The sequence below is a fragment of the Ambystoma mexicanum genome, chromosome 2p (assembly GCF_040938575.1).
Source record: "Ambystoma mexicanum isolate Mex_15411 chromosome 2p, UKY_AmexF1_1, whole genome shotgun sequence".
NCBI classification, from domain to species: Eukaryota; Metazoa; Chordata; class Amphibia; order Caudata; family Ambystomatidae; genus Ambystoma; species Ambystoma mexicanum.
The window spans coordinates 935,122,698-935,266,876 of NC_090923.1; the positions used below are offsets into that span (position 1 = coordinate 935,122,698).

The 144,179-nt window shown below is 46.7% G+C and overlaps 1 protein-coding gene across 1 annotated transcript; it reads left to right on the forward strand.

The window, feature by feature from the left end:
- The first annotated feature begins 18,404 nt into the window (after positions 1–18,404).
- POLR1G (RNA polymerase I subunit G) lies at positions 18,405–68,199 on the forward strand. Its single transcript, XM_069644685.1, has 3 exons — positions 18,405–18,601; positions 64,731–64,872; positions 67,195–68,199. Exons 1-3 carry the CDS (start codon positions 18,541–18,543, stop codon positions 68,000–68,002), a joined length of 1,011 nt encoding a protein of 336 aa, XP_069500786.1. The 5' UTR covers positions 18,405–18,540; the 3' UTR covers positions 68,003–68,199.
- Positions 68,200–144,179: the final 75,980 nt, after the last annotated feature.

Sequence of the window (144,179 nt, forward strand, 5' to 3'; positions counted from 1 at the left end):
AATCCTCGAATCGATTGGCGAGCAAAAGAATTGGACTTTCCCGAGACTTGCGCCCACACATGTTATCGCCAAGAGAAACAACCAACAGACACCAGAACCTCCACGCTTGCGACTGTGGCAATCGGCACCCTACCAAGTGAATACCGGGACTTTCAAGATGTCTTTCAGAAAGAACAGGCTAACACCCTGCCACCGCATAGACCATACGATTGCCAAATCGACCTGATACCCGGTGCACAAATCCCTAGTGGGTGAATTTACGCACTCACAGAACCAGAAAACCAGCACCTGAAGGCCTATCTTGACCAATACCTGGCCAATGGTTTCATCCGTCCCTCGAAGTCTCCAGCAGCCAGTCCTCTATTCTTCATACCGAAAAAGGAGGGGGACTTGAGAATGTGCATCGACTATCGCGCATTGAACCAGATTACCATAAAAAATCGCTACCCCCTGCCACTGGTCCCTGAATTGCTTGATCAAGTCAAAGATGCCCAAATCTACACAAAACTAGACCTGAGGGGGACATATCACCTTGTTCGCGTAAAACAAGGGGATGAATGGAAAGCCGCTTTTCGCACCAAATATGGCTTGTACGAATATCAAGTAATGCCCTTTGGCCTTTGCAACACGCCTGCTGTATTTCAATACTTCATGAACGATGTCCTACAGGAATTGATTGATGTCTGTGCTCTAGTGTACATCGATGATATCCTAGTATATTCCGCATCAAAGCAGGACCATGTTAAACACGTCCGATCCGTATTGGAGAAACTCTGTCAACACCAGCTCTACGCCAAGCTCGAAAAGTGCTCATTCCACGTCTCCGAGGTGGAATTCCTGGGCTTTATTCTCAGCCCGAATGGAATCTGAATGGATGAACACAAAGTAGATGCTATCCTGAATTAGCCATCCCCAAATTCATTCAAGGGGGTTCAAAGTATGCTGGGTTTTGCAAACTTCTACCGCCGGTTCATCCCAGGATTTTCACAAATCATACATCCCATCACGTCATTACTAAGGAAAAGCAACAAAAAGTTCCAGTGGACAACAGAAGCCGAGGAGGCTTTCCAGGAACTCAAAGCAAGATTCACATCTGCCCCAATCTTACACCACCCTCGCCCTGATCTCCCATACCTGGTGGAAACGGACGCCTCAAGCATGGCTATGGGAGCCGTCCTCTCACAAAAGGACCCCGAAACGGGCCAGTTACACCCTGTTGCCTTCTGGTCGCGTAAATTCACACCCCCTGAACTCAATTATGCTATCACAGACAAAGAACTCCTGGCCATTAAGTCAGCCTTTAAGGCATGGCGGCACTACCGCTTGGACACCAGACACACAATCACCGTAATAACTGACCACCGGAACCTCCAGTACCTAAAAACGGCAAAGGCCCAATCCTCATGACAACTACGTTGGGCTCTTTTTTTTGCTGAATATGACTACGTGATTACATTTCGACCAGGGGTGAAAAACCGGAAGGCCGATGCCCTTTCCCGTATGGGGGTGGAAGAGCAAGGGTATCAGACCCCTGACCCAACAGCAATCATCCCGAGTGACAAGCTCCTAGGAATCACAGCAACCATAACTCAGAAAGAATTACATGAAGAAATCCAAAACCTGATGAGTCCGGAGCAATTACAAGCGTGGAGTGCCCAAGGAGAACATTACATGATAAAAGATCAGTTGCCCTACTTCAGGAATCGTTTATTCTTACCAAACCAAGAACTACGAGAACAAGTCATGTCCGGTTATCATGATTGCTTGATCGAGTGCCACCCCGGAATTGCTAAAACCCTAGCCAAGGTAAAATGAAATTATTGGTGGCCCACGTGGCGTTAATACATTATCCAATTCATCCTATCTTGTGGAGTGTGTGCTCAAAACAAGTCATCCAAGCAGAAACCGCTGGGCTATTACAACCATTAGAAATCCCACCAGCACCCTGACACACGTTGTCTCTCGATGTTATTACTGACTTACCACCCAGTCAAGGGTTTAACACTATTTTTGTGGTCGTGGACCTATTTTAAAAAATGGCACATTTCATTCCTCTTAAGGGGCTCCCAAATGCTTCCACTCTGGCAAAGGTATTTCTTGAAGGCATCGTACGGCTACATGGGTTTCCTTCAGTTTTGGTCTCAGACCGAGGTACTCAATTTGTATCTAACTTCTGGAGAAATTGCTGCTCTATGGCCCAGATCGACATCCGGCTATCCACCAGTCACCATCCCCAAACGGATGGTCAAACTGAGAGGACAAATCAGACGCTCGAGCAGTATCTGCGTTGCATGTTACACCAAGCTGAAGGAAGCTGGTTCGACCTATTATGGATAGCTGAATATGCTTATAATAATTCCCTACACACCAGCACTGGGCAGACACCCTTTTATACCATGTATGGCAGGCATCCACGTACTTCTGAGTTGGACGTTCCTACAACCCTGGAAATGCCAGCAGTCAAAACCTTGCACACAACCATTTCTCAAACTTTAAAAAGGGCAGTTGAACACCTACTTCAAGCTAAGAATCGCCAAAAAGAAGTTTGCTGATCAACACCGAGCAAAGGCCCCCAACTACCAAGTGGGAGACAAAGTCTGGCTGGCGTCTAAACACGTGTCCATTAAAGGAGCCCGAACTTTCTGTCCAAGATACCTGGGTCCATTCACCGTCACCTCGTGATAAATCCTGTGGCGGTCAGACTAGCTTGCCGTCAAACATGCAAATTCATTCTGTGTTTCACGTGTCTCTCCTTAAACCTGTTCAACCTGGGACCCGGGTAGCAATGCCACCACAGCCAGTAGTAGTCACCGGGGAGCCAGAATTCGAAGTCAAGGACATCCCAGATTTAAAGTACATCAGATCCAAATTATACTACTTAGTAGACTGGAAGGGGTATGGTCCACAAGACAGGACATGGGAGTCTTGTGAGTACATCCATGCACCTCGCTTGCTTAGACGATTTCATCAAAACCATCCAACCAAACCAGGACCAGACAGAAGAGCCACCTTGAGAGGGGCTTTGGGGGGGAGTGCTGTCATGATTCCTGCCCCTCATGTCCCCAGCCCTCCAAGATGTCAGGCTGGAGCCAGGCCACAATCACCTATATGGCCCTCAAGGGCCTCTCCATCCCTCCAAAGACCCACTTGGAGTCAGACTTGGCGCTTGTGGCACCAGACTCATTCACCCCCATAGGATAACATTGGGGTTTTGACTTGTAGTGCATTGATGGGGACAAGATGGATGCCCCCACATATTTCGGTTCCCAGAACTGCATGTGCGGTCTAGTCTTTTGGGTGTGGTTCAGCCCAGGGGCACCTTCGATACCCAGAGACTATTTAAGCCACACCCAGGCTGAGAAACATGCTTTGCGTTTTCTGCACCTGCAGCGTGATACTCACCGTGTTCGGATCGGTCTCCAGTAGGCCTGCATCTTTCTTCTGCGCTCAGCTCCTGCAAGAACAAGAACACCGTTAGGAACAGCCTTACCTTGCGGCACTTCTGCCCATCAGTCATTGCTTCTTCTGTTCTGCGGGCATCTTCGGCGGTGTCATTCCCATCCCGGCACACCGCTTCCTAAGGAAAAGGGAAAAGAACAGAAAAAAGGCCTTAGTAAGCATTCTGCAAATCTTCGCTTCTTTTTAAATACTGTACGAGCTTCAAACGCTTACCTGAATCCCAGCCGCTCTGGGGGAACTCTGTCTCTGGAACTTCTCATCCATCTGCAAGAGGGAAAAGACACTCCAGGTTAGCTGGAATCATCTAGAGGCGCCGCATGCCACGCTTACCCACTGCATTTGTTCTTCATAACCGGCATCCACGCTGAAAAAGTCGCGGCACCTAAAAGGCACAGAAAAAGAACTCAGTTCAATGCAAATATGAATGGGGTGCATCGCGCATCGCGCTCTCACTCACCTTCAGCGCTACTCATCTCAGCAGCACGCCGCCATCCCCAGACGCCGGCCATTATCTAAGGAAGGAAAAGAACGAAGTTAGAGAACTGCTCAAAAGACTCATTATACTTACCTGTCGGACTCTTGCCAGTGAAGTAACTAGGCAGCAACGAGCCCGCACCAATCAACGCGCCCCTGTGCTGAAGGCAGGACGGAGAGCACACTATCCAAGAAAACAAGGTGAGCTGTGGATCAAAGGGAAGGGTTGGACATGGGGGAAGAAGGGGTTCAAGCACACAGAGACAATAGGGAGTTAAACTCTACCAATCCTGTATTTCAGGCCCAGTCTCCAGGGAAGGGTTCGAGGTCGTAAGCGGTCAGAACAAGCTGAGTGACATTCCCGTGGATACCAGGTGAGCGTTACATTAGGCGCCCCTGCCTTTCAACTCAGAAAGCTCCATCGGATCCAAAACTCTGGAGTGAGGCTCCTCCTTGCACTCTACCCTAGCGCAGACTCAGGGTGCTCCACTGGCAGCCCATCAGCCGACGGGCCACTTTCAATGTCATGTGCATTACCCACTGTGCCCTCCACATGAAAGGCTGTGAATTCCTCCAAAACAGACTTACACGCTACCACTCCAAACAATGTTGTATGCATTTATAACGCGCCTGTGCACAAGTGTTTCAAGGTGCAAGATCAGGTTCAGCACACCTCCTGGTAGTCTCCCCTTTCAAGTTCTCCAGACTAGGATGCTACTCCTGCTCCGTCCTAGCACCCACCATCTGAAACTCCCTCCCCCTCTCCCTCCATCTCATAGAGGACCACCTCACCTACAGGAAGGCCCTCAAAACGTGGCTCTTCCCTCGCACAACCTGTCTCCCACGCACGGGCCAGTAGAAGGCACCCCGCTTGTGCTCCCACACTTTCCATTCAGCTACTTTTCTTTACCGCTTTTTATCTGCTTCACACATAGGGCCTCATCACGAGTTGGTCGGAATCCCGGTGGTATTACTGCTGGGATACCGCTGGGGCTATTAGCGTTACCGCAAACCCCGCCGGCGCTATTAGCGCCGGATCACAGGGTTTGGCGGAACGGTAATTCCCCATTGGGCCCATTTGGGAATTCCCAATTGGGCCCAATGGGGAATTTCCGGCGCTACAAAAGGAGGAGATAAGTAGTGCACACCTAGTAGTAATAAGTGAAGGCTTAAATAAGTAACAATCAATCCAGCATATGCTGGTTCAAGGGTTTTTTAGGTGTCGGGGAGGAAAAAAGGCCTTGGCACAAAGCCTTAATCAGTAAAGAAAAAGGTAAGAGGACCCAAACTTGGGACCCTCCGTCCCCTGCACACTTACTACAGATGCCCCATAGGGCGTTCAAACATATAGGCATACAAATGTCATGTAAATTATAAATGACAATTTATTTGGCATAGAAAATTGTGCAGAGAAGCACTTTCAATTAAAAGAAATGATTTGTTACATTCAACATATTTAGATGCAGAAAAAAAGACAAATGATGCAAATAGCGATGTCCAATTTTGTTGCGGCCGACGCATTTCGAGGACTCACTCTTCTTCAAAATGGCCTAATTGGACTAGTTTGAACAATTAAAAGAAACAGAAAGAAAACAATATATAAATCTAAAGCACATTAGGTAGATATTACAAAAGACAGATATAAATATGATACAACAGTAGTCAGGAGCAAAGCGATTGAGCCATGGTTCAGGAAAATGTAATTCCAATACTATGAAGGTAGACGACCTTGTGAAGGTCACCATTGTGGTACCAAACAACACAGTCTTAATAAAAATGACTAAAGATAGAAATTAAGAGAACCATAACTCGCATATTCAGAAGGGGGCGGTATCAGAAAATACAACAGGAAGGTGGTATTAAGAGTAAGTGAACTAAGGCCGGTAGTAAAGTGATTAATGAGTGCTCATGGATAAATTCAAATCATGGAGGGGGGGGTTGGACAAAATGAAAATAAAATGAAGGATGCGATCAAAATGAAGTAACATAGGAGTAAAACTCACCGCTAAACGGTGTAGTAATCCACGCCTATTATATGACGGCTGTAAAGCAATAGACTGGGCACAACAATTTGAACAAATGGTTTATTGCTGGTAGGGATAAGCTGGGTAGTAGAGACCCCCAACCATCTGCACAAGTAGACTGACTCCTCAAAGAATAACATTCTAACACAAAGCTCAGGATTGCTCTGATGTCATCAATAGCTAGGATTCCATCAGTAGAACAAGGAATGGGAATCAGATAACACATAAACATATAATAGAAAATACATCAACATAACACACCCCCCTCCCTTATCTGAACACCAAATTTCTATTTACACAAAACAATTTATAATACATGTAATTCGAACGATGACATTGTATAGAGAAAAAGGCGTCTGTTTGCTCAGCAATTTTACCTCCTCACCTTCGCAACCCTTGACAGGCTCCAGACCTGTCCACTCTCCAATTTCACAGAACGGTCAAAAACTTGTACAACCTTAACCGGATCTGAATACAACGGATCACCCTTTTTCTTTATAACAGCTTTCCTTATTCTAACTAGATCGCCCACTTCAACTATAGTCTTCTTTCTTGGAAATTTCTCATTTACTTTCTCAGCACACTTCCTCTTTCGTTCATCCATATTCCTTTCACTTCATCCACCACCTCATCCGTTTCTCTGGCCCGGCCTAACCAAGCTGGGGATAACATTGTGTTACTCCTCCGTCCTCTCATTAATTCAAATGGACTCACTCTTGTTTCGGCATTAGGAGCCATCCGCAATGCATACATTCGTTCCTTTACCGCAACTTTCCTATCCAACCCACATGCATTGGCATTCCTAATACCTTCCATTATACAGCGGTTGACCCTCTCGATCATACCATTGGCTTGAGGGTAATACAATGCAGTCTTTTTGTGCTTGATTCCACATCTGTACATGTACTCTTGAAAGAAACCTCCAGTAAACTGTGGACCGTTGTCTGTCAACACACTCCTTGGCAAGCCCTCTCTCTCAAATATCTCTTCCAGAAATGCTACAATAGATTGACCCGTGACTTCTCTCAATATTTTGAACTCCGTCCACCTTGAAAACATATCTACTATGGCCAACACAAACCTACCACGACCTCTGCCCATATCTACTGGGCCTAAAATATCCATGGCAAGGTCTTGCCACACACCCTTCGGACCTTCAACTCCTTTCACAGGTTGCACTACAGCAGATATGCTCTTCCCTGACTTTATGCAGTCTACACATCCTCCCACTGTTTTCTCAATCTCACGGTCCATACCCGGCCACCAATAATCGGCCTTAATTACTCCCTTGGTTTTATACGTACCAATATGGCCTTGATGTGCCATAGCAATTAGTTTTTTTCTAAAACACACTGGAACAACAAGCTTATCCCATCGATATATTAGACCATTCTTCACAGATAATTCCTCTCTCACCACCCACAAAGCCCGCTCTTCTCCAGATAACAATCTTTTCTCTGGCCAACCATCCTTGATAAAATTGATTATCCGCCTCCACATTTCAACAATGCTTCAACCCATTCTTCTTTGTGAAGTACACCTTCCACCGTAGCAAATACCATACTTTCAACTTCAACAGACTCCTTCTCATCTTCCTCAGCACTAATCCTTACTCTAGATGCATGATCGGCCTGCACATAATCCTTACCAGCTACCACTTCAATGTTAAACTTGTGACATTGCAATCTTGTCACTCAACAGGCAACTCTCCTTGAAACTTTGTCCAACCCTTTGCTTTCAAATATAGCCTTCAGTGGCTTGTGGTCTGTTCTTAACACAAATTCCTGACCCCACACAAAGTTTTTCAGTTTTTCTATACCTCAATGGCATGCCAAAGCCTCTTTTTCCAAAACCGAGTAGTTCAATTCAGGACCTCTCAACATGCGCGAGGCATGTAACACCACGGATTCTGCACCATCCATTCCCACTTGCGACATAACCACTCCAATACCAGTGTCACTCGCATCAACAGACAAGATTGTCCTTTTTTTAGTATCATACATGGCTAAGGGTTTTGTCATATCAATCTCAGACTTAATCTCAACAGATTCCTTTTCACACTCTGCATTCCAAACAAATTCCACTCCTTTTCTCAACAATGCTCTCAGCAAGGTAACCTTATCCACATATTTTTCAATGAAACGATGGTAAAACTCTATTGTCCCCAAAAATGAACGTAACTCTGCCTTATTCTTTGGAGACCCCATTCTTTTAATTCCATCTACCAACACTTTTTTGGGCCTTAAACCTTCCTCCGATATTTCGTGTCCTAAATACTCTACTACTAGAGTAGAAAATACACATTTCTCACTTCATAAGGTAATACCTCGTGTTCTGAAAATTTCTAAAACCTTATTGAGTTTCCTTTTTAAATCTTCTTCAGTACTGCCACAAACCAACACATCATCCTGGAAGCACCAAACATTGTTAATACCTTTGAATAATCCATCCATGACTTTTTGGAAAACTGATGAAGCTGATATTAATCCGAAAGGCATGTGCCGAAACTGGTTAATGCCTTTGTATGTGATAAAAGCCGTCAGTTTTCGTGGCTCGGCATCAAGGTTAATCTGATGATAGGAGCTCGCCCTATCCAATTTAGCAAAGTATTTGGCATTTCCTATCCTAGACAGAAGTTCTCCCATATTTGGAAGGGGATGGCGGTCAGCAACCACACATAGATTCCATTCTCTTAGATCTATGCATACTCTCAAATCCCCACCGGACTTTTTCACAACAACCACGGGGGAAATCCATTCAACCGCCTTCGCTGGTTCAATAATGCCAGCTTTCTCCAGTTTCTCCAACTCCACTCTCACAGCATCACGCAATGACATCGATAACGGTCTAAGTTTTGCCGCCACGGGCCTGGAACCCTCCTTCAGCACAATTTTGTGAATCATCCCTTTCAAACACCCAACGCTATTATTAAACACATCTGGATACTTGGCAATGAAACTTTTAGAACTATCATCCAAACTACAGTCCATGGATAGTTTTTCTACATTTAACACTTGTTCTTTACTATTGGGATCTAATTTAATACATAGTCCCCTTTGTTCTCTCCATCCCAACAGCGTCTCACCCTTCTTGGTGATATATATTTTTCCGCGTGTAACCCTGTCTTTAAATTTAAAAGTTGCAGGACAACATCCTACCACATCGATCCTACTGCCACTATAGCCCCCAGGTGTCTTGTCTGACGGGCTTAAATCGTCCATCCTACCTCCCAGCACATTTTCATACACCGCCTTTGACATCAAAGTGGTTTTGGAACATGAGTCCGCTAGCATTTTAACTTGGCAACCATTCACTTCCACCCAACCTGAAGGATGCTCACATTCATCCATTCCGGAACATTGAACCATATTCACAGTAGCAATTTCATTTTCTGAACCTTTATATTCATCTGAGGATGGCCCATCTGGCTCCTCAACCAACATAACGCTCCTCCCAGCACCGACACTGTAATTGGCACAACAATTTGCAAAATGTCCCCATCTTTTACAGATGTTACATATAGCTCTTCTTCCAGGGCAGATCGGAGAAATAGATAGGTGGCGGGCACTCCCACACCTAAAACACAGGCGCTCCTGTCTCCTTTTTCCCACTTGTACATTTTCTTTTTTCACAGATTTATTTGTTATTTGGTTACCATTACCACCCTTCCTTTGATGCATGTCAGTCGATTTGGCCGTTTTTCCCTTCTTTTTCTTTTGGTCTTTTGCGGTTTCTTTCCTCTTGTCACCTACTTTCGAGACCTCAACCTGTTGGACAGCTTTGGATTCTTTCACAGCAAGTTTTGCCACACATTCCAAAGTATGCTCAATTCTTTTTGCAATCCCAATTACTTCATCTAAGCAAGGGTCATCTTTTAGCCACACTTCCTCTCTGATCCTGTCATTGGCACAATGTAACATGAACTGATCTCTAAGATGTTCATCTAGACTTACACCAAATTTGCAGTTCAGCAATAAATGCCTAAGCGCAGTGATGTATTCCTCTACAGTTTCACCCTCATGCTGAGATCTCATACCAAAGTGATAGCGTTCCAACACAATACTTATCTTTAGTTCAAAATGTTTATCCAGTTTTGCCAATGCTGCATCAAAGTCATTCATACCTTCCTCAACATCCAGTTCGCTCAATTCAGGTAAAGTTTCAAAAATTCGCTGCCCCTCATACCCCAGAAGATGCATAAGCATAGCCAGCTTTCTTTCTACTGACATGCCATTGCCACATGTGGCTTTCACATAATGGAGAAAACCTTTTTTCCAGGGCCCCCATTTAATTCTCGGGGGGCCCGGGGTCGGTAAACACAGCTGGGGACCCGGGATTCCGGATAAAGCCATGGTGCCAATCCAAGTCTGTAGTGCTCGCCGAAATCAGCTACCAATCCACCCAAAGCGAAAAACAGAATGTCACTCGCCACCTGCAGCCAATGTTTCAAAATATAAGCGCTCACCTCCTGTAAAAACACTACTCTCCTCTTAACAATTCCACCATGTGATATCAAAACCAAACATGCGCAATATTGCTTGCAGGTCTCCAGCAGGTAAGCTCAGAGAAGTTTCAGCGCACTTTCCCTTCAGTCCAACGTCGCAGGCCAGGTCAGGGGGGGGCAGCTCCTCACCCGTAGGAGTGCCGGTTGGAGGTCTCAGTCCGGCTCCAGCTCCTCAGCTCCGGATAACGACTCCCACTCCAGCTGCTGCTTTCCTCTTGCAGCACATCCCATCCTCGTCGCCAATGTAAAGCAATAGAATGGGCACAACAATTTGAACAAATGGTTTATTGCTTGTAGGGATAAGCTGGGTAGTAGAGACCCCCAACCATCTGCACAAGTAGACTGACTCCTCAAAGAATAACATTCTAACACAAAGCTCAGGATTGCTCTGATGTCATCAATAGCTAGGATTCCATCAGTAGGAATGGGAATCAGATAACACATAAACATATAATAGAAAAGACATCAACATAACACAATCATGGAGGGGGGGTTGGACAAAATGAAAATAAAATGAAGGAAGCGATCAAAATGAAGTAACATAGGAGTAAAACTCACCGCTAAACATTTTCCCCCTATATGTCCCCTTCTTTGGACGTATCACGGTCTTCTTTTTTATTCTTCCATATTCATTTGATTGAGCACTCTGTTCCTATTTTGGAGAACATTACATCCTACACCTTTCCAAGATGAGGCTAGTGACGCGCAGCTGGTTGAGTGCTCTCTTTTATTTCTATTTGACTACCATATCACTTTACAAATATGGCGGCCTGCAACTCCAGCGTAGATCGTCTCCCTGGTAACGAGCACGCAGAGATCCTGCTCGCCGATTCCTGCCTACAAGTATTGCGTCTGCAGATGAAATAGGTATGCGATCGTAAGCTTTTTAAGCTTTTTCAGCCCTAGTAGAAGTGGGGATTTCAATCCACACATTAGCTGACACATGCTCAGCGTACTCTTTATATTTGCTCTACTTTGCAGTGCACCTCCTGCTTTAGAACACTGCTAATGCTCGTCAGCCGCATTACACGCGGGCGTCGCTGTCTCCAAGCCAACTCATTCCGAGACAATCCTTGAGCTTTAGAAGCCTATGCACAGTGGTACTTGATTGTCTCCCATTGACTCTAGTATACAGCATTGTCTACATTTAGCCAATTTTAAAGTGTGGATATTTCCCCTTTGGACCCGTATCTTTTACACTTACATATCCCTGTGTATTTATTTGTCACAGTTTCCCTGACGTACTCTGGATACTCGTACCTTGTCAGGACTATTTGAGAATTCGACTTTTGATACCATCTTCCACAGGACTTCGAGACCATTTCTTTCCAATAGCTCCGTGATGAGGTAATGCACGCAGCATTTTAGATACTTGTTATTATACATAATTGTATTTACATATAAGTGCCACATTGCACCTTTTGTTCGTGTCCTAAGAGCCTAGTTGGAATAAAATGGGTTAGTGCCAGTTCAGCACATCTGTTATACTTCACTTCTCCTGAGTTACAGTCTAGAATAAGTCTGTGGGATTGTCCGTCCCGCACTACCTGCCACTACTATATGGACCTTATTATGTCGTGTAACACCATACCGTTTTCCCAGAGCAATCATTTGTCTTGCACTTGAAACCTTGTCCTTTCGACCGGACGCCCCCTTTTTCTTACTGCACTTATCAGACCTACCCTGTCTGCTGCCTTAAACCTAGCACTTGCAAATTGCTGGCTGAATTACCACTGTTTGTTGCCTTTATCATTTATGTATTGTTATTTATCTGTTTCTCCTCTGCTTCGCACTTTCCTCTTCTCCCTCCTTCCATGCACTTTTCCCCTCCCACTCTCCCATGCACTTGCGCGTTCTCAATGTCACTGGGCCTAGTAAGATCGTTATTTTTGTTCTCCCGTTCCCTTCCCTTGCCTTGTCGCGCTCTGAAACACTTGTGTAAGAGCGCGATAGAAATAAAATATCAATCAATCAATCAATAATAGGCGTGGATTGCTACACAGTTTAGCGGTGAGTTTTACTCCTATGTTACTTCATTTTGATCGCTTCCTTTATTTTATTTTCATTTTGTCCAACCCCGCCCTCCATGATCGGAATTTATCCATTAGCACTCATTAATGACTTTACGGCCGGCCTTGGTTCACTTACTCAGTAATCTTAATACCACCTTCCTGGTGTATTTTCTGATACCGACCCCTTCTGAATATGCGAGTTATGGTTCTCTTCATTTCTATCTTTAGTCATTTTTATTAAGACTGTGTTGTTTGGTACCTCGATGGTGACCCTCACGAGGTCGTCTACCTTCATAGCATTGGAATTCCTTTTTCCTGAACCATGGCTCAATCGCTATGCTCCTGACTACCGTTGTATCATATTTGTATCTGTTTTTTGTAATATCTACGTAATGTGCTTTAGATTTATATATTGTTTTCTTTCTGTTTCTTTTAATTGTTCAAACTAGTGCAATTAGGCCCTTTTGAAGAAGAGGGAATCCTCGAAACGCGTCGGCCACACCACACTTGGACATCACTATTTGCATCATTTGTCTATTTTTTCGCATCTAAATATGTTGAATGTAACAAATCATTTCTTTTAATTGAAAGTGCTTCTCTGCACATTTTTCTATGCCAAATAAATTGTCATTTATAATTTACATTACATTTGTATGCCTATATGTTTGAACGCACTATGGGGCATCTGTAGTAAGTGTGCAGGGGACGGGAGGGTCCCAAGTTTGGATCCTCTTACCTTTTTAATTGTCTGTGCTACTACCATTGGCGGTATTACAGCGCGGTAATAGCGCCGAAAATTTGCAAATTTGCAGCAAATCTAACCCCAGCTCAGAGCTAGGGGTAAATCCACCCAAACCCGTGATTTGGCTGACACTTAAATGCGGCGGTAATAGCGTTACTGCCGCATTTAAGGGTTACCACCGAACTCGTGATGACCCCGATAATATCTATCCTCTTGCATGCACCCCACCTGCTCCCCCCAGCCACGTACCACTAGACATGGGTGGCTAGCCAGGACTTAAGACACCCCTCGTAATCTTTAAACGCTACATGAACACACACATTTTAACACCTCCTTTTTTCCCATACTCTGGACTTCGGGCCTTCCAAAGACCTTCAGCCTACAGCGCGTTGGGGCCCTAACCATGGTAACCCGATTTTAAACTGCATATTTTATATCCATGTTTTAACAGAAGACGCAGAGTAAAATTGACTATTTGAGAGAACTAGGCACCTAACATCGGAACCACCTCTGATTTGCTTGTGCTCCTAGGCTCGCTAGCAGCAGTCATTATTGGGAATTATTTATACATCTCCAGTTAAAGAATTCACCAGCCACCATTGTGGTTCTGGTTTGTTTGTGTTAAGGGCCCGGCCAGTCCGGTCCCGAGCTAGTCATGGTGGCTGCACATACAACACAAAGGACCACCTGCCAGGTCATTACTGGTTGATTAACTGGCGAGCGGCTTTTAGACGCATCACGTGGGGTCTGCCAAGTGCATCAAACATGTGACCTAGCAACGCACCCAGGCAGGGCTTAAGTCACAACATCCCATGCCAAGGGTATAAAACAAAACAATGATAACACAAAGACATGATGAGACACTCTGTACAGTTTGGAGCATTGTGTATGGCAAAGCAGTCCAATAATTCAACTTCTAGGCACATTATGATCATGCACTTGGTCATTGGGTAACAGACATTGAGCACATACATTTAAAAACTCAACCCTTTGGCACCGGTAATTGCTAGCACCAAAAACTCTTAATTAGTCCATTGTCAGGGGCTAAGGGCTGCACCCTCCGCTGGCAGGCAAAGCCACACCCAGGTGCACCGGGGGCCACATCTGCTGTAGTACTTGGTGGCAATTGACATATGTCGTCCAGGTAAATAATTAGCCTGATCCCCTGTTCTCTCAGGTGTGTCACTATAGGTTTCAAGAGTTTGGTGAAACACCATGGCGCTGACGCTAGCCCGAAGGGGAGACATTTGAATTCCCACTTCTGTCCCTTCCAAAGGAACTGAAGAAGTTTTGTCTGCTCTGGCCAGATAGGAATCGTTAGATACCCTGAGGTCTATCCTTGCTAGCCAGTCTCCCTGTTGGAGAACATCCCTTAGAAGATGGATGCCTTCCATTTTGAAATGCCTGTACACTAGAAAGAAATTTAAACCCCTCAGGTTTATCACTGGTCTGACCTTGTGTCTTTTCTTGACCAGAAACAGATTGCTTATAAAACCCCCTGACCCCTCTGAGGCTGGACCGATTGCATTCTTTGCCCTTAGCAGTTCCACCTCCCTGTCTAGCAGGACCTCGTCTTCTCTGCTGAAATTTATCTTTCTTGGCCGTACTACTTGATACGGTTCCCGCCAGAATTCTAACTGAAACCCTCTTACGGTCTGTCTTATCCAGGCGTCTGAAGACAACTCTTCCCATATTTCTACATATCGTTTCACTCTCCCCCCTACTGGAGGAATACTTGCATTTGACCTTGCTAGCACTTTCACATCTCTCACCTGGGGGACTCTGGTGATGTTGCCTTCTGTTGTTCCTCCAACCCCTGCCCCTGCCTCTTCCCCTAGAAGGGAAGAAGGGGTTGGACCTTCGGTCTTCTTGCCTCCAATTTCTGTCCTTGTAGGAGCCTCTGTACTGGCCACGGCTGGACGAGCGGCCCCTTCCTCCCCCAGCCTTGTCGAAAACTCTTCGACCGAAAATCTTCTTCAGGGAAGATTGGGCCCTGTCCATCGATACATAAGTACTGGCGAATTTCGCCATGTCCTTGATAAACAAGTCCCCGAAGAGCTTGCCCTTCGCGGCTGTGGCCTGCTCGGAGGTCGCCATCTCCCCCAATCTGGAGTCCAGTTTCATTAGGATCGACCTTCTCCTTTCGGTCGCCAACGCTGTATTTGCGTTACCGAGCAGGCAGATAATTCTCTGGGCCCAGCCAGATATAATCCCTGGGTCCATGGGCTCCTTCTTGGCCTTTGCCTCCTCGGCCAGTTGCCAGATCTTGGTGACCGGCCCTAGCATGTCCAGCACCTTGTCCTGACAGGACCGCCAGGATCTGTCGATGCCCCTCTTCACGTCCCTGCCATACCGGCCTAGGAACATCAGAATTCTCTCATCAATTTCCGGGGTCTCTGCTACCCCGTCCGGGACTCTCGGCCTTGGGCACTCGGCCTTCAATTTAGATCTGGCCTGTCTACTTAAAGGTGCCCGCAGACGCCGTCGAAGGTATTCCGCGATCTTCTCCGGAGGGTCCCATTCATTGGACCGGGGGTGAATGAGCTCATCGGGATCGAACTCCTCCCTAAGAAGATCTTCCTGTTCCTTCCTGCCTTTCTTTTTAGGTTGGCTCTCCTCCTCTTCGGGGGAGGATTGGTCTTCTGAGGAGGTGTAAATTTCAGACCTAGAGCTGCTCTTGCAGTAGTCGTCGTCTGACTCGCTCGAGCTAGTGGTCCGTCTGTCGCGGGATCTCGCCTTCCTTTTCCCCGATCTGTGGGGTGAACCCGGGGGGGTCTGGGCGCTACTGCCCCTGTGGGTTTTGTGTCTACTTCCCCATCTCTTTTTGCGAGCTTTGCCCTGGGACAAAGCCGCCAAGCTTCGCAATATGCCCCTCTCTTCCCGGGGCCTTTCGGCACTTTGCAGCATTTGAACTGCTTCGCTCATGCGGCGCCCACTGACATGAGGGCCGTCAGAGTCATCGGTGTAGTCGCTCATGGTTTCACCTCGTCTGAATATTGTGATAGTGCCTTGCAGTTTGCTTGGGCTGCCCCCGTCAATCTCTGTATCGTGAAGCTAGGCGAGCCCTTCTAGAACCGCAGTCTTACCTGGGACTGAGCCCGTCAAGTGGAGGTCTGGGCCTCTCTCACCTCCTCCTCAGTGGCAGAATAAAGAATGGGATATTAGACTGACGTGCAGTCCTCTGTGCAGGAATTACCTGCCTGCGGTACCCACTTAAGCCACTAGGTGGCGTGCCCTGTTAATACAGAAGCCGGTGAACTACAATACACACGGCTGAATAGCGGAGTCCTGGGAGCTCCGTAGCAATCAGGGAACAGGATTAGTTGTGTAAACAAACGAGGAGCCTTGCGTTCGATCTCCTGTCATTGACGCGTAAGTTCGCAACGGCGCCGGAACTCCTGAGGTCCCGTCACGCCGTTGCGAACTTCCGTGCCCACAGTGCCTCCTAACAAGGAAAGCGACGCCGGAACGAAGGTCCCGTCGCGTCCTTCCCGCGGATATGCTCCGCCAACGTTATACGCACGTGTTAACACAAGCGCGTGTATACCGAAAGCCTATTTAGCTAAGCGTTCGCAATTAACATCAATACACATACACTTCAAAACATTTTAGTAAGATGAAAGGGTACTTATCTCAGCTGCTCGAGCAGCAAAGAAAGAGGAAGGACTTCAGAGTTATGGGATGTTATAAGGGAGAAGTGACACTGATTGGAGGAATGGATCACATGGTTTTGCCTTTCCTATGGAAAACGAACTACAAAAATTTCTGGGTTTCGTTGGACTTTGTAGTTTTATTGGTTTTCCATGTTTATTTTGTTTATATGGTTGCTGCTCGAGTTAGTAAAGAGAAGTAAGAGCATAATCTGAGCCTCCGAGTCTTGACATAGAATACCTGAATGAGGAGCACGATTTCAAACTCAATGCCTTGTTGTCCCCAGAGCTCAGATTACACAAGCTCCCACTGTTTCATAGCACAGAACCCCAGGATCTTCATTCTGCACCGGGCCTGTCTTTGCATCTTGTCCAGCTCCGGCGTGGCTCACCTTACTTTTCACTACTCAACCAGCAACGGTCCTTCACTTCAGTGCCATAGATCTGTGCCATGGCATGGCATTTTGTGCAGCTACGAAACACTGAGCAGCGTTCGGATGTTGGCAAGGAACATTCTCATCTTAGCTGTTATTCCCATGCAAACGTTCCCTTTACTTTGTTACTCGTAACACTCCGGTACCCGAGTGTACAAAAGGCACATTTGACTCTGCTGTTTTCCTTTATTGAAGAACTTCACTCTGACGTTTTTTGCACCGATGGGGCCCCATGGAAACATGGCCCGCAGGCCTAAATGAGAGACGGACTCAGTCGGTTTTTTTTTTGGAGTCTGCAGTCATTCAGATGCACATGCCAGCAGGGGCTCCTTTTATTATAGTGTGCCCATCTTAAAAGGGCAATACACATGGGAGGGACACACCACATTAAAAGGGCAACCCCCTTGGGAGGGTCACAAGTTCACCACAAGGCGGGGCTTAAATCACAACATCTTGAACCATAAAATGCTGTTTTGTTGATGCGCTTTTCATTTATCATGAATTAATGTGTCAGATGTACGTTTCATTTTGTACAGTTAGACGTAATTTTGTCATGTATGTGTTGTTCAGAATCAATGTAGCGGGCTTTTTCCAGAATGTGTCTCAGTAAATTGGGTGTTTTTATCAGAATTTTCGTACAGACTGTCCAGAATTTGCATGGATGCGAGGGTCACCCTGCGTACACCCAAAGAAACATTGAACACGAAGAAAGATCCCAAACGAGACTTCCACATGTGGTTTGCCAATGGTCGTTAAATAATATAACAATATTAGGTCAAAAATTGCGAGGATAAAAGTATTTGGATTCATATTTTTTGTGTTGTTTGGAACAAACATTAACAGAGTATTTTGATTTACAAACTAGCCGAGTAGCTTCCAGTTCACCGTGACTTAAAACCTCTGAATGTGGAAATATTCGGCAGTGGCCGCGGTCAAATTAACAGAAAGATAAATTGTGTTTTGTAGATTGTTCCATTACCGAGTGAGAAATCATTATTTTCCAAGATGGCTGCCAAGGGCACAATTCTGCAAGCGTCTGGATTTTTCGTTTCAAACGTCACGATGACTTAATGCAGCCGAGTGGGAGGAACGTAGGACTTGTTGGGCGTTCTTCTGATTGGCTAAGATCCGACAACGGCGTGGGAAGTGAAACGGTGGCTTCTCCGTGTATGTCCTCAACTGATTGCTCGCAACATCTCCTAGCCTTCGACCGGCAGTATTAAGAGAGGGATTGATTCCAAATGATGCAGGGTGAACTTGGGGCCTCACGCCCCACTGAGGTTTTCGACGTATTAGTTCAAGGTAAGTTGCAAAAGCCCCCAACAGCAACACGCTGCCGCATTCATAGACAGAGAAGAAAGACCATTACGGGCATAAACATAGAAAAGGAACAAACCCATGCCGATAGTCTAGCATGCTACTCTTATTATAGCGACGACATAGCTGGAAATGGAAAACATTTTATGGGAGAACCGAGCGGCGGGGCCAAGCGTGCTCGGAACATCATAATGTCCACAATTTTAAATGTTAAACATGTCTTATGCAGTAAGAAACACTTTTAAGTGACTAACGGATCCTTCTGTTTTGATTGGACCCAATTTTGACCCTAATAAAGAGATGTGTGTTTGGACAGCAGCAATACTGTATGTGACGGTTTGTCAGTTTCTGCATGCACTCTTCTGAAAGCTCACTCGTGCTTGTGATAATGCAACTTCAAAACACAGCTGGTTAGTAGTGTCCTGTGCTAGCGCTGCTCTGTCTTGTTCCGCCCCTTATCGTAGATACACCATTCTAATCTGTAGGTGCTTAACCAGTGCTGATTTTTTTTCATTGCATCCTGGGCCTTGTCCGAGTTTTATAATGGGAAAAGTGTAACTACAAGTCCCAGAGTGCAAAGGAAAAATCCAGGCATGGATAAGCACCTACAGATTGGAATGGACCATTTTGACAACTATAAAAATTAGCCGGTTTTCTTCCTCGTCACAGTACTTCTGTGGTCCCAATCTCCAGAATTGATTTCATCTTTTTAATATCTCATGTGCTCCACCTCTCCTCTGAAAGTATCACAATAACAATCCCAGCCCCACACAATGTGCCAGTTCAATACCGCCTAAGAAGAAGAAGAACATCATGGTAGATTTTGCACTCAACACTAGGGAAAGTGAGGAGGGTCGCAAGTTCTGTGATGAGGAAAAGTAGGAGTAATGAATGCCAACATTTGAAGCACCTTGGAGGGAGATTTCATCAGAGAAATGGGGAGAAATAAATGTTCCGATAGGAATACATTGATGTTAAAATTATTTTAGGCGGGAGAACTTGACAAATAGCAATATTTTTCATTGAAAAATACTGATTTTCCATACTAGCGTTATAGAAAGTCAAGATTCTATTTAAGACACTGAGGCGAAGGATTATGCTTTTCTTTCTTTACTGATAATCCGAGCAGCATACAAAGTATTATAACAGTAAAACACAATAAAGAGAAACAACGCAAACAAAAACTACATTTCCCACAAAATGTTCCACTGGATGTAGTTTGTTCTCTTTATGTCCATGAACTTTCAGGTCACGTTACTCCCTCCACCGATACCATCCAACACAGTCCCTTAACCTCTGCTGTCTACCTATGTCCTTCCTCTTTCTTTGTCTGTGACCTCCTTAGTCCTTAAACCTTGCGCGCCAACCGGCAAGCGCTAAAACCTCCAACATTTAATCCTCAAGATCCTGCATTCTTCCCTTCTGTACCTGCAATGTAGATCAACCAAATTGTCTTACTTACACTGATTCAGGGTGGGTAATCGTAGAACAATAATCCCATAACATTTACAGAAATCCATAACACTAAAATATCCTCATACAATTTAACATTTCATACATGATTACATGGGTGGGATAATCCTTCGCCTTCGTGTCTTTAATAGAATCTTGATTTTCTATAAAGCTAGTGTGGAAAATCGGTATTCTATGTCAAGACTGGAGGCTCAGATCATGCTTGTTCAAAGTTTACCTACCACCAACGTAGACATTCCCTCTATGGGTCTGAAACAGAATTGTTTAAATGTTGACTCCTTTGACCAGTCAGCCGCCTTAAGAATTCAGATTTTCAACACATTCGTTCCAGAAAGTCATAATTCTATTAAAGATACAGAGGCGAAGGATTATGCTTCTCTCTCAGCTTTACTGATCAGCAGCAAAGAACAAAGCAATAAACATTTAACACAAAAACCATTAAAACTACCATAACCATGTTTTTTAAGTCTTTTGTAGGTCATTTCTTATTGTTCCTTAAACTGACCATGTGACATTTCCAGCCAATCAACATGTCCTTAGTCCTTAAAACTTCCTGTCCACCTTCTATTCCTCTTCTTTCTTTGTCCAGTCGAGGTTGCGTCCAGTGCACTTTTGTAATTCCGTCCGTTCCATGCCAATCCTAGTTCAATTCACGGATTGCTTGTTGTCTGCCACCACCCCTATAGAAATATAAATTAAAAAGGTGACTATAGACCGAAACAAGGGTGGGCCAATCGTATATTCAAACACAAAGTATTAACATTCTCTTCCTGTGCATTTCACAAGTTTATCATTTTATTGTATTCATCATGCATCATTTCATTAATTATAGAAAAAACTTGTAAACATTTCAGTATTTTATAATACACTACATTCTTACGATTCAGAGGGTGGGATAATCCTTCGCCTCCGTGTCTTTAATAGAATTATGACTTTCTGGAACGAATGTGTTGAAAATCTGAATTCTATGTCAAGACCGGAATCTCGGATTATGCTTGTTCAAAGCTTACTCACCACTAACGATGTCGCACTTTCCATAGGTTTGAAATAGAAAGTTTTAAAAGTCGATTCATTTGACCAATCTGGCGACCTCATAATGTCCTCTACTCTGGCTCCTATGTTGAAAGCCTTGGTAGCCATCGCTCCTCTAGTTGAATGGGCGCCATATTTCACTATATCAATGCCCGCCTGTACCATCACCCATCTAAGCCATCTGGCTATGGTAGCCGGTGTAATGGCTTTAAATGGTTTACAAATTGCTATCAATAATTGGGATACTCCTGGAGGTCTTACTTCTCTTGTCATATCCTCATATGCTGCTAAGCATCTGACCGGACATAATTTTGGTTGTCCCGGGAAGGCTTCATAAGAAATGGATCTCAAACCTGTCTTGGTCCTTCTCGTTATGAGAAAGGTCACTCCGTTCGGAGATATACATTTCCTGTTGATTTCCAGTGCTCTAACGTCTGAGGATCTCTTACAAGCTAAAAGACATAAAAGCATGGCTAGCTTGCCTGAAATAGCTTTTCTGGATAGGTCTTCATTATCTGGCCATGCTAGAAATAATCTCAAGACTCTACGTCCCATAATTGATTATACTTTTAGATAGGGGGGTCTCGTAATTTTTACTCCCCTTGCTAATCTACAGATGAATGGGTGTTCCCCTATCGCTAACCCATCTACTCTAGGGTGTCCTGCCGATATCGCAGACCTGGCCGTGTTTATAGTCCTGTATGCCTTTCCTTGAGCTGCTAGCTGTGCTAAGAAATTAGCTACCTGTACTACATCCGTTCCATCGGGATGAATATTCCTCTCCAGAAACCAGCTACTCCATCTAGGCCATGCTGATTTATATGCCCTGCAAATAAGTATTCGCTAATGATGTTTTCAACCTCATTCGATAGTCCTGGCCTAACCCAAGATCTCCTGAAATCGCCCATGCTATCAGGTTGAGTCTTCCTGACCTCACTAGTGGATGGCTGAGATCTCTGGGGTCTCGAATAATGAAATCGTCCTTGGGTATCATGGAGAAAGGAGGGAACGCGTAGTTCGTCTGGAGGCCCCATGACTGTAGGAAGGCATCTATCGCTTCTGCCTCTGGGTCCGGTCTCAAGCTGAAGAACCAGGGTAACTGTTTGTTTGGTTTCGATGCAAATAAATCGATCTGGCATGGTCCCAAGCGAATCATTAGTTCTTGAAACACTAGCTCGTTCAGCTCCCAATCGCTGGCATCCCTGAGGTATCTGGAGTTCCAATCGGCCACCTCGTTCTGATGGCCCGGCAGACATTCCGCCATCACTGATACTCTCCTCTGAAGACAGTTCCCAGAAGTCTTTTTCCAGTTCTGCCAGTAGTCTGGACCTTGTCCCACCTAGTCTGTTTATGTCCCTGACCGCCGAGACATTGTCCATTTTTAGCAGGACACAACATTGTGCTCTCTCTTGAGTCCAGCATTTCACTGCAAATGACCCTGCTAGCAATTCCAGGCAGTTGATATGGAGAGTCGTCTCTTGATCCGACCACCTGCCCCCTGTCGACAGGTTCCCGCATCGGGCTCCCCAACCCCATTTGCTGGTGTCGGATTCGATGACTAGGTCCGGGGATGAACCAAATATCGCTCTCCAGTTCCCTGCATCCATGTGGAGTAGCCACCATTCCAATTCTTCCCTCACTTCTTGGGAGATGGCAACTTTTGCTTCGTAGGAAGCGCCCCTCCTGAGGTGATTGATCTTCAACCTCTGGAGTGCCCTGTAATGTAGCGGCCCTGTGAATATTGCTTGGATTGATGCCGCTAGGCGGCCCACTAATCTTGCAATGTCCCTCAGCGACAGTTCTCCCTTCACTAGTGTGTGTTTTAGCTGTTTTTTGTTATCGTTCACATTGGGAATGGGTAGACTGAGAGTTCCCTGAGTAGAGTCCACCATGAACCCCAGAAATTTCATTGACTGCTCTGGTACTATACTGGATTTTTCCCAATTTATTAAAAACCCCAGATTCTGTAACAATTTTATTGTCATCTGTACCTGATCTAATAGTGTTTCTTTCTCTTGGCACATCAGACATATATCGTCTAGATAGATTATAAGTCTTACCCCTTGAATTCTGAGGTGTGTCACTACTGGTTTCATCATCTTGGTGAAACACCATGGTGCTGATGCTAGGCCAAATGGAAGACATCGAAATTCCCCTGTTGCTTCTCCCCAGATGAATCTCAGAAATCTGCAGTGTTCTCTGCTATGGGAATGGTCGGGTATGCATCTTTTAAATCTAATCTAGCTAGCCAGTCTCCCTGAATTAAGGTATCTCTTAACAGGTGTATCCCTTCCTTCTTGAAGTGTCTGTACACCACATATTCGTTTAGGCCTTTCAGGTTTATAATTGGCCTTGTCTTGTGTTTCCCTTTTACTAGGAATATCTTGCTTATGTAACCCTTTGAGTGAATTGTTACTGGTCTTATAGCTTTTTTGCTTTCTAGCCCTCGCAACTCTCTTTCCAGTAATAATGTGTCCTCTCTGTTCAGTTCTAGACCCCTTGGTGGGGTTTCCTGATGTGGTGTCTAAGTCTATGTGAAAACCTTGTGCGGTTCGTATTACCCAGGTATCTCCCGATATAGCCAGCCAATTTTGTAAAAACTGTGCTGTGCTCCCCCATACTTCTGGGGTACTTGGGTGTGGATAGTCTGGTCTCACCTGGGTTGTTTTGCTGACGTTCCCCATGTCGCCAGTTTCTGCCTCTTCCTCTACTCCTTGATGGAAAGAAAAGCGTTTGTTTTCGATCCTCCTGCTCTCGCCACTTTGCTCTGTCTTGATAGGATCTATTATAGTGGAATCGGCCAGCGGAGCGACCCCTGCCTCTGCTGGCCCGTCCAAATATTTGCCTCACAAACACTCTTTTGAGAGAGGCCTGTGCCTTATCCAGTGCACATGGGAATTTGCAAATTTGGTTAGCTTCTTGATAAAGGAGTCCCCAAATAATTTTCCTTTGGCGGTTGACACTGATTCTGAGGAGGCCAACTCGCTCAACTTCGGATCAATTTTCACCAACAAAGATCTCCTTCTTTCTGTGGTGATGGTGTGGTTGGAATTTCCCAACATACATATCGCCCTCTGGGCCCACCCGATTAGGATTGTCGGGTCTATCGGCTCTCCTTTTTCTCTGGCCTCCTCTGCAATTTGGAGAATTTTGCGAGGGGTTCCTGTCATGTCTAGCATTTTGTCTTGGCATGACCGCCAGGATCTATCCAAACCCTTCCTCACGTCTTTTGTGTATTTGCTCACAAATGTAATAATTTTTTCTTCTATTTCGGATGTATCTGCTGCGCCCTCTGGGAGGTGAGGCCTGGGGCATTCCGCCCTCATTTTACTCTTAGCCTCTTTGGCCAGTGGCGCTCTCAAGCGCTTTCTTAAGTAGGCCGCTATTCTTTTTGGCGGCTCCCATTCGGATTACCTAGGGTGAATGAGTGCCTCCGGATCTAAGTCATTGTCCCCTGCACCATCCTCCTCTGTCACCTCTCTTTTCTTTTTCTTTGGCGCTTTGTGGCCTTCTTCCTCTGAGGAGGATATAGAAAATACTTCTTCCTCTTCTGAGTATTCTTCCTCCCAGTCATCCTCACTCTCATCCGAGGTATCTGAGGATCTTTCCTGTCCCCTGCTAGGCCCCACTTTTCCTCTTATTCTCCTCCTTTTACCACCCTTCTTCTTTGGTGGTGTGCCTGGGGGTGGGGGGAGGGGCTTCCTCTGCCCTGCGGGCTGCTTTTCTGCCCCTTTTTGATTTTCCCTGTGCCTTGAGCCCTTTGATTTCCTCCAGGCCCTGTGAGAACTTGAGCCAGTCCTCCATCAGAGGTATCGGCTGTGGTCCTTGTCCCAGCGAGGCCCCCAGGGCTTTTTGGAGGTCCTGAATCATCTCCGCATGGCTCCTCTTTTGGCTAATGTTGGCCTTCCCCCTCATCACTGGAGGAGCTCATGTCGCACAGAAACACTGGGGATTTCAATAGTATATATGTATACCAGGATTTAAGATCTTTCTATATATTCCCTCTGTATTGAGATATATATTTGTAGTGATCACCTGGTCTGTTATATCATATATGTAAAGTGTCAGATTTTACCTGGGACTGTGCCCGTATTGTTGTGCGGTACCTTTATATTGATCTGCAGGGGAGCTGTGTTCCTAGATCGAGTAACTCGATCCTGACTGAACGTTGTGTTCTGAAAGCGGAACAAAAATATATTTATAGATCTCTCAGATCATAGGTAATAATGTTAGCATTCGTAGAATCTTGCCTGAACGACTCCGTAACAGTCTTGTAATGAAACAGAGAGTGCCGGAACTAAGCGGTCCCGTCGCGCTCTCTCTTCCGTGACCGCAGTGCCCTCTATGTCGGGTCTTGAAGTTTCGGTCGCTGGAGCACTAGCCCCGTTGCGACCGTAACTTCAAAGATTTGAAAAACGAATGCGGATATGCTCTGCCACCCTTTTAATAGTGTGTGCGTGCATGCAAATATATAAACACAAACACTCTATATAAACACTCATATGTAGTAAGGATAATAAAAAAGGCACTTTGCTCGCTGCCTAGCAGCAAAGAAAGAGGAATAGGAGGAGGACAGGAGGTTTTAAGGACTAAGGACATGTTGATTGGCTGGAAATGTCACATGGTCAGCTTAAGGACCAATAAGAAATGAACTACAAAAGACTCAAAAAACATGGTTATGGTAGTTTTATTGGTTTTTGTGTTACACGTTTATTAGTTTGTTCTTTGCTGCTGATCAGTAAAGTTGAGAGAGAAGCATAATCCAAGCCTCCGTTATTGATATACAATATCCTCCAATACAACTTCTGCATCAAAAGCCTTGGATGCCATGGCCCCTCTAATGGAATGTGCCCCATACACTTCTGTATCAATGCCCGCCTGGGTCATACACCATCTAACCCATCTGGCTAAGGTTGGTCCTGCAACTCCCTTAAATGGTTTCCTCAAAGCTATAAACAACTGCAAAACATTTGTGGGTGATAACTTGTCACCTCCTCATAACTCTTCAAACACCTGACCGGACATCATTTTGGCTGGTCTGGAAACGCTGCATATGACACCAAATCTAAACCTGTCTTTGTTCTCCTGCTAACCCTAAAGGTTACCCCTTCTGGATTAAATGACTTCCTGTCTATGTCCAGGGCCTTGACATCTGACACCCTCTCAAATGATGTAAGGCATAATAAAGTCACCAGTTTTGTTGACAATGCTTTCCTCGTTAATCTATCATTATCCGACCAGCTATTGAACATGTTCAATACCAAATTCACATCCCACATCTGTGTGCATGTAGGTAAAGGGGGTTTCAACATCCTCACCCCTCTGAGGAGTCTGCAAACCCTGGGGTGTTCACCTACCGCCACATTATCAATCTTAGGGTGCCCTGCTGAAATGGCCGATATACATGTATTCACCGTTCTGTACGGTCTGCCCTGCGCTGCTAACGCTGCCAAAAAATTCCCAATCTGAGTGACATCCTCCCCATAGGGATGAATTTTCCATGCCACACACCAGCTAGCCCATCTTGACCATGCCAACCTATAAGCTTTCCTGGTGCCTGGCGCCCATGCTTCTTCCATAAACCTTGTAGCTTCTCCCGATAGGCCTGGCTTTTGCCAGGCATTCCTGAAATCATCCATGCCACCAACCTCAACTCTCCTGCCTGATTCAACTGGTGACTCTCCCACCGGATTCATAATCCGTTCCTTGAATTGCGGTAACAGTAGTGGGTCTTCGTAAAACATTTCCAGAAGATCCGGAAACCACACCTGGGTCCTCCAGTCTGGCGTTACCAAAATCACTGTTGCTTGCTGTCTCCTGACCTGCGCTATCGTTCTCGGGATCATAGCCAAAGGAGGAAACGCGTACTCTCTCTCCAGCCTCCATATCTGCAAAAATGCATCCGTTACCACCAGATCCGGTCTTCAACTGAAAAACCTCTCCACCTGCTTGTTCAGCCTGGATGCAAAGAGATCCGTCCTGCACGGACCCCTCAACACCATCAAGGTCTGGAAAACTGACCTGTCTAGCTGCCAGTCACTGGCATCCCTCAGATGTCTTGAGTTCCAGTCCGCAACCACATACTGCAACCCTGGAAGATATTCCGCTGTGACACTGACTCTGTTCTTAGGCACATTTGCCAGAAGTCTTTCGCCAACTCCGCCAACAGCTTGGACCTTGTCCTTCCTAACCTTTTTATGTACCATACCGCCGAGATGTTGTCCATCTTCAGCAGCACACAACAGTTCACTCTGTCCTGGGTCCAACACTTCACTGCAAAGGAACCCACCAGAAGTTCCAAGCAATTGATTTGGTGCTCCAGTTCCTCCCCTGACCATCTTCCTCCGTTGTTAGCTGTCCACACCAAGCTTCCCAGCCCCAGCGGCTGGCATCCGACTCAATAACCAGGTCCGGGGCAGAGCCAAATATTGCTCTCCCGTTCCAAGCCTCCATGTGGTCTAACCACCACCACAGTACCGTTCTCGCCTCCGCAGAGATTGGCACCTTCTTCTCGTAAGATAACCCCTTCATCAGGTGTTGAATCTTGAGGCACTGTAGTGCCCTGTAATGTAACGAGCCCGGAAAGATCGCCTGAATGGATGCAGCTAGTCTCCCCACTAGCATTGCTAATTCCCTGAAGCGATATTTCTTCTTTCGCAATCATCGCCCTGATCTCCTTCTTGATTGTATTCACCTTATCCGTAGGCAGACTGAGTGTTGCTACTTTCGTGTCCGCAACAAAACCCAGGAACTCGATCGTCTGTACTGGCACCACCACAGACTTCTCCCAGTTTATCAGGAACCCTAACTCCTGCAATAAGCGGGTCGTCTGTTCTGATTGCTCTATTAGCCTCTGCTTGTCCTGCCCCATCAGTCAAAAGTCGTCTAAGTAAATAATCAACCTGATGCCCTGCTCCCTGAGATTAGCTACTACAACTCGCATCAGTTTTGTGGAGGCCCAAGGAGCCAATGCCAGAGCAAATGGTAGGGACCTGAACTGCAACCTCTGATCTGATCTCTCCACCGGAATTGTAAGAATCTCCGGTCTTCCTGCGCTACTGGAATCGACAGATACGCATCCCTGAGATCGATCCTGACTAACCAGTCCTCTCTCTGCAACACATCCCTGAGCAGATGGATGCCCTCCATCTTGAAGTGTCTGTATACGGGGAACTTGTTCAGGCTCCACAGATTGATCACAGGTCTGTGTTTCTTCTTGCCCTTGACCAGGAAAATGTTGCTCACGAAACCCTGTCCGGGATATACCACCTTTTTGATCGCTCCTTTCCTCTCTAGCTCCGTGATCTCTCTGTCTAACAGATCTGCATCCTCTCGAGTTAACGTTATGGGTCTCGGTTCTACTCTTGAAACCTCTGACTGTTTGTCCGACCCATGTATCTCCTGACAACTCTGTCCATTTCTCTAAGTATTGCTCTATTCCCCCCCCCACCAGAGGGGTCCCATCCTTTCTCTCGTCTGCATGTGTTTCTGCCTTTTTGCTCACCTGTGTCAGCCTGGTAGCCTCTGTTGTTTCCTCTCCAGCCTCTACCCCTGCCCCTTCCTCTTGATTGAAAGACAGGGTGGGTCGGCGTTCCTGTTGGTTTTTCAACTCGCCTGTAGGGCTTGCAGGATGAGAAACGGCTAGCAGAGCGCCCCTTTCCTCTGCCAGCCCTGCCGACAACCTTTCTGCCGAGGCCTGTGCCTTGTCAATAGCTGCGTAGGTACTGGCGAATTTCGCCATCTCTTTAATAAAGGTGTCCCCAAACAACTTCCCTGTTGGAGGTTGATTCCGCCGTGGCCAACTCCCCCATCTTTGGGTCAATCTTTATCAGGATGGACCTCCATCGTGACTGCGTTGTTGCCATTGCCCAGCAGGCATATAGCCCTCTGAGCCCAGCCTGCCAATATCTCCGGGTCCACCCTCTACTCAGGTTGCTTGGCCTCCTCTGCCAGATGTTTGGTCGCCATCCCCAGGATGTCCAAGAGCTTGTCCTGGCAGGACCTATCAATCCCTCTCCTGATTTCCCTGCCATAACGTCCCATAAATTACATAATTTTCTCATCAATTTCTGGCGTTTCCGCCATGTTGTCTGGGACAGAGGGCCTGGGGCATTCTGCCCTAAGTTTGCTTCTGGCTTCCTTGGATAGGGAGCACCTTATCCTCTTCTTTATGTAATTGCCAATCTTGGCGGACGGCTCCCATTCTGCTGACCTGGGGTTAATAGCTTATAGGCTGCTGCCTCCGTACCTGCTCTCGGCAGATTTTCTCACACATTGTGTTCTGTGGAATCAATTTTGAAATGCCCACTAAATGGCACTGTTGCACAATAATCTGTTGCTTTTCTTGATAGCTGCTCATAAAGCAGTTCACCACGGGGCGCCGCCAATCCCTAAGACTATCTGCACACACAAATCACTGTTTCCCCTCATAAACGCTGCGCAATCATGACTACAGAGCGCTGGTACCTCTCAAGTCCCGTCGCGCCTCTGTGTCGTTGCGTGACTCTAGTGCCCCCTCCGTCAATCATAATGAGTTGCGTGCGCCGGAGCTACGAAGCCCCGTCGCGGCCGCAACCCTCTGATACATGAAACCGCGGATATGGTCTTCTGCCAAAATCTAACATCACGCGCGTGCGCTCTAAACCAGTATCATTCACCCTACAACGCTATCAAAGAATCACCTTAACGCACTTCACACACTTCCCATTCTATGTAAAATGTAAAAGGCACTTATCTAGCTGCTCGAGCAGCAAAGAAAGAGGAAGGACACAGGAAGACAGCCGAGGTTAAGGGACTGTGTCGGATGGTATTGGTGGAGGGAGTCACGTGACCTGAGAGTTCATGGACATAAAGGGAACACACTACATCCAGTGTAACATTTTGTGAGAAATGTAGTTTTTCATTTGTGTTGTTTCTCTTTATTATGTTTTACTGTTATAATACTTTGTATGCTGCTCGGTTTATCAGTAAAGAAAGAAAAGCATAATCCGAGCCTCCGGCCTTGACATAGAATAAGGAGTCTTCTGCCTAAATTTGGAGGGTTGGCATATATGCAATAAGTAACCAGTTAATTGCCTTCACGTATCCGTGAAAAACATGAACCATGAAGAAAAACACAAATAAACCAGAGTGCAGTTTCAACACCCATCACTAATTTATTTCCAGATACCACAGCAAATCACCCTTGAACATGAGTACCAGCACTCAGCACACCCTCCCCGAAGAAGGTAGATCCCTGCTTACACAAGTTGAGGCAATAATGTCCGGTGAAGTATTCGGGTCGGCCCTGGTCACCACCCTGCAAATGTCCTGAATAGACACTCTACCTGCGCCTCAACCCACGCCACTGCTGTGCCTCTAGTAGAATGACCCTGAAAGAGGTTGGTAATTAAACATGCACCACTTAATATACCAAAGCAATTGACTGCCAAATCCATCGGCTAATCGTAGGGATAGTCGCCTTCATGCTTAGCTTGGACCCCCAAATGTAACAAACACACTGTGTTACTGGCAAAAGGAAGGTGTTGTGGTGACTGCAGCAGAAGGATTTCAATATGACGTGCGCTGCAGCCATGCTCTGGCTCAGTCTCCTGTGCCTGTGACATCCGTGAGTGCGACGTTTAAAACTAGACTCAAGTCTGTTACAGGATGCAGGAGTCAGTCGTTGGAAGCTTAAAGTGTAGTTGCCTAGGCATGGCTCACAATAGTTGGACTTACCTGAGAATAAAAGTTACTTGTTCGGATCTCCAGTCTGTGTCTGTGTTGTCTGTGTTCTTCCGGTGCCAACAACACATCCAAACAGAAGTTGTCCTGTCCAGGAACACCAAGAGAGACCTCTTGACATCCAACTTGTGCCACTGCTGCTCCTCTGGAGAATTGGGACTGGGGAAGAAGGACAGAAGCACAATGTCCTGTGACTTTGGAATTTGGAAGGCATCCCAGATCACACCGGAGAATAAGCAAATCGGCTGGACATGCAGGAAGGGAGCCGTACACATCAATGCCCCAATCTCTCTCTGCCTCTGAGCTGCGGTTATAGCCATCAAGGAGCACGGCTTTTGATGTAAGAAACGTGATGTCTACTGACTCCAATGGTTCAAACAGAGAGCCCTGCAAAACCAGGAGATGGTCTTATGGAGGCCCTCCTGCACAAACGACAGGCTGATACAACAGGAAACCCTTCTAAGCACCCAAGGCTCCCGAAGGCTTGGATCACCATCCACTGAGCCCTAACAGAGGGCACGGCCAGGCCCATATACCAGCCTTCTTGATGGAACTGCAAAATCATAGGCACAGAGGAATCCAGAGCCAGCACAGACTTCCTGGTGCACTTCATCCAATGCTTATCGAAGACCTTAAAAGTCGAAGGCCTCCTGGACTTTTGTACCACCATAGCAAGCTGCAAAGTCCAGCCCTGTCGGTGCAACCCCTGCCTCTCAAGTTCCAAAACCACCAACTCAGGAGTCCTCAGAACATTCCTGAGTAAACGCCAGGAGCATCTCAGCCACACCAGCGTCAACAGAATCACTTCAGATCTAGTTTCCTGAATCTTGAGCAGAAATTCGGGAAACTGAGGTATCGGAAGAAAGGCATAGAGAAGCCCCTCTTGCAAGTCCATCGTCATAGCATTCACTCTCCACCCGGCAACGGAATTGTGAGCAAAATAGGGGCAGCTGGGCATCCAGAAGAGAAGCAAACCGATCCAGCACTAGCTCCCCGAAACTCTGGCAGAGCAGATGAAACACTGACGTGCGCAAGACGCAACCGGATGAAGGGAACACCCTTCTTAGGCGGTTGGCTTGGACATTGTCCACCCACTGACATGAATCGCCCGCAAAGAAAGCAGGTTGTGCTCCGCTCAGCAGCCCAACTCTTAACGCCAGCAACTCCAGCTGATGGGACCGTGTACCACCCTGGCAGTTCACATACGCCATAGCCAATGTTTTGTCTGTCCGCACCAAAACAGCTCACTTCTGTATGCAGCTGGAAAACATTGAAAGAGTCAGAGAAATCACTGCCAGCTCATTCCAGTTGGAAGAATGAGAGGCCTGTATAGTCATCTAACGCCCCTGATACCTTTGGGTCCCCACTCAAGGCCACTGGTGTCGGTAGTAATTATGTTTGGCAAGGGGTGAACCAACGGAAATACTCATAGGACATTGTCCAGGTCCATCCACAACCAGAGCTGAAATCTCAGTTCCGGGGACATAATCGGGGCCTCGTAAACCGGAGAATCCATCCCCCAGGTGATATGCAAGTGCAAAGCCAATGGACGCTTATCGCCATGTGCCCCGCCATCCTGAGCACCGCCCTGGCCGTAACACAGTCCCTGGTCAGAAGATCCTGCTCTCAAGAGATGCTGCAGACGGCCTACTCCAATCTAATGTCAACAACACCTTTCCCAGCGCCATCCAAAAGCAGCCTGCAATGTACTGCAGATCCCAAGGACTCCAAACAAGACTTTTCCAGGTTGAGCAGGAACCCCAGAGCCTTCAACACCCTGCTGGTGAAGGCCACATGCTTCCTCAACCATTGCCTGGACAAAGCCTTGATCAGCCAGTCAAGGTAAGGAAACGCCTGTATTCCCCTGGCATGAAGAAGTGCAACCACCTGACCCAGCACTTAGAGTAAAGACTCTGGATGCAGAATGGAAGAGCCCTGAATTGGAAATGTTGGCCCATGAACAGAAACCTCACATATTTCTGATGAGACCTCCGAATGGGCACGTGGAAGTAATCATCCTTGCGATCCAGAGATGCCAGAAACTCCAACTCCCGATTTAACAGGATTATCTTCTGTAGACTATCCGTCTTGACATGCAGGGTCTGGATGAATACATTCAGTCTCTTGCGACTCAGTGACCAGCCTGAACTTGCCATTGGTTTGGGCACCCCAAAGATAACAGAGTAGAAGCCTTTTTGCCCTCGCCCTCCAGGGAACCTCCTGGATTGTGACCTTTGCCCACATGTCCAGAAATCCCTTGGTCATGGCCATAGCGTTCGCCGCCCACCCAGGAACAGGAGTCACCAACGCCCCAGAGCACGGTGGAGGGGAGGTAAACTTGATCTCGTAACCCGACCGAACAATCCTGTTCACCCAGATGTCTGAAGACATGGTCACCCTTGCAGGGGCACCCACACACTTGACATCAGGACATCTGTGACTGTGCTGGAACAAAGGGCTTGTCAGAATTATGCGACAATTTCGAACGATTGCTATCGGAGAGCTTCCGATAACCCCCCTGGAATACAGGGCGACTGTGAGGAATTCAATCATCCGCACGATGGGTGTGCGCTCACCTGGGCTTTTTTTGAAATTTTAAATGAAATGTAATGATCTTAGATTAACCTCAGGAAAATGTCTGGGGCACATCCACACACATTTTCCTATGCACACCGCATGACATACACATAGACCTGTGTACTCTGGGTGGATACAGCATACAGGCGCAGTCCTCCCTGTCCTATTTAGTTGGGGTCTGACAGGTGGAGTTATGTTATTGTGCTTTTGTATAGCGCCTTATATAGCATTGGTATGATCTCAAAGCGCTGTGGATTGCACACCCTCAGGGACCGTAGTTCAAGTCAGTGGAGAGAGGAGGGTAGTATATAGTGCATGGGTGCACTTAATATGTGTGCAGCCAGTACGGTGACTGGCTGCATTCTAATACTAAGCATTGTGCGGTGGTTGTGAGAGATAAGTAGAACGTGTCCTGCAAGGCCGTTGACCTCGGAGTCTGCATTCTGACAGTGGGGTATGCTTGTGTATGAGATTGTGTGCAGCTAGGCCGATTTATTTTTAAAATTTATTTATTTTTTCTTTTTTTTTCTTCGTGGGGTATAGCTGTGTTCTAAAGACTGTTGAGGTGTTTATGGAGGAGGGTAGGTATGTGTGCAGCGAGACCGCAGCTATACCCCTCAATCAATTCAGTCTATTGTTTGTTTGTATAGAGGAGAGAGTGAGCATATCGGTATGTGCGAGTGTGCGGATTGGTGGGAGACCCCTATTCATGATTACCTTCCAGTGCCCGCTGTGCTGGCCGTATCTTTTCCAAATATTCGCAGCATTAGTTCTCCGAGAGGAATTCTCTGTCTAGTGCATAGTTTGTTCTGATTACCAGGCTTGATGGTCTTTCCCTGCTTGGCAGTGTCTTCGGTGCTAAGTTGCCCTGTTCCTAATCTTTGAAGGGTTACGTGAATGCAGATCTATGGTTGTCCCTGTGTCTCGTGGAGTCTCCCATTGTTTATTGGATGATACGTCCTCGTTGTGCAGTTACATCCAGTTTTGTTCTATCAGACCTAAGAACATTAACTAGATCCGAAGACTGTGTTCAGTGGACTCAAGCAACATCTACTATGGTCCTACATGATGCATCTCCAGAAGGAGGAGGGCCAAATATTCCCCCTGCCACGGCCAGCCTAATGAACTAACAAAGGCTCCATGGATCCGCCATGTCCTTTTTGTTCGGCCCTGCAGCTGGTGGCAGCTTTGCATACTAATCAGAAAGTAATTCAAACAGGCCAACATGGGGCCTGGCTACAGAGGTTAACAAAGGAGACCGGAAACCCCAACAACCTTTTATATGCAACTGCGTCAACTTGATACCAGCTCCTGCCCTCCGTATCGATTGACAGTGAAATGTCATGTCTGGCACTGCATGTTTACAGTGGTCATCCCCACAGGGGGACTCCATTCAGAAGGCATGACTATGTGGTTTGACAGAACCAAAAAGTCAGGTCTCGTCATAGCTTCAATGGAGACCTGCCGCTTTAATCAAGAACCAAACAGATCTCCGTTAACCAGATAGACCCTTTGATCCACAACAGACAGGAAGATGGGTGGGACAAAGTATTACATGTTTTCACCCCTTTACCTTTTCTGTTGTAAAGGACTCTCGTTATAACCTCAAGCATACAGGAGATTGTTGGTGGGGACCCAGCATTGGTTCATTAAGGGAAGCTTAATCAATCACTGGGTCCCATTTGGCTTTAAAAGAGTGCTGAGCCTCTCTTTTAGCAGACCATCTGAAGACTTTGTAAGGAATAGCAAGAATAACTCTTCATTGGATCCTGGCTGAAGGTACAGTCTGTCTTACATCTTCCGCCATTGAAAGAAGGCTGGGACCTTCAAGAGGGAAGCAAGATCCCTCCCCGAAACATCTCCCAGGGAACAGAGTGAGAAGTGCCAGAGAGTCTCTGAACCAAACCAAGGACAAGGCATCTGTCTGCAACTCTCTCCTCAGCTTTGGGACGTTCGCCTTAAAGGACGACACAAGCCCAGTGAAGAAGCTAAGAGAAGTGCATTGACGAGCATTTACCGGCATCCGCCTTAAAGGACATTTTTGAGCCAGTAGAGCCCCTCGAGCTAGAACCGACTGCACCGCTGACTGTTGTTACATCGCTATTGCCGTTCGAGACACCTCGACCAGTGCTTCAGAATCGCAGACCAGCACTGAGACCACGATTCCTGACTGTGAGCTGCCATGTAGGCCAACCTGCAGCCGTCCATCCAGCCTTGCTTGCCGAACTGCCTGCTGCCTGATACTCGCAGTTGTCTCCCATCTTGAACTCGGTCGCAGAAGCTGCAAAGCGCCCTGACACCTACTCGACCCTGTTAAGCACCAAGAACACCTACAAGTACAAGGTACATTGTGGTTCTGTCCCCCTAGTCCTTCTCCGAAGGCCCCTAGTGACATTTTACGATCCATTGCTACCTTTGTGCTAAAACCAGGCATCCTTGAACTGTTGTGATTATTTGCTATACCGACTATCCTCCTATCAGTATCCAGAGTGCATCCCTTGTCCTTCTTTGAAACTGTCTGTCCTCTGCATTCCTTTTAAGGATGGGTTGTATTTTGAAGTGTTGCTAGAACTGTCTGTTGTGATAATAATAAAGAATATCTTTTTATACAACCTTGACTGTACAGTCCCTTTTATCATTGAGTAATAATTGAACCCACCTTCTTGTCCACCTAATCCTATACTGCTGCCTCCTTGGCCACATGTAAGAGCGACCCACCCAGTGCTTCAGATAAGATTTGGAAGCGGGAGTATTTTACTCCATATTTTTTTAAAGTAGGGAGTAAAGTGATTTATTTAGGGAGTAAAGATGTAAGTCAATTCCCAATGGGAGTATATTTTATAAGCATGTATGTTTTAACTGGAAAACGGAAATGTTTTTAATGATTTCTTTGCACCTAGTTATTCATGCACATTAAAAGATACAAGTTTACTTCTTTTGATCAGGCAGTTATAATAGCTGTTCCTTCCTGTGGTACTATGTGCACTACTGGTCCAAGCATATCCATGGAGCTGTGTGGGTGAAAGCAGGTGCACAAGGTTCTACTTGCCTGTTTCCTATTTCTTTTTTTTTTTGGTTTATTTTTACTTGCCAATATTTGAGGAGTAAAAGTGGCTGATGCACCCCTTATCTGTATGGCTGGTGTCCACCTAGAGAGCGTGCAATGGCTAGAATTTGTACATGAAGCGAGGCACTGCCACCTTCTCTGGCTCCCTCCAGTATCTCAAAACCTCTTCCTTAATCTCCGGAAGCAAAGGAAGCCCCCTCCTTAATTGTGTGCTTAAACTGCCCAGCAGAAGGCAGAGTCTCAGACACCACAGCCGGAGCCTACACGGAAACTCCATGTAGTCTGCCACCTGAATAAGCACTACTGCCAGTGCCTCCTTGTCCTGATTCTTCCTCCTAGCTACTCGGCCTCACGAGGCCCCGCACCAAAGGAAGTGGAAGACTCACTCAAACAAGAAGACGACCTCCGAGCTCTGGAACAGCAGGACCTCCCCCTCATGCAGGCCTCCTTCCTCGAGGCCTCCTGACAAATGCAGACCAACTGCCCTTCTGACACCTGAGGAGCTTTCCAAGGCTTCAAAGAGGTCTGACTAACCTTACCCGACGAGGAAGAGGGGGAACTCGCTGTGTCACCCCCGAAGAGACATGCTTCTGCTTAGACAGCCTCTTCTCCGGAGACCTAACCGATCTTGCAGAGCCCCAGCAAGAGTTGGACAGCTCAAATTACAACAGTGCAGCCCGGGAGACAGGAGCCAGAAAATCAGCAGCACAACAGGACTGCACAGTAGCAGGACTGCACAGCAACTGGACCACACAGCATCAGATCCCAGGGAAAGCTCCCACAGCACCAAAGCAGTAGAAGAAAAATTACTCCATCCCCTGCTTGTAAATTATAGGGAATGCAAGGCAGAGCAGGTGAACAGTATTAGTAATTCATATCCTCACCACTGCAAGCCCGAAGAGGCCCATCCCAGAAGCACCTGGACCACCAAAACAACCACCTGAACCCACCGAGCAGCCGCTGCCCAGAAAGACAAAATCAGGCCAGAGGAGGAAAGCAGCGACAAGACGCACCAATTGATCAGAAAGCACATATCATTGCCCTATGAATGTGGTGGTATATTTTATGTAATTTTTGCCTTTCAAAAAAATGTGCTGTACTCCAGGCAAACCGTCCCTCTGCCCGCAGGGCCCCAGCCATCTCGGAGAACTGGGAGAAACCACCATAGCTCCTCCGTCTTCCAGACGGCCACTGCAGCCACGCCGCCCGACATCTCCACCTCCCATCCCTGCGCCCACACTCACTGGCACTGGGCGGGGGAACGGGCATCATAGCACCGCCCGTAAGAACTACCAGAGATGGGAGCCGACCAAGGAGGCTAATCCTCTAGGGCTGCCAGCAGCATCAGACCCCAGCCCGGCCACATTAGGGAGATGAAGCTCCTGCCAACATCTCGCCCACCCGGCCAGCCTTGCCAGACTGCTGGGAAGCACCCAGCAAGGTCAGATGTGCTTAGATAACGCAGCTTCGAAAATGGCCAGGGTAGCGCCCCGCTACATTCGGGATCACCCAACTGGATCCAGGCACTGGGATCACCCAGTTCAACTATCCCTTGGCTCTGTGGGCACACGGGCCACGGCTCACTTAGAGGCCGAGAGCACACGGCAGGCGCATCTCACAATAAGACGCTGACACCAGGTTGACACTCTCTGGGTCTACTGCTGCAGTGCCTGCACGTGCACACATAGGCCCCTTTCATTAACTGGTGTAATGGCTGTTGTGGGGGCGCAGGACCTCCTGGGCCCTCGCCAGCATTCACACGTGCGCAGGCATACATGCGCAAAGGACACACACGGGACGCGTGTTGCTTGCTCAGGCCCCGGCGACAACTGCTGGCCGGGACCGTCTTTATTAAACGAGTGCAAGCGCGAGCCTCCTTATGGGCCGCGCATGCGTACAAAGCGTAATCGCTATGCAACATCCCTCCTTTTTCCCCAAACAAGAAACGACTGTAACATTGGCACACAACAATGACAACTACGGACTTCACGAACAGGTCTCAACCTGTTACGAGGCAGGGTCCATGATAAAGTCTTGGAACCTCGGCAGCGGCTTCTGCCCTGCCCGGCTCGGGTACCTTCTGGACTCCTCTCGAGGTGTCTCTGGTGTCCCGAGAGCCTCTGCCGGCCCCTCGTCCCTTGAAAATACAGAAAAAGTGGGGGGGGTTGTCCCAAAAGCAGTGAGGGAAGGGACTGGAAATCCTTTTATAACAAGAAAGTCCCTACTGCTGTAAACACAATTTGCATGAATTCTAATCATAAATTCTTTCTAAAGGTGTACTGGGATCGGTATCACACATTTTTTGAAAACAATGAGGGCAAGTTTGTAAAAAAATATGTGTGTGTTTATTTCACAAAGAGAAATTTAAATACACTAAGTGTAAAGGGTTTATCAACAATGAAAACATAAAACAAAGAACAACAAATAGCTGCAAATGCAAATGGTTTCATAGTTTAGACATGTTAGTCAAGCAAAAAGACAAAAAATCACAAGTTCAATTTTCAATTCGTTTTAGTATTAGAGCGAGAGCAAACATAAAGTTCAGTTATCAATTTAGTTGCAAAAGAGGGAATACTCGTGGAAACTAGATACATGGACTGCAAATAGTGAAAAAATGGCCTAATTATAAGCCAACAAAATTAGGTTGTTGGAATTTTTCTTTACTAAAAATAGTGAAGTCCAAATTAGCTCTGTTTCCTGTATTCCAATGACAGGACTGCCTACGTGTGTGTGTCACAAAAATACTGGACTAAAGAAAGTTCAAATAGACATCATCAAACAACGTTTCGGCAAAGGTGCCACCTGTCTTGCCGTAGGTTCATAACATAGTCGAAGATTGCCTTCCTCAGGACGAGATACCTCACAAAAACTTGACCCTAGTGGGTAGACTGTGGGTAAATTGGACCAGGCGAGTGGAGGACTCGGGAGCCCATAGATGGACACCTGGAGGAGTGGAACCAGGGTAAACCCACGGGGAGACTGCATCAAAATTGAGGTCACATTGGAGAAAGCATTCAAATGGAGTATCCAAAGCAGTTGATCGAGCACGTGGATAGCAGTGGCATGCGGATAGCTCAATGAGGTCCGTGGTGTGCCATCAAAAGTGGCTGGTCTCAGGTGCGGTGACCGGGAGGATTTTGAGCCCAGTGATCACTTGAAACTGCACGAGGGCAACAACCGCTGTGTTGTCACCTCAGGTTGCATGAAAAAGGCGCTGGATGCTGCCTCTGAATTGCCTCATAAATCACATAAGCCCGGGAACACTTATTTCCTTGCCGCTACTGGAGCTTGAATGGAGCTTTCTGTGGTGATCCTTCCCCAGGTCCGGGCGCCTCGGGCCTCGCTGGAGGGGGCACTGCCTCAATCCGCTTGAAGTAGGATACATTCCGCGTGATGGTGCTCCTGGCATTGGCTGCGGTGATCATGGACCCCTTGACATGGGTCACGCCCAGTGGCTGGGCTTCATACGGGAGAGAGTTTTTCCCCTCCGGCCTCCGATTCCAGATCAACACAGTGTCCCCTACTGCAATCGCCTTCTCCGGCAAGTTCCGGCAGGCGCTCTCCCGCTCGTTTTGGATGGTCCTCTCCACGGTTATTCGGTTGTTGTCAATTACTCCAGGACTGCGTCCTTCCACTTCAGGGATCAGTCCCCTGGGGGACCGCTTGAAGAGGGCCTAATGGGGGGTGGGGGGTCGTGCGGTACTCATGCAGAAATTCGAAAAGGTTGCGGCGGAGCTCCTCTCCCTCATTCATCGAGATTCGAAAAACCTTATTGAGTGTCCTCATAAAACGCTCCACCTCCCCATTTCCCTTGGGCCAGAGTGTGGTAATCTTTCGGTGCTTGATCCCCCCCCCCTTTTCTCACAGAACTGGGCGAACTGCTGCCCCTGGAATGGCGAGCTGTTGTCCGAACAAATCTCGGTGGAGAACCCGTGGGTGGCGAACATCTTCTCCAGGGCCAGAATGGTGTGATCGCTGGCCGTGGATTCCACCAGCTCCACCTCGGGATAACGGGACCACTGGTCAATAACTGCAAGAAAGTACATTCCTCTGGCAGTGGACCCGAAATCAGCGTTCACTGTCCCCCAGGGTAGCTCACTTCTTTCCATGGCCTGGATGGGCGGCCCTCTTTCCACGGGACAAGCCGCCTGGCACGGTATGCATGCACGTTCAAATTCGTCCACCCTGCTCTCCAGGTCCGGGAACCACACCTTCAACCTTAGGCGTGCTTTCGTTTTTGCTGTCCCCTGGTGACGTTTATGGGCGAGCTGCAGTACTTTACCCACCAATGCTCGAGGGATGACGATTTGGCACCCCTCAACAGTACGCCGACCTCTGCGACTGACAGCTCGTTGCGGACCTTCCACAGTGCTTGTAGATCTTTTCGCGCCCCACTCTCCCTTCTGGCATTGTTCGTGAGCACTTCACGCCACTCCCCACTGTCCATGGTTTCCTTGATGACCAGGAACACCTTGGCCACATTCGACGCTTCCGCAATCTCTTGGCACGCCATGGCCACCGGCAAGGCTGCCTCCACCACCTCGTCAGAGTCTCGAGGGCGCCCCGGGTGGTGGGACAGATAGTCCGCGAGGTTGTGAGTGTCCGGGCGATACTGTAACTTGACCCCATACTCCATGAGTGACAGCATCCATCTCTCGGTACGCGGTGGGGGCTTGGACAAAGCACCGGCCATGATCGGAATCAGAGGTTTGTGGTTAGTTATCACAACCACGGGCTTCCCCAGGATGTAGATCCGGAAGTGCTTGCACAGGATGGTCAGGGCCTCGCGCTCAATTTGCGAATAGCGCTTCTCCGTCTCCGTCAGCGCCTTACTCGCATAGGCAATGGGACGCATGGTCCCCTGTGGATCTGCCCGCATGAGCACCGCTCCCAAACCCACTGGGCTGGCGTCCACCACTATTTCTGATTCCCTGTCGGGATTGAAATACGCCATGGTCTCCTGACCCGACAAGGCGTTCTTGATTTCAGCGAACGCCTTCTGTTCTTTCGCCGTCCAAGCCCACGCCACGTCATTCATTGTCAGGGCCCCCAGGTGTTCCGACAGAGACGCCAGATCGCGAATAAATCGTCCACAATAGCTGACCATGCCGAGGAAGCTCCGTATCTCGGCTGGTGACTCTGGCGGGGCTGCCTCACGAATGTCTCTTACTTTCTCCGGGTCAGGCGAGATGCCTCCTGTGTGGAACGCAAACCCAAAGAATTCTATTCGGTCCTTCAAAAATTCACATTTTTTCCGATGCAGAGTTAGCCCCAGGCCTTTGAGTCTCTCCAGTGCTCGCTCCAGACGCTTCAGGTGTTCTGCCTCCGACTGTGCGAACACCAGAATGTCATCGGACATGCCGATCACCCCTTTTAGTCCCGCCAGGGCCCCCTGGATGGCGTTCTGGAAAAAGTCTGCCGCCGACGAGACGCCGGCCTCTTAAACTGGTACAGCCCCTCGTAAGTCGTGAAGATGTTGATATATCTCGACTCTGTGTGAAGTTCCAGTTGATGGTAGCCAGACGTCAGGTCCAGCTTGGAGAAGACTTTCGCTCCCTGCAGCTCGCCGACAATGTCCTCCAACGTGGGCGTGAGGTGACGCCCCCTTTTGATGGCGATGGTAGGCAGTCTCATGTCCACGCAGATGTGGACGGCTTCTGGCTGTTTGGGCTTGGGGGCAACAACAATTGGGGAGACCCACGGGGTCGGGCCCTCAACCCTCTCAATAATGTCCAGGTCAATGAGCGACTGAAGTTCCTTCTCCACCTGTGCCCTCAGGTGGAAGGGAATTCTGCGGTGTTTGAGGGCTGTCTGCCTCACAGACCCATCAATGTGAAGCCTGATGGGGTCACACTTCAGTTTTCTGACCCCCTGAAAGATGCTGTCAAAAGGCTGCAGGAGGCGGTCAATATCCGTATGATATTCAGCCAGCGTAAAATGTACAATGTCAAGGGCTTCGGAAGCAGTACAACTCAAGAGGGAGTGCGGGCTCACGCTCGTCGGAAAGAACCTCACCTTGATCTTGTTCGGCCCATGTGACACCGGCGCCACGAACACTCCTTGAATTGGTAGCGGCATGTCTCCACCGAAAGAATATATCCGGGCCTTCGACTCCGTCAGCTTGGGAGGGCCTGGGAGAGCTTCATAGTGCTCTGCCGCTAGCACGCAGACTGACGCACCAGTGTCTTTCAGAACGGGAGTAGGCACCTCCCCAATGTTCACTGTGCACGTCGGTTGCCTATTACCTCTGGAGCCGGCAGCAATGCTAGAGATGAACAAGATTTCCTCCTCAGCTATGTCCAAGTCCTGCATGCCTTGCTCAACCGACGGCACGCCCCTCACTCTCTGGGCATTACTCCCGCCTACTCTCGCTGGCCCTCTCGATGCCGTCACTGGGGTGGAGGCCCTGCACACCCTTGCATAGTGTCCTGGCGTGCCACAGACCCTCGCCTTCGCTGGGCAATATCCCACATGCGGCAGGTCATACCCACAATATGGACATGACTGCGGAGTACCAGCCGCAGAGGGAATGTCCATCCTCCTAGGTGTCCATCGCACCCTCCCAGGGGCAGAACTGCCGATAGCAAAAGCGTCTTCGCCCTTCCCAGGGTTCATAGCAGCATCCATTTTCGCCCCTCTGGACTCTGCCAGTTCATAAGCTCTTCCTGTGTTGAGGATCTGTTGCAGCGTCAGGCCCGGCTGCCTAAACACCTGCCTTCTCAGCTTTCCCGAGCTACACCCTTGCAGCAGCTGGTTCCGCACCATCTCCTCCTCATTCACCCACCTGCAGGTACTTGCAAGGTGCCTCAGCCGTGCGCAGAACTGGTCCAGTGACTCCTCTCCTTGCTGCTTTTCCGCACACATAACAAATCTGTCAAAATCGACATTCGCCATGGGGAGAAAATGATCTTGGAGGGCCTGTTTCACTGCGTCATATGTGACCACCTGAAGATTTGGAGAGTCATAGATCCTGTGGACCTCTGTGCCCGCTGAGTTCACCATGGTGGCAACTTTCGCATCATCATCCGTCTCCCCTGATGCCCTGAAAAACATTTCCAACTAGTTAACCCATAGAAGCCACTTCGGCCCCAGCTTGGATGGTGGGCCAGTGGTGCCAAATTCGGGGATGGGCGCAAGAGTGCTGTGCATTCTGCGTGGAACTGGCGCAGGGTCTCCCTCTTCTTCTCCCTCCTCACCCATGATGGTGATGGGATTGGGTACTCACTGTCAGGTAGCCCCTGGATGTTAGCACAGGCAATCCAGCCTTAGGATGGGTGTCAGGTACCCCAGCACCGAATGACAAACCAAATGGGCCCACAGCAATGGATGGTGAAGCCTCCAGCTGTCTCCACTGGCTTTCTGTTTTTTTTTGTTTTTTAAATCCACGGCCCCTTAGGTAAAGAGGGCCATGGAATGTCCAAAAATTGTCCTTTTCAACAAAGGATCACAGCCGGCGCACGAGCACCCTCCTGGGCCGCAACCGCAGCGATCCGCGATGTAAACAAAACGGCTGCCGGCCATGTGCGTAGGTCCGTGACGGGATGGAGAAGAGGCACTATCTCCGACTCAATCGGAGCAATGACTCATGTCGCTGCTGCCGCTGCTCGTCGTCGCCAGTGTTGTGGGGGCGCAGGACCTCCTGGGCCCTCGCCGGCATTTACACGTGCGCAGGCATACATGCGCCAAGGACACACATGGGACGCGTGTTGCTTGCTCAGGTCCCGTGGTTAACTGCTGGCCGGGACTGTCTTTATTAATCGGGCGCATGCGCGAGCCTCGTTATGGGCTGCGCATGCGTACAAAGCGTAATAACTACGCAACAATGACAAGGTCATGACTCATGCTCTTAAATAGGCAATACATTTGAGTTTTGATGGGGGGATGGGAGTGTTATACTCTCAGGGGAGAGGTGGGGCATATATGTGATATTAAAAAGATGGAATGGATTCCTGAGATGGAGATTGGGACCTCACAAGTAAGTACTATGATGAGGAAGAGCGGCATGGAAGTAATTAAGTGTTGCCAAGTCTGCTTAGTAATTTATCAATTATACAGGTCTTATTTTGTAAAGTCGTTTTGCACAGGTTATTGTCTTTTTTAACACAACAGTGCATGCACACTGACTTTTTTGTTCATATTTTGAATAGCCTTATTACCAGCAGTTTATGTTATGTTATGTTATTTGGCATTTGTATAGCGCCTTATGTATCATTGGTATGACCTCAAAGCGCTGGTAGGTTGAACGCCCTCGGGAACCGCAGTTCAAGTCAGTCGAGAGAGAGAGAGAGTCGTAAAGTGCGTGGGCGCACCTGGTATGAGTGCAGCTGGTGTGATTGTTGCATGATAGCTGCTTCTTAGCGGTAGGTGTTGTGCTGAGGAGATCAGTTGAATTTGTTCAGTCTGGAGGGTGGACACCCAGACTGAGTTCTGGCTGTGTTAGGCCTGAGGAGACGCCCAAGCTAGCCGGTATGTGCTAGCTAGCTGTGTTTTATTAGGATGATGGGTTGTTTGATGGGTCATGTTAGTATGAGAACAGCTATACCGAATGTGTTCATAGTTGAATGGTGGTGTATAGGAGAGAGTAAGCATAGTAGTGTGATATTGTGGTAATCGGTAATGTGTACTCGACCAGGCACGCTCAATGATGTTGGGAATACCTTCTAAATTCAACACATTGAATGATGTTGGGAGTACTTTCTGGATTCAACTTTAACACAGTGACGCTATTAGTGCACACTCAATAATGTTGGAAAATCACGCATGGGAACTGAACCACCTCACATGCAGTAACAGTGTCGGTTGTGTGAGAGTCCAGCCACTGTTGGGGAATGTTTAATGTCTGATTACTTACTGGTAATCTTCGTTACTCTTAGTCCTACTGTTCCTCATTGCAGTACTTACCTATGAAGCCCCACCTCCCAACCTTTAATTTTCCTTTGTCCCTCCCCTGGAGTTATAATACCTCCTACTTGCCCACAATCATCAGTTATTATTCTCAAGCCAGATTATAAAACCGTCCACACCGATGGCAGACAAGGAGTGTCCGAAGTACTGTGACGAGAACGGTTAGGACTAGAGTAATGAAGAGTACTATTAAGTAATCGGGCATTACCTGCATGTTCCTCTTCCTTGTCCCATAACATACCTATGAGGTGCACCCAAGCAGAGTTCTGTGGAAAGGGCCCAATGAAACGCCACCACACCCAGTGATGATGCATCCCATCACCAAATTTATTTAACTGAAATCAAAACCAAAAGAATGAGATTCGATTCTGCCCTCGGCAACACTATTTCTCCAAAAGAGCCATCCCTGGGTTTATTCACTTTCGATCTATAATGTGCAATGAAAGTGTTAGGACCTGCCCAGGTGGCAGCCCTACAAATGTCTTTCAGGGAGTCCCCCTGCACTTGGACGCGCCCATTCCCCTCGTGGAGCTCCCCTGCACATGTTCAGGAATAGGCAACCCATATGCTACACGTGCCATGGAAATAACCGTCCTAATCCAACAACGGATTGACACCACAGATGCTTTTCTTCGTGCCCCAGCTGTACCTAAAGTCTCCAGGAGACTGTTTCGAACCCCCTCTGTCCGTCTGTCTTAGAAAGGTATTCCAGGACTGAGGATCTTGCACCTGTGTAGTGCCATAACCTCTTTTGGAGTTTGGGGTTCCTGAAAAAATGCAGGGAGAACCACATCTTGAGACACATTAAACTTAAAGAAGAAATGTAGGGCCACACCTCAGAATATGAGCCTAAGGAATAATTTTGAGAAAGGGAGGTCTACACAAAGGACCTCGATTTCTCCCAATCTACGTGCCGCAGTAATGCCAATTAGAAATTCAGTTTTCATTGTGAGGTGTTTAATGTCACTTTTATCAATGAGCTCAAATGGAGGATTCTGTAGCTACCCTAGAACCAAAGGCAACTTTCAGGAAGGTAGACCCTTATAGGGAGGAGGCTGAGAGGAGGCAAGCCTTAAGGAATATGCCTACTAATGATTCTCCTTCCATCCTGCCCTCCAAACATCCTTTTTTAGAGTTTGAAGGGATGCCCACCGAGAGTGAAGAGTTGCCACTGCCAGACCCTTTTCATAGCCATCCTGGAGGAACTGAAAAATAGCCAGAAAACCACATTGAATTGAAGAGATATCTGAACCATCACACCCTTTTTGAAAATGTACTCAATGTCTATAATAGATCTTTAATGTGCTGGGCTGTTTTGAGTGGAGCATAGTCTCTATTACATGCCCAGAGAGACTTGGGGGTCCTCTGCCTATCCCTTTCAGTCTCCAGAAGAGAGTGAACACCAATCCCCGGTGAGGCCAATAGGAAACCCCTAGGATAACAGGGGACCTGTTCCACCTGATCTTTTGAACAACCCTGGGGATGAGAGGAATGGGACAGAAGGTATACGGAAGACCCTGAGGCCAATCCTCCCTCAAAGCATCCACTCCACAAGCCCCCATGCCCTGGAACAGAACCTGTGGACTTTCTCAGATGAAGGGGGAGTTAAAGAAGTCCTTTATTAGTGCCCCAAACCTCAGACCGATCTCAGAGAAAGTCCTGTCTGGCAGGACCAACTCCTGAGACCTGGGGAATATCCTGCTGAGACAGGCTCCCTCCATATTCACCACCCCCCTAATGTGAACCGCTTCTAATGACAGCAGGTGCGTCTCTGCCCAGTATCCTATCTTTGTTGCCAAAGCATTCAGAGCCCCTGACCCTGAGCCTCTCTGGCGGTTGACGGATGCCATGGCAGACAAGTTATTCCGTTCTGACCAGTACTGCACGACCCTTGATCCACCGGAGAACTTAATGGCTGACAACTCCCTCCAATTTGTGGACCTGTAGAACCCCTCCTGATCCACTTCTCCTAAACTGCCGTGGCCCCCAGAGTAGCGCTTAGAACAAAAAATATCCCCTCTCGATAGAATTAGCACCTCCTGGGTTTTGAGAATGATTTACCATTATTATTATGGTATTTATTGAGCACGGACCTAGCTTCGAGAAGCAACAGAGTGCTTTACAGAGGTATACAACAATACAGAAACAAAACAGAGCACTTTAAGAGGTATACAACAGTACAGAGGAATAACAAAGCGCTTTTCAGAGGTAACAACAGATATACAGTGGGGTTAAGATACAGAGGGGCACAGTGGAGAGGTACAGTTGTACAGGGAGGCAGGGAGGAGAGGGGCGGACGGCATCTTGCGAGTCAAGTGGCACATGGGGTGCCGAGGTGTTGAGGAGACACTCCTTGAAGAGGTGGGTCTGGAGTTCTTTTCTGAATTGGTGGAGTGTCGGGGCGAGTATGATGCTGACAGGGAGGAGGTTACATAGTCTTGGGGCATAGGCAGAGAAGGCTTGTTTTCTGGTCCTTTCTTTTTTGCAGCGGCAGATGTCAAGTCTGCACATGTACTGGCTTCTGGTGGTGCGCTGTCCGTCAGAGATGCTGAGTATCTCTGCAAAGTAGCTGGGTGACTTGAGGGTGACTGCCTTTTAGATAATGAAGCAAGACCTTAAAGTGATTAGTCCATGCCGTGGGAACCAGTGAATGTCGATGAGGGCCAGGTTGATGTGGTCGTATCTGCGTAGACACTTAATGAGGTGTACAGCCACGTGCCTTAAACTTCTCAGGGGCATAGGGGGTTGGGGGGGGCGGGAGGCCATCGAGGAGAGCCAAAACTAGTTGGGTCATCAAAGTGAATATCCCACCTTTTATCTGTAAAGGCATCACAAAGTAAGACTCAGACAACAGACTTAAAATTCAAACAAAAGCTATTTATTAACTTAAATGTCAGGATGGTTGAAGGCCTAACGTGCCCTAAACTAAGGTGGAATTTCCCTACCTGAACAAATCTAAGGAAAGTCTGAGTGAAAGAGTTCAATGGAAAGTCTGTCTGTGTCCAATACCTATCCTTGCCCTCACAATTACAATTAACAAAAATTGTAGGGGTATCAAAGTCAAACGAAATACTGTTCAACTCAAAGTTCTGAGCTACTACCAGCTCACAGCTTACTTGCAGCTCCCCCTTCCACAAGCACAAGAAAGTTCCATGAAAAAGTCTCACGATTACCTTTTTCCAGTTCAAGGTGTTGTAGTTGGGATTCCCTTCCCCAAGCTTCAAGCAACACAGTTCAAAACAAAAGGGGTCGTGAAACTCTGTTCTCAAGACAACAAGTGTGGCTCCTCTAAGTCTCAGGATTCCCTTCCCCAAGACTTCAACTCTGACACGTATATTTGTAACAGTCTTTCTAAAAAATCTATTTAAAAAACACTAGGTCAGCCTAACCCTCCCTTTGGCTCGCTTTGCCAGTTCATATGCAGTAGTTTTATTAGACTATTGCTCAGTGTCCTTATAGTTCACCATTCAGGGCCCTCTGGTCTAGGCGCAGTTGTTTGACTACACAGTCCACCCATTACAGGTCACGCAACCAGGGCCCCTGGGACTCCTCAGCACAGGATCCTTGGCATTTGCTCCTGTGCACCAAGCCACCTTCACTTAGTTCCTTAGGTCAGCCTCTTGGCTGTATGTATAGTCTTGCCCTCTGTTGGTTCCTTCTTGCTAGCCTTGTGGTTCCTCCACCATGCATCACACACCTCCTGCCATGCTGTGGCCTTATCATATTGCAATTACTCAATAAAGTTCACTGTATGGTTCCTTTTAGCCTTGTTATGTTTAGCTTCAGGTTTTGGGTTAAATTCTTGTGTGACATACATTTGGGATTGTTTGTTTTCAGTTCAATGTGCACCGGTGTTGCTTAATTTGTAAGATGATCATTCGGTTTGGTATTTAATATGCACTTATTTGCTTCAAGGTTAAGCTTTCATTTTGTTTGGTATTCAATTTTTTATAGGCACTCCTTTGCTTCGTGGTTAAGTTTTCAGTTAGTACGATATACAACATGCATTGATTTGTGCAAAAGGCACGTTTTCAGTCAGTTCGGTATTCAATACATGGACCGCTATTCACTCAGTCTTTCTGGAGTGCCCTGGTGCTCAGCCACATTCCCAAAACTCTCCGGCTTCTCACAAGTCCTCCCAGCGGTTCCCGTGAATTCCTCTGGCTTCCTGAAGTCGCGAAACCAGCTGGCGTGGGACCTGCTTGCCTGCTGTGTGCTCCTCTCTCTGCAGGCCGGCTCCGAGCTTGTTTCCGGGCGGTGTCCTCGCAACACCGGGCTCCTTGTTAGCAGCTCCTGCTGCTCACACTTGCAGAGGGAGGCTCACTTCTCACTTTTTTGAGGTCCCACAAGTCCTTGGGGATGATTGCCGGCATCCTGGTTCTGTCTCCGGACCCACTACGGCTGCCTCCTAATAAGGGTCGCCTGCTGCTTCCCCTTTCGCTCTCCGTTCAGTCTGTCTGATATCCTTTAATACACATGCAGCCCCTTGACAGGCTGCAGGTGTGATTGTCAACTTAGCCCTGCCTGACAAAAATTAAAGGGACATGCCTGACCCTCATAACTCTTGGCAGGCCCCCTCCTCCATCCCTCCACTGAGGTTCTGCTTCTACCTTAATGGGGGAGTGTCTGTTCTCAGCACCTTGCAACTACAAGGCCAGTATTCCCTGCTCTGATGGGGGATGAAATATTCAACACCAGGGACTGTCTTCCCGAAGAGAGCATGAGGCTTGAAAGCTCTTGAGGGAGAACACCACCTGAGTTGGCAGGTATACTGAGAATTGGAGTGTGCCCTTCATCTTGTGTGGTACATTTTTTATACATCTGTACACATACCCTTACAGTATCCAAAACATTACATAGTGCCCAATTAGTCATATCAAGACTACAACATCACCTCACAGGGTTTGAAATTGAGGGGAGCTAGGACTATTTAGCTCCTGCCTGTAGCCTAGCAGAGCCTGGCTAGCTTGATACCAACAGCTACCAGGAACTACCTTTGACTCCCCAGGCCAAATGATGCAGAACAAACACACCCATGCAAATTTAACTCTGTGTGTTTGGGACAATCATAAACATTGCAACACCTCTATATGACATTTAAAGTATAAAGGGTCATAAATAATGGGCCAATTATACGTTTCCATCTTACTTTGAAGTTAGATTTGCGGAACTCATTCCCCAGTGGTAGCTCCTGGTAACTGGTTAATGCTGGCTACCAAGGAGCCGTCTTTAGCTCCTGCTTATAGAAGCTTAATTTCGAACCCTGACACACCATGTGTTTAGTGATCGTAAAATACAACATTTTTAAAAAAACTATTGTGATTCCTCCGTCTATTTCTTCTGAGGAATCAGTGACCCAACTAGTTTCGGTTCTCTCCATTCAGATCCTTCTTCAGCCCTAGAGTAGCCTGCCATTGCAGGCTGCTGGCATATTTGGTAAGTATGGTCTTTGTAAGGTGTTGTAGCCAAATCCACCTTCGTAGATTTCCCAACAACCATGACAGAACCCTCCTTAAACCCTGAGAGATTGTGATGAGACCCTCGAAGAATTGGAAAGCTGGGACCCAATGCCTCAGGAAATGAACCACAAAGAGTCGGATGTGGAGACGAGCCCAAGGGACTAAAAAGACACACGTTTCCATGTGTCCCTAGATCAACAGAATCTCCCATGCTGAGACCCAATCTCATCTCAAAATTCTAGACAGTCGCCTAGAGACAAAGGGCCCTTTCCTGAGGGAGAACAACGCCTAATGTCTGTTGCAGAATTGCCCCCCCCCCCATGAAAGCTAGATCTTGGGAAGGGACTAGATGGGATATTTGCCAATTTATGAGAAACCCCCAGTGCTAAAGGGCTGAAAGACCCGGCTTGTACCGTCCCCCTGAGATCTTCCTTGATCAACCAATTGTGATGGATGGATTGCCACATTTAGTAGGCATCCTGAAGGTCCAGTGAACCAACCAGTCCCCTCTTTTTACCAGGGAAAAGATCAAAAGATCTTTTGATGGTCTCCTCCCGTACAAACATATTGAGGGCCTTCAAATCCGCAATCAACCTGTACAAACACACCTGTGAGTAGAACCCCTGACCCATTTGCTTCATGGGAACCCTTGTAATTGCCCCTTTGTCCAGTACATCCATTATGGCTTTAGACAGGGCAGTCCTCTTGATCGAGTTTCCTGGCATAGCCGTTATGGCTATGACTGACTGAATTGGCGGGGATAGAAACTGTACTTGGTATTCCTTCTGGACTCTCTGAAGAGCCCAGGATCTGAAAACCACTTGTCCAGACCAAAAACAGTGATGGCGTCTTCCAACCATCAGCCTGCTATAGTTTCCAAGACTTCTGGGGCTGCATAGTAGGTTGTGTTGCTCTAGGTCTTGACAAAACCTCTGTGTCTTATGAAAAGTCCTGGTGCTGCCACCTGAAGCAAGAGCCTACGACTTTCATCCTGATGATTTGTGGCTGGAGGTTGAGGAGGAAGTCTTCCTTCTTAACTTGTTAGCATGTTTATCTGCCCTGAATAAATTGTGGATGTTATCTTCTAGTGCATTACAATAGAGCTCATTTCCTTCTAATAGGATTTTCATGGCTCTGGATTTTTGGGACGCCTCCGATTTCCAATCCTTTAAATTAATGACGCCTGGCAGAGATGCCGGCTCCCATAGCAATGGTCGTGCCTTGCACCCCATCATAAGATAAGTTTGACAGGAGCTCCACCAGTTTTTGCATCTCCTATGGGTGCACAAACAGATCCCTCTCCCATTATTCTTGAATCAACCAAGAACAGTCTCAGCTGTGTAAGATCCATAGATATTTGCTCTAATGCTAGATAAGCCCCCATGTGGACTTTCTTAAGGGCATAGTTTGCTTTTCAGTCTACTGGGTGCCGTACTGTTGCCTCTTCTGCTGCCATGGATGGTCTTCCTATCAGACTGGCAAAGATTTAATCGATTTCTGCAGATTCTGTAAGAAAGAACTTTATGCTCTTTAGAGGGTATAACTTGGCCATAAAGCGGGGCATGGAAATGTGCTCTGGCTCTTTCCATTCCTTCAATATTTCATCTTTTATATTAGAAATCAGGGGAAGCCCCATCTTGGGGGTGTGTTTATATTGTCTAATTTTGGGGTCAGCTGGCCCTCCCCCGGTTGCAGCTTCGGAGAATCCCATGCTATCCCAGACCTGGGACAGAACAACTTCCACCTCCACTCTGCAGATATTTTCGTCATCATATATGAAGGGCACAGATGAAGAGAATGTGGAATCTGATGTTGAGGAAGAGGAATATGATGAAGAACTGGAAGGGGTCCTCCTCCTTTTTTGCCTTTCTCTCATGTCCCTGAATAGCCTGTTCCACGAGGCTCTTGATCTCTCATTTTGGGACAGGGAGAATTTTAGCTCTGTCTTCGTCCCTGTTTTCTTCATTTTAACCCCTCGATTTGAACTGGAGGAGTCCTCCCCGGTCTTGTTGCTGTGCTTCTTTTTCTTTTTTTATGTTCCCCCATGTTTGAAGGGAGAAATTGCCTGTTCAGACACCGTGGGTGCAGGAAACTGAATAACCTGACGACGCAGCAACTGGGCAACCGGCTCATGTCTATTTAACTAATGGCTGCCCACAGGGAGCCAAACAAGCCCTTGCCTCCAGTGCCCGCCCTCTTTCTCAGGGGAAGAGCTAGACTGATGCTTCTGCCAGTGTATAGAAACCAGCCCACATTAAGAAAGTGGCACAGCTATTGTTTCCTGGCAACAGACCTGCCTTCCGAGAAGGTTGGTGAAGGTGGCTCGCCAGTGCCTAACAACCGGCCTGTGCCATATGGTAAAAATGCCGGCACCCTATGTCTACCCAGCGGCAGCAACCAGTGCTTTATTTTGTAGGTGAAGACTCCTCACGCTCATAGCCATCCCAGAAATCTCTCCCCTTACCTGGAATCCCCAGGCTCAAAAGCACAGCGCTGTGAATGCTGTGCCCTCTATCGGATCCCCTCATCCCTCAGATGAACCAAGAGGGTCTTACCCGGCCTCCATTGTCTGCTCAATCCAATCTTCAGGAGCATTCTTTACTATGACCACACTCCACCGCTGAGTTAGAGGAGACATTAGGGAAGCTCATCACAGTGCTCCCTGGAGCCCCGCTCTGGGAGGATGTCCAGTTCCTGTCCTTAAAGGAATGTTTTAACTGAGGATTATGGGTAAGTAGGATGTATTATACCTCCAGGGCAGGGAAAAGGGGGGGGGGGAAAGGTTCCTTTGGGGGAGATGGGCCTCGTAGGTAAGTATACAGGGATGCACAAGAGGGATGTGGAGGTAATGGTGCAAAGCTCTAATATCTATGAGATTTTTTACGTCCTTGAACTTTCTTGAATTTTGCTGGGTCTTACTTGGATGTTGTCTATGCCGTCAAGTACCCAGTCTGTTTTCATTTGCATCATGCAGTTGTTTAGAATATAAGACCCTAGGGGACCTCAATCCCGCCCCCCCCTTCTAGTGGCAACTAGACCATTTTCCAGGCAGGCCTTCAAGGTCTTGGCTTACAACCTCTAGCCACTCCACCACTGGATGACCTTTTGCAATATCAGGCCTCAGGATTTTATTTGTGGCTTCTCCCTCCTTTGCCCCTGTGGATGGAACTGCAGCAGAGAGCACAGGGAATGTCTTAAGAAGGACACTATCTATCTTTGTTAGAAAAGATTTCTCTTTTAGGCAATTTTCCCTCCATATTCTATGGACCCCAGATGTTTTGCTTTTTTTTTAGCCTGTCCTGATTTTTTACAGAGAAGCTTCACTTCCCCGGCCTGTTTGCTCATTTGTCATGGGAAAACTGACTAGTCCTTCAGACTGTCAATACTGGGAAACTATGCTTCACCCTTTTTTGGGGGTAACTTTTGTATCACCCTAGACTTTAAAAAAATATATTTTTGGTTACTTTTTTATGTGCCCAAAGACAAGCTGGTGGCAGCAGATAACCATTTACAATTTTTGCTATATTTTTTGTATGAACATACATACCGACTTTGGCTACTAAAGGTGGCTAGTGTCCTAACATGGCGGTGCCACAAGATTTTTCACTTGTTCTCTGGTCTTTTTGTTGTTTGGCCTTCTTCCTACCTTCTCCGGTCAGAAAATCCCTAATATGGTCATGCATTAGCTTAGGAAAGCTGTTGTTTTCGCAACCTAGTGCACGCCATTTGTGTGTGGACCCAGGAAGTGGGTTGGGACTGTCTGGCTCCAAGCCACAAACTGGTGCCAGTGAGTCTAGTGTGCATGCATGACTCAGACCCACAGTGGTGCAGATCCTTGCTAATGGAGGGCTGAGTTGGCTCACTCACCTGAATTTAGGATAGGAAAATGTGTCCTGCAGCCATTCCGGTAGGTCAGAAACTGAGCCAAGTATCCTGTGTTGCTGTGGAGCCAACTGAAGACCTATGGACGACTTCTGGAGAGGCCTGGTGAACATTCCTGCAACTGTCCCAGTGAAGCCCTGCTGGACTGTGCGAGAAACCTGAGGATGTCCTCATACATATTCCCCATGGGTGCCCTTTTCAGGTGGCCAGGGAAAGGCCATCGCTCTTGGATCCCGATCCTGGGGCTGGAGAAGTGAGAGTGGATCACCCGGGTGGGGGGTTCTTGGGGAGTGAAAACGAAATGTCCTCGGGTGAGATGCAGTATTTCCCCTTTCCATTTCGTGATGAACACTTAGTCCCCAAAGCCTTTGGGGGATTTTGTTACCCCATTTCCTTTGGTCAGAGTAGCATCAGGGAGTATGATAAGCCTCGAAGACACAGAAGGAGGGTGAGAAAGAATAAGGGACCCGCAGGCGGGACATGATATCCCCTTTTTCCATTGACGATCAACCTAACCTTTCCCTGACCTTTATGGGTTATTGTAAGTCAGCTTCCCTTATTTCCCCTCATGTGACACTTGACAATACTGAGACGAGGAAGAGGCAGCTGAGAGCAGTGAACAATATACAAATTTACCATTTTGGTACTGGGACGAAGACGATGCCTATTAAGTGTTGGGAAGGTCAGGCATGTCCGCTTTATGCTGGTCAGGCAAGTCAAATTGGAAAGGTACACCTGCAACCTGTTAGAGGGTCACGTGTATAAAATGGGAAGGAGAAAGCAATACAGGGAGAAGCAACAGGGAGGCCGGTGCAAGCAGCAGGGAACCTTGTCTGAGGAGAGACAAACACCTGGGGAAAAAACTACGGTTTGGTCTGCCATGTGCAGCACGCTGAGGCGCTGAGGACTACAGAGCGTGGCGGTCTGTGGAAGCGTGGCGTGGGAGCTGGGGCTCGATGGAGCGGACTGAACGTGGAGAAGGGATACGTGTCCCGTTCCCTTATGTGCGAGGTGCTTTTTCCCCTCTGTTGAGAGGGCCACACAGGAGTATCTGAGGGGCAGGAGCTGGGACCCTGAAAGGCTGTGTGATCCGCGCTGGAAGAACTGTTAAAGTGACCGGTGAGTTTCTGGCAAGTGAGAAAGCCGATGTGCAAGTGTTTGAACAGTTGTATTGTTAAGGAATACTTTGTATCGGAGTGATTGTGTGTCTCAGAAGAGCACATTTTCGAAAGCCTCAGGTGTAAGCCCTTGTCAATAGTTAAACTGCCAAGACAACTTTGCCTCAGAGTTGTTGTGTGTTTAAGGAAACACGTTTGAGACTCAGAGTGCTGGTCAAGTCAATTAAAGTAAATCGAACAACTATTGAACAGGGGAATAAATTAAAAATGAATCCCAGGCAAAACCCATATCTACTGAATATCGAACTGAATAAAAAGCTTTGCAAACAAACATTACTATTACCTGTTGAACCCAGAAGACAACGGAACTTCAAATTCAAGTAAAGCCATTGTATGCTGAATTCTGAAGTGAATGTAACTTTACAGAATAAGCGAAAACAAAAGTATACTGAAGCTTGATTTAAAATGGAACCTTAAAATTAGACCAAAGGGAGGAGTATTGGATATCAAATTGTGTGAACGCTGCAAGCCACAGAAATATACATTTGTAAGCAGAATTAACTGAACTCTGGAAAGATGAGAATCTTTTTTTTTTGTGCAAACGAAACTAGGGAATCCTTGATACTTGAGACATTTGCTGACTTGAGGACAGAGTCTCAAGGTTCTTTTGTGTTTGAACTGTGTAACTTGGAACTTGGGCAAGGAGTATTGAGTATTGGTTAAAACTATATCACCTTGAATCCAAGCAAGGTCATTTTGAGACTTTTTGTGGAGATGTTGGACACTTTGGGAAGGGAGTTGAAAGGAAGTTGCGAGCTGAAGGAAGCTCAGAACTTTATGGTGAAGAATGTTTCTTTTGGTTGCTGACATCCCTAAACATTGTACAGATTTAGTTGTGAGGGCAAGTATAGGTTTTTGACAGAGAGAGATTCTTAAATTGAACTCTTTTACTCAGACTTTTTTTAGTTTCATTTAGGTAGGGAAATCCTACCTTAGCATAGGGCAAGTTAGGCCTTTTTCCATCCTGACAGTTAAGTTAGTGTTTTATTTTGAACTTTGACTGGGTATTGCTTCATGATGCCTTCACAACTGCCTGATTTTAGACGGCCCTCGGAGGAGCTTCGACCCTTGGACTGGTGGGACCAACCAGTTTCAACGCTTTCTCGTGTTCCTGCAGCTTTGAGCCTTCGTAAGTGTCCCTGGACCACCCGGTGAACTGACCAGCTCTGAACTGGGCTACAGCGACAGAAATGCTGCCGTTCTGTTTTTTCCTCTATACTTCGGTGGTCGCTAGCTAGTCCTACATGTCAAATTCCTGCTAAGTTCCAGCTTCCCAGCATCAAGGGATCCTGTCCTGGAAGACGGTCTTTATTCGCGACTCGCGAGACGCCTGCTGTCACCTGTGCACGGTGACTGTCGTTAGAACCGGCCATCCCAGTCTGTTAGTGTCCTGAAGAACCCTGCATTGGTACCTGCTGTATTTCCTCTTCAGAAAGAGTTGCACTCAGGTCCTGGACCCGACCGTAATCTTCCGTGCACCGTAGCTCCCGGGCATCTTCTAGTGGATCCAACAGCGGGAAAACCTACCTCCACTGACTCCCAGTCGTCCTGCCAAGTCAAGTGGGAAAATCAGAGCAAGGGCGGAAGTAATCACAATACTTACAGCTGGCCCTATCTCCTCCATTCTAAAAGTTTGTGAAGAATGTTGATTTGATTCCATTCCTTTGATTTTTAAACATTTAGTTTAAAAGCTGTTCTAAGAGGTAGAAACACTACGTTACTTAACTGTAAAATCCTGGAGAAGTCCTCTGGAATATTTTCCACCACCACAGGAACATGTATTACCTTTGTCCCCTCTCCTAAAGGAATTTTGTGACTTTTTGGGCCCAAGGCCCTATTCAACATAGGGATTGGACTTACAAAGTTAGGGCTTCTATTTCTGTGAACCTGGTTTCTCTATTACATAACTACTTAACTTCCTTTCAGGTGTTTGTGAATTGTGTGCATTTCTATAACCAAAGGTGACTGTATATATGTTTTATATTTAGATTGTTGTGTGATATTACCTGCTTGATTCATTTTTCTAGTGTGTTTTTGGGCCCATAATAAATAAAGGAGTTTTGTACTTGCCTGTCTTATGTTATGAAATTTGTAGAGCGCACTACGACAAACAGATATCCTGGCACTATAGACCCTCATGGAAGAGGGCCCAACAACCGGTAAAACCACTCGGCGCAGAGTCAAGGAAGAATTAAACAAAAAAGTTTTCAGGACTTTTCCAAGCCCAGGTGGTCCATAATGTTCCGAAGAGATAAAGGAAAGGATTTCCACAAGACGGGCGCGGCAACAGAAATAGCTCTGCCACCCACAGTAGATTTGCGGAACTCGGCGATGTGAAGCAAGTGCAGTTCAACCGAATGAAGATTACCTGAAGGAAGATATCTTTTCATTTTTTTGACGTGGGTAAGAGGCTCCCTGTCCCTGGAGGGCCCGGTGGACCAGACACAGGACTTTAAACTTGATGCATTTGTCAATCGAGAGCCAGTGCAGCTTCCGAAGAACAGCCAGAGTATGTGCAAACTTAGGGAGCCCCACAGCTAGGTGAGCCGGCGAATTCAGAGCCAACTGCAAACGCTGAAGAACAGTTTTTGGTTGTGCAAATAGGGCAGTGTTTCACTAGTCCAAAAGTCCATTACAGCTGTAGAGACCACCAGCCAGGCACAAACAGAATAACTTCTCTCAAAGTCTTAAGCTTGAAGTGGGCAGCACTACATCTATCCTTAACCTGAGGTTTAACCGAGAGAGAAGATGCACTCTTTATACTAAGATGTTTCAGCACACACAATGGGACAGGAAGAGGGCCCAAGGAAGATGGCCAGAAATCAGCTGACCATGGCAACCTTTCCCAGGAATCAGCACCCAGGACCATAACTTTCGTCTTCTCAGCATTAACCGTAAGCCAGTTTTTCTGCATCCGGCTCTGATATCATAAAGGCAATTCTTAAGATGGATGACAGCATATACTGGGTCAAGATCTAGACGCAAAACCAGTGGCTAAACATGTAAGAAAGGCATGGTATCAAAGCAAGACAGACACAAGTGATCACAGTTCAAGGGTGTTTATTAAACTGTGAAGTGGGTTGGATAAACGCCTAAACTAAACCTAAATCTGAGATGGGAGCAAGCTACAACCATCAAATAATCAGACTACAGTCCTACTGGAGTCTAGTCAAATAAAAAGGGCCTATACTAAGAAAACCTATTGCCAATCCTTACTGCTATGCTACAAAATAGTGTGGGATAATGTTCACAAGAAAACAAAGAAGTGTTCACAAAATGATGTTATGGCCGGGGTCTCCCTTCCCCACGTATTTAGCACAGGACAAGGCAAGACTCCTGAGCACAGCACACTCCTGGGCTTCTCTGGCACAAGCTCACAATTCATTTTCACTATATCAGGGCCTTCTGTACCCATGTCTCTTCTCATGCAAATGTCTCTTGCTTCAGAGACCTAATATGCCAAAACAACAAAACAAAAGTTCTTCTCTGATATCGTTCACGTAGGTTGATTACTCTTCACCTTTGGATCCCCCCCCCCCAGCCAGGCTCCGACCCTCCTCTCAATGATTAGCCTCCCTCAATCGGGCTCAGACAACCATTCACTGTGGACATCCCTCAGTCGGGTTCATACTTGTCGTCAAAATGTTGTTCACCTAGCTTCTTCACAACTTTTCTCTTGATGTCCCTCAGTCGGGTTCACTATCGCCTTCTGATCACAATTTCCTTATTGCTAATATTCCAGACTCTCAATGTCTTTTAACAACCACCTTTTACTCGGGTCCCCCTCATCGGGGCTCAGACCTTTCACATCACTTGCCTACTTTAAACAAAGACTTCCGAAGGGCGATCACGTCTCGTTGGGTCACTTTGTTATGGGGTATATACTCACAATAACCAGTTCAATTCCACAATCGTTAAACTCTTTTGCAACGTGTCAAGGACTTTCGATTGTACAAGGGGTTTTTCATGACCCGTGTATGACCACCTTAACACCTCACATCGGCCTTCCCTATGGCCTCTTGGTCCCGGTATTTTCCTTCAATACTGTCTTTGTTCAGGAGAGGGGTACCAGTCCGAGACCTCGGACACGCACCCACATGGCGCCGGACCACTCTATCTCAGGTACCAAGTTCGCACACAAAGGACCTCTGTCTCTTTACCTTCTTAATGTTGCTACTGCAACCTTGAGTCTAACACAGTCCGGCCCACTAGCAGGTTCTTCCGACTCACCAGCTGTGTTGAACTCTTTGGCATTTCTTTTGCCGCTAGAGTCAAGGACGGTACCACAATGTCAACTGCGTCTCTCCGCCCTGGGTATCAGTGCGAGAGGGTTCCCTGATTCCCGGTCTTATGTTTCTTTTGACAAAGGCTTTGCTGGTCTGGTTTGAAAAGGGCAAAGCAACTCCCTCCTTGATGTCCTTTCAGTTCTCGCTGCCTTTCTCCTCCGTTTGAACTGCCGTCCTGGAATAGTGGCTTCCTTGTGCATCCGGCCCTGCTCGGAGTGTGCTCTGGTGCTCTGCCTTTTATCCCAGTGGGTAAGGGAAAGGGCAGTCAGGTGTGTGGAGTTGTCGGCAATTGCCTGACTTTGCCTCACCCTTGTGTTGGGACATGTCAGGTAAACGGCTCTGATATTAGTCCGTTGTTGCTCACGGTGTGGAAAGTGTTTGTGGCGGAAAAGGGGGCGGGTGGTTAGAGTTTCTAAGTATCCTACTGGACAGGATGGAGAAAAGGTGTCACATGGAAGTGGATACCGCATCTCACCCTTTGGCGTCCCACTTCCACTCCCCGAAGCCCCTCCATCCAGGTGATCCTCCTGCACTGGTCCACCCCCTGGAACTGGATCCAATAGCGATGGCTGTGTCCTGGCCACCTGGATGATAGATCCCCGGGGACTAGTAAGTGAGACACCTTCAAGTTTCTCACAACCGTCGGCATAAGAATAGGAATATACAGCAATGGGCATTAATTCATTTAGCCAGAGGAAGCAAATAGATATTAAATAAGAGAGGAGAAATTGCAGACCCATGGGGAACCCTACAGATTAGAGGAAAAGAGGAGGAAGAAAAAGGAGGTAGTGCAAGAGAGTGTTTCCTGTCTGACAAAAAAGAAAGAAACCAGTCAAAAGCTAAACCGTCAGTGCCAATTGTGAGAAACCTAGGGCTATTCTCCCATGTAAACCCAAATAACCCTCTAGTCAGGTGGCCTGGGGAGGACCATTGCTTTTGTTTCCCAAACCTGGGGGTGGACAAGCGAGGGAGGATTACCTAGGTAGGGGAATCTGGGGGTTGTATCCATGGGGGTACCCCAGGCGGGATGCGTTATACCCACGGCACAATAAAGGAGGAGGAAGAAGTCCCAGAAGCCTTTATGGGGTTGCTCCAAATGTAATGGTCCAAGTAAGAGGAGGAAAAATTAAGTACATGAGATCGGTTCAAGTACAACAGAGACCGGACCATGCTATTAATATCCATTCATCTGTTACCCATCTAGATCACAGGTAATGCTATCAAGACCCATGTTTGTATAATAAAACATCAGAGAGATGGAATACTCTGCCACAAGAGGGAAGCCCTCTCAGTAAACAAAAACAAATCTAGAGAATATTCCTATCTCTGCTGTCGATCTCCTAATAGTATTCTAGAAAATGGAATTAACCATTAATCCCATTCCATCTCCCCTCCCCATTTCCGACTAATACTGGGAAGAAGAAGAGGCAGACAAGAGTAATGAGGATTACCTGCAAGAAACACCTTGAGAAATAGAAGGAAGACTGCCACCTACTGTCATTAGGTTGTAGAGTCAGGATTGACACTAGGGGGGTAGTCCTGCCTGTGGTAGTTAGTAATTGCAATTATTCAAATGCAAATTCATTCAGCTGTGTCAAAAAATCATGCACAGCGAACACTACTTTATGCCATATCATGAAACACCATACAGTATACAGACGCTCAATATTGGTAATATAGTACAACTTTGTATATTGCTGTTGCTTTTTAAATAAAGTTTTTATAGATCATAGTTCTTTTGTCGGAGGGTGGCGTAGCTCATTCCCTCTGCAAAAATGTACAAATTAAATGGTCAAAAACAGAGGTGGACTAAATCAAGTTCAAGTGCAAACAAAGGAGTCCACAATAAACATTACTTCATGTAGGAAAACCAATTAGTGCACAACAATGCAACATTTAGCAAGTGCAGAAATTGATACACAAAACATGGAATATATCTAGAAACATGTTGATATCCTATGTGTACAATACAGTCTTGTTCAATTTCCACAACCCTGAAAAGCGGGAGTACTGTAGCTATCTAGGTGAGAGACCTTGGTTAGGTCTACCGAAGCCAGGCTAAAGGGTGACCTTATAGTAGTTACATGAAGTAATGTTTATTGTGGACTCCTTCTTTTGCACTTAAACTTGATTTAGTCCACCTCTGTTTTTGACCATTTAATGTGTACACTTTTGCAGAGGGCATGAGCTACGCCACCCTCCGACAAAAGAACTATGATCTATAAAAGTCTGTAAAGTCCACGATGAAGTCAGATGTCCGCGAACATCGGCAAACAGGAAACGGTGCTAAAAGGTTGTCGAAAGTTCATAGAAGTGTTAATGTTCCAAAGAGGTGGGGAATGGCACAGTTTTTACTTAAAACGTTCTAGATTGGCTGAAAATACTGATTGGGGTAAGTATATTAGGAAGTTGTAGCACATTAGGGTGCACTGGTAAAAACCTCTGATATTAATTGAAAAAACTTTGTTAAAGGGGGTGCATCCTAGTCCTGTTGCTGTGACAGCCTGTGGTTCCCTACCCCTACTGTCCCTGCACCTGTTAGTGTGTAGTGTTTTTGTTGCTGGATTGTTTCCCTCTGTTGGGATGTTCGTGCTATAATGTGGCAGGCTCTAGATCCATGAGAGGCAGTCTTGGATAGGATGTGCTTTGCTTTTGTGTGATTGGTTGAGTTTGTGGCGGTGTGCCTGGGGTGTGTTACTGTGACGTAACGGGTGATGTGTATGTGGTTTCATTTGGTGTGTGTGAACTTGTGTAGGAAGGGTGATGTTATGATGTGTTAATGTAATCTAGTCTTATAATGCTGGCGACCAGTTGGTGTCTGAGGTGATTGGCAGCTCAGTAGAATGTTGGTGATTGTTGCTGGTGAGTGTTCTGGGGGTGTCAGTTGGGGCCTGAGCGTGTGAGGATCGCCCAGGGTTTGAAATTGAGGGGAGCTAAGAGCTATTTAACTCCTGCTTGTAGCTTAGAAGAGGCTGGTTAGCTTGACACCAACAGCTTGCAGGAGCTACTTTTGGCTCCTGAGGCCAACTGATGCCAAACACACCTATGTGAATTTAACTCTGTGCGTTTGGGACAGTCTTGAAATAAACATTAGGGCACATCTATACAACATTTAAAGCAGAAGGGTCATAAATAATAGATACAATTAGGTTTTTCCATCTTATGTGGAAGTGCAATTTGTAGTACGCAATGTATTAGCTCCTTGTTCCCCAGTGTTGGCTCTTGGTCACTGGTTAATGATGGATACCCAGGAGCTGCCTTTAGCTCCTGCTTTTACAATCTCAATTTGGAGCCCTTTGGCTGATGGGTGGTCTTTGTCATGTATATTTTAACAGTAACTGGAACATATGGACTGTAAATGTGTAAATAAAGGTTACCTGGTTTCCTACATCAAGTGGCTCACAGCTGGGCTGTGCTTGTACTCCATCTGCCAACCAGGTCACAACACTTGCTGTAGTCTGAACATTTTAGATTCTCCACCAGTATGTTTAGTTTTAATCCCAATAGCCACATATTGAGAATTCGTTACTAGGATTAGATTTGATCATCTCCATCACTTGGATTCCTTATTCAGTTGGAAAAACAACCATTGATTTGATTCTCTGCATTCACGCTCTGGGGTTGGCAGAAAATACTAAAAAAATATTGTTTTTCTCCATCTGGTATTGATCTCTAAGAGCAAAGTGGGTAAATCTCATCTTATTAGAAAAGGGGTGGACTAACTATCGAGATGTGTTTTTTAAACCTAATGTTTTTATGCGATCAATCACTCTTGTACACACTCTTGTAACTTTTATTCATCATGCATCCGTCCTAGAGCTCGCTCACCTATGGGGCTGAGTCGTAGGAATGTACTTTACCTTTGTGTGGCCTGTGCTAGTTTCTCCCGCAGTTGTGCCACTCGTGTGTCTTTTTGTGTGTGTTGCGCAGTGAGTGTTCTTTCTTGTGTGCACTATGTGATAGTTGGAATGTCTGTACCGTGCGGGTGAATGTCTGGCATGTGTACTTAGGGATGTCCTTTTTTTGGTATGTATATTGTCTTGTGACATGTGCATTGTTCTGTGGTATGTGCACTGTATGTGTTCTCAGTACTGCATTTTCAAGCTAGCTTGATTTGGAGGGGTGGGTGTGTGTGTGTGTCAACTTAAAGCTCTTCAGTTTATTGGGCAGTTCACTATCGTGCAAACTAATTCAATGCACACAAGCAGTTAGAAATAATCAATATATGTGATTTCTTTCGTTGGCCACACGCGCACGTCATTGCTAGTGCTATCTTGAAAATGATGCCGTCCACACAGGTGTGTGCAAACGGTGGGGCGTAACACTGCTATTCACAGTCTAGCTGTCTTCGAGGGAAAGGGGTATGCCAGATTACACCTACCAGCAACCTCTGATGAGCACTCTTTCTGAATGCAAATGTGGCATGCACCTCACAAGCGAGGGTTTGCAAAGTGAGGCTGTGATTCATCTTTTGCTGGATTAAGTAGAATGATGCCCTAAAGCCACTTACAAATGTTTCTTTTTTTGTTTAAGGAAAAGAACAAAAGTTTGCATGCCCTTCGGACTTTGTCCCATGCCCCTTCACACAAGTGTCGTCTTTCACTAAAGAAAAACTTAACAGCTCTTCCACTGAGCTCTGGCTGATCAAAGCACCCTTGGACTTCAACCCAGCAAGGTAAGTGCATCTGCAACAGGTGAGCTATTGGCTGAACCTTTGACCTGACATGGACATCAGGATTATCAGAGTTAGCATAGTAAATCCTACCTTATTAGAGGCAATTGGCACTGCGAGACCATAACAGGGGCAGATGAGCATTCCACAAATGCCACATAACAATATGTCTGTCAAGCACCCACGTAATTTGGATTGGACCCAGTGAGGTCCCAATACATGAGAATATCTGTCCTGAAGGGTGGCCTTTTAGCCAATAGAAGATGTATCCGCCTATTTAAGCATTCTCCCTTGACTTCACTTCCACCCACTTGCCTGCTTCCATTATGTAGGATCAAAACTAAGTACACATGTTGTAACTCAGAAAAAAGAAGACCTTGCACCATTGGTCCTCATCCTAAAGAATACAGCAAACAAACGGGCCAAACACGATGGTGCTAAAATGCACAGCGAGCCAATTGAATACAGCCCATGCTGCATAATGAAAGAAAGTCAGTGCCCCCGATTATGCCCTCCACTTCTAAGTCTGCTGCACACATGGCTTCCCTCCCCTTTTAGTTGTGCTGCATTGCATCACATTTGCTGTACACTCTAGCAGTGCATGTCTCCTTCCTCATAGGCTCTCCTCCTCTGGACCCCTATCCTCTTCTCCTAGATGTCTGGCTTTAAATCCAGCAACTATCTCCCTTGTTCTGCTGATTTATTTGAACACAATTCATTTAATTCTTGGCAGTATCTGTCATGTTTGCCCATTTGTAGTGCGTATATATCCCAAAGTATTCAAGCGCTAATGTTGGTGTGATTCAGAGCTTTTTACCAATAAAGTTCACAAAGGCTACTGTGCTACTGTGGTGCACATTCAAATGCGTTTGGTTTGAGGCTTTCCTTGAGTATGGCTCTCCTCTTCACCGAGGAGAAAGGGTGCACCATTGCTTTGGTCCAAAGGAAGCTTTTTCTGTGTTTATTTTATGATGTTGGGCACAGTAGTTGAGTCCGATTTATATAGATCTATCTCTTTGGAGAGCGCCATTACAACATAGATCTGGCTGATTCCAAGCTCATAAACTGGGCAGGTATATGGCTCTTCCATCTGTCGCAACTTGGTTGCTTTTATGCAAAAGAAAATGGTCAGTACCCATTTGGGTGTTACATGACTGTCTCCTGAACTATCTGTACATTACTTGATTTCTTTGGTTTGGGATATGGGTGTTCCATAGTAGGGGGCCATTTACCTACATGCACCAGCCTCTGTTTGCTCCTTTCTGTGTTTTGCTTGGGCTGACTCAAACTCTGGCATCAAACTGGAGTCTAGTAGAAGGACGAATATCTGCAGGTAAGCAAGATTCTTCCCGCAGAATGCTTCGTCTGTAGTGGTGGGGCCTTTGCATTTACTTCTCTGGCTCTCTAGGAGTTGGTTTAGACTCTTTAGTGCAGGTTTAAACTGTACATTTTGAAACTCTAGCCCGCAACCTTTTTTTTTTTATAATTTACAATTCTTCACATTTATCAGAGAGATGCTTGCTCTTCCAGCCTCGTTAACATACTAAGAAATTCCTGGAAGTTAGTACACCTAGATAAGGTCAAGATGCACAAAATGAGCCTAAGGCAATTCCAAGAAGAGCAGACATTTTGTATATGGGTTGTAAAAGTGATTTTAGCCAAGTAGTCATGAGAGAAGGCAAAGTTTGCCTTCCAGTGTTAGGTTACATGCATGCTCAGCTTTCTTCGACATAAAAAAGTAGCTATTCTTGAACTTGTAATACCTAACATAAACAGACTTGCACAATGCAAAAGAAATCCGCACGCACTAGGGATCGAAATGAAGGCTGGATGGGCAGGAGCTAAAAGCATCTCCTGGGTATCCAGCATTAACCAGTGATCATGAGCTACCACTGGGGAATGACGAGGTAGTACATAGCATTCCGCAAAGCCAGCTTCTACATAAGATGCAAATGTATAATTCTTTCTGGTATTTAGGATCTCTTCTGCTTTAAATGTTGTGCGTCCTAATGTTTATCGATTATCCCAAAAGCACAGAGTTAAATTCACATAGGTATGTGTTTGTTTGGCATCAGTTGACCTGGGGAGCCAGAGGTAGCTCCTGGTAGCTGTTGTTGTGACGCTAGCCAATCTCTCCTTGGCTATAAGCAGGAGCTAAATAGCTCCAAGCTCCCCTTATTTTCAAACCCTATGCAGTGTTCAAATATTAGTTTTGTACGTATAAGATCATCACAGTTTCATCTCAACTGTCACACTTGTCCTAGCAACTTAATGACATTTATAAAGCGGAACTTTCTTTTTAATATGTTGCTGTTCCTTCCCTAGCTTCAACAGCAAGAATATTCCTCTGATCGGGTTCCAGTCTGTGAAAGTTAAGAATGATGGAAAGAAGCGATTTTACAATATCTTCAGCTCCCCCAGAGAGACTGGAGCTTCTCGCCTCATCGTACCTTCAGCAGAGGAAGGCCGGATGCTCTGTGGACCCCCGTTCCAGGGCTACATAAGTATCAGTGACAGTTTTGGTGAGCATGGCAGCACACTGCATACCATCCCTGCCAGCCCTGCACTACAGATCCCAGAGGGCCTCAAGCAGAGATTTCAGCCTTTTGGGGCAACACCACCTGTAAATAGTAATTCAAGGAATGGTGCTCAGGTGGACAATAGTGAGCCAGCTGAGGGCGGCAATGTGGTAAAGAAAAGGAAAAAGAAGAAGAAAAATAAAAAGCACAGTGAGGAGGTGGATATGTTGGCATGTATAGAGCAAGAAGATGTTGGGGCAGTGCATTGGGGAAACTCTACTGAGATTGGTCCAGACCCTGAGGAAGGTGCAGAGCTACAGGACCTGCATATAATAGGGGCCACCACAAAAAAGAGAAAGAAAAAAAAACGCAAGAAGGAGCAGGATGATGTCCCTGCGACTGCCTTGGAAATTGAAGATGATCTTGAGGATGAGGCCGTCCAGGCTGTCATTGAGGAGGTGGCTGAGACAGTCTCTGATGAAACCAGCTGGACTGTGGTCCGCAAAAAGAAAAGGAAACGACCATCCCATGGGCTCCAGGGGGAGGATTTTGAACCCACAACTGCTGATCTTACCTCAGCATTTAAGAAGAAAAAGCGCCACATTGAAGCATAAGAGGATGGTGTCACAAGTTGCTCCTCAGAGATGGGAAAAGATAGCAGCTTCTCAGTGCTGTCTAGAGAGTGCAAGGCAGCCCTACTCTTGAACACGTCTACGACTGCCATTTCTGTGCTGTTTATCTACCTTAACCTGAGAGTGGGACTATTAGGCTGATGTATAGCCCCAAATGAAGTTTATGTTGCCATCTTTGAGATATTTGAAATCGTTTCTTCCATGTTTTTGTATATCTGTGCCTGCGCCTCCTGGGCTGCTCGTACATGCCCATGCAGTTAACTGTTTACCTAGGGGTATTTGGTTGTTCTCTTCCCAGAACAGAAACATGGAAGAGAGAGAGGACATGAGGCATGGGCTGCTGAAGGGTGGTATGGACTGGGGTGGAACGTGTGCACACAATTATACAGTCAAGGAGAGTGTGGGAGGCTTCTGCGTTCAGGTGAGTAACATGCTTTCTCTAGAGGAACGCCAGGAAGATACCCTTGTGCTAGAATTAGTATTCCAATGGGATGACCTTTGACTTTGTCTTTATCTATGAATAATGCTTTACCTCCAATAGGATTTCTATATGTAGAGTTCTGCACAAATACGCCATCAACGTGAGCAATGGATTGTATTTCGTTGGGTTGATTGTGGCCATTGCTGGCAATTATTTGGCCTGAGAAGATTTGAGGTGCAATAACCTCCAAAGAATAGCTTGTGGAATGCTATCCCTACAGCCTCACAGTATTATGTGGTTGAATGACTTCTTATAATGTATTTCCTGCAAGTGTAGGACACACTCTTCCTATCTTTTACCCCAAATCTCTTGTAGATTGCTGGAGAATATGTTTATTCATTATGTTCTTCATCGATTTTTTTGACAAGGACCACATGACAAGGGGCAAAAGGGCGCCTTCCACGAAACTGAAAATCTGTGCACAACCTGTTTCAGCTTTATGGAAGAACAACATATATTCACTTCTGCTCTCTGGCATAGCTCTAGCAGCCACTTTATACATGTGACATTGTATGCCCCTTTCATCTGTTCTAATTCTCTGCAGACTTGCCTGCTGTTTACTCCAATGTCTTAGAATTTGCCCGCACAATCCTGTGTATTGTATCACCCTTTCTCTTAGACATCTCTTATACTACTCTATCTTACAATAGACAAATTGACCCCTTTGTTGTTTGATACTATTTTATAGAACCACATCTTAGCTGTACAATGCTCGCTGTTTCTATTGTAATTTTACCAATTGGCCATTTAAATGTCAAGGGTGCATTTTGTGAAGGGTGTAGGAGAAAACACACACTTGCACATCAATGTAGGGTTATGACAAACAGAGGCATCTTTATTCGTTGTCTTGCAAGCCAAGGAAAACGGTAACCTACACCTAACTGGAACTGATCATACTAACCTGACCCACCCTCCGGACATCTTACTGTTTACTTGTCACTAGTCATCTGACAGAATCTAAACTTAAAAACGTTTGAGAAAAGATCACTAGGCCTTGCAGCGCACTAATCCCCCATCCCACCAAAATATAACACTCCGTCATCCTCATATAGTCCTTTGCTGGTGTTCATTTCTGGTCATAATGTCATATGACTACTACCTGACTGCTGAATCCCACTGAGGGGGCGTTGGACCCCCCATGACGGCTTCTGGCTGCTTATGCACAGTCCCATTGCTCATTCCAGTTTAAGCTGGTTATATCCACCATGCGGGGGCCTTTGCCCATGGCATACTAACCTCGCCAATCAGCTGTTTCCAATTCAACCCACTGCGCACCTGCTCAAACAAGTCCATAAGGAAAGCAGCAGTGGCAAAGCTAAATGGATTCAGGGAATAACTAAAGAGGTCAGCTAAAAAAAGCATAACATGAGTGAGTAGTGATGTAATAGGGGTGTGGTAGTCGTTATTCGCAACCGGAGCGGGTGCAGCAATTGGGTTGCTCGGACCCCGGGCTGAAACTCACTGAGCCCATGTTCTGAGTTGCCTTGGAGCTGCTGGTGCTGTCCCATTTTTTTTTTCCCGTCCATCCCCACTTCACCACCACCCCCCACTTACCTGAAGAGGCTGCAGGACCACAGCGCTGCTCCTCTTCAGTCTGACTGCTGCTATGGAAATGTAAGAGAGGCTTCGATTGGAGTCTGGCTTCCATTTTCATGGTGAACATGTTAGATTAGGATTTTTTTTAAAGAACGGGTTGTGCGCTCGTCGTGGCCTGTTTTAAAAAGGATGTAAACCTGGGGTGCTAATAGCCATAATGATGAGTTATTCACTTCTCATGGGCCTATGAACTTGGGCCGCAGGCTGTTGCCACCGGGTACAGTGAGGGTAGCTTGCCCTTATTGCCATATTCAGTTCATGAGTATTGTCCCCATGCAATTTAATTTGCTATATTTTTATTCACTTATTTTATTGCTGCTTTTCTCTGTTAGTCCCCCCTCTCCTTTGCACTAGACTGCAACCCAAAAATACTTGATTTCTTGCTTTTTCTAGTCCCCTGCCCCGTTAGAGACTAACCCAGGTTTTATGGGAATTGGGCCAACGCGGAGTGGACTTTAATTCTCACCTAGATTGCTATCTAGATTCCAATTTATTTTCATCAGGACATTCACCTCTAGGTCTAATAGCTTTTGTTCATAGTCAAGATCTTGAAACATTACTGAAGAATGGTGGAACTCAATATTTAACTTTTTTCCCAGGGGCGGTATTAACTAAAATGTGGTCTCCCCTACTTTTGTCTTTACAACACCATGGGCCTCATTACGACCCAGGCGTTAAGGGTTAACGCTGTCGTTAACCCTTAACGCCTATTCTGATTTTAACGGCTGCTTTTAGCAGCCGTTAAAATCCATGGTGCTTACCTGCCATGATGCTAATTACGCCACCGTAATTTACGGTGGCGTAATTAGCACCTTCCCCACTCCCATTATGCCCTATGGGGCAAAAATGGGAATGGGGAAGGGAAAATGGGAAATGGGGATTTACCGCCCCACTCACCTTGGAATGGGGCGATAAATCCGCCATCCACCATGGTGTAAACATAGTTTACACCATGGTGGTAAAGTTGGCGCAATTAGCGCCTGGGTTGTAATGACCCTCCATGAGATGATTTCTGCTTTGAGAACAAAGAACAGCATTAGCAACAAGGTAGTGGTAAGGAAACTTTCTTTTACATCTTAAACAACATGACACATCACATCAGAGGGAATAATATAGTTTGAGTGCGCAGCGGCCAGACCATTTAACAATCTGGAAGACCTGCATCTCGCGATTAAATACAACCTCTAAAATATGTAACTCTCGAAACATGTTATTTGCTCAACCTGTGCTAAAAAATCTTAAATCCTTCAAATCTTGAAGGAATCATTTCTGTCCAATCCTGCTCAAACTCAACATGCAACCTTACCATCTGCTTCTTTTCTTCTTGCCAATAAACAAAGTGTCTTCTTGTTTTCATCTGTAAAACAAAATTAATATGTACAGAAGGCAATGCTGTCAATTTGACACAACTGTCATTTTCTTAAGAGTAACATACCTTCCAGTGGGATACCTGTTGCACAATCATTCCAACATGTCCTGCTTCCCACTAGCAACACCTGACCACTTACTAGCGTACTAAGACATTGCAGCTATGAATTTTGTGGTGGCCATAAGTACCAAGTTGTGCCTATCCACAAATCTGGGGTTATTTATGGGGCAGAAGTCCAGGAAGTCGCATCTCCAACACATCGTGATGAGTGACCCAGTCCCAGTTGGGGACTGACTTTGTCTTGCATGCTTCTGCATGGCCTCCTCTTCAAAGTTACACCTTTTGCAGTGCCAAATTCAACTCATGATTTGACTGCATGCCCAATGAGGCCCATGTTTGTATTTTGTAAAAATTACCTTGTACAATTCTACTTGTTGGAGCCCATCTGCCATCCGTTGGACCTTAGTTTTGAAGGTGCACGCCCTTCTTCTGCATCTCCACCTGCTGGTCTTGCACAGGTTTTACCAGGGCAACAGATCTTGGGAAACTCCTGAATAATTCGGGAAGCCTCTCAGACAGCTGTGATTAGGCACATCTTCTTGAATGCTGACTGTTTAGGAAATCTTGAACTTCGGTACAGGCAAAATGCCATTCCTGGACTGCTCCAGCTGCTACCAACCAGCTTAGTTAGAACTTACCTTGTGACTATGCTGAGAGCTCCAAAACGTGGAGTTTGCCCATGTTCGTTGATGTGCTGGTGAGTTGTGCCCCAGTAATAAGCCATGTTGCTCTTTTTAATCAACCCCAGTGATCATTGAGAGACTGGCCTTCTACTCGCCCCCGGCTGCAAGATCTGTATTTGCACCATCTCACACCCTGTCTTGAGAGCTCCCACTTACCTCTCCAAGGGAAAATATTGTATTCAGCTGTTCCAATCGTATGGCAGCTCCTCAATAGCAATTTGGAAACTGAGTAGTAACCTGAGAGTCCGAAAAAGGTATTCAGAAGACAATCATTCCTAGAGATGCATTCACAATAACATATCTATACAACAATCGATCTGTCTTACTAAGACTTCAAAGGCTTGTGACACTGATTGCTGTATTGCCCAAAGTCCTATTTTCTTTGCAGCCATCATGCTTGCACATTACCTGAGATTCATTTGAACATACCCTATTGGTCACTGTAACAAACTTTGGATTTAAGAGGTTTAGTTTGCTGCAATTTCAATCTTTTGGCCACTTACACCACATATTTTCATCATTGCCTCCGGTAAAACGCCTCATTATTGGTCTGTTGACCTGCCCCAATTACCACCTTTGATATGATATGATATGGCATTTGTAACGCGCCTATACACAAGTGTTTCAAGGCGCGACGAGGCAGGGAGGGGGGAACAAGGGGAAGACAGACAACGATCCTACTAGGCCAGGTGTCATTCAGACCGCGCAAGTGCAGGGGTAGGGGGAAGGGAAAAGGGGAAGGGGAGGGGGGGGGGAAGTGCAGTACAAGTAAGTAGAATAAAGTAAATAAATAGGGCCAGCTGGTGGCAAGTGCAAGGTAAGTGCAGACAAGTGCTGGGAAAGGGGGGGCTGTAGGGATTCAGAGACAGTCCCTCAGTGCAGGGGTTGCCAGGGAGGCAGTGCAAGAGGAGAGTGGCTGGGCCCAGGACCGAGGTCGGTGAGAGTGGCCCAGTTGCAGATCCGGTGCAGATTCAGTCGAGAATTTAGCAGGGGAGAGGGAGAGAGAAAGCAGAAGCAAAGAGGAAGGTTTTGAGGTGCTTCCGGAACCGGAGATGGTTCTCCTCAAGTTTCAGGGAGGCAGGAAGGCTGTTCCAGAGGGAGGCCCCTGCCACGGCGAGAGATCTACCCCCAGCTCGTTGCTTCGAGAAGCGGCTGACCCTGAGGGAGTTGGAGATGGATGAGCGAAGGGCTCGGGAAGGAAGATATTTAGGAAGAGAGAGTTGAAGGTATTTAGGCCCCAGGTCCCAGAAGGCCTTGTGGACAATGCAGAGGGTTTTGAACTTAATCCTCGCAGCCACTGGGAGCCAGTGTAGAGATTTCAGTCCTGGAGAGATACGGTCCCTGGGCTTGAGGCCAAGGACAAGTCTCGCAGTTCTGTTCTGGATGAGTTGCAGGGGGCGGAGAGTGGAGGCAGGCAGATTAAGATAGAGGCTGTTACAGTAGTCCAGCTTCGAGAGAACCAGGGCTCGGGAGACAGTGAGCTTCTGGGGGAAGGAGAGGAAGGGAAGAATACCTCTTTGTGTACACAGAGCTATATTCGGACCAAATGTTTTGTCCCTCCATATCCCAATCACAGTCTGACTCAGTTCGAACAGCAGGGGCTGGGGTCATTACCTGCTGTTCTGCTGCTACGACTCATAGATAATTAGCATCTAATTTCCAAGGGTTTCACATGGATGGGGACTTTTACCTGGTTGACACAGCTGGCTTTGGAAGAAATTCAACTCTACAGACCCTGCTGCCTCCCCACCCACTGGTCACTTGTTGCAATGAGACTATGGGCCTCATTACGAGTTGGGTGGTATTCCGGTGGTAAATCCGCTGGAATACTGCCCAATAGAATTACTGTTACTGCACACTTTTCCCGGCGGAATGAGTGCAGGATTACAAGTGGCGGTGGCAGAGTTAATCCCCATTTTATGAGAGTCCACTTTATGGGGCATTTGGCAAATCCCCCTCTCCAGGGCCATACTCATAGTATGGCAGAGAACGGGAAAGGGGACGGTAATCCCATTACCGCCAGTCGTTTCCCGCTCCGCCATACTCTTCATGAGCCCCTATGTATCTGTTTTTATACCATGGTCAATATTCCACTTCAGAAGTGGTTGCCACCCTAGAAAAATGCACTTTTCTTTTGGGACCATCTCTAGTACGAACTGGTTCATACTGCTTCGAAAGAAGAAAGTTAATTCACCTGGATCACCTGGCCCAATAGGTACTAGTGTTCATTTTTTAATATCAGAGTTAGGAACAAGGCGCGCCTGAAAGGGCCCACAGCAACTGGTTGCCAAAGCTGAATTCCACTGATAACTTCTGACAAGAACAAACACCACTGGTTGAAAAGAATGGCAGGCTTTTGTCAGTTCCTTGGGTAAGACTTCCCGTACCTGTGCATGAAGAGATCTGATAGTAGAGATATGCTTTCTTTCATATTAAAAAATTAGTTATACGTTAATACAACAAAGTAAATTACTTAGTGGTCATTTACTTGGTTGCAATTACTTTTAATTATTTCCCCATTTTCTTTATGGGAAATTCCCTGCCACCCCCCACCACCTTCATCCTTTACTACCACCCCAACCCCACTTTTAAACCCTTAACTGTTAAATAAATATACAAAAAAGTAATTGTAACAAAGTAAATTACCATGAAGTAATGTACTTCTTTTAAACAAACGAGACCTAAAAAGGTTATCATCTGAAAGGTGTCGTTTTATACAGGCGTTCTTCAAAGGCACACATTAAAGTAATCTAACTGAGCATCCATATAGGACCACATGGGGACCTTAACATTGTCTTGGAGTACTCCAGATACTAAACAGCACCAAGGAGAGGGCCTCAGGTCACTTGAGGTCGATCTCTGCACACATCTTGGCTAACCGATCTTGATGACGCCACTCTCTCTTCACTGCATCAGCTGACTGAGGACGGTGAGGGCGGTGGAGAATGTACTGAACACCGAGGGCAGTACATAAACATGTCATGATCTGATTGAGAAAATGAGAACCCCTATCACTGATTATGCTGAGTGGTATTTCAAACCTCGGAAGGAAATCTTTTGAGCATAGCTTTTGTCACAGAAACCGTGTCTGCTCTCTAACATAGGTAGGCAGTGACCCAGCCAGAGAATGTGTCAAGAGCCAAAAGAGCATACTGTAAGTTATTACATCAGGGCAGTTCAATAAAATCATCTTGGATATTAATAAACACTCCACAGGGGGTGAATGTGCCCACTGTGCGTTAGGTACTGTCTATCCATTATTATTTTGCAAGCAGATAACGCACCATCTACAACAGTCTTGTGCCATGGCTGTGAATTCTGTAGCAACCTAGTTTTTATTTGGAGTTGAAATCCTCACTCCTCTCCCACATTTGCCAAACTATGATATACTCGGGGCATCCTTTGTGTCCAAAAGTAATTTTGTATGGAAGGAACAGCTTCTTGTTTTTGTGCCAGCTGCTCAAGATTTCGGAAAGTGGGTGACTCTTGTAGCTGTTTTTCTCTTAACTCAAACTGAACCTGAGTGTCGGAAATGGCCTCCAATTGAGCAGTGAAATTTGCAAAATATTCCCATAACTAACCTCACTATCTAAAGGTTGATGTGCTGCACACTAAATAGTAGCTATCTGTTTTAGCAAAATAATGGGATCTAACGAGCCACTTACGAGTGCATGATTCTTTATGGATGGACCAGGCGATGTTAGGAAGCATCTTTGCTTCCACAACTGTGCAGTATCATGGGCAACTCCAAAAGCATACTGGGAATCTGTGTACATGTTCAATGACTGTTGTTCTGAACGCTGAAATGCATGTGTTAGTGCGACCACTGTGGCTACTTGTGCTGAAGTGACATTCAGCAATCTGCCGCTCTCTAGCACATACCCCAGTGTACAAACTCTGCCACTGATCAGCCCTATTTGTCCCTTTTACAAGAACCATCCATGAAGTATATGAGATCAGCATTGTGTACAGGGTATCTGACAGATCACTTCTGGGAGTTGAGCGGAAATCTGCAGTGGTCACACAGTCGTGTGGTTCACCATCATTCCGAGTTGGGAGTAAGGATGCTGGATTCAATACAAGACATTGAATCAGCATGATATCTCAAGAATTCAAGAATTCAGTAACAGGATTTCATATTTATTAGCACGGGAAACAGATGTGTTGTATTGTGGTCTTAAGCAAAAGGGTTTCTACTGAAGGTGGGACTGCAACTTCCTAGGGGGAACCCAGACAATATTTTCACACTGCTGCGTTGCTATGGCTGTAGCTGCCACAGAACGCAGACAAGGAGGCATACCTGCAGCTACTGAATCTAATTCCTCACTATAATAAGCAATTGGTCTCTGATAATGGCCATGTGCTTGTGTCAATACAGCTAATGTAAACCCATTTCTTTCATGACAGAACAGCATATATTTCTTTTTGTAATCAGGAAGCCCTATTGTTGGTGTTTCAGTCAATTTTCATTTTGCAGTATCAAATGCTTCCTCTGCCTCTGGTGACCCTTGAAGAGATTCTACGGAGTTGGCCGTTGCATAGTGTAATGGTTTCACTATCTCTGTGCAGTCCGATAACCATTGCCTACAATAACCTAAAATACCTATAAATAAATAAACAAATAAATAAGGCACTCATCTGCATTATAGTTTGGGATTTGGGAATCTTCTATTCAGCTTCCTCCCTAAAAGGCCCTGTATCCCATTACATTCTCATGTTCCCAATTAAAGTACCCTTTCCATGCACAATTGCAATTTTTCTTTGGAGGCCTTTGTCCTTTATTAGCTAAAGCAGTTTGAAGCACCCAAGTGTCCTTTGTTACATGCTTCATAAGATGGGGAGGTTAACAACACCATCTATGCACTGATTCAACACTGACATCCCAGGAAATCTGATATCATCTACATACTTCTTAAGCTGTTGTGAGAAAAGTACAGGTTTCTGTATATCTCTGGAGTAGCTTACTTTATTTATTGGACATTTGTATGGTGCCTATACAGCAGAAAGTGTTTCAAGGCGCCACAATTCGAGGGAGGAGGGAACGGAGGAGGATAAACAACAATAAACGGTTCTACTAGGTCTTGTGATATTCGGATTGTGCAAGTGCAGCAAGGAAGTGCCGGGGGAGGTGCTGGTCGGCGTGAAGGGGAAGGTAAGGGGTTGGGGAAGGATGGGGGGGAAGAGTGAGGGCCAAGGGGAAAGGCAGGTGCTAAGGGGAGTCAGGAGGGGAAGTGCACTGGGGGATGGGATAAGGGTGAAGTGCAAAGAGGGGGAGTGGGCTAGACTCGGTAGTCTAGAAAGTGTGACGGGGGATGGGGTGGAGGGTCACTAGTGCGAAGAGGCAGGGTTGGACCAGACTCAGTAGTCTAGTCAGGGAAAGCTGCCCGAATGCAAGGGCTGGTGTGGGAGTGCTGAGGCAGACTAGTCGCGAGAGAGCCTGGCCCCTGTATGACTCGGAAGGGACCAGAAAGCCAGTCGCAGCAGCACAGGGAAGTTAGCAAGGAAGGGGGAGAGAGAAGGAAGAGGAGAAAAGGAAGGTATTGAGAAGCTTCTGGAACTTAAGGAGATCCGGCTGAAGTCTGAGCGGGGCGGGGAGGCCATTTCAGAGGGAGGCTCCTTCCGAAAGGGAGAGATCTACCCCCACTCTCTGCAGGGAGGTATTTAAGGTTAGACAGTTGAATGTAGTGCAGTCCCAGGCTCCAGAAGGCATGGTGGATGCTATGTTATTGTAACTTGTAAAGTGCAACAACCACCCAAAGGCATCAGGGCGCTCGAGACCAGAGTTAACAACCAGAAAGGACAAACCAAGAGTGTTTAAAACAGTTTCAAACAGAAGAGTCTTTAAGGCACGGCAGAACAAAAAGTGATTGTCTATTCTGCGAAGAGCAAAGGGGAGAGAATTCCAGGCTTTGGCAGCAGCCACCGAGACAGACCGTCCACCAACGCGAGAGTAACGTATGCAGGGGACTTGGATGGTTAACAAAGATTGAGAGCGGAGTGCCCTCGAAGGAACGTAGGGACAGAACTTGGACTGAAGAAATTCAGCGCCCACCTTAGAAATAGCCTTGTGAACAATACACAAAGATTTAAACAGCACAGGCTGCTCGACAGGGAGCCAGTGTATCCGGTGTAAGATGGGGCTCATATGAGCACCATATGGAGGATGAAGGACCGCTCGGGCAGCCATATTCTGCAAAGGTTGAAGCCTATTGAGTAAGCTGACTGGTTGAGCTAGAAAGAGCGCATTCCAATAATCAATGCAGCTCATAACCAGAGAGGACACAACAGGGGCATGGAATTTAGAGCAGATAAAGGGAAGGACCTTGCAATGGATCCTTAGCTTAAAATTACCAGTCTGACAAACTGAGGCCACTTGTTCAGACATGGAAAGCTAGGATGAGATTTTGACACCCAGATCTTTCACCAGAGTGGCTGGTGTCGGAAAAGGGCCAAAACCGGGGGGCCAAATATCTGGCATCCAGAAAGAGGGGGTGAGTCCACCCTACCACCAGTACTCCCGTCTTTTCACCGTTCAGTTTAAGCCAGTTCCTGGTCATCTATCCACCCACGGCCTCCAAGCAATCCCTAAGCCGAGCAGCTGTCTCCGGCCGAGACAAATCCAACCGGAGAATGATCTGTAAATCATCGGCATAGGAAAAGCACTGGAAGCAGTGAGAATGGATGAGACCAAGGAGTGGCTGGATATAAATGTTGAACAGAATGGGTGACAGATCTAATAGGATAAGCGCTCCGACCCCACCCTGGTCAGCCAGACATGCAAGGTCATCCGTGACTGAAACGAGAACTGACTCAGTGCCCTGCCAGGGCGAAACCCAGACTGAAAAGGGTCGAAGAAAATGGAAGATTCAAGAAAGGAACCAAGAAGAAGATAGACCAAGGATTCAAGAAGCTTCATAAGAACTGAGAGAACTGAGATGAGACAGAAATTAGACCGAACCGCTGAATCAAGGGTTTTTTTTTAAAAAGGGGAATAACAAGTTTGTGCTTTAAATTATTAGGGATATAGCCAGACGAAGAAGTATCATTAACTGCTGCTGTGATCCAGGAAATAATATCCAGTGAGATGTCCTTAACAATAAACAGAGAGATAGGGTCAGGAGAAGGTGCAGATTTAAGCCTATTAATAGCAGATAGTATCACTTGAGAAGAAAAAGTTGGAAAACTGGACCAGGAACAATTTGGCCTAATGTCAGTACCAGTGGAATTAGGTATAATACGATGAAGACAGGAGCTAGTGATTTTGCTCCGGATAGTGATAATCTTTTCATCAAAGAAAGTGGACAAGCAGTCACAAGGACTTTGCGAAGGAATGATACTGGAATGTGGTTTGGCAGGTGAGGAAAGCGACTGAACCAATCCAAATAGAGCTTTAGGTCGGTTCACCGCCCTCTCCACCTGCTCACTATACAAGGCTTGTTTAGCTCATAAAATGGCCTTCTGATAGGTAACTGTAGCAAGCTGAAAGAGAGCCCTGTCAGCCAGCTCATAGCCAATTCTCCATTTCCTTTCAGCTTGCCTACGTAGAAGCCTAAGGGATTTTAGATCGTCATTAAACCAGGGTTCTGTATTATGCAGAGGGTCTAGAATTTGATTCTTGCAGCCACTGGGAGCCAGTGGAGAGATTTTAGGGCTGTAGGTATGCGGCCCCTGGGCTTGAGGCCAAGGAGAAGTCTCACAGTCCTATTCTGGATTAGTTGGGAGGACGGAGAGAGGAAAGAGGCAGATTGAGGAAGAGGCTGTTACATTAGTCCAACCTGGAGAGAACCAGAGCTCTAGAGATGTTCTGTTTCTGGGGGAAGGTGAGGAAAGGGAGAATGCCTCTGAGGAGGTGAAGCTGAAAGTGAGTCGTCTTGGCAAGGTCAGCAATATGAGGAGAGGAGTCGAATATGGCACCCAGGTTTTTAGCCTCACACGAGGGTTAGGGGAGGGGGCTCAAGGAGGGGTGCCAAGGAGTAGAAGGACAGGAAGGGGGGAGTGCCAATGAGAATGATCTCGGAAATGAGAGCGGAGGGAGAGGAGGTAGAGGTGGGAAGCTTAAAGAAGAGCAGAGTGTCATCTGCATAACACTGGAAATGAGGAGAGAAGGTGGAGATCAGGTGGGCAAGAGTGGCAAGATAAATTTTGAAGAGTAGCAATACAATAGATCCCTGAGGGACGCCACAAGTCGAGAGTGAGGCAGAGGAGAGAAAAGGGCCCAGTTGAACCTGGGAGGGCCGGTTTGAAAGGAAAGATGTCAGCCAAGCCAGTGCCAGGTCTGTGATGGCCAGAGTATCACAGAGTCGATTTAGGAGGGTGGCGTGATTGACAGTGTTGAAGGCAGAGGACAGATCGAGGAGGATGAGAACGGAAGGAGAGTGGGAGTTGAGGTTTGAGAGCAGGTCTTCATGGGTGTTCAGGAGAGCAGTTTCCGTGCCTCTGGCTGCTCTAAAGCCAGGCTGGTGGTTGTGGAGACAGCCAACAGATTCTATGTGGTGAATTAGTTGGGAGATTACCAAATTATCCATGAGTTTGCCCAAGAAGGGGGTAGTTAGCCGGGCAGGAAGGGTCTGCAGATGGCTTTTTTTGGAGCAGGTGCACACAGGAGTGCTGGAGAGGTAATGGGAAGGCACCAGTGGCAAAACAATGATTGCAGAACTCAGCCAAAGAGGGAGTGAGGGTGGCAATATTGTCCTTGAAAGTTCTAGAGGAGCAGAGACCTGTTTAGAGGAGATTTTCATAGAGCAGACAGTCTTGGTAACCTCATCCGGTGCTATGGGTGAGAAGGAGGAGAGTAGGAGGGATTGAGAGAGAGGGGCCAAGGGAGGGCTAGGTGCAGATGGAGGATCGAGGGTAGTAGAGGAGAGTGAGGACAGGATGTCCTGAGTTTTGGTTGCAAAGTGGGAGGCCAATGCCCTGCAGAGGGCCTGGCAAGCAAGAGGAGAAGTAGAGACTGCAGTAGTATTGGCAAGTACCCTACAGATTTTGAAATGTTCAGCTGTGTTATTAGTGGCCCCAGAGATGCGGGCTTGAATATGGGCCCGTTTTTTAACCAGATGGAGAATCTGTATTGCCTTTTGAGCAGGCGACAGGCCAGTTTATCAGAGGATATGCGAGAAGACAACCACTTCCGTTCTGCAACTCTGCACTTGCTTTTCAGTGAGATTAGGTCGGAATCATACTAACTGTTGCACTTGAAGGCAGGTTTCATGCAAATCCTCATGGCAGAGGCAAGGATGTCAAGGGTGTTGGAGCTGGAGAGGACTGAATCAGAGTGAGAGTCAAGACTAGAGGTTTGGGGTAATGAAAGAGGCGGAAAAGGCAGCTACTGACACTCGCTTCATCGGTCGGATGATGGAGAAGGAGGCTCGCAGTGGAGACAGAGGCTTAGCCAGGGAGCCCAGGAGCTGCAGGGGAGAGAAGAGAATGATCAGTCCACGAGAGAGGTGTACTGAGAGGATTAGAGGGAGGGGACACTGAGATGAGCGCATCCAGAGTGTGCCTGGTTGATTACATCTGGCCGGAGGGAAGAATGGTGAGGGAGAAAAAGTTGCAGAGGTTGAGGAAGGGAAGGACAGCATCAGATGAATATTGAAGTCTCCAAGGAGGAGAAGCTTAGAAGTAGAGGTCGGGAGAGAGGAGGTGAGGTCGGCCCACTCCAATGGGAAGAGGGAGACCGGCCCAGGGGTCCTGTAGATGGTAGCAATAGTAATCGACGGGGTAGGAGAAATGCGAGCTTGCAGACAAGACATTAAAAGGAGGAGTAGTATTGAATGGATATGATAGAAACGGGGATCCATTCAGGGAAGATGAGAGCCACTCTGCCTCTGGGCCGAGTGTCCAAAGCAGTGACAGATCTGGCATTGGACCACGTCTCAGTTAGCTAGAGGACATCAAGATCAAAGTCTTCAAGGAGGTGACAGATGTCAGTGGAGTGTTTTCTGAGGGGGTCACAGGGGCGAGGTACCACCGCCGGAGGGGGGGAGGCAGAAAGGGGCGGTTGAAGACAGAGGAATGGCAGGAGAAGGAAGGAGTTAATGAGAGGCAGAATGCGCCTGTCAAGAAGGAGGAGGTTTGACTGAGAGCCCTGGGCCATGATAGTGCCATTCAAGTAGACATTGATGATGCACCTGCCTGAATGATGTAAGTGTGCCAATAGCACTTCCCATCTGGTTCCACCATTAAAGGGTGAAAAAGAGAAAGGAGAGAGGACAGAAACCATATGGGTAGTCCATAGGTCAGGAGGGGGAATGACAAAGAGAATGTCGGTAATAGTCTGCCTGGAGGAAGCATTGACATAGGTGTCGGCAATGGGCAGACCTGGGTTAGAGACTAGGAGACTCTTCTTAAACATTTTCCTTCCAGGCTGCAAAAAGAGCAGGAGGATTGGTAATAGAATAGCAATTAGAATAGATGGGGGCAATGGAGGGCACCATGGGGGGACAGGGGAGGAGGGACAGATGGATGCCACAGGGGAGGAAGAGGGAAGGAGAGAACAGAGCTGCACAGTGCACGAAAGAAAACACCAGGTGGCCTAGCAGCCAAACAGAAGCAGCTAAACAGGTACTTAAGAAGGTTCAGGCACGGGCAGCAGAATTTACAATACCCAGATTAGAAATTCAACATACATGAGAAATGCCAGAAGAGGGCACAGGTGTAAATACATCCAAATTTGGAAATCCAAGAAGCAGCAATTAGTATGAGCAACAGATTTCAGAAGCGCCAAGATATGAGGTTCAAACCTGTATGTAAACTACAGGTAATTCAGCAGGGCAGCAGATAATACAAGTGCCTAGATTTGAAGGTTGCAAAGAAGAGGTCCCTCGAAAGAATCGGAGGACAGGAGCTAGGGCAAACCTGGGCAATATAATTGCCAGTCCTTTCCAGACAAACGTACAATTGTTTGGTTTGTGAGATCAATTTTACTTATTTTAAAACATAGGTGCATACATGAGACACAGTAAATACATATAATGGTATAGTTACAACTCAATTCACGTCAGTAATTAACAATGATATGATGCAAATGTGGTTTTGGAGCAACACAATTCAACGATACATGTGAGAGTTCATTACAAACAAAAGTAAAAAGCAGTTTTACAAAACATAAATCAGTCCAAATTAACAAGCATTAATTTAATTGGCTCAGATATCTTAATAGGAACGAATTCTTGCCTGGGGTGAGATGATGCATCTCTGTATATAGCCTCCTATTGGTTACGTTTCGGGCATGGGAGAGCCCTTCATCAGGTAAGGATATCTGAGGTTATAATACTTTTTCCTAAAAATAAAGGTAATACTGCATAAGTATTTTACAATTCAATAAGGAGCGATGCTGTTAGCATGTTTAAATTGACAGGAGTGCCATGTGCTTGTAGTTCACTAACCTTGGGGTTGGTACCACAATAGGTTGTGCTGCGCTTCATGGGCGCAGGAGAAACCTCACTGTGTTTGTGGGTGAATAATGGAAACATCAGTGATGTCATGTTATTGGGCTGTCACTCATGGGTCCAGTCGCTCGGAATGAAGCGCTGAGTCCCATGCAGTGACCGCAACTTTAGGCTTGCACGTGTCAAAATGTCTAATTGGGAAGTGAGCAGGACTCGCCTTTCGTGGTGTGGTGTCTGTACACATACAAGGCACTTGATGTTTCATACATTCATGATTGAAAACCACAGCATCTTCACTGCCGCGGGGGAAGGTGCAGCACGCTTTGTCAACGAGTCTGTGGGCAAAGGATGGGACAATCTTATAACGGGTGGGGAATAGTGACGACTGAGCTGTGAGGAGCGGGACCCCGTCGCGGTGGGAGAGCGCTGGAGCCTGCATAATGACGGCTTAGCATAAACTTTCTTTTTTCAAATTCATGCAGCTGGGGGTGAGCTGTACTCAGCATCTTCTAGCAGATGTTTTCCACGATATTTGATGTTGTCTGTGTCGGGTTGACACTCAGGGCGTGGCGTGTCCTATGGGGAAACAATGGGGAATCCTCGGGGAATCAACAATTGTACGTTTGTCTGGAAACAACTGCCAATTATATTGCCCAAATGTGCCCCCGGTCCTGTCCTCCGATTCTTTTGAGGGACCTCTCCTTTGTACACTATTGTTATCTTGTAGCCGAGATCTGACCGGCAGTACCTGAAACATCCCTTTAACTCCCACAGCAATTTTCAGTAATTCCTGCCTGAACATAATTCCGTATCGAGTGCACATCTACACACACACTACTCTTTTAGATTTGAAGGTTGCACATATATGACAATGAGGGCAAATTCAGCAGAGCAGCTGATTTTTCTAACGACTAGATTTGAAGGTTACACATATATGACAATGCAGACCATTCAGCGGGGCAGCACATATTACAGTGCCTAGATTTGAAAGTAGCACTTAAATGACTATACCGGCAATTCAGCAGATTTTCTAGCAAATACATTTGAAAGTTGCACATATGTGGAATTGCAAGCATTAAAATACCCAAACAGAGGCAGCAGAGTTTGAGCACCCCGCGAGGTAGCGAGACAATGCTTGGGAGATCAACAGATAGGCAAATTAAGGCATGTTCTGAACAGCAAAATGTTTGTCAGGAAGCTGAAGAGTACAGCATGTAGACATAGAATTCACCGAAGGAGCATAATTGATTCCTGGTCTACGAGGAAGAATCAGTGCTGGCAGTGTGCATATGGAAAGGGGCTGGGAGATCAAGTCACACACATGGGGTAAAAGTAGCCATTTTGAATTTCTGGTGCGGAAGTAAAGCAAGGAGATGGTGCGTGCGCAGTCAAGATGAGGATCAAGAATCTTTGGGCAGGCTAAAATGTGCCAGGGGAGAACAAGGCAGGCTTGGGCCTAGGGACTGCTGCAGCGCAGTAAAGGCAACACGAGCTGGGAGAAGATTTCAAGATGACTGCAACCGGCAGGTGGAGGAGCCGGGCAAGGGCTCGGAGAGGAAGAGATTGCTGGACCGGGGGCATGGGAGTGAAAGAACAATGAGGCGCTTACCCATTAAACATTGCAGGAGCTAGCTTGCAAGCTCCCTGAGGGTCTGGAGGAGCACAGGCAGGGCGAATGAACGTGAGGCAGAGCAAAACCTGGCAAACCGGCGGCCATGGCCGGACACAGGCTTTAGAGTGGGCCTTGGAACTGGGGGGGTGGCTTCACCTCGGTTGGCCACAAGAAGTAGACACAGCCAATCAGGCTGTAGGGTGGGCTATGATCTCCAGATCCGAGGTAAGACTGCCTCTAACTAAGGCGGTGGCCATCTTACTGTATACAGGATGCAATATCTTGATTATGGGCCCCGTGGCCTTACCTTCTTCTTGCATCTTTAGACACACGGTCCTCGTGTTGAGTATAACGCTGGCAGGAGAGTGGAAGATGCAGCCCTGCCATCTGCAGAGGCTGAAATTAGAAAAAGAAGGCCAGAGAGGGGCTGTAGAGTGGATCTAGGAGTTTGGGGGGGAGAGAGTGGCTTTGACCTCACCGGCTCCCTCGGTTGGCCACAAGACATAGACACAGCCAATCAGGCTATAGGGCAGGCTCCGAGCCCAAGGAGGCGAGGCAAGACTGCCCCTAAGAAAGGCGGCAGCCATCTTACTGTATAAATGGTATGGGCCTCATTATGACTCTGCCGGTCTGGAATTAACGTGGTAATTCCATTTACCAGCAGGTTTCTGGATCGGCAGAGTACAGGTTTGCTGGTGTGGTGACCTGATTAGCCAGGCACCCGACCAACAAAAAACAACTGGTATTACCAGTGTCGGTAATACCGGCAATCCCTCTATTGAGTCCGATGGACTCCATGGAATGGGTAATTACTTACCGTTGCCGCCACTTGTAATGTGCCAGAAATTCTGGCACATCGAGCACCGGTAACGGTAATACCATTTGGTGGTATCCCACCGGATTTACCAGCAGTATACCACCAAACTTATAATTTGTATTTATTAATTTTTATATAGCGCTTTACACCAAAGCGCTTTACATTACAACAACTAAATTACAATCGAAGCATGAATAACAAACTAGAATCAAACAATCAGTAACATTATGCACAACAAAGCTGAGGACAAGGAATGAGAGAAATGGAGGAAAGTAAGAATGGAGTAAAATGAGGGTCAGGAAGGAGGATGAAGAAGATGAGATTTTAAGGAGGAGCGGAAGGAGCCCCAATATGTACTGAAGTTCATGGTAGGAAAATGTGAACACAAATTGTCTTTCAGGATATATCGGTATTTTGCATTTTTGTATTTTTATTATTTATAAATGTATGTAAAAGAATTCAGAACACAGAAAGACTACAGTGAAATGTGTGAAAGTGGGCGGTATACTAGACATGGTAGCACGATTAGGAACCACTAGAAAAGCTCTCAGATGTTGTACAAATCTGTATGTATTTCTTCTGCACTTCTTGACAGCCAAAATCAGAGTATTACAGGAACTAATGGTAGGAGTGATGATGCCTTGTGTCAAAATTGAGTCTATGACCACTAGTGCAATACCTTGTTCTGCTTCTTGCTTCATTGCATACTGTGGAATACAGGTTAGCTTCTTGGATTGATAAATGTTAATCCTAACTAGTTTCGCATTTCTAACACAGCCTACTTTATTACTATGTATTGACCAAATGAATTCAGGGACGTTATTAATGAACTCTGGAAAATCTGGTGGCCAGCACTCAGCTATAGGTGAAACAGGCTTTTTCTGTAGAACATGCAGTGTAGCTAGAACAGCATTTGTATTCTTACTAGCAACACTTGGGAGCACTCCACCGGGGACACAATAAGTAATACAATTCAAATTACATGTGAAATCCCTTGCAAGCCAGTTAACTGGAGCTGGTGGGGAGATTCTAGAATGGCTGGCAGCGGAGTAGCAGCTTAACTCAACTGCTCTGGACCTCTCCCTGAAGATATTTATAAAGAAATTGTAATGAGTTTCAAGAAAAAGATTGGTGAAGCAGAAAACCCTGACTCAAAGAAACCTAAGCAGGTTCCTGAGATGGAGGATACCCCTAGCCTTTCAGGTGGCTCAGATGTGAGTGATATTAAGCTTACTATGGTTGAGCTTAATTTGAAAACTGGTCAGCTCGATGGCAGGGTCACGGATTTGGAAAAGTCCTCTCTAACTATGAGCTCTGAGATAGCAGGCAGCTTTCAGGCTTATAATAATCTGAGGTCTGATTTGAAGAAGAAAGAACAGCGCTTGGATTTGGAGTTAAGGATCAGGGCAAGAAACATCAGATTGGTTGGTGTGGAGGATTCTGCTGGTGATGATGAAGACCTGCCTTTCTTGGTTTTTCAAGTTTTTAAAGACAGTTTTCATTGCACTACAATCAAGCTAGAAGATACTGATAACATCTTTTGGATTTGTAAACACCAGGGGGTCAAAGCAAGACATATTTTGGTTTCCTTTTTGAATCTCAGGTCTAAGGAACGTTTGATGAAAGCTACCAGACTGGTTGGAAATGCATCCTTCAAAGGTAAAGCTGTTTTTGTTTGTCCTGACTTTCCTAAAGAAATCTTGCTCCTGAGGAGATCTTTTTGGGGTGCTAAGGAATCGGCCAGGCAACTTGCGCTGAGAGCCTTTCTCAGTAAAAATAATGTCTTCACTATTGCCTTTCCTGATGGTGACAAAAGCACATCAGACTCTGTACTGGCACTGGAATGGTTGGAAACTTATAAGAGGGGGCTTCTTGTGCCTTCTCTTTCTATGGAGTGACCTGGAACCTGCACCCCACCCCCCCCCCCCCATGGGTTTGTTTTTGGACTTTTTATTCTATTTTCATGTTTTCCATTTTGGATGCTGTATGTTTTGGACTGCTTAAAATGGCGCCGTTTTGAAATGGCAGTTAACGTTTTCAGCGTTTTGAATAAGGCTTTGGAACTCATTTTGGTCATCTGCCTTTAATCGTCATGTTGCTTTGTGACTTACTTGAAATTCCTTTCATACTTCGGCTTCGGCCCGTGCTCTGCGTTACTTCTGCGTTGGTAGCATAAAGGACCTTGTCTTTGTGACGAGTGATGCATACGCGCACGCATGACGGCGCACGCACAGCGTTTTAATCAGCTGATCAGCGTTTGGATCCTGTTCATGTTATGGGCCGGCCACGTATCAGAAGGAGCCTGCATACGATGCTGCGCCTGAATGATGGTGGGTAGGGCCGGAAGACTTATGGGCTGCTTGCGTCATGAGGACCGCAAGCAGGATTGGTGCCGTCTCCGGAGCAGGTCCCCGATCAGTGCGCTGAGATGTGAGGTACGTGCAAAGGAGCCGGTGGATATACGCTTCATTATGTGGGACTTGGCTTTTGTTGTCACGGCAGACTGCATGCAAGGCCCACACCTGCCGCAGTCTCATGGACAGGTGCACTTGGCAGCATTGTCATCTACGGCTGCTTTGGGACACCTTGGGGGGACTCGCTGGTGGCATTTTAAAAAGATATATTGATTCACAACTTTAACTGGATGTCCACACGTGTCTAACAATAACTAAACATGACTGTGGTTTTGGAACTAGCACTCATTCATGGGTGGATCGCAAGCGGGGTTGGTGCCGTCTCCAGAGCGGGTCCCCGATCAGTGCGCTGAGATGTGAGGTGCACTTTGGCAGCATTGTCATCGTCGGCTGCTGTGGAATACCTTGGTGGCTCGCTAGTGGCTCTTGAAAAGATATGTTGGTTCCCAACTATAACTGGATGTCCATATGTATTGAGCAATAACTAAACTTTGACTGTGGTTTTGGAACTAACACTCGTTGTGCATGCATTTTTGTTGCACCTTATGTATGGGTTTTTCAGCTGCTTTCACTCATTCTTTTATATGATTTTTTGCCTCTATCCGTGAGGTGGTCCATTTTGGTGGTGGGACCAAGGCCGCCTTATATTTTGGTAGTCGGATGGTTGTTTTAATAGCTCGGTGGTGGTATTCTACATTTTGAAGTTCAGATGAAAACCTTTTTCTGACATATGTTATTGTGGTTGTATTGGGGGTGGGTTTTTTTTGGGGGGGGTTCTATTTTTGGGTTCTGCTTATGTATTTTTCTAGTTCTTTTTTTGGAAGGGATACTTTTTGATGCTTTATTGATTGTTTCATAAGCACCTGGGGAGGGGTCCTAGGGATTGTTCTGTACGTTGTTTCAATTGTTTTTTGGGCTGAATAGACTTCGCAGTTATTCTTTGTTTTTGTTTTTGTTTATATCATTTCTTTGGTTTTTATTTTGTTTTTGTTCAGTTTACGCTTTTAATGTTTTAGAGCTACATAGTGTAATGATGACTTCAGCAGCCAACAATCTCTGTATTGTCACTTGGAATGTGAACGGGGTCAACAATTTGCTAAAAAAAAAGAAAGTATTCCACATGTTACGAGATATGCATGCTGACATCTGTTTCTTACAAGAGACTCATATTCTGAAGGATGAAATTACTAGGTTGGAAAAGGAGTGGGTGGGTTCTGCTTATGGCTCTTCCTTTTCATTAAGGTCAAGAGGTGTGGCTATTTTGTTTCGGAAGAAACTACCTGTTAAAATTTTAAGAGAATGTAAGGATAAGGATGGTAGGATGATTGCCTTGTTGGTGGAGATTCAAGGGGAGTTGTTGATGCTCTGCAATGTTTATGCTCCTACGGTGGACGATGGCTCCTTCTTTAGGATGGTTGCACAGACCTTCTTAGATTTGAATAATTCCAATATAATTCTTGGAGGGGACTTTAATACTGTTGTTGATCCTATGCTGGACAGAAGTCCTGTCCGGAGAGTGCAGCATTGTGATCATCATCATCGGGCGCTTCGATCGCTCTTGGTGGAACACAATTTGAATGATACGTGGCGTCTGGAGAATCTGGACAAACGTCAATACAGTTTCTATTCTAGTTCTCACGGTGTGTTTTCTAGACTGGACATGATTTTTACAGGTGGGAATGTGTCGGAAAATATTGTCTCTAGTGGTATTGGTAATATTCTATTGAGTGATCATGCCCCTGCTGAGATGCATTTGAGACTTAAATTTCAGTGTAAAAGAAGTTTCTCATGGAAGCTGAACACCTCTATCTTATTGGATGATGATATTTTGGAGCGGATTGTTTCAGAAGCAAACTTTTTTGTTATGGAGAACCGCTCAGAAGAAGTCAGTGTGGCGAACACGTGGGAAGCCTTTAAATGCTGTATGCGTGGTGTTTGTTTAGGGCTGTCTAGTGATAAGCGGAAGAGAGAGGAGAGTAAAAGGCTAGTTCTTGATCTACGTATTGGTGAGAACTCTCGGGATCTGATGCTTGATCGAACTGTCTCAGTAAAATTGGCGAATTTGAAAAAATGTAAAAAAGAAATGGAGGACTTTTTGTCGCAGAGGGCGGAGCGTGGTCTGTTCTATTCTAAATGTACTTATTTCGAAAAGGGTGAACGTTGTGACAGATGGCTGGCTTACCGGTTGAAGAAAAGGATTTCAGAGTCAGCAATTGCTTTTATGATTGATCGGGAGGGTAGAATTACATTTGATCCCATGAAAATTAATTCGATTTTCTGTGACTTCTATGAGAATCTATACAGCAATGAGGCTGGTATAACAGGTAAGGGTGAGGACTTCTTTGGAAATTTGAATTTGCCTAGGATTCAGGATGCTGAACGTGATCTTCTCGGTGATGTGATCACGGTTGATGAGATCAAAAGTGCGATTTCAGGGCTGAATGTGGGTAAATCTCCAGGCCCAGATGGCCTCCCTTGTGAGTTTTATAGGATCCTCCCGAACTCGGCATTAGAGCTCTTGAGAGATGTGTTTGTTTCTAGCAGATTGGAAGGGATGTTGCCTAAAAGTACTAACCATGCGTCTATTTTGGTCTTTTTGAAAAAAGGTAAGGACTGTAATCATCCTGCTAGTTATCGTCCAATCAGCCTTATCAATACCGATAACAAGATTCTTGCCAAGGTTCTTGCTATGCGTCTGGTTCAGTTCTTGCCCGCTTTGATTGGTGAGGAGCAATCTGGATTAATGAAGAATCGGCGTACGTCCAGTAATATCAGGAGATTGTTGCTTACCATGGAAATGGCGGATAGAATGGACTGTGATGCCGCTGTCCTTTAGCTTGATGCAGCGAAAGTTTTTGATAGAGTCAGTTGGGACTACTTGTTTTCGGTTCTGAGAAGGATGAATCTGGGTGAGGATTTTGTTTCTTGGGTTGCTCTTCTATATGCCAATCCTACTGCAGACGTTAAGACTAATGGGGTCGTTTCTGAGCCTTTTTGTTTGAATCGGGGCACGCGTCAGGGTTGCCCATTTTCTCCTTTGTTATTCATTTTGGCGATTGAGCCTCTAGCAGTCTGCATAAAAAATGAACCGAATTTACAGGGTGTTGCTTGTTGGGGTGTGGTGCAAAAGGCTTGGCTTTATGCGGATCTCTTATTGGTGCTGCAGAATTTGGAAATGTCACTGCCATGTCTGATAAGGATTTTGTCTGATTATCACGTTTGTTCTGGATACAAGATTAACCGCTTGAAGTCGGAAGTGTTGCCCCTGTCCAACAGGTGTGATAAGACTCTGGTTACAGGACTGTGGTGCAAAAGGCTTGGCTTTATGCGGATCTCTTATTGGTGCTGCAGAATCTGGAAATGTCACTGCCATGTCTGATGAGGATTTTGTCTGATTATCACGTTTGTTCTGGATACAGGATTAACCGCTTGAAGTCGGAAGTGTTGCCCCTGTCCAACAGGTGTGATAAGACTCTGGTTACAGGACTGGGGTTTACTTGGTGTGGTATGCGTATGTGCTACTTGGGGGTGTGGCTGACATATCTTGTCTCCCAGATGGTTGATGAAAACATGAGTGTGGTTATTCGGGATTGTAAAATGGATTTGGAAAGATGGTCACTGCTTAATCTTTCCCTGTGGGGTAAAGTCAATGCCCTGAAAATGAATTTGACACCCAGAATTAACTTTGTATCTAGTATGCTTCCATTGAAAATTAAGAGTGGTTAATGGAGAGATCTAGACCGTCTGGTTCAGGAATTATTATGGGACCGAAAACCGCCGAAACGTAGTCTTTGGAAGTGGCAGCTTCCGGTCCATTTGGGTGGTTTGGGTGTACCGAATTTTAGGGCTTACCATTTGGCCTTTTCTGCTCATTCTTTTGTTCTGTTTTTGAAAGATGATGGTGACAGCTCGGCGGTTGCAGAGTCGAATGCCTATGGGCCACTGGGCCCAGCCTCCTTGTTGACAACTAATACTAAGATTCCTGGTGGTGGTATGTTGGCAACGTCCTTTTTGCGTAGCTCATGGAATGATATCTGGTCGTTACTAGGTCGAGATGCGTTTAAGTGCAAGAGTGCCTCTATTTGGTTGAATCCTAGGATTAGGGATATATCGAGGACAATGTTTTGGCCTGAGTGGTTCTTAATGGATATTAAGCGGGTCTCTGACTTGGGGAGTGATGTTCGGTGGTTGACTGCTGCTGAGCTGAGAGAGCGATGGAATTTTGTTGATATGACAGACTCCACTTATAGACGCCTGAGGAGGTCAGTGGGTGAGGTGGACTGGTCTGATTGTTTGGATGTGGATATTTTTATGGCTGATCCTAATGGGAAGGAGGGTGGTCTAGCCAGTAGACTGTACAGGCTCATCGTGTCACATTACCAGGGTAATGACAATTTGCTGAGAGTTTGGAGTGAGAGAATTGGGTCGGAGATTGATATTGATGACTGGCAGAATATGTGTGGTAATGTTTACCTGTGTTCGCTGAATCTGAGTGAAAGATCTCGGCAAATTAAGATACTTAATCGAGTATATTGGTGTCCTGAAACGCTTCATAAGAGAGGCTTGACTGACAATGATGATTGTTGGGGTTGCGTCCAGGAAGTTGGGTCGCTGGAACACATGCTGTGGAGCTGTGTGCGTGTCAGGGATTTTTGGAATGAAGTCTGTGGTGTGTGTGACAGGGTTTCTGGAGGAGGCTCTGTCCTGGATTTTAGGACAGTAATCCTTGGTGATGATTCTGGGTTGGCTGATGTCAGCTCCGCCCTTAAGAAATGGATTTTTAGGGCATTCATTGTGGCCAAAGGGTTGAGTCTCAGAGGGTGGAAAGGTCTGGTCCCTCCTTCCTTTGAGGAATGGATCCAGGAGATGCACTGCCTGTCGAGAACCAAGTTGATTTTACAAGTTGAAATGTAAGTTGTCTTCATATGAGAAAATATGGAATGTGTTTAACGATCTCTTTTAATTTTTGTTTACAGGCATTCACTTATGTAGTTCTAACTTGTTGACATGTTAGCTTTTGTATATATTGTAAATAAATAAAAAATAAAATAACTGGAGCTGGTGGGCTGAAGAATTGCATGTGAGTGAGTGAATGGACATAAGGGGATTATTACAGGTTCAGTGACTTGGTGTAGCACTGAAACATTGGATATCCCAATTGCTTTCACAGTCTCTGAGGACAAAGGAACATCTGGAAAACATTCTGATCGAATGGCTGATCTACTAGCTCTGGTATCAGCTAAGCACTGAACAGACTCTCGGCCAGCCTCACAACAAACATGAGGTCCTTCCTGATCTACGGATATTAGAGGGTACATAGTGAGGTTATATCTCAGGCAGTCTCAATATTGTTCTTCATTTTGGGGCTGAGGTGATTTATTCAGAGTGAAATTTTGGGTTTGGAAAGGTAGCCTGGTCTGGGGGAGGGGATTATTTTTTTTGTGACCTCTTTGGGCATTCTTTATTCTAGTCTCCCATCTGCTTACAGTAGTTCCACGCTGTGGGGTTTATGTACTCCCCAGCTAGCCCTTGCAGATTCCCATTTGGTGCTCCTTTTCCCCTGCCCCTTCCACTACCACCAAACCCTTCTTTGAACCCGCCCCTCCCTGCCAAGGGTGCCTGACCCTGCAGGTTCTATACTTGTAACGTCATGAACTTATTTTCAATATATTCCTTCTGTTCCTTAAGCATGACACAATGAATCAGCATCACAACTATCTCAGACACATTTGTTTTCTGCCAACATATACAAATACATTTTAGCTATGCTTGTATTCTTGACTTGGATACTTGAGACGAAAGCGTTAGTAATTGCCTCTTCTGCAGTCCCATCAAGTTTATTGATGCCAGAATGGTGGTTAAACACTATTTTCAAACCGCTCGGAATTCTCCCTTATTCAGCCCGTAATTACCTTTCATTCACCAATTGACACTTCTCGGGCACACCTCTGAGATAGTATCAATAATTTTTGCCGCATTTCATCCAATCCATCTCCTGTACCAGGATCAACAGCTGGCTAATTGGCATGTTTAACCTTTGTCTAACCTCTGATGGCATAACCACCCTTATGAGCTGGGTCATGTCAATTTAGGGAGGGTTATTACATTGGATAATGGTGTACAGCTGTTTGATAAAATGATGGGGCTCCTCCTGTATGTTTGGAAATTCTTTTGCTAAATTTCATAGACTCCAGGAGTCCATGAAACATAGACAGTGACCAGTTGATAGTCATCTTCCTCACCAAAGGCTGCTGACCGAGCTTGCCTGAGTCTTTTTCATATATGGTGCCATCCCTCATGCCAGCATAGGGGAAAAGGACACTCACTTCAGGTTGAGATGTCAATTGGACCAGAGCCAGCTGAGGTTGTAGAGGGAGGGAACCTGTGCAGTTGCCAGAGCCTGGGCTGTTGGAACGACCACTTGAGTTCAATAGACCGCACATGCACATTGGTGAAGAAGTCTTATCAAATATTTGTTATCTTTTCATGTTGCCTGTTGCCTGTCCCCTTTCGGGTCCTCTAGCTATGCCCTGACGAAGGTGGCTCAACCTGCCACCGAAACGCAGCAGTGCAAGTGGAATCATGCGGCTGTCCTGACACCACCTCCATTCAAAAATAATTTGCACTCCATCTTTGCTTACCTGTTAGGTTTCCCCTGGTTGCGTAGGCAGAGCCATTGGGGGATTTCCCTTCAAGTAACTAGCGCATTGACATTAGTATGTTATGTTAGGGAAAATGTCACAGCCTTTAGCTGTACACAAGGGAATTCTTTCTCGCATTAACACTGGTATGCCACGCCAATGAAAACATAACAGCCTTCTGCCACACACAAAGAAACTCACTATTTTTAAAGCTATCCTCACCTTCAGAAGACAGACAATTGGACTAAGTTATTGTACTTTGAAATAGAAATTGTACTTTACTAAATATCTACAGTGTAACTCTGACGCTGTAGCTGCTAAACTGTTTTTGAATTGTTTTGCTTTGACTTAATCGCAAACAAACTGTCTTGTGTAAGCAGTGTGTAACAAAGTGGATGTCCGGGACACCAAGGTAAGTTTACGGTGCTTTATTGTCCTGGTCCTGTACTCAATCAGGTTAAACACGGGGATGGTAGGGGACACAGAAGACACAACTTCACAAGGGAAACACCAGGCTCATCCCCACACCCATCCTCTCAGCTTTCTCTCTCACTAACCGTCACCCAGTAGAAGACTCCGACACATACATTTCACCAGCTGATGACATCACACACACACACGCTGCTACTCTCCAAGCCACATTACAACATCTCTCCCTCCGTAGGGAAACACAAGAAAATGACCTAGGTAAAGCAACAAAGCACCAAACCCAAATCATTTAAACACAACACAGTACCAGGAATCCCGCACACAGCGGCCGCCTATGCCCAGAGCCCCTGGCAACCTCAACAAATAGGAACCACACACAAGGGAACCATTCACAGGCCAAACTGGACCACATAGAAAATGCCAACGGCACACTAGCTCCACAACAACAACATGCCACGACCTTCACACAACTCCTCAAATCCCTTGAATCTCACCCTCGAGGACTAAAAACAATAAACTGTGCACTTACGCCTGTCCTGAACTGCCCCTCGGAACCTAGGGCTGCCACCCCTAGCCACACTATTGTTAGATAACACTAACACCACTACCTAACCAAACATATCCTCCTACGCACAAAACACCTTCCACTCCGGTCTGCCCCCCGGAGTATCAGAGCTGCCCCTCTGAGCACAAACCAACCGCCCCCCAAACGGAGCAACAACAAATACCCAACAGCAAACGAGGTACCCACACACCACAGCTCTCACTGCAGTACCACAAAGAACCGCACCCACAATACTACTCCACTACCACTAAACCGTTGGCCATTTTCTATCCTACACTACACCACCTCTACACATCAGTAAGACAACCTGATTTACCAAAGTAGGAATCAGGAAGAAAACTGCACAACCACGGATCCGACATAGTAACCTACCCCAGTTCAAAACCAGGTACTATGGAAACATTGGCAAAGCCAAATAAACCATAGCGACCAACCTAGGCCCCTACACTAAGCGCTGTAGAACAACATCAAATTCAAATACATACTCTGGCATAGCGACCAACTCGGAACTTAAACCAAACACAATAGCAAAACACTGCCCTGAGAACATCACCCATAGCGACCTACCCTGATATTACGCCAGGCACTATGAACACAACAACTGCACAATACCCACAACAACACCACATCAACTACAACCACAACACTCAGGAATAACGCACTACCTAGATCAAAACACCATAGCGACCTACCCCGGCACCAAACCAGGAACTACGGAAATACAGACAAACACTGCCCTGAGACACACCACAAACATAGTGACCTACCCCAGCGCTTGCCAGGCACTACGTAAACCGAACAATATCATTGAAACAGGCACACCAAACACTCTGAACAGCACATGGGCATTAAAACCAACCTAATTAAAACTCAACCCATGACCATACACACAGCGACCTACCCCAGCATCAGAACTGGGCACTATGGCAAAACAACACCTACAGACAGACCGCTCAACACGCACCCCAACACCAGACGTAGCAACCTGCCCTGACACTAGATCAGGCACTAGGAACCCCATGCAGTAATAAACACTCGACACCACACATGCACCACTCATTGTACCCTCACCCATACACACCAACAAGCATGCAAATAATGAGATTATTAACATTACATGGTGCATGGAAAAACAATATAGGTGCATATGAAACAGAAAAGTCATGAGGGCGCTGGGAAAGTTCACGCGCCAGTTGATCTGGAATAGCACAATGCATAAAATAAACTTTCCACGCTGGAAGAAACCTTTGTCCCAGAACACTCTGTTCACAAGTGGCACCTAGCCCTGTACAGGTGCAGTGAAGGACACCAAGCTCAAATTGCTGGACACCTTCCTCCAACCCCCCCCCCACCCCCCATCCCACACTAAAGAAGAGGGGTAGAAAACCCTAAATTTACATCATGGGAAAGGTATTAGCTCCACAGAAGGCCACAACAAAACACCTCACAGGCACAAGACAACGGCCTTGAATAACATACCCCCGACACTATTCCCGGGAACCTAAAATAGGGATGCCACGTACATAACCCTCTAACATGGGCCACAACATATACTTTCTCATAACCACACATACGGTCCGAAACACTAACCTGGCATGAATGTCCCATAGTCACGCCGAACAACAGGCGTGTTCCAACTCTATTTGCTCAGACACATTCCGTGGCCAAATTAGTCCAATCGCAAAAAGGACAGCATTGACTGGCTTGAGTGGATCCCGATCCAAGCCAACTCAAACCCAAAAAATACGTTCTCTCTCAAGTGCGCAGTTCAGTGCTCACGACCGCAGAGAACGAGGCTTGAATGTCAGGAAGTAACAATCCCTGCGACGTGACAGTGTTCGTACTTCTCACTACAAGCTCACGCAGAATCCATATGCAAACATCCGGGCGGCCGAGGACTGGCGTCACGCAGGAAGACAACGTTCCCTGTGCACGTGAGTTGTTGGAGACGCCCCTGCCAGTTGTGACGTCCCCATACCAACTGGGGTTGCCGTCCCATCAACATCAGCCGGAGCAAACAATTTTCCTCTTTTAGGCGGCGTCACAGGCAGGCGCATTGCGGTACCAGGAACAGACCCACAAGATGCTGAACTCCATGCAGGCGGACCGTGGGAGTTTGGAAGACACTCCCCTACGGCCGCGCACCTCTCCGGCTTCTGCACCAGGGAAGGGACCAAATCATGAATGGCAACACGGAAGGAGCACCCTTCCCGCGGCCTTGACGCAGGGTGTCTCACCCACTGGACATAGCGTCTGCTCCTAGATGCCGGAACAGCGCCAAGGTGATGGCCTGCCCAGGCACATCCACGACCGCCTCGCCTCACCAGCTGCAACCGCGCCCGAACCCCTTGGTGCACATCTGCTCCAACTTCTCCAAGCAGAGGAACGCCCCAGAAGAGGGCCTGGCAGCATCGCCACCATCAAATAATGGGCCTTCCTTACTCCAACTGGTCACGCAGGCCCAACGCTGCCCCTCTGCTGCTAAGTGAGGAGTTTTAAGGCACGGTCCTCACCGGAGGCAACAAACTTTGCGACGGGCCAACTGCATACAGGCCCGCCTGGGTGTTGGGGGACTTCCTCGGGGGCGGTGTTCCTGAAGTGCTGCATCCCCCCAGCAGCGCCGATGGAGAAGGCTATCCACCTACCATCCCATCCTCGTCGCCAGTGTAACAAGGTGGATGTCCGGGACACCAAGGTCAGTTTATGGTGCTTTATTGTCCTGGTCCTGTACTCCATCAGGTTAAACTCAGGGATGGTAGGGGACACAGAAGACACAACTTCACAAGGGAAACACCGGGCTCACCCCCACACCCATCCTCTCAGCTCTCAGATTTCTCTCTCACTAACCGTCACCCAGTAGAACACTCCGACACATACATTCCACCAGCCGATGACATCACAAACATACTGCTACTCTTCAAGCCACATTACAACACAGTGCTCTTGTAACCTGCCTTTTTCCCTGCCTTTTTATTTTTCCTGTACGTTTATGAGACTACCTTTCTAGGTCAATCATATTGTCTCCACACTGGGTCTTGTCTATCTATCCATCTACACTATTTCTTTGCTTAAGTATGCCACTATGTTTTCTGCTTAAGTGTGACCTACTTACATTGTCTGTATAGATCAACATTTCCAAAGTATGACAAATGGTTTTGTTTTTTCTTCCTGTTTTTCCTTTTGACTTTATACCAATTAAGAATCTGTATTTTTTTTATGGATCACCTTATGCTCTGTGACTCTCTGTTTTACATCTACTACCAATCTTTTGATGTGGAAAAATAATATTTTTTTATTTTTTGATATTAATGCAGGCTGTGTCTTTGTGTTCATTTGGCATATAACACATGTTTGGTATGGGATTTGGTGTTGCTCAAACCCACTGTTTGATATCTTGCAACTTCGCACTAAAACAATAGTCGAGGTATCAACAAATAGCAGCCTTTTTCTCCTTCTGACACAGCATAGGGGAAAAGGACACTCACTGCAGGTTGAGATGCCACTGGGACCAGAGCCAGCTGAGGTGGTAGAGGGAGAGAACCTGTTCAGTTGCCAGAGCCTGGGCTGTTGGAACGGCCACTTGAGCTCACTAGACCAGACGTGCACGTTGGTGAAGAAGTCTTATCAAATTTTCTTTATCTTGTCATGTTGCCTGTCATCTACGATCCAAGGTCAGATCAACAAGGTGATCTTAGCAGTCTCTCGTACCCCAAATCCCCAAATACTTAATTTGATTCTTTTATTGCTCAGAGACCTTCAGCCCACTGAGCTTCGAAACATTCTGTCTGTCTGTAGTCTCCTCAAACCATGAAGCATAGGCTCCCTTAGTGCAATGGTCCAACTTCCCTTCTACCAGCTTCTTAGACATACTTTAAAGCCACTAATCGTCTGAAACGCAGGGGCCCTTCTAACCAATACTGAGTGTGTTTATTCTGTCATGTTCAACAGTGGCAGACCTAGAATAACTCACTTACGGCACTATTGTAGTGAGTAAAAACGTAATGAGCAGGTGAACATTTACGTGGTATTGGCAGCTGTTTCGACTGCCCCTTGGTGACATCCATCCTTTGTTTTAGTGCCCCTCACTTAAAACGTATTCACTCCCGCATCCACACAGATTGCAACTTCACTTTCTATGCCATCCAGAGTGGGAGGGGATTTTACAGAGACAACGGCGAGTGGTCCTGAGAGGGTTTGGTGCACCACTCGCCCCATCTGATTCTAATTAACGGGCTTCCCCAATCATCCCGTTGCAGATATATTATACCATTGTTGATTTTATTTCTCCCATTCCTTAAACACCAAACATTACCAGAAGGCCATTTGGCTGCGTCCAGACCAGCATTGGCAGACCCTTACCAGAACAGAAAAAATCAGAGATCAAAACTGCCAGTACTTTACCACAACAATAACAGGACACAAGAAGTATAGTACTGAGAATATGATAATTAGCCAGGCAAAGATGAACAACAAAACTAAATTTACACAGAATCTCCAACCCATATTACTATAACCATGAGACAAATCTGCGTCTTTTTAGGTAATCAGAAAAAACAATTTCCTCTCCTGAGCGGCCCACGCAAGCGCACAACTTATGATCAACATTCTCCTGCCTACTTTTTTTTAAACAGGACTCCTGACCTCTTAGTTTGGTGTTTGGCAGCCAGCAAGTCCGGCGGTGCTCCTGCGTTGAAATACAGGTCTGAGTCAGGGTGCCAAAACTGTTGGAGAAACCAGACTTAGCCATTAACTTTGGTTGATGAAAACAGGCATCTTTATTTGTGGTCTTGCAAGGACAACATCAATGTACATCTAATGGGAAGTGCTAGCACTAACCTAACCCGCTCTCCAGATGCCTTACCTTAATAGGTCACTGGTCACCTGACAGAATCGAAACTTATGAATGCTCGAGAGCAGATCACTAGGACTTCCGGCACACTTACCCTGCCTCCCACCAAAACAATGAACTCATTCATACCCATATAATCCTTCTCTAGTGTCCATTTCTGCTAATTACATCATATGATGACTTCCCGCCTGATTCAGCCTAGGTGTGTTATACCCCAACTCCCATGATGATTTCTGGTCGCTTACGAGCAGTCTCATTGTCCACGAGGTTATATCCACCATGTGGGTGCACACTAACCTCGACAATCCGTTTTTTCCAATTCAATCCACTCAGTGAATGCCCAAGTGAGTAAATGGGGAACAAGCAGTCACAAAGCTTAATGGTTTCAGGGAATATCTAAAAGGGTCATTTAAAGAAAAGCATAATGGGAGTGAGCAGTGATGAAATAGGGGCATGGTTAACTGTGTTACATTCATGATTACTATCCACCTGCAATTTTATTCGCTTCACATTTGTTCATGTATTTATCATTGGTTTTCTTTGTCAAAGGTGCAAGGGATGAGATCTGAGTAGGGGAGGAGTAGAAAGAGATCAAATCGGGGGTGATCATGTAATCCCTAAGAGAGAGGTAGAGTAGACGATAGTAAGTAAAAGGACAAGGGTGTGGAAGTGCATGATAATGGTGGGGGTTGCAGCCACGGTGCATTAAGATGGTGCCACTAGCATACAGAATGTAGTGGCCGAGTCAGAGCAGTTCTCCAGCATGGGGTCTGCCATGGATTCACATGCTCATGAATATTCCCTGTCGTTAGGCTGGGAATCCTCTGTAAAAGTAAAACAGTTTCACTTTCACTTACAAACTGTATTTCTCCCATAACCCAATCACTGTCCTCTGGGTCATACTGCCCCATCCAATGACAGTCCTCTCCCTAAACCCCTCCTCTGGCAGCCATCTTCATATTTGTACTGCATCTTCAGTGTTGGGAGTCCTCAAGTTTGCTCTGCGAGCTACTTCTATGTTTTTCCATGTTTTTTCGCGGCTAAAGGTTCTATTTTTGTTTCAAAAGAGCCCGGTTGCTCTTCTCTCCATCTGCTGACAGCGGGGATCCGTTGTCGGTGAATTTCAGTGCCCCTCAAGGGCAAAGATCATCAACGTTTCCAGAAGGCCATCAGGCCTACTTTGCGCCCTCCGACCATGACGCAGTAGAAGAAGGAAGGAAGGTCCCTCGTCAAGTCCTGCACAAAGTGTGGGCTTCTATATGTGTTTGTGGAGGACAATCACCTGCAATGCCTCTACTGTCTGCATCCGGACCACAAGAAAGGAGATTGTGAGATATGCCGTGGCTTCTTCAAGGAGACGACAAAGGACAGGCAAAGTAGACTGGTGGCGTGGCTGAGCGCCAAGGCCTATGCCGCATGCTCCGAACCGGGTCATGCCTCACCCCGGGCCGGCCAGTCCAATGAGCGGTCTTCTAAATCCTATGAGGTGCCTTATCTGTGGGGGCCCAAGATAAGGCCAAGAACAGCAAGTCTGGGTTCACTGCGTAAATGGGTCCCATGGCAGACAGGGCGTGATCAACATCACCCTCAGCTTCCATTGCCAGCCGGCAATTGAGCTCTTCCTCGAAGAGAAAACCGCCCAACCCGTCTAAACTGCAGGAGAAGCCCGAGGAGCCATGGATGGAAGAGAAGAAGGCCAAACTGCTCAAGAAGGCCCAGGCTGCACAGGATAACTCTTTGTCGAATATCGAGCTGGTGGCGGTGGCTCTTTTGAAAGCTAAGGAGGCTGACCCTGAGAAGGTAACCCCCACTGCACTGAAGGTATGAGGCGCAAGTCCACCATAGTGACTTTGACCAGGTCTGCTGGCACGACGGAGAAGGGGACACTGTCAAAGAACTCGGTTCCAGCCCCTCTGGGTGGAAAAAAGGGGTGGCAAGGAGGCACCGGATCAGTCCCAGGCTGTGGCCCAAGCCATGGAAATTACGTCCACAGATGACGAGGACCTGGAGTTGTTGCGCACGGTCCATGAGGAGGACGACACTGATGGCGCGGGCCTAGTGTTCTGAATGTGCCAGCTCCGCTGAGGGATGTGTCTCTGGACATCCTATCAACCCTCTACACCCTGGTGTCAGAGATCCAGAAGAGGATGCCACAAGGGCCGGTTCCATGTGTCCCCCATGCCCCTGACCAGAGCCAGCGAAGTAGGGGAAGCATCATCCAACTCCCCCATTCCAGCCTCCACATCTGCATTGGGTCCCCTTACCCCCAGCAGACACGGGTACGGGAATGGATACGGCCACGACAACGACAGACAACGACAGCAATATCATTGCAGTGGGTCCCTGCAGCCTAGGATGTTACCACCGGACAAGGTCGGCTCATTTATTCTATGCTCACCAGATCCTCTGAGCTGTTCCAGCTTGTGCCCAAAGAATCTAGGAAGGAGGGTTTCCTGTACCAGAGGCACGAGGCCAAGAGGAAGACAATCATGGTGGTGCCCCTCCTGTGTGGCAGGAGGGCCTGGCCCTCTTGAAGAATCTTTGCATGGCTCCAGCCGAACAGGATAGGCTGGAGAAGAAGTACTGGGTGCCGGAATCCACACCCAATTGCCTGAGGTCGCAACCATCACCGGATTTTTTGATTTCGGTGGCCACGAGGAAACGATCAGCTAACCCATCCTAGTGGTCTTCAGTCCCTCCAGACAGCGAGGGGAAGAAGATGGACATCATGCGAAGGAAGGTTATTTACATCGCTGCGTCCACTATCAAGGCATCCAACGCACTGGCAATCCTAGCCAGGTACGACAGGTACCTGTGGTACAAGCTGGGTCCCATTTTGGAGTTCCTCCTGTATGACAAGAGGATGGAGGTGATCACTCTCTTCCAAGAGGGAGAGGTAGCGTCAGATTACGCCATCATGGTGGTGCTGGACCTTGCCGACACAGGGTTCTGAGAGATGGGGAATGGTGTCTGCCTTCGTCACCAAGGCTGGATGAATGCCACACATTTCCACCACGCGGTTCAGGTGAAGGTAATGGATATGCCTTTTGATGGAGATAACCTTTTCAGGTAGGTCATCGACAAGTCCCTACAAAGCATCAAGGCGGAGACAGAGATGGCCCGTTCCTTGGGCATCCTACATCGGCACTGCTCTTCTTTTCGCTCCTCCAGAGTAAAGTCAGGCAGGTCATAGTTCTCCTCATCGTACCATCAGCCTTTCAGATCCACGACTCAGGCCGGTCCCAGGCCTATGGTGGTGGAGGACAGTGTTGCAGTCACCCGCAGGGCAGGGCGCTGGTGCCGAAGCAAGCCTGAACCAACCAGGATGTTGGGGCCCCCACCCATGCACCCCAGTGGGAGGCCGGCTGACAAGGTTCATCAGCGAGTTGGAAAAGATCACAACTGACAGATGGGTGCTGGACGCTCTCGCCAAGGACATACCCTGGTATTTCAGCACAGGTGTCCATGGACACCTCTGATGGCACACCAGGAGCAGCACATCCCTCAGCTCTTAGAGGAGGTATGGGCCATACTACAAAAAAGGGGTGATAGTGCTGGTTCCCAGTGACTCTGGGGCTCCAGAGTCTATTCCAGATACTTTTTGGTCAGAAAGAAGACGGGTGGCTGGAGGCCCATTCTAGACCTACAACGTCTGAACAAGTACCTCAAGTCTGAGAGATTCAGGATGGTCACATTGCAACACGTGATCGGCCAACTGGAAAGAGGGGATTTATTGACGTTGCTGGACGTGTAGGACACCTACTTCCACGTCCCCATTCACAGGAAACACCAAACGTTTGTACATTTTGTGGTGCAGGGACAGCAGTACCAGCTCAAGGCCATACCCTTCGGCTTGAAGTCAGTCCCCAGAGTGTTCACAAAGTGCCTGGCACCCGTGGCGGCCCATCTGCGGCTATGAGGGATACACGTATACCTGTACCTCGACGAATGGCTCATCCAGGCCGGCTCGCAAGAGTTGGCCATCAAGCTGCTGACGGATCTGGGATTCTCCATTAATTATCCAAAGTCCTGCTTGACACCATTGTAGAAAGCACTGTTCTTGGGAGCCAGATTCAATACAGTGTCCTGCCTGGTATCACCCTCGGAGGAGAGGGTAGCGGCCATTCAAGGGAAGGTGCAGCGGGTGTTGTCGATGAAGATGGCACGAACCATCAAGTGAGAACCATAAAGTCCTTGCTCTGCATGATGTCATCCTGCATCTACCTCATCAGGCTCTGCAAGTTACAAATGCGACCTCTTCAGGAGTTTCTGGACGCTCGTTGGATACAAATGTCCAGAAACTTTGCAGACAAGATCATTCTGGATGATGAGTTCCGGCATGCGATAAGGTGGTGGGGCATCCGCTCCAACATCGCCCAGGGCACAGGATTTCAGAACCCCCCCATTCCAGGAAACAGTCAACACGGATGCTTCCCTGGAAGGCTGGGGAGCCTACACCAGGCATCTGCACTCCAGAGGCCTGTGGCTGCTGTAGGAGAAGGCTCTCCATACCAACATCCTGGAGCTACGGGCAGTATTCTGGGCCCTCAAGTCATTCCTTTTGTCTCTGAAGAGCAAGGTGGTGAGGATCTTCACGGACAACACCACCACAATGTTCTACATCAGAAAATAGGGGGGCACTCTCTCCAGGGAAGCGCAAGACTTGGGGTGCTGGTCCGTCCAAAAGGAAATGTCCCTCCTCCCTCTTCACCTAGCGGGAGTCCAGAACACTATCGCGGACTCCCTCAGCAGGGAATTGCGCTTCTGCCATGAGTGGAAACATTGGCAGGATCAGGTGGACCGCATCTTCACCAAGTGGGGCAGGCCCTAGATCGATCTGTTTGCGACGGAGGCAAACTCCAAATGCAAGATGTTAGCCAGCAGAATCCACCAACCGAGGAGCCTGGAGGACGCGTTCTCCTTCCTGTGGGAAGGGATGTTTCAATACGCGTTTCCTCTGTTGCCTCCCCTGCTATGAGTTATCAGCACACTTAGACAGTGTCAGTGCAGGAAGATACTCATCGTCGCGGCGTGACCAAGGCATATTTGGTAACAGGACCTTCTCAGCCTGCCAGCGTCGCCTCCGGTCAAGCTACCAGCAGTTCCAGATCTTTTCACCAGAGTAGGAGGCACAATCCTGCATCACGCCCCAGGATTGCTCAACCTGAGGGCTTGGCGCCTGCAGGCCTCCCCTGTAGCCTGACTGTCGAGTGCCAAGGATGTTGTGTTCTTCGACATGAGCCTGCAATTGCACATAAACTAGTTTATCCAATATCTTCAGAATGAAGGGCACATTGGTTATTGGCACGTAGTTATCTTTATTAGTGGGATCTAGATTTTCTTTTTTTGACAAAGGGGTTATCCAGGCGGATTTGAGCACATCAGGTATCACACCTTCATCAAAAGATAGGTTTATCAGCTTAGTGATCCATGGGACCAGTACATCAGTAGATTCCTTGAAGATGTTTGTGGGACAGTCATCTGCTGGGCAGGATGTAGCCTTAAGATCTTGTATTACTTAAGTACCTCCTTTTCAGAGTAATGAGTGAAGGAAAATTTAGGAGTTATACTATGGGAGTTGTTGAGAGGGGTTGTTCTTTTTATAGGTGGCATAGGTGCCACGTTGCTAAGGGCATCTTTGATTTTTTTCCTTGTGGTAATCAATTTTAGCTAAAAATGCATCGTGGATGTCTTGGCACCATTTGGAATTGTTGGTCATATTATTGTATGGTGGTGGCTGATCCTGAAATTCAGCTAGAATTTTAAACAGCTCAACAACATTAGATTGTTTGTTTGTTTATTAATTTGATAATGCGCACCAAGCCCTTGGACAGCTGGGCGCAGCAGTACAAGAAGTTTCGAAGCTTAGTTACAGTGCCTGTCACAGGCCAGTACATACATGTGAATACCAGATACAATACAGTGTAGGTTACAGTAAAGATATTTGCCAGTCGGGGAACATGGAGGGCGTAACTGGTCAGATACATGACAAGGGTGGGGCTTAACATTGCGTTTATTTAGTGAACGTAAACAAATAGCGAACGCCTACAGCTATGGACAAACAGGACCGGTGTGTGAGTTGCAATAGTGATGTTAAGTGCAGTGATTGTCAAGGTAGTGTCAAAAGGGTAGTGTGGCAGTAGGGGAAGAGGTGGTTATGAGTCGTTAGTGCGAAGCCATTTAAGAGCATTGCTTCTAAATCTGGCGGACGGTAGGGGGCGTCTGAGGTCAATTGGGCGTTTATGATCCTTTTATTGTAATGTGTGCCTTTGGCATTAATGATACGTTTCTTGTATGCCAGTGTGTATTTTTTATAGGCAGCGAAAGTATCATTGTTGGGGTCCCTTCTCCAGGATCTTTCTAGAGCTCTTTTGATTTGTCTGGTTCTACTGCATCGACAGGGATTCCAGGGAGAGTCCAGAGTCGGCCAAGCAGTGCTACGCAACCTGTTAGCTTGAGGTGAGTCTGTTCCAGAGGTAAGGGTGAATTGCTTCTGCTGAGTATTGTCACCTCCCGTGGTTGTGTAATGTTGTACTGCTGTGTATTTGTTATGCATGAGCGTGTGAACCCATACCAGACCCCATGCTGGAGCAGGAACAAGTTACTTACCTGTAACTATTGTTCTCCAGCATGGGTCTGGCATGGATTCAGATGCAAACCCTCCCACCGTCCCCTCTGCGGATGTTCCTGGTCATACTGCCACTTTACATGCTTACCACATCTGAAGATGGCTGCCAGAGGAGGGGCTTAGGAAGAGGACCGTCATTGGATGGGGCAGTATGACCTAGAGGACAGTGATTGGTTTATGGGAGAAATACAGCTTGTAAGTGAAAGTGAAACTGTTTTTCGTTTACTGAGGATTCCCAGCCGGATGACCGGGAATATTCATGAGCATGTGAATCCATGCCAGACCCATGCTGGAGAACAATAGTTACAGGTAAGTTACTTGTTCCTTATACTGGGTAGGTACCCAATTACATATGGGTGAAAAGCATAGCATGAAAGTGCACTTTTGTACGGTCAAAAGCATGTTCACAGTGAAGTTATATGGGGAAAGCGGTAGACCATCACATGGAGGTTACTGTACCTTGAGTGGGGAGATACTGGAAAAGATTTAAGAACAGATATATAGGGTAATAGAGGCTCAAGGTTCCCAGGTTGGAGAATACGCAGATAGGGGAGCAATCTCTACACGGTTAGGGCATTGGCCAATATACTGGGACTCGAGTGGCAGTGGCAGGCTGACGATTAAAGCAAATAGTGAGTACAGTGGTTTTCGACCTCCCACTGGTGATGGTGCAGCATCATTGTCAGCATGTGGCAATTATGTTGGAGCTGGGGAGGTGCAGTAAACGGGTAGCCAGTGTCACCCTTGACCTAACTTTCCTTCACCTGGCTGCTTAAGGGGATGGGGATGCTGAGGGATTAAAAAGAAGGGAGGAGGCTTTGGCATGCGGCTAGGCCATAACCAATTGTCAGAAAGGGTAGTGCCATGTGCAGGTGGACTGTGGGTCATTTGTGTTGCTGAGCTGGAACTGAAATGCCCCCTGGCTCCTGCATGGCAAATATGGTCCCGTCCTAATTTCCCTAGGATCCTGGTCAGGTTGGGACCCAGAGAGGGAAAGATTGCAACGGGCCTGATGGCGTGTGGAGTGATTATGCTTCTCACCAGAGCTGGAGTGCTCACCAAGCTCCTAGACGATGAATGGTGATTCATTCCATGGGTAAGGGTGATGTGGTTGGGTTGGGACCCAGTCAGGGTAACGCTGCCATGCTACAGTGGGTTGAGTGTGTTGTGTGATGGAGCTGGAGTGGTAACTTGGATCGTAGAAGGCAAGTGGTGGCTCCTTCCTCGTTTCCCATGGGTCCCAGTCGTGTGCATAGGCAAGGATTCAGTCAGCCAATGGTTGCTGTGTACCTTTGACCTGTGGGAGGATTGTGCTGCCATGCTCGAGTGCTCACCTGGCTCCTAAACCGCACAATGCCTTGAAAAGGATACTCTGTCGGCTGGGCCAGTACCCAATCCAACCCAAGAATACAGTTCTTGCTTTGTTCGCCTGCTACCCTGCTGACCACAATTTCTCCATCTCCTGTAGCTGCAATACCACATCAGCCACTTCACTCATGAAATCTTCTCTTTTGGCAGAGACATCTCTTTCTTCAGCTTCTCTTATCCCCTATTTGCTGATGATACCCACATCTTCTTGTTTCCCTTCTTCACCCCAGAACTAGCCTCCCACATCAGCAACCGGCATTCCACCCACCATTCATCACGGGAGGGTGCTTTGTTGCCTGATACTCCTTTGCCATGCCTGCTCCCACCAAAATCAGATCTCCTTTTCATCTGACTGCCTCCACTTCATTCCCTATGGGTTGCTGTGTAGGTGGTCCTCTTTGATAGTGGCCCAAAACTCCAAGACTTGAAAGAGTCCATTGCTGCTTGGCTCAGTATACTGAATATTTTGAAAATATGTTGCCATCTCACATTTCTCACCACTCTTATCAGACTGAATTACTGCCCAGGCTTTCTCATTGGAAACCTCCCTCTGTTCCTTTGCTCCTTTTTGCAGCGCCCTTAAGTTCGCCACCTGCATCCTCTACATCTCCCATGTTCTTTACCTCCCACCCCATCTCTGCTTTGACATGGTGGGGTTATCCCTGCAAAACGGCTCCCTTTTCATATTGCTTCCACTTGCCTACAAATATATCCATGGATTGCCTCCTTTTCTACCCTGCTCCAAGCTGACTTTCATCGCCTGTCGCTCTCCCCCTCCCAACCGTCCTCTATGCACTCTGCTCTACCGCTAGCTCTTCACCCCCCTTGCTCCACACCACGTGGAATGCCTTGCTCCGGATATTAAGGCCAGTCCAACAATTACCATCAAACATGAAGCCATCAATTCTAACACCAAAATATACGCAGCATTCATTGACCTAAAGATGGCCTTTTATGCAATCTCACGTGAAAAACTATGGGCGAAACTTAGAACATGGAAATGCCCGCCGAATATCCTTGAACCGATCATCCTACTGTACTCAGAAACATCCCTAAAAGTAAGATTAACGAAACAAGGAGCCACAACTTCTGCTAAACCAACAGCAAATGGACTAAAACAAGGATGCCCTCTGGCAGCAACACTCTACAACCTATACACTGCTGACATTGAAGAATATCTAACATCCAACAAAACCAACCCTCCAAAAATCAACCCGATACCAGTTCCGGCAATGGCATATGCAGACGATATTGTTCTGCTAGACAAAACACCAACTGGACTACAAGCCTCTCTGACAGCCTTGAGTCAATACATGGAAACTAACAAATTAACAATCAACTCTGGGAAAACCAAGACAATGATTCTCACGAAACCATCCACAAAAAAATCATACCAACCGACTTTTACCATTAACGACTCCAAAATTGAAATGGTGACATCCTTTAAATACCTTGGCATTCCAATAAATCAATCGAAATCAGAAGACCAATGGATAGACAAAATTGATCAAACAGCGCAAACCCTATCAAGACAAGGATGTATACTTCATAGAAAAAATGGCAAGTTTTCTTTCAATCCCATCATCACCTATTACAGGCAGAAGTACATACCGATATTAACATACGGAACAGAGGCAATGCTGAATGCCTACACAATTAACTGGACGAAATACGAATCAATATTTTGGCAAAAAATCCTTCGGCTTCCACAAACATACCCAATGCCAAGAATACGCTACGAACTGGCAACCCAGTCAATCGACTCCTTTGTACAATGGAAAAGATTAGACATTTACCGCAAAATACTTACAGATGAAAAAACACCAGCTATCCAAATTCTACGAGCAAAAGAAAACACCTTTAACACTACAATACTACAAAAATGGAAAGCCTCAATGAGAACTGAAATGGAAAACGAAGATATATCGGAAGAATTCCTCACGCTTCGCCCACAACATGCAAAAATAAAACTCTTGCATAACGACTGGATAAAGACCGTTCAAAAAAAGAATACCTACAAACAGAATCTTCAGTGTACAAAAGACAATCGAAAAATTCATGAACCACCAGCCTACTTGCAAATCTTCCCAGACCAAACCATTCGTACAATGTTTCTAAAAGTACGTCTGAACATTCTTCCCACAAATTCATACTTATCTAAAACAAGAAAGATTGATGCTGTAAACAACTACTGCCGGTTCTGAAAAGACAAAGAAATAGCTGAAACTATTTTCCACTTGGTCATGGAATGCAAAGAACTCTCCCCTCAACGTAAACAATTTGGAACGTTCTTTCAACTGTCAGCCAAACAAATGACCACTCAAGAAAGGTGGGCCACTCTCCTCAGTGGTAATAATAACAAATACATCTACACAATTGTTCTTTTTCTAAGCTCTATACTCGAACTAAACAAAAAAAATAAATACACAACAATAATTGCATTTTAAAGCACCAAGCTTAGATACGAACAAAATCTGGGAAATGATGAAAAAGTTTACAAATAAACTATATCATCAAAAAAAAAAAAATAAGAAATTACCAGAGTTACGATTGCCCTCAGGAATCACATACCCTCCCCTGAGCAAGCCCCAGGCTCTGCCCTCAGCATCACCCCTCGGCTGTGAATGATTGACTGTAGAGTTGTACATGGCTTCATTTTAAAACACGGTAATCTCCTGTAATGTTTTGTTTTATAATGTCCCTAATTTCTGTTTCCAGCTAACGTCTGCATTTCCGGTTTACAGCTCCCTCCTCTTCACATTCTGGCTTTTGTAAACATCCACTTCCATTCATCTTTTGTTAAGTACCTAGATATATGGTCTCTCAATCTGAAATATGCCCCTTGTACTATTCTTCCAATCAGAGTACGCTCCCCTTCCTCTAAATGACTATATATCAAATGAAACATCAGCAAAGACATAGACCCCCTACAGCAGGCTCATTCTGAAAACCAACACAGTAATGTCATGATTGTTTATCAGTAATCCTCATTACTTCTAGTCCTATTCTCTCGCGTCCCAGTAACGTACGTGAATAAAGGCTAGCTACCTCCCCTCTACTGATTCATAAATATTCACTAGTTTCCTTTTTTCGTTTAGTCTATTAGGTGGCACTCAAGCGCCAACTATAAGCCAACACTATTGCATTGGATTAAAAATAGGGGGGAAATGGGATATGTGAGGTGGCACACAAATCTTGTGGGTGTGTTTGCTTATTTACTCGGGAGGATTTTTCTCGGGAGGATAGCTCAGGGGCAACGTGCTCAGGTTCGATCCCTGGGTCTGCGCCTAGAAAGCCCGCTATAAATAACCTATCATATCATACCGACCCATTAACTGTCCACAGCTATGCTAATCCCTATGACCATTCCCACCCACTACCTCCCCCTTAACCCCCAAAACACATTCTTCTGGGATCTCTTTGAGCTAGCTCTATCGAGCAGAAACACAAAATTGTTTGCTATATAGGGCCTGCCAGTGTTATTTCTAGCCGTCTTCTAAGAGTTATTAGCTTAATTGCAGCTGGAAATACACTAATGGTGTAATACAAATATCTTAAACATGTGTGCCTTAATCCATTTGATTTATAAGTAGTGTGTGTCCTCACATCTATTCCCTCTGCTGAAGGCCTTTAAAAAGCAAGCTTTGGCAAGGCAAACATTGTTGTCTTGTGCATGGGTATTAGATGGACATTAGTACTTGTACTTCTATCATATGCCCTGTTGCTCATGCCATTTTCCAGCTGTTGCCATCTTACGGCTAGGTAGCGCCATTAGGGCAGTGCCTGAAAATGTCTATTCCACTTCTTCACAAAAGCCAATACTGTTGGGTTTATCATTGCTGGTCTTTCTTCCAGGTATAAAAACAGGCTACTTACCCACAATCCTCCTAGCTCGTCGATCCAAGCTAAAGAAACATCATTCCCCTCCTGCCTACCCACCCGGGGGTGGCATGGTAGTTGAAAGTCCTGGGAAGCGGATGAGTAGGACTAGGTGTAATGAAGATTACTGGTTCAGAATCACATTACCCCACATTCTGATTCCTCATCTCAGCATTTACATCAACGAAGTCTACCAAATATAGTAGTGTTCTGATTCCCTTTCCTGAAAAAATGACACAGCACCAAATTCTACAGCATATTCAGTGACACATTTAATTCTAACGAAATTAAATCTAAAAAATCGCAGCCTGCAGGACCACCCGAGTAAAGCCTTGGCCTGCTAGATTTAACCTGTAATGATGAGCAAACGACAGTGGGGAGGACCAGGTAGCTGCCCTACAGATGCCCTGAATGAAAGCATCTCTGTCCATGAAATATCCATCCCTCTGGTCTAGTGATCCTGAATGCCAATGAGAGGGTGTTCTACAATTACCTACTAATTGTCCCAGTCAAGCCCTTGTGCACCTGGCCCGCGGCTCCACAAGTAACAGACTGCTGGATTTCCTGGAAGGAGATGTCCTTTCAATATACCTTAGAAGGCTCTGCCTCAGATCTAGAAAAGCCAAGGCCTTCCTTTCCTCCCAAGGAAGCTTAGAGGAGATAGAGAAACTAAAGATCTTCTCCTACATGTGTCACTATCTTGGGCCAGAAATTGAGGTTGCACCACAAAGCAACTGCCACTGGAGAGAGAGACTTGTAAGGGGGGTTGACAAATAAGGGCTGCCAATTCCACCAATTTCCAGGCTAAAGTAATCACGAGGATCACTGTCTTCTATGTCAGGCTCTTCAGATTGGCGGTAGCCAGTGGCTCAAACAATGTACCCTCTAAGGATTTTAAAACTTTTGGCAAATCCCATGTCAGACCTATGGGTCCAGTTCTAGGCCAGGCAACAACAAACCTCTTGAGCAAACGATTAATGAGGGGCACATCTGAGCCTTCACCTACCCAAATCTTCCTGAATTCCCCAATGAAAGTCCATTGAGCATGGAGAGAAGAAGGTGTCAGTCCTAGCTAACCTCTATTATCCTGAAGAAAAGTTAACACCGCAGACATGCCCCACTCAAGGGACAGAATTCCCCTTTCTCTGCATCTAATGACAAAGCTCCCCCACCTCCTAGTATTAGACTACAAGGTAGATGGTCTGCAGGGCTTCTGGATGCCAGCTGACACTGCAGAAGAGAAACCCTGATGCTCTAATCCTGAATTCACGAGAGCCACACCGCCCAACTCTAGCTATTGGATGGCTGAGGCAGGGACCCCTCATTACTGGCCCTTGATACTTCTCTGACATGATCAGAGGCCTACCACCAACTGCAGCAAGAGGAGGCACCAGGTTTTCAGGGGCCAGATTCAAGTGAACAGAATAACTCTTGCCCGGCTGCTCCTGATAACTCTCAGGATCAGAGAAAGGCGGGTGGGGGCAGTTGTAGATACAGAAATATTTTACAAATCGTTATAAAATGACACGTAACATAAATATCTTCTATTAATGTATATAGGAGTTAAATATGAAATAGTACATGTTCTTGATATCGAAAGATAACCAAAGAAATGAAAAGTTGAGACTTCATCAGTATACGTGGCAATGCTCCTACGATAGAAGGGAATTGTAGAAAGGTGTAGTGGAAGATCTAAACCCTGAGGAATGTCCATTATTAAGAGCAGTTCAGGACAGAAACATATACAGGGTCCTAAGGAGCTTTATTATCACATTGTTGGGTTCAGGTTGATCCATATACAGTAGCACACACAGTAACACCCAACCTGGTATACATGCAGATCGTTTCATTTCCACTTTGTTTTACCGGCTCACTTATTACATTCCATGCCTCCACTTGTGTGCTTCCCACGACCAGCTCATTGTAGGGATCCACGCTGCCGGGTACTTTAGGATTTGAAAGGAAGCCAGGGTGCCACTGCAATCCGACCGATCTCACGACAGCTGCCGCACCCAGTGCTCATTGCGTCCCCCCTGCTCCCAATGTCCACTATGCCAGCTGTCCCAGAACACACAACTGTCCCGGGCAGGACAGCCTAGAAAACAGGAGGATTGTGGGCATGCATCCTGCTTTTATACCCATAAACGATCTAAAGGTTAAAAAAGGGGAACATTGTGAATATTTATTAATCACTGTGCGAAATTTGCTAGCCTTCATTGATTGAAGTTCTGAGACAAGGAAGAGGTACATGGGGGTAATAGTGATTGCATTCATTTGTAACTCAACTGAGAGGGAGGGGAAGGTCACAACCCAATTAAACTCTGAGGTCTTGACTCCACCACCTAAACCATGGCAGACCAAACCTGCCATGGTCTCTGTATTGTCCTCTCAGGAACAATAATGAAGAATTTCGCCTGGAGCCATATGAATGGCAGTTTTCAAAGAAGTATATTTTCGTTGACTGTAATATGACTCAGTGTAAGTAAGCATCATTTTTCACTTATACAATATTTACAAATCTATGGGCCTCACGGTAGGCGGTAAAAATCGGAATTTTACGGCATGGCGCCATTAGCGTGTCCGCCCTCGCAAGAGGCCGCTAATAGCGTCCCATCACGAGTACGCGGACACGAGCATAGCGCCATGCCGTAAATGACCGTTCCGCCCTGCCGCTAAATACCCCAAAAAGCCCCTTACCGGCGCCCGCAAAACCGCCGATAGCGCCTCCGCCCTCCCGCTACCTGTAAATAGCGGACACCGCTATTACCGGTCACCATTAAAAGGCGGAACCGGAAATTACGTCATCGCACAGGAACGGGAAAGAGCACAGCGGCCATCTTTAAAAACACAATCCATTGCCATCCTCTGCATCCAGGACATATATCCAGGCAACTCCGACCAGGAACCATACCGGATAGCTCGAGGATGCCGAAGGCGCTTAAAAAAAACTGCTGATCGCCAGCGCAAAGAAAAGTTTTCTAATGAGGAACTTATGATGCTGACCACCACACTTGCTGCAAATGCAGAAGTAGTATTTGTGAACGATATGCGGCGGGAGGCCCTCCTTAAGAAGAAGGCCATTTGGGCCGAAGTCGCGCTAAAAGTCAGTGCAGTGGGCACCACCACCCGGAGTGTCAGGGAATGCCGCAAGAGGTGGGACGACCTCCGGGTGCGTGTGCGCAATATTTTATCTGTGAACCGCAACATGGCAATGGCCACAGGAGGTGGCGCAGAGTCCCCTTTGAAGATGAAGGAGTGGGAGGAGATATGTGCCTCCACAATTGGAGTCGAGTCGATAGAGGGGGTCGGCGATATGGAGCATGGCGTGGCCGTTTCATCGGATGGAGGTGAGTGTATGCACCCAAAAATGCGCAGTGAAGGGTGAGGGGTCCCACAATCATGTGTCCATATGAATGCCGTGGATCCAGCCACAAACAGACATGCATGCATCATCACATACCCACCAACACAGGGCCAATCATGCATGAGCCAGCCAACATCCCCATTCCATGCCTCCACAATGATGACCCCAAAATGCATCAAACTGCATGACGTATACATCTGCCATAATGCAGGTAGACCCATAGATGATGATTTACCCTTTTTATCACCCCTGCAGGATCACACACGGAAAATGAGGAGCCACGCACGTCAGCACCCACTCCCACACCCATGAAAAAAGCCAGGAGGGATGCCACCGGGGACCACGCAACATCCTCTAGGGGACCCAAGAGTAGTGACCGGGACAAAGGCAGCAGGAGCAGCAGTGCCACGCAGCCAGAGGCCATGCCTGCCGCTGTTGTGGTAACCACGGGAGTGTGTCTCCCATCAATTGAAGGCAGCATGGAGGGAGTGCACTCTGCTGCCACCAGCTCTACGGGTGAGGCAGCAGCCACTGCCCCACTTTCCGATGCGGAGGAAGCACCGGTGATTGAGGATGTGAGTCAGAGCCCCATCCCGACACGCCACTTACTCACATCCCCAATGTTTTCACCAGGTCATGGAGCCCCCTGGAATCCACACCTGATGCCAGTGCTATTGATCCAGGCGCATCAGCCATTCCACCGGCAGACACCGTGCAACTTGACCTATCAGCCATCTTCCAGAGGCAGACCGAAACGGCTGGTCTGGTAGGTCAACATGTGGCTGAGACAGGGCACCTGAGGGAGGACATTGGTGCATTCGCACGGCAGACGAGGGAGGGCATGGAGGCATGCACCAACCGGATCTGCAATGAGATGGGGCAACTCAGGCAGGCCATGAACCGCATTGCAGAGGCTATTGAGCGCAGATGTCCACTCCCTACCCAGGAGGAAACAGGCCTAGCCTCCTCTGGGAGTTCACGGCAAACAAGCCCCCTACGCCGCTCTATGCGCAACCTCTGGCGCACAACATTGCAAACACCCGAAGAAGGAGCGGACAAATAGGGCCATCAAGGAATATCGGCCACATTTGGGGAAGGACATGTTCACGCCTTGAGACTCACGTGGGAGTGTTGTGGGGGGAGGGGGGGAGGGTGTATTCGGGGGTGTTGTGGGGGGAGGGGGGTGAGGGTGTTTGCACAGTTGGGGTTATGCACTTTCTGTTCACGTTATGTTCAAAATACACTCTTCTGCAGTTGTAAACAGGCATGGTCTCCATCATTGTGTATGTGTGATTTTCTTTGGGAGAGGGCCCTTTGTGGGCCTCAAGACGGCCACAAGGGCAACAATGCATATCTCTCCATGCATGATATTCCACCTTTGTTCCTGATGCTATTCCTGATTCAGATGCTGACGCGGATCCTGTCCCGCCATGCCATCGCCTCTTGCATGTCCGGGCTGGGCATTTCAACAATACTCATCCACATCCACATCATGCTCATCTGGTGTTTGCATGGTGCCATGGGCACATTCTATCAGATGCACATTTAGTTGTGCCTTACACATACCATGGTCATCTTCGCCTTGATTCCGGGGGTTTGTTGGCTGCCCTTGTGGTGTTTCTGGGTGCCCCGGTGGTGCTTGCTGCACCAGTCTCGACCTCCTCCTCCTCCTCCTACTCCTACGTCTCTTCGGTGCTGCCTGTTGTTGTTGGTGCTGCACTGCAGTCATGTACGCAGGCCCATGTCATGCTGCTGGTGTTGGGACCATCTTGCTGTGGGAAGGGGTGTGGGAAGGGGTGTGGTGTGCTCTTTAGTGCTGGCTGTCTCCATTGACTCCACCTGTGCTGGTTGTGTCCACCTGGGGCAGACGGGAACACTGCTCAGGTCTCTTAACGTGTGGTTTTCGATGCTGTTATTAGCGCCATGCCGGTAAATGCTTTTTGGGTCTTTGGGATGCCGGTATTGCCGTGTACGCATGGGTTGTGATTGCGTGCTATTAGCGCCATGGCGCTATTTATGGTGTGGGGGACGCGCGCAAGCGGCCACGCCGCTATTGGTGGCGCCGTACTTTACGGGTCCACTAATAGCGGTGGGTCCGGGTCGTGATCGGCTTGGGAAAATACAGTTACCGGTATTTCGTTACCGGTAACGGTATTCCCTTACCGCCTACCGTGTAATGAGGCCCTATGTCTTCAGTTAAGGATTATAACATCCTGACACATTTGTCAAAGTCGTATCCAGTCTTTTCACTGAAGTGCAATTAGAATATGCCTTTTTAGCTACTAATACACACAGAGAACACGGGGACATCTGGTAGCCATCCTTTGACGTTCGCCTCCAGAACAGAGCCTCAAAGCAATACATCATGTGGATGCAAATTAGCTGAAAAGCTTGCTTTTTTGTCAATGTTGAGCATTTCTAGTGCTACTGTACCAATCACAAATGGAAGCTTGCAATGCAACCTTTAAAGGTGGGTAGTGCCTCCATTCAAAGCGTTCTGATTGGCTAGAGGGTTGTAAGCTATAAGAAGAGCAACGAGAAGCATGTAACAATAGCTTCTAATGTGATCAGAGCCTGGATTCCACACTTTATGAATGTCTAAAGGTAAAACAACGTCCTCTAATATGGATATTGAAATGAAGGGAATTTAACATGTTGGGGGAGTGGCTAACTATGAGGCAGAAAGCTGGGTCTGTTTGACCTTGTAGATGGCCAGTGCTGCCTAAAGTCTTCGGTGACGTCCATAGTGCCTTACATCTTCTTGGATTCGTCAAAATCCAGAGACTTGGAAGAGGCAACAAGGGGAGCGGTTATCATCACCCGAAAGCCAACTGCTCCTGTAGTCCTTCATTGGGGCTCTTGTACGATACAAGCCAATTACCGTTGCTGAATTGAAGCTCTTTATGCATAAGTAGAGGACATTGCAGCGATTCTCTTATATCATAATCGTGATAACATAATATTGTTTTTTCTGTGTGTGCATTATTTTATTATGAGCACAAGGTGGTGCCCAAGGCCAAGAATTGAGCTTGCACAAATGACTAAAGGAATGAACTATGTCTTCATTGTGTGTTTTAGCTTGCATATGCACTTCTATGCTTTATAACGTTCCTGACTTTGTCCACATAGTCTGGGCAGATACAATCATCAGAAACGCTATTACGGTGAGTAATGCATGTCATCTTTCCTAACAGTGGATTCTTTCTTTTTTCGCCATTTCGAGTGTGGTTCTTTGTTGGCCCTTCTATCATTCTGGGAGGGGGTGGTCTGCGTCTGTGTTTTGCCTTAGGCGTGAACCCTTGGGTGTCCCCACCAGGTCTCCAGTGCGTTCTGACAGGCAGGCAACGGGAGAGGAGTTTTTCACTCCTCTGCTCTTTGCCTGCCAGAGTGCCTGAATGGAACCAGCTCCCACTGGGGGTCTGGCTGTCCTGATTGGACAACCACCTGCCCCTTTCTGTACACTGCTGAGAGATTGCAGTGGAGTCTGTGCCAAAACTGAATAAAAGGTGATGTTCCTGAGGTGAAAGGCAAGTCGACCACTGGAAACGGAAGTAACCGAAGAAGCTGACGACCAGACACACCTGCAGACCCTTTGCAACACCTTCTCTATGCAACAGGGGATCTCCAAAAAGGACTACTTGCCTTTGGTTGGTGGGTCAAACCAGCCCTGAGACGAACTGCAATCTGAGGCATCTCGGATGTGCTGTGACGTTCCACAGCTGCAAACCGTGAATACCAGGAGAACTCCGACCCAATCGTGGTGCATTGTCTTGCCAAGGCCGAATCCTTACAAGTCTTTTCTGAGCTCCAGGTTAACCTCCAGAGACCCAATCAGACTCATCCAAGTCCCCTAACCTAATCAGGACTCCAGGAAAGTATCCACAGGAGCTTTTGTCATTCTGCTGCTTCATAAGATTTTGAGCCCTCTCCGGAAGAGCCTTTTAACTAGGATTGCGAATTGGACTTGATGTGTGAAGAAACTGCCTCTAGAACCTTAAGCTCTGCTACTGCTCGAATAACGAACGCTTTTCCTTCCAAAAAGACTTTATGTGGTTTTGCTAACTAAATGAGCGGATGAGTGGATGACCGGATGAGTGGTTGAGTGGATGAGCGGATGAATGGACAGAGCAGACGAGTGGACGAGTGGATGGAGCGGAGGAGTGGATAAGTGTATAGAACGGATGAGGGTATAGAACAGATGAGTGAAGAGATGAATATATAGAGCAGGATATTGCTGCTGAATGCGTGAAAAGCGCGAGTGCTTAGAGGGGATGAGTGCGTAGAGGGGATGAGTGCATAGAGGGGGGTGAGTGTGCTTAGAGGGGGGTGAGTGTGTGTAGAGGGGGTGAGTGTGCGTAGAGGGGGATGAGTGTGTGTAGAGAGGGGTTAGTGTGCGTAGAGGGGGGTGAGTGTGCGTAGAGAGGATGAGTAGAATGAATGAATACGTAGAGCATGGGGCTGACAGGAGTGCAGGCAGAAGTGCATGCATGGGGCAGACATGTGTCCATGTGTGAGAAAGACAGGAGTGCATGTGTAGGGCTGACTGGAGTAAGCATGGCTGACTGGAGCGCGCAGAGCGGACTCGAACGCGCGAGATGGAATGCATGAATGCGTGGAGCGGACCGGAGTGTATGGAGCTAACTGGGATGCATGGAGTGGATAGGAGTGCATGGAACGGACTGGAGCGCATAGAATTACGTGACGTATATAGTAGGGTTTGGAATGCAGAGAACGTCTGAAAGTGCACATAACCCATCATATCTCACCACCACGCTCACTCTCTCCTTTACATCACCACTCAACTAGATACTATGACACCATTCGGTATAACTGTTCTCATACCAACATCCGCCGCTCACTCCACATCATTCTAAGTAAACACTGCTGGTTACTCACCCCCCAGCCAGGCGTTCTCCACAGGCCTAACGCAGCCACATCCGGTCTGGTTAATTCCTGCCAGAATGAACACATACTCCTGATCTCTCAACCACCACACCTACCACTAAGAAGCAGCTATTACACGGATACTGCACGAGCTGCACACATACCCGGTGCTCACACGCACCTTTTGACTCTCTCTACTGATCTGAACTTCGGTCCCCAAGGGCGTTCAACCTACCAGCGCCTTCAGACCATACCAATGGTATAAGGCGCTATATAAATGCAAAATAACAATAAAAACAATAACAATAACATAGCTAAATTGGCCAGATCATTGGGGGAAGGGACTCTTGGATGTCGGGATATAATGTAGAAACCTGGCACACCCACTTTTCAGGGTACCCTGGGTGAGAACACCAGAACTGGTAGCGGATAATCTAACACGTCACTTAATGCTCCTGGCTTTGCTACTCTACTGGTGTTGGTGGAGGTTCTAATCCCAACCCCTCTGCCGTGCTCATCTGCTGCGATGCCCAGAACTGGAAAAATGCCCCTCAGCTGCCTGTCTAACGGATAGTGTTGCTAGGTCTGGAAAAGATCTGGGGCTAGGCGAATGTCAGGACTGGCGGGACTCGGGGCTAGCTAGCATTTTAGTTGTAGCACCTGAGCTTCTATCCGGGGCTACAACACCAAAAGACCAGGGGCTATAGCCCTCTAAACCCCCCGCCCCCAGCAACGCCTCTGTTCTCAGGCATGTCCATCGCAGGATACGACACCGCCCATACTTGTTCATGTAGCAAATGTAAATTCACGTTCAGGTGGGGATTTGCACAGGGTGCTTCATCTCGCTGCACTTGAAAGCCTTTTTGGCAGAGGGTCTCAGAAATGCTCTTATGTGGGTTCCCACAGACACCACTGCTGCCTCTTGCACGGTGTGATATATGCCTCGCTCCTTTATTTGATGTTTGCGATAATATCTCAATCTCATGACGATGACACTAAAAGTTAGGTTGAATTATTAGGTCATGCTAGGGAATTTGACCAGCTCGAGGCATTATACGAATGTCGATTAGAATAAAAATACTTTAATTAGTACCAGGAAACAGAGCCACCCTCTGATCGACCACCCAGCCCCAACTCTTCTGTTAAATCAAATGCTCTCAGAAAATAAAAAAGTGAAACATCTTTGAGACCTTCTTGTTACTGGTATAGCGCTGGTCACAGGTGAATGGGACAGCCAGTGGCCACTTAACTTCTCAGGAAAAGTACTCTGCTCTTATATTTGAAGCATTCAGCCATCTTGGTCGGGGCAGCTCACAATGCAAGGTCGGACTATGCCCACACCATATATGCCGGGGTACGCAGCTGGGTATTAAGAAGGTTTCAAAGAGCATTGATTGCACCTACTCGAATGGTTTGGGCCTGGAAAAAAGGCACAATGTCTCAGAGGTAAAATGTTCCCTTTCTTGACGCAAGCCATGGAGTGGATTCTTTTTAACATAACCTGTCTGAAATTAAATGCTTTCAAGGGGTGACTCCTGCATACTTGAGGGATGAGTTATTACCAGCAATGTCCATCTTTTCCTCCACCACCCTCTAAAATGTCCTCTAGGGCCTTTGTGCTGCCTCTCAGAAATGCTGTGTCTTTGGACACCCGCTTAGTCAAGTCTTTAGAAAACTTCAGTAAGCGATTAAAGGCATTCTGCTTTTAAATAGGAGTACTTAGTTGCTGGCCTACAGCGCCAAGAGTCCCCTGCGGGCAGTATGTGCTTGGTTAGTGTTGTCAATCAGACATTTTGAAATGTATTGTTAATACAAGTTCTTGACCTCACCATCAGTGCCCTGCCCACCCTCCATCACAGCTCTCCAATCCTGCTTGACTGGTCAGACCATCTGGTGATCCCATTTGCGTCACACCACACCAGTCAAACAAACCCATTGGAAACCCTGCAAACATGCCTTTCGATCATTCAAGAACTTCCCTGTGGATGCTCTCACGAAAGACCTCACTAAACTCCACTTAACATGGGCTGATTTTCCTCTGATTAACCAGGAATGTGACTCGCTCCTCCAAGAACTCAACACCACCCTCACAACCAACATCAACTGCCATGCCCCAGTGAAACAGGCCTTCAAGCCTAAACCCTCTGCACCCTGGTACACTCAAAACCTTAACTTAAACAAATGAACCATCAAAAAACAAGGACGACTTGGCGAAAATCCAGCAGTGCATCTGACCTCGACCTGCACAAGGAACTCTGTGTTACTCTGAGACGACAGATCGCCACTGCCAAGGCCACCTTTTACCAAAACACCATAGCCATGGCCAACAATGAAAGCAGAGCCCTCTTTAAAACCATCAAGCACTGCATCAACCCTCTGCCCGACCCACCCATATCACACATGATTGAGAAAGCAGCCACCATCAACTCTTTCTTCATCAATAAGATCAGTATACACCAACACATAGACACCGACGCTACAACTGACAGCACACTACACATCCCATCTGATTAAACCTCAACCAGGGGTTTGTCCCTACTGGACAACTTTCAAGAGACTCACTATGGAAGATCTTACTGACATTCTAGCATCCCTCAAGGCCACGTCATATGTGGACATCCTCCCTGCCTCCGTACTCGAGACACTTCTGGCCAAAGCAGTCCTCCCTTACCTGATAGTCATCAACAGCTCCCTAATTCAAGGCACCTTCCCCTGGACCCTAAAGACCGCACAAATACTCCCGCTTCTCAAGAAACCAACACTGAACCCTGACAACCTCAACAAATACTGCCCTATCACCCATTTTCCCTTCCTAGGTAAGATCCTCATGAAAGCAGTAGCCACATTAAAGCCAACAACCTCCTTCAGCCTCACCAATCTGGCTTTAGACCCAGATGCTGCACAGAAACAACTACCTGCAGTGTGATTGACGATGCCCTTAAAATCCTTGATGCTGGCCTGCCTTGCCTGCTAGTTCTCCTTGACCTCTCAGCTGCATTTGACACAGTAGACAACCAGAAACTCACCGAAAATCTACTCGTCGCATGGGGATCAGCAAGATCATCCTGAGCTGGTCCAAATCATACCTTGCTAATTGCCAACAGTTTGTACAAATTAATTCCTCCAGATCACCAACTCTACCCATCTCTTTTGGAGTCCTGCAAGAATCCATCCTCTCCCCTGTGATCTTCAATCTTTACATGAAAACGCTTGAAACCCTCCTTGCTCCATACTACACCCATCAATATGCAGATCACACGCAGCTATAATTCAATATATCCTCCATAGAAGGGATCCACAGGCTCAAGGCCTGCCTCTCAGTGATCCAGTTGTGGATTTCCAGTGCTTACCCGAAGTTCAACCCCTCCAAAACCGAATTCCTACTGCTGACCAACAATACTGAACCCCCTGACATCCAGACCTGGCTCTCTGCTGTGCACCTCAAGGGCATCACACCCAGATGGCCACCTGCGCATCATCCCTTCGGTTCAATATCGACAGACACCTCTCCTTCAACCAACACATACCAAGGATGACACAAACAGCTTGCTATCAACTTACTCTGCTGTGAAAAAATCTAACCCTTCATCACAGAAAACAACTTCAGATCTGCTGTCCAAGCCGTGGTCCTCTCCCACCTGGATGGTGGCAATTCCCTTTTAGAAGGTCTTCCAAAAACTACCCTGGCTCCCCTGAAATGTGTCTGCATGCTTCAGCATGACTCATCAAAGGACTCTGCAAATTCAACCACATCATGCCGACCCTCATCGAATTTCACTGTTTCCCACTGCACGCCTGTATCATCTTTAAATTCTGCTGCAGCATCTACAAGACTGTCACCCTGAAGTCCCCAAGCTATCTCATGGAGAATCTCAGCATCTGCAGAGGCCTACGATCCACCAGATGTAAGGACATGTGCAGACTTGAACTCAGCCAGTGCAGGAATTAAAAAAACTGAAGACAGGTCTTTTCTGTCTATGATCCAAGACTCTGGAACCTCCTCCCCATTAACATCCAACTTGCTGCCTCGCTTCTAAAGTTCAGGAAGGAGCTCGAGACCCTCGCAAAGGAATAAACACCTAGGTCCATACACCGTCCACTCCCCACCTAAGCTAAGTGTGGGTAATTTGATCCCCACTGTTCTCTCCCAGGGTTAATTGTAGATCCATTTCTGACTATTCCCCTCTATACCCTGTTGTTAGGTCCCCACTTCTGTGTTTCTCTGCTCTCTAACCTTATTCTTCCCGTATGATCATTTGTCACATCATAGAATTTGAAACCACTATTAATGCCCTGTCATTGCTCAACTGTTCACAAATGGACTGCCTTATAATCAAATGACATCCCCCATCAGCACTGTATCTGAAAAGTGTAATCTGGGAAGGGCCAGTTGCAATGCTTTTGACTTTTTCCTCAGCCCCCCGCACGTTGACAAATGTAACAATTTAACTATCACGACATTAAAGCACACCACTAATGGCATGGCACTGCACAACGTTGTGGTCTGTTGCTGTGCTGGTCCTCTGTAACAAACAAACACCTTCTTCCATTAACAAGCCGAAACCGCACCATCACCGCCGACTCACAGCTTTGCTGTCATTTTCATCAGAAAAGGCCAAACACGCTCTCCACTCACGGTCACAAAGCGCACGTGGATGAATGGGCCCAACACAAAGGTCTTTCCCAGCACACCTTTATTAGCGTATTAAACCAGGGATAGAGAGCTAGATGCAAACTAAACACTTTAGTGCCAAAAAGTAAACGTAGCCATGGCAATAGGGCTCTTTGCATATAGATGGGTGCACTTTCCCAAGTTCTGCCCCAGAGTGCCTTCTTACGTTACTGTCTCTTGTATGTGCACAAAATGTGTAAAGGAAACGCCCCCCAATTCACTCGCATCTCTAATAATTCCCACTTCCGCCCAGTGGCTTGGCACAATAGAACAACATAAACAAGGCCCTCTGTCTCTGAGTGCAGTATCTTTTGGGTGGGTCTTATGTAGCTTATGTATGGCGGTGAAAGCTCCTCCCATGGGCTCAGGTTTGGAGTGGAAGTCGCCAGCTCATATGGCACTAGAAGTTGAATCTGAGCTCAGGGCCTTGATCACACAGGAGGCCACTTTCTGCTGCATTCTGGCTTCTAACTTGGCAGCTTGCCACTTCCCGGTCTCGGGGTCCTGGCTCTGCCGCCCATCAGCTCGTGCCTTTGGGAACTTCTCCTACTTCCTACCTTTCCTAATCTCTGCTCATGTGCTTTACCTACACGCACTCGCCTCTTCGCCACACCTCTGACCATCCCAGGCTTCCCCCTTTCACAGTTCACCCTCTTCCATACTACCAGCATACTTTTCTTGGGACCAGAGGCACCCTTTTCTCCAGCCACCTCCTCTCCCTCTCTCCTATCCCTTTGACTTCTCTTTTTACCCTCCTACTCTCATCGGTTGGTCTTCCTTCGCTCCTCCTCTCTTTTGCTTTCACACTCCTGTCATATCTTGGTCACCGTTCTCTATTGCTTGCTTTGTTTTCACCCTCCTCCTCCCACCATTGGTATTGCCCTCACCTCTGCTGACCTGCTCACAGTTGGTAAGATAGCTCAGCGGGTTGAGCGCTCACTGCTGCAATCCGTGTGCGACCTGCAAGTCACATTTTCCAAACCTTTGTAAGGCCAAATCCTTCTGAGGTCGATAAGTGAGTACCAATTTTAGTTGGGTGATATTGTATGTAAATATATTCTATGTAAAGCACTTAGGCGTAAGCGCTATATAATTGACACATTATTATCACAGACCCACTCCCTCTACCCAGTGGTCGAAGTGTACGAAAAGAAGTGGTTGAACTATGTTCCATACTGGCCTGCACCGCTCCCCACAAACTCCATCAAAACACCCCCTGCCCTGCGCAATCCAAACCCCCAAACAAACACACCTGCTGTTTAAGGGAATGCTCGGTGCAGTAGTGCACTGAAGTGCAATTTTAAACTTCTTCCTACACTTTTAGTTTAAAAGTAAACCATGCCGGAACGGTTTCTTTTTAAAGTAAAAGTATAGGAACAGTAACACTTTTTTTTATATTGGAGGAGCACCACCCCCGCTCACTTCGACCACTCCCTGTATCATATTCGTGCTGCAAGTGAGAGGAATTTACAGTGTGTATAAAAGCCTCTCTAGAGTGTATTACCCATATTTCCCATGCCTGCATTGGTTGCCATGCCCCAAGATAAGATATGAGAATTGTATGGAGGCAGAGTCTGATGCTTGAGCTGGAAGTCAGTACTCTGCGGGTGAGCTATATAGTGTGTTTCCATGCTGGCCCATCTAGGTATCTAGTTCCCTTAAAGGGACATTGCCATTTTGTGACTCTCTGTGGTGGGGCCCATATCTCCGGCTCCTGTCATGGCGGGGGTTGACCAGGGACTTTTCCCAATTCTGCAACCCCAGCCCAAACATTGAGGTGCAAATGGCGACACCAGGTGCCATTGGCCACTCCAGCCATGACCCCAAAGAACTGGTAGAGGCCACGCCACTCATAATCCAGCTATGGGAGGCCTACAACAGTTGAGGTCAGGCTCAAAACTGTACCTTGGTTGCAGATGGTGAATTTAATTGCTTCTCAAGGATATTTTCTCTGGAACAAATGCTCCCAAAACCTGAGAGCACTGAAAAACTCCTCCCATTTAGGAAAACCTTAAAAAAGCGAACCTTTGAATCATTTCTCACCAGACACCTACACCTCGAATTCCATGCAATGACTATGAAGGGGCTCCTCGCGGCTGGTTGGTTAGTACTCGCTCAGATCCATCCAATGTCTACCACCACCGGAGACACTTGGACATACTTCTCACCCACTGCAAACTATCACTAGATCCCCTGGCTGCAGAACTTCGTATCTACGTTTGTAATGATATCTTCCTTTGTTCTTACTGTTCAGAACAGCTTCTTCAGGTTGATATGCTTAATCCAGTTGCTGTTTTACTTGCTGGACATATTTGAGGTAGGTTGTTATGATCTGTACGGTATAAGTTCCAGGGTGAAGGATGGACGAGAGAGTGCTTTGAAATTAAGTCCATTTATTCAGGTAAGTCCACAGATACAGTGGAGACTAACACAGCCTCCGAAGGATCAGGTGCCCCCTCCCCAAGAAACAAAAAGCAAATGCCATTTCTGAGGCGGTCAAGCAATACTCAACAGGGGTACATGTGGAGATGTCAACCCAACAATCAACGTACCTGTGCACAGGGGCATAGGTGACATGTTTCACACTCTTGCACACTGTCATTGACATGCTCACACAACCACACGCAAGGCCAAGATAGGAAGGTGAGGGCAAAGAAAAGAGATAAGCAAAAGAACCATCCACCAAACAGCATTGTCAACCGTATGGCCAAACACTTCTACCAACAGAATCTGAGCTAGGCCTCTCACCAGCAAACTTTCCAAGTCTGCCACACAAGGAGCCACACACCCTGAAGTGCCTTGGGCTGTCACCTCAATGACGACCAAGAACCCAAGGTCCAGGTCTGCCATCCCTGATCCACCATGCGTCATCCCCGCGACACACATACCTCACCAACAATGAAACACCAGCTATGCAGCTATGCCGTAGCAAATACAAGAACCTGAAGGACAGCAAGGAACATGATATTGTGAAATACATACTACAGTATAGGACAAAGACCAATTAGGAGAACTATACCACAAGAGTAGCTGCTCCGTGTTCCACAGACAGAGAGGCCACAGACTCCATCTCAGCCTCCTGCAGTGAGATACTCAAACTCTGCCCCTTCCTCTCAGTGGTACCTCCTCCTTGGACACGTGAACCTCCACAAGAGGATGGACGAGCAATAGGGCTACAAGGAGTATCAGAAATGGGAAGGAAAGAATGGGTCCAGTCACAATGATACAGGGAAAAGAAAAATTGAAAACATGGCCCAAGCAGCGACCACACTAGCCCTGCAAGTGCATTAGAATCTGCACATGAAGCACCACACAGGTGGCATGGCTGTAAAAAGAAACACTATTCACGCAGCAGCTCTCACAACTGAGCATCAGCCACACTCGCATTGAATCTCTCTACTATCCGAACTCTACCCAACCAAAACACAGGACATATCATGCCCCCCCACCCCCCATAGGGGCGTTCAAGGATTATGGAGAAAAAAAATATACGCAGGAGCTATTTGCCTCCACATATGGACAACACAAACTGAAATGCTTAACAAGGTGGCCACAACATGCACTCAACAAAGATACATAACATGCAATACACATTCTAGCCTTTTCATCGTTCGAAGCATACCTGGACTACAGAAGCACCACACGTGCATCAACCACACCAGTGCCACACTTTGACACAAAATCAGCAAATGGTGCCTACCGGCCGGCGTAGGGCACTCAGGACTTCTTGATGGCGTCACCACTTAAGGGATATACACCTTCAGCAGGCATCAGGCTGCGAAACCACAAGAGGCAGGAAAGGAACAACATGAAAGAGGACTGCCCTTGTCTAAAACTAGGGTGGTGGTTGGTTTCATTAACAGTGGTGGGCTCATGTAGCTTCCTGCTCCCCCACCACAACATTGAAGGAATCTGAACTGTATGGGGGTCCCAAAAAAGGACACCTTGTTGCCAGTTGTGTCATGATCGGCACCATTTAAGATCCAGTTACTGGAAGAAGGATGGCTTAGACAGTAGGTTCAAGATAAGTCAATTTATTCAGGTTATTGGGGGTGCTCAGGAGCCCACAAATCCTGAGGCAAATCCTGCCGGAAACCGACTAAGACTGACCCCAAGGGACTCCCGCGGATCCTGTGGAGCATGGTGAGCTGCATGCTTCAGTCAGGCCCTTCCTATGGCCTAGGCACTGCCTAGACAGCCGAAGCACAGAAACCGGCCTTGAGGTAGCGGGGCATGGAGGAGGTGATTACGCACCGAAGCATTGTACGGATGCGGAAGCGGCAGCTCTGAGGATCTTGCCCTATGCCGTCTTTGCTTACCCAGCGGTGAACGATGGTGAAACGGCTGCAAGATGACCCCACTTGAGGAGTCCTGAGGCCCCATCGATCAGAGGTGCAGCAGGCAGGGCAATGGCCCTACTGCCTGCGGACAACTGGTAGCAAGCCGCAGTGAGCGGCTGGGGGTGAATCATTCCCTGTGGGGCAGCTGGCGAAGTGGTGGCCAAGAGCTACTGGCACCCCATCCTTAATGAACGTCCTGAAGTAGACAGCGGTGGATGAGCCCAGGGAAGGGAAACCTGCAGAGATATATACAAGGAGGGCGGTTGCCCAGCAGTAGCCCATCCCAGGCTGTGCACGGGACCCGGTAGATCAGAGGTGTCCTCCCCCTGCATGTTATATGAACGTAATGCTTTCTATCCTGGTGGATCCCTGGGGCATTTGGCGCTCTTGGTGACCCCTGGGTGGATCCCGCTGCTCAAAGGTTTGAGGTGATGGATGATATTTTGGATGTCGGAGGGGGTGACTGGAGTAAAGTGGAAGGGGGTATGGTGGATAGGATCGTTTCTGCTTGGTGATGACAAAGGGGATCTTTAATGGTCAGCAGGTGTCGCGCTTCCCTTTTGGCCTCTGCGGGAGGGACCAGCGTTCTCCGATGACAGCTCCTCACCACTTCCCCTCCACTGCAGTGTATGGTAGCCGTAACACACCCAGGAGTAGGGTTGGTAGCCGTAACACACCCAGGAGTAGGGTGGAAGGAGCGGGGTTTGTGGATAGATGATGAACCCCCCAGAATACCCGGTGTCCTGCTGGATATGTTGATGCTGGAAATGGGGCCCTGGAATCAAAGCACATGTATAAGTATCTCTATGGCTACTTGAATGTTGAAACCAGTCTGTGCCCCTCCCCCGGAAGGCTGGACTTACCTGTTGTACTCAGCACAGATGTCGGCGATTCAGGTATTCGTGCCAGTTAACCTCACTGGTGATGCCCAGACCAGCTGCGGCGTGTGTGGGCTGTTGCTACTATCTATAGCTCTTTCTGCTTACAGTTCGTTTGCTGCTCCATTTATCCTTTCTGGGCTGCCTTCTGGGGTTCTGGCTGTACTGTCTCTAGTCTGGGCAGAGGTCTGTTTGACCCAGCCAGTTAGTTTCTAACCCTTTTGTGGGTTAGTTTGCTCGGTGGCCCGTGCTGTAGCTGTTAGCTGCTGGGCTCTTGTGGGCAGCACTGTTTTGTATGTGTCCTTACTTGTCTCTTGCTTGCTTGCGCGCTTGCGCTAACTCTTTTCCCCTTTTGTTTTGCAGGTTCAGCGAGGGTGAAGGTACCAGATAGTTGCAGTGTTGCTGAGCGGGTGGAGATAAGGACCGTTGCCGAGCCGCTTCGAGGAAACTGGTGTGTGCTGCCCGGAACATCGCAGGAAGAAGGATGATCCTGATGGTAAGGGTTATAGCTTAGCTCGCAATCGCGCTGTGAGCAGATATTGCTGGTAACTTGCTTTTCTTGTTTGTTTCAGGTCTTGCTTCTGAGCGGTGATGCAGAGCAGAGGTAAGCGTTACGGTATGGTCTGCAGATTAATGCAAAGCATTGAAGGCGCTTCTTCTTCTTCTTACTGATAGATTTTTTATCCATCAGTGGTGATTTTTGGATACCGAGGCTTGAGCCTCATTACTCCATCTTCTCGGGTTGAGTATGTAGTGGTGGGTTTGCATTCTTCTTGGTCTGTGTGGTCTTGCCACAGTAGGGCTGGTTTCACAGGGTCTTCGCAAAGCATTGAAGGAAGCATGGTTGTGGCTTTTATAGCTGAACCACACCCTTGCTACTAGCCTGCAGTTTCCTCTGCTTCCAGATGGGCTTCTTGTCAGCCATGTTGGAGGTTCCAGTTGTCCACACCAGTTACAGGTAGTGGCTGATATGAGCGCCAAGCGCGCAGCAACAGAGTCCGGCCCTCCTTTGGGGAATTTCCCTTCCTGGCAATGTGGGGCGATGTCAATCTGGAGTACCCAGTGACCTGATGGGAACTACTGGTAACATGAGGGGAACTACTGGGCCCACTGATGATTCCGTTGGGCTTCATGACAGCAGGGATTTCTTTAGAACGTTTTTCTCTCTTAGCTTGCGGTTTTGTCAGCCAGCGCTGATTGGATGATGGTACACCAAGCTTTGTCTTTTGGAAAGCTAGAGGTGGAAGGTACTGGGGACACAAGTTCTTTGGGTATTTTAAACAGCTCCCTGGTGTTGGAACTAGCTTCAATGATCCTGGTATTGTAGATGTTGGATTTTGTTGTGATTATAGCCACGTTATAGGTATTTGTTGAGGTGATTAAAGCAGCTTTGTGTGCTTCTTTATCCAGAGGTCCTCAAGGGCTCGTATATGCCTGTGCAGGGTACATAGCTCTTCTAAAAACCATTTATTTTCGTGAATTCTTTTGGAAAGGTGGTTTCTAAACTGCTGGCGCTATTTGCTGGCTCGCTTCTAAAGGTGGAGGATACTCTGTGGGGTCCCTCCTCAAATTATATTCCATGAAAATTGCCTCAATCATCTGCTATGCTGCCGAGGTGTGGGCTCTTGGGCACCTGAAAGCTGCCTCTAGTATTGAGCTGACGTCTCTTAAATGCATACTAAGAATTCCACAGTTTCTATCTTCTGAAATGCTCTTCTTGGAATTTGGCTTACTACCGATATCCAAATGTATAATATTGGCTTGTCTCACATTGTATTAGAAGCTAACTCATGCACCCAGAAATACCCTCATGGGGCTGTCGTTTGCGGCTCTTTCCTCAAAAGGGCCTTTCTTGAAAACATCTACTCTAGGTCACTCAAAAAACATGGTGATCTGTGGCTCCAGAGATCCCCTGGGGCGTCCCTTAGAATGAACATCAACCAGTTTAAGAAAGCCATGAGAGCAACGCTTGAGTCCTTTAATCTGGATCAAATGATAGTTAATCTTGCCTCGAAATCCACTGCTGAAAATGTCTTCCCCTATAACGTGGAACGACACGTGGTCCTGGCCTACATTCAGAAATTCTGGGACTATCTGCGCCTCAAGTTTAATGTAGCTGAAACACTTGCGATCACTGGGTATTGGCTTCAAGTTGACAGAGAACACAGGCTCTGTCGGTTTTGTGGCAAACAAGTACTCAAATCTGTCCATCTCCTTTGTGACTGCCATGCAATGAAGCCACTTCGACAGAAAGCCTTCCAATCCTTGGGTCTTGATTTAGGCATCAGCCCAGATGCTCGTTGGAACATATTCATGTCTGGGAATCATGAGGGAATGATAATCTTCTTGGTGAAAATGTGGAAAGAAATGTATGGGCTAATCGTTGACAGTGAAGCATGATACTGATTCAAAAGTGTGAATTGCTCCAAAAGAAATGCTTACCTATTTAAGATGTTTTTGAACCATGTATTAAAAGTTATTAATTTAACCATATGCTACCTAATGTAAAAAAAGAAATCTGGTTTTCAATGGCACATGAAGGTCAAGTGTATGTAGTAATGTAGAGTTGTAGGAGATGATAGCTTGGGGGTCATTGCATTCAGAAAAGGAAGAAAGGAAGGAGCGGATGATAGGTTCTAGCTGTTCGTTGCTGAGTTTGCGAGTGTGCCGGGAGATTATGAGGTGGCGGTCTGGATCTTTGCAGGCAGCAGTGGAGTCATGTAGTATAGTGAATTGGACAAGGGAGTGATCTGTCCAAGGAAGGGGGTCAATGGCTGTGACAGAGATGGTAGTGTTAAGATTTAAGATCCAATCAAGAGACAAGTCGGTCTGTGCCGGTCCGTGGCCGGGAGTGTCAGCGTTTCATTTGCGGTAAGATCTTGTTACACCAGCTATGGAAAGCCACCCTCCTTCCCCAAATGCCACCACTCTTAATCCATCATGCCTCAATAATAATTCTCAGTATGATAGGGTCCCTTGTGCCCCGTCGCTGACTCCGCCTGCAGGATCCCCCGTTAATCAGCATCCAGAATCTCTTGCCACCTCATCACAGCCTGTTACACATTCTAATAACAACAAAGGAGGGGATCGTACCATCACACACCCCGTTGGCTCCTTGAATTGCATGCTACTTAACACCAGATATTTGGTCAAGCATGCCCTTGAAGTCTCCACAGATATCGAGGATAACAACTTTGATGTCTGTGCTATAATGGAAACTTGGGGCACCGCATCATCGGGACCCTCACTATGGTTTGCCATCCCCGATGGGTATTGTATCATTAGGCAGGATAGAGAGACGGGGTGGGAACGGGGGGTAGCCTGTATCCTAAATAAATTTTTATTAGCCTGGAAAATTAAGGGAAATTCTATGGAAGGAACTGATCTCCTTCATATAAAAATAGGGATGAACTCTAAAACCACAGTGAATCTTGTTCTCATTTATCGGCCCCTGTCATGCATAGGCAAATTTAGTTTGGATCTCGCAAGCTACCTTTTGCCGTTACTGAAACCCAATTCCCGTTTTATAGTGCTTGGAGATTTCAACTACTGGCTGGGTCACCCTGAAGACCAGACTGCACTTGAACTAGCACAATCATTCACAGATTTGGGTTTCACTCAAATAGTTCAAGCTCCTACGCACAATCTGGGACACACTCTGGATTGGGTAGCAGTTATTAATATCCCGCACCATGATGTATTGGTATCTCCTTGCCCATGGTCGGATCACAATGCTGTGCATTTCTTGATCCAAGTACCCTTCGTCACTAAAGTCCAGCCCATTCACTCGGAAGCGATTTCATATTGCAACACTAAACCTCTTACTCTGGATAAGATAGAAGCACTTACTTCTCAGACTTTACATATTTTAGAGACAGATGACATCGATGTGCTCTCTAAGAAAATTTGCTCTAATCTTAAATTGGTAGCGGACTCTCTCACACCTATGAAAGCCAAAAAAATATCATCTGAAAGGAGACTTACCAACCCATGGTTTTCCTCTGAACTTCAATCTTTGAAAGCTGCCCCCCTTAAGTTATTCTACAGCTGGAAAACGAATCAATCCCCTACAGCATTATCTCACTATAAAGCATCCGCCCATAATTATAAAAGAGTTATCACTGAAGCCAAAAAATCTTATCTGTACTCCAGAATCCTACAGGCTATTTCGAACTCTAAGAAATTATTCAAAATTCTGAAAGAACAAGAGACTGTCTCAGAACCTGTGGTATCGATGATCATTGAAAATGACGACTGGTGCCTGGATATTCAGAATGCCATGGCTAATAAACTGAATGGTATCCGAGAATCCATATCCACCAAAAAAAGTGCACTCGACATACAGGGCACCCACACAGTCAATAATACTTTTACCAGGGATCCAGACATCCCCATCTTTGACTTCATACCCATATCAGAGGTGGAGCTAGCCTCCATTATCGACAAACTCAAAGCTACTAATTGCACAGGTGATCCATGTGCCTCTACTATCATTAAAACGTGCCCCTCTACTCTGGTACAGGCCATATGTAAATTCGTTAATGCCTCTCTTCGGAGTTGTATGGTCCCAGATGACCTGAAACAAGCCTGGGTTACCCCATTACTGAAAAAACCCAATTTGGATCAAGGCGTACCCACTAACTACAGGCTCATAACTAACACCCCCTTCCTATTAAAGATCCTGGATCGGGTTGCTTATACTCAGTTGGCTCAACATCTTAGCTCACACCCTATTCTTAACCCTTTCCAGTCAGGGTTCAGACAAGGTTTTGGCACTGACACCTCGTTATTGGATCTCAAGTCACAACTGCTCCAAAGAATGGACAATCAGAAGGTCTCCCTTCTCATCTCTTTGGACCAATTGGCAGCCTTCAACCTTGTCGATCATGTTATGTTGGCAGAAAGGCTTATGTCAGTAGCCAACCTCTCGCGGTCCGCCACTAATTGGCTACTCTCCTTTCTATCTAATAGATACAGTAGAGTATGTGCTCATGATGCCAAATTTCCTGCAATTAAGATACACTTTGGTGTACCTCAAGGAGCCAGCTTGTCACCTTGCATATATAACATTTTCATGACTCCCTTCTTTGCCCACCTTGCCCAGGAGGGCATTCTATTCTCTAATTACACAGCTGACACACAGTGTATCATCCCCCTCACTGGCCAGCACAACCAGGATGAAAGAGAACTCAATCGCATCTTCTCATTCATTGAACACTGGATGATGTTGAATAATCTCGCCTTAAACCGTGGAAAGACAGAACTCATGGTTGTGGGTTCTGACAGCATTCTGGCTAAATTAGACCCAGCTTATAAACATTTTCAGCTGGGAGATGCTCTCATCCCCTCTCTTCCCAAAGTAAACATCCTGGGGGTGGTTTTGGACCAATCGCTTACCATGAATTCTTATGTGGCTAGTGCTGTGTCCTCGGCCACCTATTATATTAAAGGATAGTTCCGGGACTTTTTTTTTATTGTCCCTACGGTTCGGCCATGTGTTTTTAAGCATAAATCGGTAGATCGTAGAAAACTTTCCTATGGACCTTACCCGACTTTTCGTCCATTAACGCACTCGAAATCAGCCGCCATTTTGTGATAATCCTATCATTTCCCCCCATCGACCTGGCTCACCTGCGTTTGCGGCACTAAATCATATCCCCGCCCCTGAAACAGACTTTATCAAAACATTCATATTCCCCGCCTCTATCCGTGACGTGACTGTGCTGCGTAGGCAAACGCGCCCAGGCGTCTTCTACGCGACTCCACACAGAACCCGGAAACCAACACAGATCAGCTCACAACACAGTGCGCCACAATTCGGAATATGAAACTGTACTTTTAAATCAAACCGCAAGATTGTAAATTTGGTAAAGTACATTTATTTGACATCAAATGTTTAGAGAATATTTAGCGATTTGCATTTTTCTTTGCTCTCGATCCAAAATAGTTCGTCTTGAGGCAAGCGATGTTCGTGTGCAGTACACAGGGTGTTGGTTTACGATAAAATAAGCTCTTCGGTCGCACTGATAATCGCATGGCTGTTCCAACAACGAGGCACTAGGCCACCACAACGGTATGTATGTTGCTTCTAGCCATTAGTACCGCGTAAGGGCATACTTGTACTTGGCGATCGTCCCATAAAATGGTCAGGGTGGTAACGTTGTTCACGCGGAGAAGCAACTGGCGGTTGTAAAAGCCATCCGCCGGTGTCTGGTACTCGTGACACAGACAATAATGAAGGATGTACCTGTTTTAAAAACATAAAAAATGAAATTAGTCTCACCATCAGATCTTTATTAAAATTATTCATTTTATATATTAGGTCGGGAAATTATTTCATAGCTAGGACAGTGCAACTGGGTATTATACGTCATTTCCAGTAACCCACCCCCTCTCCTCCGCCTTTTTCAGAGCCGCCTGAGCGCCAGTGGACCACTTCGTCACTGATATGATATAATATGGCATTTGCAGCGCGCCTATACACAAGTGTTTCAAGGCGTGGCGAGGCAGGGAGGGGGGGGGGAACAAGGAGAAGACAGACAACTATCCTACTAGGCCAGGTGTCATTCAGATCGCGCAAGTGCAGGGGTAGGGGGAAGGTAAAAGTGCAAGGGGAAGGGGAGGGGGGAAGTGGAGTACAAGGTAAGTAGCATAAAATAATAAATACATAGGGCCAGCTGGTGGCGAGTGCAAGGTAAATGCAGAACAAGTGCTGGGAAGGGGGCGCTGTAGGATACTGAGACAGTCCCCCAGTGCAGGGGTTGACAGGGAGGCAGTGCAGGTGGAGAGTGGAAGGGCCCAGGACCGAGGTCGCAGACAGTGGACCAGTTGTAGCAGGGGAGAGGGAGAGAGAAAGCAGAAGCAAAGAGGAAGGTTTTGAGGTGCTTCCGTAAAAGGAGATGGTTCTCCTCAAGTGCGCGGTACAAAACAATATGCCACATAGAACGAACAAGTACAACTTAACCCGTCTTTAAAGCTACTGTATAGTAATTAAATTGCGGTATAAACTCATCTAAAGAGTTACTTACATTATATTTGCATTTTCCATTGTGTCTGTGCGTAGGGCAGCCCCGAAATACCACTCCTTCTATGCCGACGTTATTTCTTCTAATGAACGAACATTAAATGGCTATCGTTTCTGAAATTTTATTCATTATCGTTTCTTACGTTATTGCACCACACCCCCAAAAAGAAGTCTTTCGGGATGGTCCCGGCCTGTCAAGGTCAAATAACAATAGAACCTTATACTGAGTCGTGGGCCATTCCGGCACCCGAGCAAAAAATCAAAGCAGCTGACCTTCACTTTGAATGAGCACACATTCCTAGTTAGCTACATTCAGTGTAAGGCCATCTCACGTGACTTGAAATTTACACTCCATCTTTGCATTTTGTCTGCGTGCTTTGCAGCCCCAGAGAACCATAAATACGGAGACATTCTATATTTTTTGAAAAATGATTTATATTACTGTTTGGTTTAATTTAATGCGCAAATGAACAAGGTTGGATAGACACATTGCATGTACACTGAGCAAAGTCACAGGTGACACCCGGGTGGTTCGCACTACTGCACGGTGAAGGGAGGGGCAAGGGTGGAGAGACACATTGCATGTACACTGAGCAATCACTTTTATTTGCACATTACATAGATACACATATTCAATGGGCCTGCAACATGAGGAGACTCGAGAGAACAGACAATCAAATTACAATCATTTAAACCGTGATGTGTATTTCTCAATGAGCTCTGCTTTAGGTGGACATGGAACAGAGGCAATGTTGGGTGGCAATGCAGTTGTCCCCTGCACAGGTTCGTTCACAACTCCATGTATGTGCCTATCTAGGACATCAACAATAAGTCTCTCAATAAACTCATATTGCATATCCTCAAACACTGGTTTGATCACCCATTGTTTACTTCTTTTAGTGAAGGCCTTATTGTAGCGAAGCGTCCCTAAAGTTACGGTCGTCGACGGCCAACATTATGGTTATGCGCCAAGACCGCTAGAAGAGTCTGATTTATCATGCCCTCCATGCCAAAATGCAATCGTTTTGGCCTGTACTTTAGGCACATATTGTGGAACACCTCCAAATCTCCTGTGTGGCAGAATTCCGTGAGTCCCCTCAAATCTCTTGTTATAGTTTTATCAAATACAATCTTTTCAATGGCTTTGTGAGTGGGTGATGAAGGAATCAACCACTTCTTCTTCCGTGCCTCCTCTGTGGACAAATGGCCATGTTCACAATTGTGGAAATGTTGGTTTGTGGTCCAGCGGTGAACGTTGCTACAGTGTAGCATTACTGACCGCCATTTTTCCAGTAGAATTTCCAACGACCCTCCACATGTTTTTGAGCTCCACCAAAGATGGTTGCTGATTGACTTGGACCACTGTGAAATACCTTGCATATCTTTTTTTTTACCTGCAGCCGACATTTTTTTTATTGATTGTTTTTGCAAGATGCCATACATCAAATTGGTGATTTATATTTTTGTACTCTTCTCTCATTGTCTCGGCAATTGAAACGTGTCTGTCCGTGGCTATCAGGTCGATCACCGTTCCCCGCGATTGTAGTTCTTGCAATGATGTTACAAAGACAACTTTCTCCATGGCCACTGAGGATCTACTTTGTGACACCTGCACGACCACCGAACTCACAATTTTCTTACTTTCCATGTCCTAAAAGTGGTAGGTGCAGTACTTGGCTGAAAATCCTGGGCTGTCGCACTGTCCATCACCGGCTAGCCTGAACCGTTTGCCCGCGAATGTACTATCAATAGACATTTTTTCCATTCTGAACTGAGTTTTCGCAATGAAATGGATTCCCACAAACTGAAAGAAATGCTCTAACTTTTAAAAACTTGAACCACTAAAAAGTGCGGCCGCTGCACAAAGTAGATTGCCTGCTGGCAGTTGCCCCAGCATGGGTTGTGCAGACCATGAGAAAGGATGATATTTTGTACAGGTGGCATGTATTTTAAGGTTATTGCACGAGTCACATTAATCAATGGCTCCCCACATACTTCCCCACCAACCGAATGCCCACATTTCATCCTAATAATAATATCAATCAAACAACTATCGAATACAATGAATTTGGCCTCTTTCCTTATACTGTCACTCTGCATCCCAGCTGGTTCGGCCTGTAACGTTGAGGACATGTCACTCACATTAAAGGTACAATCTCTGATATCGTCTTCCGCTATGTTCAGTGATATTGATGGTGTTTCATTGTCGTCCATTTCATTCTCTTCCATTGCAACATCTGTTCCTTCTCCGGCGATGGGAGAATAAAACAATTTCTTCAACTTTCTCGCGGTCTTAGTTTTTGCGGGTGTGGATTCTGTGAATTGATCTCCGACTGCATCCGAACTACCAGGAGGACATTCACTATCAATGGCTGGTGGTGGTATAGCTCCGTTGTCAATCACTTCATATTCTTCCCATTGGCACGATGCATCTCCAGTCTCAAGTCCCTGCCAAAAGGTTTGACAAGCAACATCTCTCGTTCGCTTCACTGTCTGTGTAGATCTAGTTTGTACACCCACTCGCAACTAGAGGACAAATTGGAAAAGGGATGTTCAGTTTAAACACAATTTACAGTATTGAACTATTAACAGTGAAAAACAACATAATATAGTGACCAGGACACTAACCTTCTTTTGCTTTCTTTTCTTTGAAACTTTCTTGCCTCGAACTTCAACATCTGGACGCTGTTGCTCCGACTCGTGTGTGCATGTCTCCACTTCCTCTTGCGCTGCAACGACTATATTTTCATGATAAGCACATCCATCACGCACTGACGCTCCATCGACTCCCTGAAACATAGAACTTTCATTAGTATGTATAATAATATTGAAAACACAAAATGTACTTGGGGACCAATACCCACGTACATCTCAATAGCAAAACACGAATGAACGCATTGTGTAGAACATTCAAACGACAATTATTCACGCATTGTTGATCTAGTTAGATGGAACTGTCAAGATCCATACCTCGGGCTCCGCATAGACTTCCATTGATGATATTATTGAAGATGACGCTTCAGCAACTCCCTGAAACACAGTAATTGCATTAGTATGGTTTTCTATTTTGTTTAAAAGAACATAAACTTTGTGCAGGCGTCAACGGCTCATCTAAATAGACCTGCACAAATGATCAGTTGTCTAAAATAAATAATGGATATCTAAATATGATTCGATTTGCTCGATCGTTGGAAGTGTCACCACCCAGAGATCTGCATCAACTACTAGGGGTGATGTTCTTGTAGAAGAAGCTCCGTCATCTCCCTGAAACATAGTACTTGCGTTAATAAAGAAGGAAGTATAGCGGATGTAATCACGTCATATGATCTCGCTTGATCGAACTGTCAGTATCCATACGTCGAAATGCATAAGAACATCAAGGGACGCTGTAACTGCGGTGCACACTTCTGCAAGCTGTTGCGCCGACCCGTAACTGCATGCTCCCCCTTCTTCTTGGACTAATGCTCCATCGACTCCCTGAAACATAGGACTTTCATTAGTAATGAACACAATATTGAAAAAAGAAGACACATAGGAGGGCGACGACAGAAGGACATATCAATGGTAAAAACCAAAGAAACATTGTGTGTAACAATCACGCTACAAGAATGCAAGATCTGATGATCTCCATCGATGGAACTGTCCGGAAACGTACCTCGAGCATCTGAGTGACATCAACGGTTGTCGTCAATGCGTTGGACTCCTCAGCATCTCCCTGAAAGACAGTACTTGCATTATTTTGGATAACAATAATTATAACTGAAAACAAAGACTAGAGGACGAGTACTAGGGTGTACCATTAGGTAAAATAATTACACGATAAATTAAAACTATTGATTTACATGCCTAAAACAAGTCAGTGGCAGAATAGCTAAGTAAGATTACCCGATAGGCGCTTGAAGTGGCTGATGACTGCAATAACGACACGGATGGAGAATCTTCCGCCTTCATATTGAGTGGATACATAAATGGGGAAATTATTGTTAGCTAATGCTACACACTACCGCAAGGCCGAGAGCTAAATCCGTAAACTTGACTCACCAGTGGAGGGATGTGGACGAATAGAGTGGGAATAGCGGTTGAGAGCAATTTTCCCTTCGCTCGCGGTGTGTTCTTCTTTATTAGCAATGATGTGGAGTACATGTCTGAGCTAAAGTGCCTGCTGCAGATGCGGTATCGATCACCCCTCTTGTCCGCAAAGACTTCTAGGACTCTACTTTCAAGCTCAGACGGTGGATATCCGCAATATCGGACCCATTCTCTTATCTGATCTATTGTCTTAGGGAAAACATGCATTATAGTACCTTCAGATTTTTTATGGGTCTTCGAAGGGCAACCGCCAATGGAACAGGCAGGCATTGTGGAAAGTTCTGAAAAGTAAAGATCAACAATTCTCTATGAATACCAATGTGTTAAAAAATTAAATGACACATAAAAGGTTCAATGCAAGGTTCGTTTTGGTTCTTGGAACTATACACGTTATTCACATGCGGATAAGTATTTGAATAACTTTAAAAAAATAGAAAAATAATTTGACTAAACTCAGAACATGTGACTAGTTCCTTGCATGTACTGTCTTGAACGAAAAGAAAACATGGATGCAATTTGATGACTACTAGCAAATAGATATAAATTAAAAAATTGGACGCAAAATGATTATGGTACATGGCCTTACCTTGACGAACAAACAGTTAGATGCAGGGATCAGAGTAGTTTCTTGTCGTAGAACAGGGAGCAGTTCACAGGTTGCAAACTGACGAGTTTGCTCGAAGTGGTCACGGAAGTTCACAGAGACGAAGAGCAGATAACCAGCACCTTCACGGGTTGACTAGCAAAGCGCAAAGAAGTTCTCATTAGAAATATGAAGTGGGTTATAAAGAATTCGAAACAGGGGTGTGTTTGTGAATGAATGACGTGTATATGTCGTGGCATTACGCGGTTTGCAGGGGGGCGTCCAGCGTGAGGGGGGATGCTTGGCAGGATACACGGGGTCTGGAGGTAGACATGGGAACAACAACCCATGCTCTATAGACCACTTTGAAGTGTACATGGTCTTTGGCACCTCTTGGCCTTTATCGCTCCCTGACAGCTCCACTTGCCAGCGCAAGTACCCCGGTGCGAACTGCCTTTGATAGGGCGGGGGGTGGATTGGGGCGGTGGTCGTGCAGACAAGACACAGGAAGACTCGTGAATGGAGACAGACTTATGTGGATTGCAGGGGGGCGTCCAGCGTGAGGGGGATGCTTGGCAGGAGACACGGGGTCTGGAGGTAGACATGGGAACAACAACCCATGCTCTATAGACCACTTTGAAGTGTACATGGTCTTTGGCACCTCTTGGCCTTTATCGCTCCCTGACAGCTCCACTTGCCAGCGCAAGTACCCCGGTGCGAACTGCCTTTGATAGGGCGGGGGGTGGATTGGGGCGGTGGTCGTGCAGACAAGACTCGTTTGCCGCAGGGCCTCACCAAGAAGAGGCCATCTAACTGCATGTAAGAGGCAGGCTGCAGGATCTAGTACATGGAAGGCAGGGGGGTGAGTTTATAAATACCTCACCCTCCCAGGAGAATATATGGGTGCAGTTCACCCTGGAGACCCTGGATGCCTAGGCAGTTAGTCAGCAGCAGGCTGGCCTGTGGTGGCAAGGCGGCACGGGCCAGAGGGGGTCATCTCTATACCCGGTGCCCAAAAGGATGATTTATTATGATCAAACATATTGATTATTTACCTATAACCATGTTTTGTATCAATAAAATCCAACGGCCTTTTATTGCCAACGCTTGAACAAAGTGGTGTGGTAAGTATTTTTGGGGGAGGAGGCAAGGCCGGGAGGCTTGATGCCAACCCGCAAAATAACATATGTATGTCTGCTGCATATGGGTTCAACGGTTATGTGGATTGAAGGTGGGCGGCCAGCGTGAGGGAGGATGCTGGCCGGAGACATGTGGTGTGACAAGACAAGGCACAGGAAGACTATTCAATGGAGACACACTAGATTCATTTAAAAAATCAAAACAACCATTGTTAAAATATATGTTGGGTTTTATTTTAGATCTTAATTTCAATTGAACATAAATAATAAACATTACACATTGTAAAGTTCCGGTTGCAGCACATCCTGGGAAAATCTGCGGTATTGTCCACTGTCGCTGGGGAAATGTTGTCTAATGGCAAGTACCGCACAGGCAGGTATTACTCTCCGAACGCGGTGTCCGAGCCT

Bases quoted from the DNA above. Each gene is read 5' to 3' on its own strand.
- POLR1G (XM_069644685.1), top strand. From the start codon at position 18,541: ATGATGCAGGGTGAACTTGGGGCCTCACGCCCCACTGAGGTTTTCGAC. The intron at 18,602-64,730 runs GTAAGTTGCAAA...TTTTTGTTTAAG, and splicing joins TTTCGACGTATTAGTTCAAG to GAAAAGAACAAAAGTTTGCA. The intron at 64,873-67,194 runs GTAAGTGCATCT...TTCCTTCCCTAG, and splicing joins TTGGACTTCAACCCAGCAAG to CTTCAACAGCAAGAATATTC.